Consider the following 142,340-nt stretch of genomic DNA (forward strand, 5'->3'; position numbering starts at 1 on the left):
TCTTTGTCTGAAAGCATGCTGTTCTCATTAGCAGTAATGTCCACATCAGGCCTGCTCATGAACACTAAGGAAATAGAAGCTCTTCACTTCCTTTGCCTTGAATTATTGCTTCCTCTCTTGGCTTTCAGAACTGCAAATTCAATCTTATGCAGGAAAATGTGTCTTCCGCACACTGGCCACATGCTTGCTTATATTTAGAACAGCCCCCACCACTTTTCTCTATTACCAATTATATCTTATAGGCCCTATGTATTTTTAAAAGGGCATTGCTAACAGAATTATTGGTGGTGGTTATGTTTTGGTGATGGTGCAGGTGCTGTGAATTAGCTTCCTTAGCAACAGTATTAAAGAAAAATGTTAAAATAGTAATAAAATCTAACTGCCAGCACCCTCACATATTTCCATTTTTCATAAAGGTTCAGTGTGTCCATATGAAATATTTTACGCTTTTTATAGCCTTATCATTTAGTATACAGTAAGCAAGGTGGTGGTAGTATGTTGTGTGATTATGGGTAAGCTGGCCATCATTCTCACCAAGTCTCAACTATACTCACTCATTTATCAATACATTAAACTTCACTGGCTACTAAAACTCATGGATATTTCCTTAAATAGCAGTTAAACAAAACTTCTCAGATATGTTTTTCCACACCACCAAGCAATTAATTCAATTTTCCAAGAACACTGACTGGTGTCCCACAGATTTGACTCAATTCTGGGACTATCTACATGGAGATAATATCAGTTCCCACAGGTTAATATCTCAGTCCCCCAAGACTGCACCCCCCCTTCTGATGCCAGTCAAAAACCCAAGTTATTTCCTGTGCTCCTGACCTACTGGCTATAAATCAGAAGTCCTACAACCCCCTCTTCAAGTTCAACTAATTTGCTAAAATAGCTCACAGAACTCAGGAAAACCCTTTACTTACCAGATTACTGGTTTAATACAAAGGATACAAATGAACAGCCAGATGAAGAGATATATAGCAAGAAGTCACAAATGCAGGAGCGTCTGCCCCTGTGGAGTTTGGGACCTGATACATAGGTGTGCTTTGGTTTACCAACCTAGAAACTCCTGGAAGCCTGTCCTTTCGGGTTTTTATGGAGGCTTCATTACACAGGTGTCCTTGGTTAAATTATTAGCCATCGGCAATTGATTTGACCTCAAGACACTTTGTCCTCCTCAGAGGTCAGAGGGTGGAACTGAGCCAGTCACAAGTTTGGTTCCCCTGGCAACCAGCCCCGTCCTTAAGTGCTTCCCAAAGTCATCTTATTACATAATCTCAAGTGTGGTTGAAAGGTGCTTGTTAGGAAATCAAGAAACTTTACTATTCTTTTCACTTAGGAAATTCCAAGGGTTTTAGGAGTTCTGCACCAGAAATAGGGACAGAGACCAAATATATATTTCTTATGATAAATCACAATATCACACCATCTCCGTAGATCCTAAAGAGAGCATATAACATTTAACTCTTTGCTTCCCAAGCCTTATGGAAAGTTCAAGTCTGAGAAATAGTATTGACATAAAATTGCATGAATGCCCTAATTCCAGCTTTATTTTACATTCTTTTCCTCCATCAAGCAAGTCCCTGAGTGTGCTGCTTAATTTGGACTTTGACTGAAATCTACCATGTTAGGTTCTTAGTGTACCTCAAGGAATGTTGATAGAATTGGTCATATTAAATCTCAAGACAAGAAATATAAATGGAAATATATGAAAATTTGTGTAATCTCAAAAGTCATCAAAGAAATTTAAACAGTGAGATGACTGTTTTAATATAGATTTTCTTTAATGCATAATAAATACATTACTAGGTAACCACAAGAGATTTGGTCTAAGTGGAGTGTCAAGCATGAGATGGGATAACATGAGGTAGTCAGAGACCCAATCTATTCATTCATGCATTCAACAAATATTCATGCATTCATACTATATACCAGGCACTGGGATAGATGATGAAGACATAATGGTGAGTGAAAACAGATGCAGTATCTGCTCTTGTAGAGATTACAGTCTAGCAGGGTAGATAAATATCAATCAAATAATCATACCAGTTAATGTATCATTGCAATCTGGGTTGGATTTACTGCTACAGAGACCACTAGATGTCCCCATGTCCATTCACTCCATCTATAGTGACAGATCAGGTTCAAAGCTAGGTATATGGCAGCCAAAATAAAGACTACTTTTCTCTGAGCCTCCTTTGCAGTAAGATATAGCCACGTGACCAAGTTCTGATCAGTGAGAGGTGAATAAAAATAATCAGTGCAATTTCTGAGTCATGCCATTAGAAGGAGTGGTTATGCCCTCCCTTTCCTCTTTCTCCCTTCTCCTAACTATAAGGGGAATATGTTGGTGAATTGCATTAGGCATGCTGGTGAGGGCAACAACTCAGAGATGTCCACATAACAAGGTAGAAGGATTCGGGGCTCCCAACATCAAGAGAGACTCCAGACAAGTCCTGGGCTGCTTAGACCAACATTGTATTGTAAGCAAAAGATAAACTTCTAATTAAATCACCAGGGTCTCTGTTTCAGCAGCAGATCTGTGTTCTAAAAAGAAGAGCATTCTTTGAGAAGACACAGCAAAGGGTCGTGACCTATGCCTGCAAGAAGGTGGGCTTATCTGAGGAGTTGAGGCTAGAGCTTGAATTGATGGATAGGTAGATTTAACCAGGCTAGAGGCTGAGGTGCGTGGATACGAGTACTGGAGGGAAGTTCATTCAAAGAACTGAAAAGAAGGCCACTGTGGCTATTCAGCCTAGACAAAGAAAGCATAAGAATAATGGAGGTGATGGCTGGGTTTGAAGGGCTCAAAGTCTGTAGCAGAGATGTGGATCTTCATTTTTTGTTTTTGTTTTCTGGATATAAGTAGAGATGTTTAATTATGGGGAAACTAAATGACATCATCACTATGTCAAAAAGCCATATATGTAATCATCACCAGTCAATGTAACAAATGCTTCTTCATCATGATCACCATATTTATTACCTAAAAGGTAGTGGGACCCAAGACCCTGCAATGATCGGGGTCATCAGAGATTCTAAATCCTGAATCCATATATTCCTATTCTTTTGCATTTCTCTCTAGAAATTTTCCCTGAACTGTAAAATAATCACTCAGAAACCCCAAGAATGCTTTTATTGGTGACTGATGTATCAGGCCAGTTAATACGATGGCATGGTCAGGTTTTTTTAATTATGTTCAGTTAGCCAGCGTGTAGTACCTCATTCGTTTTTGAGGTAGTGTTCAATGATTCATTAGTTGTGTATAACATGCAGTGCCCATCACCACACATGCCCTCCAGCTACTCCATCTCCCCACTCCCTCCCCTCTGAAACCCTCAGTTTGTTTCCAGGAGTCCAGCAATTGCACTACTAGGTATTTACCCCAAAGATACAGATATAGTGAGAAGAAGGGGCACATACACCCCCAATGTTCATAGCAGCAATGTCCACAATAACCAAACTGTGGAAGGAGCCGAGATGTCCTTCGGTGGACGCATGGTTAAAGAAGATGTGGTACATATATACAATGGAATATCACTCAGCCATCAGAATATGAATACCCAACATTTGAATCGATGTGGATCTTCACTCTAAGAACAATAGGAAACCATTCAAACGTTTGACACCGGGAAATGAGAGGACTCGGTCTGTGTTTCAAATACATTGCTCTAGTTGGGATTAGGGTTAGGGTTGGTATTTGGGTAATATTGTAGGAGTCCAGAGAAATTATGGTGCCTTAGTCTACTGTTGTAGACCTTGTGAGCACAGAGTACACATACAATATTTTTCATGGCAACACTGTTTGTAGTAGACAACAAGAACAATTACAGGCGACTACAAAATGTATGAGTCTCACATTGTGTTGACCAGAAAGAAGACAGAGGTAACAGAGCACATATAGTATAATTCTATTCATGTGGTTCAGAAACTAACCTGCCTCAAATCTAAGGTGCCATTGATTGTAAAACACACCATTATTTTATATTTCTGATTTATATTTTCTATTTTTTCTAACAAAGAAAAAATGCTGCAAATTAGACCATGACAAGCCATCATCATAAGCATATCTCAACTTCAGATATGCTAAAATATTAAACAGAATATTTCTTGGATTTGTTACAATGAGGCATATGGTTTAGAGATTCATATATAGGTAAAATTTAAAAGCAAAAACACTATCACAGAAATCAGGAGAGTGGTTACTTCTTGGAGAGAGGACTGGTTGTGTAATTAAGAACAGGCACACAGGAGTGGGGAGGTTTCCAGAGTACAGCAGGGTTTAATTTCTTAACCTAGAGAGTAGTTTATGATGATCAGTCAAATTGCGTGTGCAGGTTTTGTACACTTTTCTGCACGCCATACTGAGGACTGTGAGGGGCTGGCTGATTCAGACGGGCTAAGGGAGGGTGTGAGGGGAAAAGACTGAGGCTGCCGAATGAAGGACGGGTAAGCAAGAACAAGACTGCAAGCATGAAAACCGGTCAAGAGGTATGTAAGCCTGACCTAGGTAGCAGCATGAGTATAGAAGAAAGGGAATAAATGGGAAAGATGGTTGAAATTTAAAATAACATGGTCTTGGATCTGACTAGACATATTGGTTGATTGGATTATGGCTAAACTGACATAATCTTCACACCATCATTTGAGGAGAGATTTCTCCATTTCAGCATTGGCATTTTGCACATGTTGTGTTGTTAATCTTCATAATCATCTGAAGTGTTAAATATTACTGTCCACAGTATTTGACAGATGAAAACTGAGGCTTAAGTCACACAGTTCATGGTTGAGCCAGGATACAAAGCTAGGTCTGACCAGCACTCCCACCATGTATTTACCAGTCCCCTATCATTGGACTCAAGTAGCAGAGTAGCTTGTGTCATGTGCACGAAGATTGTGTTACTGGGTGCCATGCTTTAACCAACTTTCAAAGTGAAGCAAGCAACTTGATCCTCTGAGATCCTCTATCCTTCAGTTACTCTACCCTTCTCTCTACCTATTTCTAGTGGAGAAATGCTCCTTAACAGTCAACCTCTGTGACGTCCCACAAGTCATGGGCCCCAAAACACAGTGTGAAGGATAGGTCCACCATATCTCCTTATTTACATGAAGAAGCCAAATGGTGTTGAACTCTCTGATTCTGTGCTATTGTTCTAGGAGTCTCATTAGAAAGGGAATGGAGCGAGGAACTGGTTCCTCCCTGAAATGAGAACCAAAGCTTTCCTGTAGAAAATCCATATAGGATGAGTGGATCAGGAAAAATTCTCATCTCCCCCAACAAAGCCTTAAGAGATAAATTCTAATAAATGGCAAACAAACAAAAACAGGTATGTAAGAAGGAGAAAAGGGATTGCTGGAAGAAAAGGTGAAGGATTATGAAGACAAATTCATAACTTACCCTTTGCAGTTTCACAGAGCCTACTATAAGGATAGCCTGACGTTCTTGGTAAAGCTTTCTTGGTCTATATTCTTGACCATATATTACCAAAAAATACATGTCAGGCCAGCTTTCTGTTTGTTTTAAGTACGGAAGTGTTTTTTCCCATATACAGAAGCTCCTTTTTCTTCAAATTACTCTGTCTAACCAACTTGGAAAATGTGCCCCTCATAAACTGCAAATGTTTTTGTGGATGTGCTATCAAGGTTTGTCATCCACAGTGTAACTACTAAGTGACCAGTTGTAGGATGTTTGTCAAATATCGGCTGGGAAGATGATACCAACATCACTGTGAACACTGACATTCAGGTTCTTGTTTACATAGTTTTTCCAGACATCTTCCATTCATCCCTGTGTTCTCTACCCTGCTTTGTGCCCTGGGAGGTTGAACAGTAAAGACTAGGACAGCTAGCTCCCTCACGTTTTGGTTCATTGGATTCAGCCAGCGAGAAGCCCCGCAGGAGATCTGAGGGAAGTAGCAGAGTGGGATTCTTCCCCTATCTTCCCACCCCCTTGCAGTTACTTCCAGCTGGTCTAGTTGCACAAAGGAGGTTGGGGGTCTCAGTGACTCTCAGATAGATCCTCTCTGTCTCCAGATCCTGTATGTGGTTCCTTAACCTTGATCTAGAGCAATAATGGAGCCCACTGATAACTAGCCCTTGGTACTCCACCATTCTGCATGGTTTCCCTACATTTGGTGCTCTGTAAATAGTTCTTTATTAAACTCTCCTTAAATTATCCTACTTTAAATGTGTCATCTGTTTTCTGCTGAGACCCTGACTGACACAGTAATAATACCTTACAGCTAAAAGCTTTTACAGTTTCTTATTAATTTATTTGTGCTTGGATAACACTTTCTCAAGTTTTTTTTTTTCAAGTTTTTTTAAACAACAGACCTAGAAATGCAAGTGTCCATGTTTGATTCTTAGTCACTGTGCTGTAAGTAGAACTGAACGATCTCTTTGTTCTTGTCACAGGCATTTATAGCCTTTGTGTTTTTATTTCCATCTGTTGTTCCCTGAGAAGTCTTTATACTTACATAATGTCAAGGCATGAAACTGTTCCCTCCCATTTGATCATTCCTTGATTTGCCTTTTATCCTCTAACCTCTGGACTCCGAAGCCTGTGAAGGCCTCAAAGACAGAGAAGTTTTTTTCTATTTGTATCCTCTGCATCAGTCACAGAGCCTGGCATGGAATGGAGCCCAGGACAGACATTTTGGGTGAATGGAGAATGATGTCTATTCTGGATATCAGTTATTAGGGAACCAAAAATCATCAGACAGGAGTCTCCTCAGAGAGCATACATGAGAAAAGTAAACAACACTTGGTAATCAAGTGTGAGAAGTGTGTCTGCAGTGAGGGCAAAGCACATGGAGAGCTTAGTTGGGGCAGGCAATCAGAAGCTGAGGTAGCTCACAGACTTATACTGTCTTATATTCTCTTCTTCAAAAATTCAGAGATGACCAATTCTTTTTCTCTGAGCAAATTATCCCATTTAAACATTCATGAATTAACCACGGTAACTTACTTCTAACAAAAAGAAGAAGTAATGGTTTCTGTCTCATAAATTTCAGCTATCTTGTACTCAGGGGTTGTCAAGTTGAAAGATTTCTTTTTACATTCCTAATAATCTGCTATTCTCTATGAAGAAAAATTTACTTCAAAATGGAAAGCGAAAGTTTGGGTTTATCCCTAATTTTTGACTCACATTATACAACCTAGCTCTAACTAAGCTGTAAGGGTTTATGACATTCAGGGCAAAATTAGAAAACAATAGAATCCTTTTACAGAGTAAGTTATGTGTAGGTTTTCCTGTTCCATCAAGCTATGGTCATTATAAATGATCCAGACCCTTCTCTTGACAGATGAGGAGAGTAAAACCTGAGGTCAGATCAGTGGTAGATTCAGGTCTGAGACCAATGTTCCCTGGCTTCCCACTGGAAAAACAACTACAAAGGGAGGGCTCTGGACCCCTGGGCTAGTCCTGTGATACAGAATTTGGCCCACTTGGACACTATCTAGTCATCTTTTAAAGCCCACCCACTGGCTCACAGGAACTAACCAGACTGTGGAGAAGGACAGGTAAAGCTGCCACAAAAGCAGCAGCTGTGATTGGTGACAGCCAAAGTTCACCAAGACAAAAAAGAGGCCTGGAGGGCCAGGCCCTGGTATTTATTAAAAAACATTTGACATTTCCATCTTTGAAGTTTAGTATGAAAGGAAAACATGGAAAAAAGCAAGGTCAGGGGAGATGAATATCATTTGTGACAGACCTACCACATTCTTCTTACCTTTGCACCACTTTTGTGAGGTAAATAGTTCTAACCCAAATTTCCTTTTATGCTGTGGATTTTTTTTTCTTTGTGCAAGTATTATATTAAATTATTTAAAATAAAAATGAGGTGTCTGGGTGGTTTGGTCAGCTGAGCAACCAACTCTTGATTTCAGCTCTGGTCATGATCTTGATATCATGAGGTCAATCCCCACCTCAGGCTCCATGCTCTCTCCCCCTGCCCTTTCCCTGACTTGTACTCATATGTGCTTTCACTCTCTCTCTCTCTCTCCCTTTAATAAATAAATAAATTATTTTAAATAACTATAAACTATTCACCTTTTTAAAGATTTTTTTTTTTATTTGACAGACAGATCACAAGTAGGCAGAGAGGCAGGAAGAGAGAGAATGGAGGAAGTAGGCTCCCCGCTGAGCAGAGAGCCCGATGCGGGGCTCGATCCCAGGACGCCGGGATCATGACCTGAGCCGAAGGCAGCGGCCCTAACCCACTGAGCCACCCAGGCGCCCCTATTCACCTTTTTAAATTAAGGAACATGTCTAAGGTCATAAAGCTAGTTAATGGCAGAACAAGAATTCAACTAAGATCTGTTGAATGCCAAAGTCAATGTCTCCAGACAAGTCCCTATAATGAGTTTCATCTCCTAAAATCCTGACAAGCTGAATCTTCAGAACATCTTTATTCATATATATTATATTCTTATTATTTGGTTTCTATTAAACTATGTCTGGCATTTGGTCATTTTTTTAACCGTTAGAATGTCAAAACTTTAGTTTTTAACCTTACATGCTTAATCATCCTCTTCTAATTAGAATCATAATTGGGAATTCATCCATTTTTATCGTCTCAATTAAACTTTGCTCATGACTTTTGCACATGACGTGGAATGTGTAAAAGTATTTACAAGTATCCCAGAGTTGGCTGTGCTACAAGAAAGCAGGTGTATTTATATGTTACAAGAAACAATGTGAATTAGTTCATCCTTCTGGAAAGAAATCGGTAGTATTAAAAAAAAAAAAACAACCTATTAAACTATGGCTGTCCTTTGTCCATTTTTGGAAGAAAACATACCAAGAAAGTAAACGACACCAAAAAAAAAAAAAAATTAACATCTCAAAATCTTCATAGTATTGTTTATAATTGTAAGTATTATAAGTAATTCATCTGCCCAACAATAAGCAGAAAAGTAAAATGAAGCACATTGGGCCAATTAGAAATGACAAATATATGTGTGTCAACCAGTGACAACCAACATGAGCAAATTCCAGTCAACCTCAACTGGAAAAAGGTTGCTAACAATGGCAGTGCCCCACTATTGCCACATACCTTCTTCCTAGCCACACTCATTAAGTATCTCATTTCATTGCTTTGTGTCTAAGTTTGCCTCCTACTTCTCCAAAGCCCTGCATAAAACCCTCCTGAACTCTGACAGCCAGAATCCAAAATTGACACAATTGTGGCATACAAGATGTGGTCATTAGCTTCATTGACAATCACCTCATTGGCAGTCATTTCATTCAGCATCCCTCCCCAACTCACCACCTCGCATCACCTTCCCCTCATGGCAACCATAACTCTGAGCTCCCCTGTAGTCTTTTTTTGTTAGTGATCCTATTGGGTCACTATAAATATTCACTGGCACACCTACTGTGTGCCAGACATTAGGCACTGATGAATGAGACTATTTTGATTTCTACAGTAACCTTTCCAATCAGCCATTTCTTCTTTAAAAGGAAATAAGCCAAAAGATCTCCAGATCCTAAAGGTTCAACACTGTTAAGGACCGCAAAAGACTAGAACCTAGACTTTCTCTACACTAAATTTTTGCCTCTGCAAGATTCTAGCACTCATTCCTAATGTAACCTCCTACCTAAGTGCTATACTCCTATTGGAATATATCAGTGCTCTTGTGTAAAGGAACAGAATTTTGAGGGCGCTTGGATGACTCAGTCAGTTAAGTGTCAGCTTGCAGCTCAGGTCATGATCCCATGGTCCCGGGATTGAGCTTCCTTTTCAGCAAGGAGCCTGCTTCCCCCTCTTTTTACCCCTCCCCCCACTCATGCTCTGTCTCTCCCTCTCAAATAAATAAATAAAATCTTTAAAAAAAAAATTTTTTTTTAGTGAGTCCACATTTCAAATTCTGTTAGTGTGACTAAAAAGGTATAATGTCCATGCTTTTTTATTTTTTTAAGTTAATTTTTAGGGGTGCCTGGGTGATTCAGTTGGTTAAGCGCCCAACTTTTGATTTCAATTCAGGTCATGATCTCAGGATTGTGAGGGGAGCCCGACATCAGGCTCCACACTGAACATAAAGCCTGCTTAAGATTCTCTCTCTTTCTCCCTCTGCCCCTCCCCCCAGCCCCGTGCTCCTGCCCATGTACTCCCTTTCTCTCTCTAAAAAAAAATAATAATAAAAGATAAATTAATTTTTTAATTTTCATTTTTATATAATTTTAAATAAATATTTAAATAAGTTCAGATTTTAAATAGTTTTCAAAGTTACAGAAAGTTGCAAGAATAATAAGTCTCATATCCCTAGGTTAACCAATTTTTAACATTTACCACCTTTGCTTTATAACTATCCTTGCATATATGTATATATGTATATATTTATATAAAATATGTACTTTTCTTTCTTCTAAACCATTCGAGAGTAGATTGCATACACCATGCCCCTTTAACACTTATAAATAAGGATATGCTTTTACATAACTACAGTATAGTTATTAAATTTAGAAAATTTAATAAGGAATTTGAATTAAATCTTTGGACTACTTTTCAATCTCATTAATGGTCCTCATAATTTTTTTTATGAGCAATTTTTGTTTAGGCCAGGGTCACTTATTTCATTTAGCTGCTATGTCTCAGCCTTTCTTTGCTTTCCATGACATGGGTATTTTTGAAGAACACAAGCCAGTTGTTTGGTATAATGATCTTCATTTCTGTTTCTTTAATGCATCCTCCTGATAAGTTTGGTGCATTTTGGCTGCAGTGCTACCTAAATGGCATTGCATCCTTTTCAAGGAGTCCCATCAGGAGGCAACAATGATGTCCCTTTACACTTCATTGGTGATATTAATTGTGATCATTTGGTTAAGGTGTTGTCCAACTTCTCTATTGGATAGTTACTGGTTTTCCTGTTGTAATTACTCATTTCTTTTCAAATTTTCCCTTCTTAGGTTTAGTATCTAGTTATGATTCTTGCTTAAGTAAAATTTGACTATTATGGTTTTAAAGGGGTGGCATTGTAACTCAGTTATTCTTCTAACTCCGTTATTAGTTGGCATATAAGAAAGAACCCTCTGAAAACTCCACCAAAAATTTGTCAGAAGTGGTTCAGCGAAGTTCCGGGATAGAAAATCAATGTACAGATATGGTGAGTGCTGTGAAGTGTGTAAGTCTGACGATTCACAAACCTGTACCCCTAGGGCAAATAATACACTATATGTTAATAAAAATAATTAATTGATTAAAAGAAAATCCAGGTACAGGAATCTGTTGCATTTCTGTATGCCAATAATGAAGCAGCAGAAAGAGAAATCAAGGAATCAATCCCATTTACAATTGCACCAAAAACCATTACCTACCTAGAAATAAACCTAACCAAAGAAGTAAAAGATCTGTATGCTAAGAACTATAGAACACTTATGAAAGAAATTGAAGATGACACAAAGAAATAGAAAAACATTCTATCCTCATGGATCAGAAGAACAAATATTGTTAAAATGTCTATAGTACCCAAAGCAATCTACACATTCAATCCAATCCCAATCAAAATAACACCAGCATTTTTCACAGAACTAAAACAAACAATCCTAAAATTTGTATGGAACCAGAAAAGACCCTGAATAGTCAAAGCATCTTAAAAAAGAAAAGCAAAGTGGGAGGGATCCAAGCTGTATTACAAAGCTATATTCAGAGACACCTGGGTGGCTCAGTTGGTTAAGCATCTGTCTTTGGCTCTGGTCATGATCCCAGAGTCCCGGGATGGAGCCCCGCATTGGGCTCCTGGCTCAGCAGGGAGCCTGCTTCTCCCTCTCCCGCCACTTCCTCTGCTTGTGCTCTCTCTCTCTGTCAAATAAATAAATAATTTTTTTTTAAAAGCTGTAATCATCAAGACAGTATGGTACTGGCACAAAAACAGACACATAAATCAATAGAACAAAATAAAGAATCCAGAAATGGACCCATAACAATGTGGTCAACTAATCTTCAATGAAACAGGAAAGAATATCCAATGGAAAAAAGTCTCTTCAACAAGTTGGGAAACTGGACAGCAACATGCAAAAGAATGAAACTGGACCGCTTTCTTAGAACATACACAAAAACAAATTCAAAATGGATGAAAGACCTAAATGTAAGACAAGAAACCATCAAAAACCCTTGAGGATAAAACAGGCAGCAACCTCTTTGACCTCAGCCATAGCAACTTCTCACTAGGCACATCTCCAGAGGCAAGAGAAACAAAAGTAAAAATGAACTATTGGGGTCTCATCAAGATAAAAAGCATCTGCACAGCAAAGGAAAGAACCAATAGAAAGGGAGAAGGCAATACCACCTCACACCTGTCAGAATGGCTAAAATTAACAACTCAGGAAACAACGGATGTTGGTGAGGAGGCAAAGAACGGGGAACACTTCAACACTGTTGGTGGAGATGCAAACTGGTGAAGTCACTCTAGAAAACAGTACGGAGGTTCCTCAAAAAGTTAAAAATAGAGTTACCCTACATCCCAGCAATTGCACTACTAAGTATTATCCAAAGAATACAGAAATGTTAATTTGAAGGGGCACATGCACCCAATGTTCATAGCAGCATTATCAACAATATCCAAATTATGTAAAAAACCCAAATGTCCATCGACTGAAGAGTAGATAAAAAAGATGTAGGAGATATATACATATATATATATAACTCAGAGTATTTATATATGTATATATATAATATAATATATATATATATATTACTCAGCCATCAAAAAAATGAAATCTTGCCATTCGCAACAATGTGGATGGAACCAGAGTGAATTATGCTAAGTGAAATAAGCCAGTCAGAGAAAGAAAAATACCATATGATTTCACTCATGTGTGGAATTTAAGAAACAAAACAGATGAACACAGGGGAATTGAAGGGTGGCTCAGTTGATAAGCATCTGCCTTCAGCTCAGGTTGTGATCCCAGCGTCCTGGGATCAAGCCCTCTATCCGGCTCCCTGCTCAGCAGTAAAGCCTGCTTCTCCCTCTCCCACTCCCCCTGCTTGCAGTCCCTCTGTCACTGTCTCTCTCTCTCTCTGTCAAATAAATAAATAAAATCTTTAAACAAAAACAAAAATACTAGTTCATTGATACAGAAAACATATTGGTTGTTGTCAGAGGCTGGGGGTTGGGGGGATAGGAGAAATGGGTGAAGGGAGTTAAAAAAAAAAAGTACCAATTCCTATTATCGTGGAATTTCATTGTGTGTACTTAATTTCTGTTGGGGTGTCATTGTACCTAGTGCCCTCAAATAAAAAGAGTTAGTAAAAATATTAGAAATTATAAGTTTAACTAATATCAATTCTAGCAAATCTCAGAAAGTTCTTCTCCTTCCCACTTCTCATCCCCACTTCCCATATTTGTATCTCCTTTCTTATATAATGGGGACCTTAAATCCCAAAAAATCAACATATTTTTCCTCTGGTCAGTCCTACAATACACATAAAGTAGCTTTAGAATTGCTATTCCCACACTACTATGAGAAAAAAAACTACTATGAAGAAGTCAAAATTTGTTCACACTCCTTTTTTCCTTTAGGCAGTAGATATAGTCACATTATTGTATAGTCGAAAGTTACTTGAATTAGTTTTTCCCCCCCTTCAATGTTAACATTATGTTCATTTAAAAATATGATTGGGTTTAAGTGTTTCTATTTATATTCCATTTTTGGAATTTTTTGATCTATGTTGATTTATTTTATTTAAAAATATTTAGGGGGCGCCTGGGTGGCTTAGTGGGTTAAATAAAGCCTTTGCCTTCGGCTCAGGTCATGATCCCAGTGTCCTAGAATGGAGCCCCGCAACGGACTCTCTACTTGCTGGGGAGCCTGCTTCCTCCTCTCTCTCTCTCTCTGCCTGCCTCTCTGCCTACTTGTGATCTCTCTCTGTCAAATAAATTAATAAAATCTTAAAAAAAATTTAGAACATTAATACAATGACATCAACCTTATATAAAAATGAATGGTCAGAGAATTGTTACTCCTACCTCCACAGTTTCCATGTCTCCTCTACACTAACACTCAGTATAGGCCACTAAGTAAATTTTGGTTTATGAACATATATGCATTTTTTTCTCCTTCTCTCTTATACAAAGGTAGCACACTACACATTTACTTTCGCAACCCCCCTTTATCATTTACCATATTCTGGAAATCACTCCCTCCCAGTTCATAGACATCATCCTACCTAGAACCTGATTGTATACATGTGACAAAAGTCAGTCTTCTATGTTTGGCCATTAAGGTACTTACCAATATTTTGCAATTGTAAGTAATGGTGCAGTGAATCACCTTGGGTGTTTATTTTTGTATCGTTAGAGGCGTATGTTCCTGGTGAATTTCTAGAAGTAGAGTGCTGGGCTTGTTAGATATTGCCAAATTCCCCTTTGCAGGTGTGGTATCATTCGCCTTCCCAGCAGCAATATTTCCTCATAGCCTTGCCAAAAGAATGTATCATCAAGCCTACAACTCTTTGCTAGTCTGAAAGAAGAGAAATGGAATTTCATTGTAGTTTTAATTTGAATTTTTCTTATGAGTGAGGTTGAACATCTTTTTATTTGTTTAGAGGCTATTTTATATAAATAATATATAAATTGATTCCCTTCATAAAAACTTGAAGCACTATGAATAAGTTCCTTTTAACCATCACCCACCATCTGGTCCCCTTTCCCCATACCCAGGGATAACTATTGTGATCAATTTGGTGTGTATCCTTCTCTAAGGTCTTTATATATGAAAATACATCCCTGTAGAAAGTATACTGTATACTTTGGTGTGTTTTGACTTTTGACTTTTATTTTTTTCAGTGTATCATACTATACATGTCTATCTATGGTTGAACATTTGTTTTTTCCTTTTTTTTGGTAAAAGTAAAACACTTTAATGCCTCAATGTTTTAAATTACAGTATACTAAATAAATATTAGTTTTAATATTTTTCCATTTCCCTGTACACTATCAATAGAGTTTTTAATGTTTTGATTAAAAAAATTTATTGTGGCAAAACTCACATGAAATTTATCATTTTAACCATTTTTAAGAGTAAACGTGGGGCACCTTGGGAGGCTCAGTCGTTAAGCATCTACCTTCGGCTTGGGTCATGATCACAGTGTCCAGGGATGGGAGTCCCGCATCAGACTCCCTGCTCCTTGGGAGGCCTGCTTCTCCCTCTCCCATTCCCCCTGCTTGTGTTCCCTCTCTCGCTGTGTCTCTCTCTGTCAAATAAATAAATAAAAATCTTTAAAAAAAAAAAAAAGAGTAAAGTTAAGTGTATTTACATTGTTGTGAAACAGATCTCCAGAACTTTCATTTTACAACTCTGAAACTCTATGCATTAAGCAATTCTCGTTTTCCCCAATCGGGCTCCTGGTAACCACCATTCTACTTTCTGTTTCTTGACTACTTTAGATACCTCATATAGTAGAATCATACAGTATATGTCTTTTTGTAACCAGCTTATTTCACATAACATGTCCTCAAGTTTCATCAATGTAGTATTTGGAAGAATTCCTTTCATTTTTGAGGCTGAATAATAAGCCGCTGTATGTATATATCATATTTTGTTTATCCATTTGCCTGTTGATGGACATTTGGATTGCTTCCACCCATTGACTATTCTGAATAATGCCGCTATAAACATGGTATGCAAACGTCTCTTTGAAACCTTGCTTTCAATTCTTTTGGATAGATATCCAGAAGTAGGATTACTAGATTATATGGTAGTTTTCCCAAAAACTTTTTAAGGAAGCTCCTGTTTTCCATAACAGTTGCACCATTTTACAATCCCCCAAACAGTGCAAAAGGGTTCCAATTTCTCCTCATCCGCAAATAACACTTGTTTTTTGATAGTAGCCATTCTAATGAGAAAGAGATATCTCATGATGTTTTTGATTTGCATTTCCCTAATGATTAGTGATGTTGAGAATCTTTTATATGCTTATTGACCATTTATATATCATCAATGGAGAAATGTCTATTCAAATACTTTGCCCATTTTTTTAAGGTTTTGTTTATATATTTGATAGAGAGAGAATGCAAGAGAACACAAGCAGGGGGAGCAGCAGAGGGAGAGGGAGGAGCAGGCTTCCCGCTGAGCAGGGAGCCCCAAGCGATGCTGGGCTCCATCCCAGGACCATGCGATCTGGACCCGGGCCTAAGGCAGACACGTAACTGACTGAGCCACCCAGGCACCCCTCCTTTGTCCATTTTTTTAATTGGATTATTGGTTGTTTTTGTTATCGAGATGTAGGAGTTCTTTATATATTCCAGATGTTAACCTTTTTATCTGATAAGTGATTTATAAATAGTTTCTGCCATTCCTTAGGTTGCTTTTTCACTCTGTGCATTGTATTCTTTAATGGAAGAAAGTTTTTAAGTTTGATATAGTTTCATTTGTCTATTTTTGCTTTTGTTGCCTGCATTTTTTGACGTCATTCCAAATAAATCATTCCCAAGTTCATTGTCATGAAGCTTTTCCTATATGTTTTCTTTTAGGAGCTTTATAGTTTTAGAAGCTTCTAGGAGCTTTATAGCTTTATAGTTTTAGATCTTACATTTAAGTCTTTAATATAATTTGAGTTAATATATTTTGAATAGTACAAAGTAAGCATCTGATTTAATTCTTTTGCATGCGGACATCCAGTTATCCCAGCACCATTTGTTGAAAACACTGTTCTTTCCCCTTTGAGTGGTCTTGCACCCTTGTTGCAGATCATTTGACCATATACACAAAGGTTTATTCCTACGTTCTCTATCTTATTCCATTGGTTTATTTGTTTCTCTTTATGCCAGTACCTCACAGCTTTGATTACTGTAGCTTTGTATTATATTTTGAAATCAGGAACTGTGAGTTTTCCAACGTTGTTCTTTCTCAAAATTGTTTTGGTAATTCAAGGTCCCTTGAGATGCCATTTTAATTTTAGGATGAATTTTGCAACTTGCAGCTTAACTTTTTAACTCAGCAATATTGCTTAATTTATCCATATTAATACAAATACATCTACATTTACCTCATTCTTTTAAACCACTGTATAATGTGTATTAACAATACTACAATTGCCTGTGACCTTTATCCAAAATGATTATCACTTACATTGTTCTCAATTTTCACTGATCTTGCCTGGGATCACTTAAATGTTCCATTAACTTTAAGTCAATGGGCTTAAGTGATTAATAATGAAAGCAGTCTTTTTAACATCATTTTAGCTGAATATAAAAATCAATACATACGCACTGTAAAAAAGTCAATGCAGAAAAATACAAGGACTAAATCTAAAACACTTATAATCCTACCAAAATGATAGGGAACATATATGGATTTGGGCGATTTATAGTACAGAGATTAAATCCTAGATCCTCCACTAACTGTGTGACCCTAGGAAAGTGACTTAATTTCACTAACCCCAGTTTTCTCACATATAAAATGAAGACAATAATATTGACCTTTTGGAGGTTTTGTGAGAATTAAATGAAGTAATACTTAGGAAGATGGGACATCTGGCTGGCTCAGTCGGTTAAGCCTCTGCCTTCAGCTTACGTCATGATCCCAGGGTTCTGGGATGAAGCCCCACATCAGGCTCCTTGCTCAGTGGGGAGTCCGCCTCACTCTCTCCTTACCCCTGCCCCGGCTCACATTCTCTCTCATTCTCTAATAAATAAAAGCTTTTAAAAAATACTTAGGATCAGGCATAGCACTATATTCTATATCTATGCTACAGATTCTATAGGGAAATGGGTAACTAAATTATAGTATAGCCAAACAATAAAAATTTATAAAGCTATTAAAAATTATGAGGTAGATCTATATGTACTCACTTGGAAATATTTCTCAGATTTAAGTTAAAAAGTAATAAAAATAACTTCATATTTTAAAATGTGCATGTGCATCTGCCTATACATGTGCATAAAAATAACATGTATAGCATGACATACATATGAAACAAAGGTCTGAACAGTCACATACCAAAGTCTTAAAAGGAAGCAGGGCAGGGGCGCCTGGGTGGCTCAGTGGGTTAAAGCCTTTGCCTTCGGCTCTGGTCATGATCTCAAGGTCCTGGGATCGAACCCCACATCGGGCTCTCTGCTCCGTGGAGAGCCTGCTTTCTCCTCTCTTTCTCTCTCTGCCTGCCTCTCTGCCTACTTGTGATCTCTCTCTGTCAAATAAATAAATAAAATCTTTAAAAAAAAAAAAAAAAAGGAAGCGGGGCAGAAAAAGAAATGAAAAGGATTTCATTTGCTTTTTGCACATAATCATTGTGTAAGATCATTAAAATGAAATGCATTTCAGCAGAGAGCCTGATGCAGGGCTTAATCCCAGGACCCCAAGATTATGGCCCAAGCCAAAGGTAGAGGCTCAACTCGCTGAGTCACCCAAGCACCCCAGACTAAAGAGAAATTCTATTTTTGAAAGGAAAAATAACTAAATTACAGAACTACATTACAGAACCTTCTACCTGTTGTTTTTTTTTCCAAACTTAACACCTTATGAAGAACAATTTCTAATTAAAAATAGCAAAAGTGGGGCACCTGGGCAGCTCAGTCAGTTAAGCAGCTACCTTCAGCACAGGTCATGATTCCAGGGTCCTGAGATCGAGCCCTGCATCAGGCTCCTTGCTCAGCGAGGAGCCTGCTTCTCTCTCTCGCCCCTACTCATGTTCTCTCTCACTATCTCTGTCTCTCTCAAATAAATAAATAAATAAATAACATCTTTAAAAATAAATAAAAATAAAAATAACAAAAGCAAATAAGTCACCTAAAACTTTCCATCTGTGTTTCTCTTGAAATCGTATCAGGAAAGGTTTCCATCAGTGCAGTTCTGCAGGAGACTTGCGAGATCAATCTGAACCTTCCGGCCTCAAAGGATCATTCTGAGATCAAAGAAACACCTTCTAGATCTAGGCCTCCTAGCTCATTCGAAAATTTTCCACACCAGCTTTCTTTACACCGAACAGCAATCCATAATCTTTCAGCCTCAGCTACCCAGGGTCATACAACTAAACCATTATAACCATGGTCTTTTCTTAATTCCTAAAGGAAATCAACAGTGAGGGAAAAGGCTCTTTCCATAAACTGTGGGGGTTTCCGTTATATGCTTATGATGGTACCATAAACTAATCAAAATATAGATTTGCAATTTTCAGGATATCCTTGAATTATATTTGTAGATCAAGGAGAATTTTCTAAAAACATATTTACTATATTAATTTCTATAAGCATATTTGGCAAGAGATGAGAGCCAAGAACAAAGGATGTACTCTTAAAATAGCTTCAGAAAGCTAGCATAATGGGATAGCCATTTACTTCATGCCTCCATAGATGAAATTTACTCTTCCTGCGCAATGTGGAAATCCTTAGGAACAATTCTCGTAAAGCTCAGTTGAGGAATTCATTGAACAGCAAAACCAATTGTTTGAGGGGCGGGGCAGGGAAAGAGATTGATGGGAGAAACACGAGATCATAAAAAAGCTCAGGCACAAGGAAAAGTCCAGCTCCATAAACTTTTTTTTCCTTAATACTGGGACATTATGGGATGAGTTGATACTAGGATGAACTAAGGCAGTTAGAATATTATAAAATACAGTGAAGAAATTCAATGTGCAATTATGCTGAAAAATTCTAAAATGACTCCAAGAGAAAGAATATAAATAACATCTAAGCAATAGTTTTACAAGTCATTAACTCTTTATGAACGTGGAAAGATCAGTAATAAATAAGAACAAAGAGTTGTGTCTTATAATTTCATAAAATTATCTCTTAAGTAGTGTTATTAATGGAAAGGTGCTATCTGGGTCACAGATACAGTGAAGATCCATTTTGGACCATTCAGACCAAGGCTAGATTAAAGGTTCCTGTGTCTTCAAGGTATCACATCAGTCCCAGATGAGAGAGAAATAAGCTTCTACTCTATTTAATTCCCTGCTACATAGGGTCTTTGTCCCGTGAGACAAATTTGTATCGACAAACATTGATGAAGACTGATTGAAATTTTTTTTAAAAATTGAGGTTTTTGTTTGTTTGTTTAATTTGGTTTATTTTCTGTTTTTTTTTTTGTAATGTACTAAATGAAAGATAATACCCCCAGAATGTGGTGATCTCCTCAAGACATTACAATCCAGTCAGGTGGCCTTCTGCTTGGATGTTTCTCTCCAAAGTCTTCTTCCACCCTGCAAGAAATGCTTGTAAATGTACTGTCAGATGAAATCAGGATAGATCCCAGCACTCAAAAATCATGCTTTCCCCTGGTAAATGTCTTGAAAGTAGAATTAAAATCTCATTTCTTACTCTGAAAAAAAAATTAAACTTAAATACAGCTAATGAGAAATAGCTCATTTATATGCATATGTATGATAATGTGCAATAGTACATTATATGTATAATATGTATATTACTTATATAGAGCCTGAAGCAAGGTAGAAGCGGTAATGCTTTATTGAGTGCTATAATCCCAGGACATAGAATAGTAAACAAAGCAAAGCCCCTGCTCTCAGGGAATACATTTTAATGAGGGAGTTAGAAAATAAGCAAATATATATATATATATGTATACACACACACACACACACACACACACACACATATATTAGAGAAAGTGACATAAAGTAATAATTCTATTGTACATAGACTGTCAGGGAAGGACTTTCTGAAGAGGTTATATTTGAGCAGAAACTTTAATGAAAAAAGGAATAAATTATGTAAATATCTGGAAGATATACCTTCTATGCTCAAGGAAGGATGACTCAAGAATCTGAGATAAGAATGTATTAAACAGGGTGGCTCAGTCAGTTAAGCTTCAGCCTTTGGCTTAAGTTATGATCTCAGGGTCCTGGGATTGAGCCCTGTATCAGCAGGGAGTCTGCTTCTCCTTCTCCCTCTGCCTCTGCCCCAATTCATGCTCTCTGTCAAATAAATAAATAAAATCTTAAAAAAAAAAAAAAAGAATGTGCTAAACATATTGATGGAAGAGAAAGGAGGTCATGTGGTTGGAACCAAGTGAAAGATGCCAAGAGAAATAGCTCATGGAGTTGAAAGGTTCTTCTGGGACTAGATGGTCCAGATTGAGGGATTTCATTCTAAGGATGATTTCTCAGGCCAATGGAGGGTTTGGGGAATGAGAAGTAAAAGTAGAAGAGTAGACGTCAATTAGAGAGCAACTATGGTGGTCCAGGAAGAGAGGGTGCGTGGATGTGGTGAGATGAATGTGGAGGTCAAGAAGCAGGGCTCACACCTGGATTTGAGGAGTAGGACTACCCAGAAATGCAGCACTGTTCCCTACCTCACCTCCAACAACTCTCTCACCTCTGCCTTCCCAATGTACGTGGAAAGAAGATGAGAAATCTAACCCTGGAGCCTGATTGTCAAGATCCAACCCTAGCTCTGCCACTTGCTGCACATACAAACTTGAATAAGTTAGTTTAATTTTCTGTGTTTCATCTTCTCTATCTTCCTCATCTATCTAATGGGAGTAATAATAGTATCTCTTACTTAGATTCATGACATGCAAAGTGCCTAGAAAAGTGCCCACCACCTGACATGATAAGCATCAATAACTTAAAACTAATATTATCATTACTAGATGTTTTCAACATCTTAAATATGCTGTATCTCTCTCACCTCTAAATTTGGCACCTGCTTTTTCCTACACCTGGAATACACTTTGTTTAATTAATTCCAGACTCATCCGCCAACTCCCAACCTTAATGTCACTGCTTCTAGAGGACCTTTTCTGATCCCATAGATGAGACTCAATTCTCTTTTTGTCTCTTGCCTCACCACTCCATACTTACCCTCCAATAGTTACCCCCATCATATTTTCCAATAACTACTTATTTTGTTTTATTTTCCTACTAGATCAAAAACTCTGTGAAGGAAAGAACTATTGTTGTTTGTTTTGTTCACCCCTGTATCCTCAAGGCCTAGCACAGTGCCTGGAAAACAGTAGGCATTAAGTAGATACTGAAGAAATCAATTCACCTGGCAAACTTACAATATTAACAAAAATCAGAGAATGTAGTAACCAAACACTCAGGACTACATTATGACTTTCATGGGCCCCATCTGCACAAAAATAGATATTTATAAATATAAGCACTGTGCCTACTGTGCCTAAATAGATAAGTTGGGCCCACAAGCATCAGCAACAGAGGAGTTAAAAACAATGGAAAAAGTCAGAGGGGAATAGAGGGAGGGCCAGAATCAGAAATCAGCCTGATTTCTGAGATGTGGTAGACAGTGTAACTGCAAATCAACTACAGTGCTTTTATCTGCAAGTAACAGAGTCCTGATTCCAGTTCAGTAAACCAATAACAGGAAAGCACTGATGTATGGCAAGGTCTAGGCTTAGTTGATTCAGTGACTCAATAGTGTCTGCAAAGTTTCAGGTTCTTTCTAATTCTCCATGGCATCAGATTTATTCCAAATCCAGTTCCCCTTATGGTCATCAGAAGACTATCTGCAGAAATGGAGGCAACATCCCTCTTTGCTTACATCCAGTGAGACAGACAAGAAATTCCAGTCTTCACTGTAGTCTGATTAAACCAACACTAGTCATGCATCCAGTCTGGACCAGTAACAATGCCCGAGGGAATACCTCACACTGGCTAATAGAGCAAGTCAGGATCCTTTCCTAGAGCTAGGGATGTGGCATACACCAGAACAAAATCAGGAAGTAGGAAATAGGAAACCCCTCAAGATTTCAAGAGGTGTGGAATGGGTTATCAGATATCAAGTACATAAAAACCATTTACATTAGGCATATAAAGTGTTTACAACAAGTAGTAAAAAGTATCTGCATCAAGTAAATAAAAAGGTCAGGAGACCATTTAATCTAAGGGAAGATCTTAAAGGAGATTTGTGGGGCACGTAGGTGGCTCAGTTGGTTGGGCAGCTGCCTTCGGCTTGGGTCATGATCCCAGAGTCTCAGGATCAAGTCCCGCATCAGCTCCACAGGGAGTCTGCTTCTCCTTCTGACCCTCTCCCCTCTCATGCTCTCTCTCACTGTCTCTCTCTCAAATAAATAAATAAAATCTTTTTTTTTTTTTTAAGAGATTTGTGGAGGATGCTTTTGGAGAGAGCTGTGCTGTGAGCTGCCTTCCCAAGCCCCTCTCCTTAAAGGGTGAAATGGAGCTGCCCTCCTACTTCAAAGCTTAGTGAGGGGGCATTCCACAGGCCTCACCCCACATTTGGGTGGCCCACAGTTGGAAATGATGCTTACAAAATTTAGAAGGCTCTTTATTGGTAACAATATCAAATCACAAATGACCTCCAATCTTGAAACTTCAAGACTCAGTCTTCATCTTACTTAACATATCAGCAGAACAAAACAGTTGAAACAGTTTCTTCATCTGGCTTCTCATAGACCAACATTCCAGGTTTTCTGCCTACCTTCATGGTCCCTCCTTTTTCCCTAGCTCCTCCTCACCCCCAACCATTTGCTGACAAAGCACTCCAAGGCTCTGACCTCAAACCTCTCATTTTTTTCTGCCTACACTTATTCTCCCTATATGTTAACAACTTCCAAATGTTCACCTCCAAACCAGAACTCCCTTCAGACTCCTATACTCCCTGCCTTTTCAAAGCCTCCACTTGGATATTTAATAGATACCTCAACATGTGCAAATACAAGTTCCTGATTTTTCCCTATAAACCTACGGCTGCTTGACTTTACCATCTTAGGCAATGGCAACTCCACCCTTCCATGTGCTCAAGTGAAAACGTTGGAATCATCCCTGATGCATCTCTCTGTCTTGTATTCTACATGCAACCTATCTGCAAAAGTATTTTTGCCATTGTCTCTGCTTTCAAAGTATATCCAGAATACATTACTTCTCACCATTTCATCCATCATCTTTTACCTGGATTACTTCAAATGCCTCCCAACTTTCTCCTTTCTTTTCTACCTCGATTACCACAAGATGACCCCTTGTTTTTTCCCATGCATGAAGAGTTGGCTACCAAAAAATTTTTAAATGCGAGCTGGTGTCATTGTCCTACATAGAACCCTCCATTTCATTCAAAGCAAAAGCCAAAGTCCTAATAATGGCCTATCATATTCTTCTGCACATGCCTACTTAACCCCCAAAGCAAACACATACCTCCATGACCACATCTCCCTTCACTTACTCCATGACCACATCTCCCCTCACTTACTTCATTTGAACAGCAACATGTTCCTCAAATACGCCAGACACACTCTGACCCCGGGGCCTTAACAACAGCTCTTCTCTCAAACTCCAATCCTTTAATCCCAGCAAGCCACATGGCTTATTCCCTCAACCCTTTCAAATATCATCTTCTCAGTGAAGCTGTTCCTGACCACCTCATTTAAAACTGTAACCCTCGGGGCGCCTGGGTGGCTCAGTGGGTTAAAGCCTCTGCTTTCGGCTCAGGTCATGATCTCAGGGTCCTGGGATCGAGCCCCGCATCGGGCTCTCCGCTCAGCGGGGTGCCTGCTTCCTCCTCTCTCTCTGCCTGCCTCTCTGCCTGCTTGTGGTCTCTGTCTGTCAAATAAATAAATAAAATATTTAAAAAAAAAAAAAAAAAAGACTTACTCTTTAAAAAAAAAAAAAATAAAACTGTAACCCTCACCACCTCCCCCTGGTCTTGCCCCCCTTCCCTGTTTTATTGTTCTTCACAGTACACAGCCTGTTTGCTTCTATGGTACTCTATCATTTACTTATTTGTCAGTCTCATCCCATAAAAATATAAGCTCCATGAGGGCAGGGATTTTTTTTTTGGGGGGGGGGGTCTGGGTGGTGAAATGCTATATCCCCAGCATCTAGAACTGGGCCTGACATATGACAGGTGCTCAGTAATTATCAGTCAAATAATTGTGTGAATATTTTGCTCTCTGTAGTTACAGATTGTGAATATTTTACAAGAATAAAATATTCATTTATCCATTGAACAAATATGGACTCAGAGCAAACCCAAACCCAGGCACTATGCTAGGTGCTGAGTCAAGAGTGGTGAGCATAGGGGTGCCTGGGTGGCTCAGTGGGTTAAAGCCTCTGCCTTCAGCTCAGGTCATGATCTCAGGGTCCTGGGATCAATCCTCGCATGGGGCTCTCTGCTCGGCAGGGAGCCTGCTTCCTCCCTCTCTCTCTGCCTGCCTCTCTGCCTACTTGTCATCTCTGTCTGTCAAATAAATAAATAAAACCTTAAAAAAAAAAAAGAGTGGTGAGCATAACTGGGCTGACTACATTACCTGGGCTCATGGAGCTTAGTCTAGTGATAGATTATCAAAATAATGACAAAATGAGTGTTAAGTACTGGAAGAAGGGGACACAAGTCTACAGAAGCATATCAAAAAGAAAACTAGCCCTGCCTAGACTAGATAAAGGGAGGGAGAACAAAAAGGACCTGTAACTAAACTCCACGTTCTACTATTTCTCTAAGATTTTGCTCAGAACTACCTCTGTTGAGCATCAAAATTGTTAAGAGTTGCACTCCGTACTACCTACTGATGATTCCCTGAGGAAGTAGCCCCTGAGCCACCATTACAGAGGTGATGGGGTTGGGCAGGGCAGAGTGGAGGAGTGGAATAGAGGCAGAGGAAACTGTGGCAGAAGATTCTAGAGGGGAAGGACTTTAGCACATTCTGAAACACAGAAAGCAAGGGGAGGGTGGTGAGAGAAGAGGTTGGAGAGGGAAAGTGTAGCCAAGGCCTGGCAGGCTCTCCAAAAGATTCTAACTTTATCCTAAAAGGAATCAGAAGCCACAGGAAAGACCTTGTTTCGTTTCACTTCATTTTGTTCCATTGGCATTGTTGTGATGTAACTGGACATGTATTTTGAAAGTATTTGGGGAACTGCCTTTGTGGAGAATACTTGACCAGAGGCAGCTGGCCAGGCGCAGGAAGATCAGTCAGGAGGCAGCAGAGTAGTCCAGGAGAGCAGTCTGGGTAACTTGCCCCAGAGTAGAGAAGCAGGAAATGGGAAGGCAGTTCAAGAGATTTCACTGCCTGTTTTTTATGGGCTGAATCTTGTCCCTCCAAAATTCATACGCTTAAGCCCTCCCTTAACCCCTCAGAAGATGCCTGGATTTTTGTAGGTAGTACCTTTAAAGAGGTAGCTGGGTAAAATGAGGTCATTAGGGTGGGCTCTAATCCATTGTGACTGGTGTCTTTATAACAAGAGATTAGGACACACACACACAGAGGAAACCATGTGAAGACACTGGGAAGGCGGCCATCTACAAGCCAAAGGGAGAGGCCCTAGGAGGATCCAACGCTGTTCACATTTTCATCTCCCATTTCTATCCTCCAGAACTGTGAGAAAACAAATTTCTAATTATTTAGGCCACCCTAAATTTGTTATGGCAGACACTAATACACTATGAAAAAAGATTTAAGTGAAGACTAAGACCTCTGAAAAATAAAAATACACTTTATTTATTCTAATTGAAATCAGGGTGGTGTATGATGGTAAAATTCAAACAGAAGAGCACTTCTTCAGGATCTCCAGAGATGGCTTCTACAACACATCTATATCGTCCCTAAAACAAGGAATAAGAAATACAAGCAAATAAAATGTTAGATGCTTCTATTTTGTAAGACTTTTATAAGAACTTTGTCTTAGTAGGAGAAAGCCATTTAAATGAAATTGGTTATCATTATCTTGGTTTTCTAATGAGATGAAATTTTGCATGCCTTTGAATTTGGCGAACATAAACCTATTTATTTCCCAATTACAAGAGGATTTTTTTAAACGATTTTTTGAAACTACCCTGTGAGATTTTCAAACATTCAATATCCTTTAGAACAAAATAGGAAAGTAACACACTCTTGAAATTTACTTTAAAATAGTCACCCAGCAGCACCTGGGTGGCTCAGTTGGTTAAGTGTCTGCCTTCAACTCAGGTCATGATCCCAGGGTCCTGGGATCAAGCCCCACATTGGGCTCTCTGCTCAGAGGGAAGTCGGCTTTTCCCTCTCCCTCGGCCCCTGCTTGTGTTCTCTTTCTCTTTCTCTTTCAAATACATAAATAAAATCTTTTTTAAAAAATTTTAATAAAATAAAATAGTCACCCAAAGTGAAACATGTGCAAAATTTCATTGCTAGGTATCTAATACAAATATCTAAAATTACATTATTACTATTCATGGAAGCAGTTATTGAGTCAGACAAGGGGTCATTGCAGTGCTCTCACCCAAAGATCATTTGCCATATTAATAATGAGCATTCGTATTACTTTTAGCCATATATGTTAGAGGAAAAACACAAAGTGAAAAAGAGCTTCCTTTTGTGTTACTTTTCCACATTTCCATATTCTACAGAAAGACAGACCAGCAAAATACCCAAAACTAAAATGAAAAACACAGTCTTAAAACACTTAATGTTGAATAGCTATTTTTGAAGTTGTAAATGGCTTGTTTCAAATTTTTAACACATTCGTTACTGCAAAAGTTTCTTAAGAAAGTACAAATGACTCTTGAACAAAAGTACCTTAGAAAATCGTAGTCCCCTGAAGGAGAAGGATATTGCTGTATTCACAGTCTCTACAAACAAAACACAAAATACAAAAAGTTATACTGGTCATCATTAGGTGATTTTTTTTTTTTTTAATGTAGTATGGAGTTTACCTTTTTACACAGCTGCTGGCAGAGGCAGTCCCAAGCTAATTGTAGAAGTAATGAATTTTATGTCCTGGCTGATTCTCTGATGGCTATGATCCTCTGCCACTCCAAGCATCTCTGAGTATCAGCCCTTATTTCACCCCTCAGGGGATGCAAAATTTTTAGGCCTACTAGTCTCAGTAGTGAATGTATGAACAAGCCAGTGCTCATAGGCTTCATCCCAAATTACATATGTGCATATTTAATACTGTTGCTCCTTCAGCAGAGTATAACTGACCTTCCTAAAAGTGGAGGAGAGAGTTGGGAGGCAGCCAGGATACCAATTTCCTTCTAATCCCACCACTGAGAAGCCTAAGTAGTACGTTGAAATGCATGGCCATGGGCTGGGGCCTACAAAAGCTGTGAAAGACAGTCAGAAGTGCAGGAAAAACCATCAACCTAATCAGATACACCAAAGGAATGAACTTGCGGGATAAGGATAGAAAAGTAGAAATGTTTTGAATCTCCAACAAAAACAATAGTGGCCAAAAATCTCTTTTAAATTAATATGACTAGTCCAATGCAAACTATAATGGTTATTATTCTCCTAATTAGCTAAAGACAATCCTTGATAGCAAAGGAATGGATTAAGTCTGCATATATATACTTCTATTTTCATAAAAAAGCACCTATTTATTTCTGGGTATATCCTTATTAGGGGTATTAATACACTGAGATCTTAGTTCTTGAGCTTAGTAAAGTCATCATGTCTTCATGATATTGTGATTTTTCATTCAAGGCCAATCAAATGCAAATTTAATAGTTCAACAAGTATTTACTGAGAGCTGTATTACCAGGGACTGAGGAGACACGGGCTAGTACACACTGTTCCTTCCTTCAAATAGTTAATATTGGGGATATAGGCATGCAAAGAAACCATTCCAAATACAATGCAATGGAAAGATGTAGCAAGGATAAAAGCAGTATAGAGCATTTTTGGTAAGAGTGACGGTTCTGTATCTGAACCTCAGCTCCTCTACTTACTTGGAGTGTGGCCTTAGGCAAGTCACTTAACTTCTCTGTGCTTTGGTAAAATGGCAATGGATAATAACACCTATCTCATAGGAGTAACACGAAAGCTATGTGAGCTAAGACATGCACGTGCTCAGAATAATGCCTGGAACGTAGCACTCATTAAATATAATTAATGTTTCCGGCACCTGGGTGGCTCAGTTGGTTATCCGGCTGCCTTCAGCTCAGGTCATGATCTCGGGGTTCTGCAATCGGTCCCTGCCCAATGGGGAGTCTGCTTCTCCCTCTGCCCCTCCCCCAGGCTTGTGCTCTCTCTCTCAAATAAGTAAATAAAACCTTTACATTAAAATGTTATTTATTAGAACATTAAATATTATTCCTTCTCCTTTCTAGACCTACTTCTCATGGCGTCTTATAAATAATAATGATGTCATTAATATTATCATCGATATTATAATTATTGTTATTCACAAGATGCCATGGGAAGGGAACCTAGAAAAGAGAGGGAAGTGAGTTGAGTTGTCACGAAAGATGGGAAGGAAGGAAAAGAAGGACATTCCAGGTGGCAGGAAAAAGAGGAGAAAAGGCAGGAAAGTGAAGATCAGTATGACTAATGCATACACCTGCTAGTGGGTCAGCGTTAATGCAAAGAAGAAGTAAACATAACGTGCTCAGGTTCCACATTTGAGAGAATGAAGGCAATGAACAAACAACTGAGGGTGTGAAATGATCAGATTGTGTTTAGAAACGTGGATCTCATGGCCATATTACGGATGGATTTAAGGGGGCACTAAGAGTTGGGCAGACCACTTAGAGGCCAGGAGGCCATGACAGTGGTGAGAAGAGAGGTAAATGCCTTCCGTGCCCACCAACTCAGGTGCCCTCCCGCATAGACAGATCCAGCCCATCTCATTAGCCTGCTGCTTTCCTTAGGAGTACTTCTCATAAGGTGAACCTTGTTTCATTTTTACGATATTTCAGGACTTAGCTATGACCTTGTTTACTAGTTTATAAGCTCCACGAGGACAGGATCTTTGCTTTGGTCACTTCTGAATCTCTGGCTCCTAGTACATGGTCCCTGAGTCCCTGGCTCATTTACATAATTTATGAAGCCCAGTGCAAAATGAAAATGGGGGCCCCTTGATCAAAAAGTAGGAGAGACATCTTATTAAAGGTAGGGAAATTAAAGCTTTTTCCTTTCTTACACAGTCTCTCCCTAGACTTGCTGTCGTATTTTTTTTTAAGATTTTATTTATTTATTCAACAGAGAGAGAGAGAGAGAGAAAGATCACAAGCAGGCAGAGAGGCAGGCAGAGGGGGAGGGGGAAGAAGGATCCCCACTGAGCAGAGAGCCCAGTGCAGGGCTCAATCCCTGGACCCCGAGATCACAACCAGAGCCAAAGGCAGAGTCTCAACCCTCTGAGCCACCCAGGCGCCCCTGCCATCACACTTTTTATTTGCTATTTAATATCATTTAAAGCCAAACAAAATTTTAAATTGCCATTCACCTTTACATCGTGCGATGACAGCTTTAAACACAAATATCAGAGCTTTTAACTCTGAGGCAGAACCACTGAAATAACGCAATTTGTATTTGGTGGCTCACCCCCAGAATGTACCTTAAGCTGACCAGAGAAAACCAACACCAGCTTGGCTCAGGAAATTTTAAAGAAGAGAAGGTACCACCAGTCATGGAATGATCCAAGGGAATGTTCTCTTGGCACAGAGTGAAAGGTGCCATGGGGCTGCCCAAGTGGGGTGACCATGGCCACACCCCACTTCAGACACTGCAGAGCATCTGACCCCCCCTGCATCCAGACTCTCACCAGGTGGAAGGGGTCACTGGCTGTAACTGGGGAGCAGGGTACCAAGCAGGTTCCAGGGTACCAGCAGAGGATTGGGTAGCAGAAAGCCAAGAACCAATCTAGGGGAACTGCATGCATGCCCCAATGTCCCATCAGACTTCATTTACAGAATACATACTATAGATACTCAAAGATAAAATTATTAAGAATCTCAAGACTATGATCACAGAATATTGAGCTCTAAATGTGAAGCCTTTTCTAAACACGAGGCCCTGGTTGTGAAGATAATCCTGAAAACTTTGTATGAGAGAGGAAAGAAAGGAGATGAATGAGACTTGAGGATTTGAGAAAGAAATCAAGAGTAACTCCAAGATTTCTATCTGGGGAGACTGCCCAAATGTTTACCAGGTCAGGTGGGAAGAAGGGGTACTACTAGCCTCTTCCGTAGGGTAATCTTCTTTTTCCATTGTTTTGTTTCTCTAAGAAAGTTCATATGTTGCTCACATATCCCATTCTATTCTATGGGAAGTTAGCTTTTCGCTTTTGCCCACATTCAAGAAGCCGGGAGAGAACCAAAGCTGGGCCCGAGGGAAAGAAGATAGAGCCCCTCCCTGCTTAGGCGCCTCTTTACTTCCCATGCAGCTCACCTATGGTCCAGCACAATGTTCTTAGCAACCATGCAGAATGGGAGGACCCAAGTGTCAGATGGTGTTATGGGTTGAATTGTGTCTTTCAAAAAGATGTTGAAGTCCTAACCCCCAGCGCCTGTGAAGATGGCCTTATTTGGAAATAGCACCTTTGTAAGATGGTCAAGATGAGGTCATTAAGGTGGGCCCAAATCTCATATGACTGTGTCCTCATAAAAAGGGGAAATTTAGACACACACACAGACATGCATAGAGAGAAGACTGTGAAGAGACACAGGAAGAAGATGGCCATCTACAACACAAGAATCACCTGGGACCTTTAGAAGCTAGGAGAGAGGCCCAGAATAGATCCTTCTCTCACCCCATCAGAGGGAGCACAGCCTTGTCAATACTTGGATGTTGGACTTCTAGCTTCCAGACTGTCAGACAATAAATATCTGCTGTTCTAAGCCAGCCAGTTTGTGGTGCTTTGTTACAGAAATGCTACCAAGATTCTGGAAATAGGGCTAACAGATAAATTAAGTTTAAGATGCCTTTATGGGATACGTGGGTGGCTCAGTAGGTTAAGCGTCCACCTTCAGCTCAGGTCATGATCTCAGGGTCCTAGGATCAAGTCCCATATCAGGCTCCTTGCTCAGTGGAGAGCCTTCTTCTCCCTCTGCCTGCTGCTACCCCTGCTTGTGCTCTCTCTCGCTTGCTCTCTCTGACAAGTAAATAAAATCTTTTTTTAAAAAGATGGCTTTGGAATACCTGTTTATTTATTTTCAAATGTGGTTTTTTAAAAAGATTTTTATTTATTTATTTATGAGAGAGAAAGAGATTACGAGCTGGGGTTAGAGGCAAAGGAGAGGAACAAGGAGACTCCCTGCTGAACAAGGAGCCTGACATGGGGCTGGATCCCAGGACCCTGAGATCATGACCTGAGCCGAAGGCAGACACTTTACCCACTGAGGCACCCAGGTGTCCTTCAAATGTGTTTTTAAAAGAAACAAAGATGTGTGTGTTTATGTATGTGTGTGTAAGAAGTGGTAATATTATGGGTAATTTTTATTTTATTTTTGCTTGCCTATATTTTCTAAATATCATACCCTAAAAATATATGACTTTTATAACAAATACAAAAAAGAAAATTATTTTAAAAATAGATATGTATGGTACTTACTAATTTGATTCCTAAATTTTCAAGGGTCTCTTGATGGCATCAATGCTTCTTAAATCAGAATGCCCTGAGCTCTGAACCCATATATTCAGCTACCAGATGGACATGTTTATTTGAGTGTTCCAAAATTACCTTGAGCTCAATATGCCCAACCCAGAACCCATTGCTTTCTCTTTAAAAATCTGCCCCTTCTTCTGCACCGATCATTTCAGATAACGGTACTTCTGCTAATCCCAGTCACTGGTCCTCTACCAGCCCTTGAATTTACCTAATCTTTGCCTGCCACATCAAATCAATCAGCATATCCTGCCAATTCTGTCTCCAAATATGCCCTCTCTCTTCTCCTCCCCTCTGCTCTCAGGCTGCCATCTTTGTTCATCCCTCATGGTCTCTTACACAGCCTCCTGGCTGCTCTTCCTTCTATCCCAGTTTCCTGACTCAGCCAACCCCCGCCTCCTTCCATATGGACACCAGTTATCTGCAAAACTGATAATCTCGGTGGGCCATCGGTACCCAGTGATGACAAGATGCAGGCCAATATTTTGTGCATGACTTACATGCTTGCTCCTGCCCCCTTTCCTAGGCTCTTCTCCAGCAAATTCTGCTCTAGCTACAAAAACAAAAAAAAAAAAAAAAAAAAAAAACCTACTCTCCAAATAAATCATATTCTTTTATGGCTAGATGTGTTTGCATATGCTGTTTCCTCTCCAAGGAATGTCCTTCCTCCTCTTCTCTGATGTCCCCAGATTCAAGACTTTAATAACAGTCTCTGAAACCTCATCTAATTTCTGTCACAGCAAATGGATAACTATATAGTTAAAACTAGGAGCATATAATTCTATTGGCATTTATGACATTTCATTATAATTTTTGTTCCCATGACTGTCTTTCCCAGAACAGAGGGCCCCTCTGATGAGGAAAGACCCTACCATTGAACTTTGGATCACCAGAGCCTAAATCATGACTTGCTCAAATTAGGTTCAACAGATGTTTGTGGAAGGAACTGAGGGAAGGAAGGAAAAGCCAGCAGACTGGGTTTAGTCTGACACATTTTAGATATCAAGAAAGTGAAACTTTAAAAATTCAGATAAAACGTCAACATAATCTCACAGAGATTAGGTGGGATTATGAAAGTTTTGAAAAAACCAGTGATCTTCCAAGAGGGTTTTTTTGTTTTGTTTTCAAAGAGAAAGCATGGTACAGTGGAAGAGTGGGCTTTAAGAGTCATGATGCTGGGGCGCCTGGGTGGCTCAGTGGGTTAAAGCCTCTGCCTTGGCTCAGGTCATGATCCCAGGGTCCTGGGATCGGGTAGCGCATCGGGCTCCCTGCTCAGTGGGGAGCCTGCTTTTCCCTCTCTCTCTCTGCCTCCCTCTCTGCCTACTTGTGATCTCTGTCTGTCAAATAAATAAATAAAATATTTAAAAAAAAAGAGTCATAATGCTACTCTGTCACTAGTTCTCCAAATGGCCAAAGACACATTACTGAGTCACCCCAGGAATCAGTCTCCCCACTTGTAAAAATGACAGGACTGTAAAACCAGGAACAAAAGGACTCCCATTACCCACATGAGTATTATTCGAGAACCATACTTGAATTCTTATTCTGAACACTGTACTAATCTTTTTTATACGCATTTTCTAATTATATCCTTAAGATCATGTACAATAGATTTCACTGTCCCCATTTTACAGATGAGGAAAATGAGGTGGATAGAGGTTAAATAACATACCCAAGGCCACATTGTTGGTAGGAGGAAAAGCTGGGACAGACTCAGGTCTTTCCAACTCTGAGCCCAGACTTAGAAGCAATGCCAGCTTCATTATTTGTATATGGTTTGGGGGTGGCAGGCAAGTCAGAGCTGTCGAGAGATGGTTGGCTAGGAGACATATCTCAAAGTTTCACTTGCATAGCAAAAAAAAAAAAAAAAAACTGATGTACTTAGAAACAATTTGCTTAATGACTGCTGGAAAATGTATAATCAAATTGCTACAAATGTCGAAGCCAGTATAAGCCTGATATGAATTTTTATACTACTCTCCTTCCATTAATTCTCAGACCTTATTTTCCATTTTTTATCCCATCTATATCTAATTTATGCTATGTTGCTATATTTAATGTAATGTATACATGTTAACTACCTAAAATCTTTTTTTTTTTTAAGAGAGAGAGAGCAAGAACTGGGCAGGGGGATTTAGAAGGGGGGAGAGAGAGAGAGAATCCCAAACAGACTCCGCAGTGAGCAGGGAGCCTAATGCAGGACCCAATCTCACAACCCTGAGATCATGACTTGAGCCGAAATCAAGAGTCAGACACTTAACCAACTGAGCCAGCCAGGCGCCCCTACATAAAACCTTTTTTTAATGGGGCGCCTGGGTGTCTCAGTGGGTTAAGCCTCTGCCTTCAGCTCAGGTCATGGTCCCAGGGTCCTGGGATCGAGCCCCGCATCAGGCTCTCTGCTCAGCAGGGAGCCTGCTTCCTCCTCTCTCTCTGCCTGCCTCTCTGCCTACTTGTGATCTCTGTCTGACAAATAAATAAAATCTTTAAAAAAATAAAATAAAATAAAATAAATTTTAAAAAGAGGGCACAGGTTAATGGTAACAATTGTATAGAAAAATATTTGACTACAATTGTAATTTTTAAATGTTAATAAAACAATTGTTTTTTTTAACCTAATAGTTTTTTTCAAACTTCTTTTTTTTTTTTAGATGATAATGTCCACTGTTAAGACAGAGATTAAACTACTGTACTTACACATTGGTGATGATATAATGTATAAATTGATACATTCCTTTAGAAAAGCAATTTGGCCTATGTAGACAAAACCACAAGCATAGTCAACCCAATTAAGCTCAAATATTTCCCTGGAAGTTATATGTAACTCCTTGCAAACATATTCAAATATGAAATATGAGAAAAATTATGTACAGAAATATATTTATTACAGTATTATTTATAATAGTAAAACTATTATAAATATCCAAAAAAGTGATGTCCAACAGGAGAATGGTTAAATAAATGGTTAAATAAACCAGAGCATACCCACTAAGGAAAATGTTTCATTATGTAATGTTTATATCTTGGTTTTTGAACCACATGGATCATCTAGTCAAAAAATTTATACAATAATTTTTAACAGAAAGTTATTGGGACACCTGGCTGCCTTAGTTGGTAGAGCATGTGACTCTTGATCTTGGGGTTCTAAGTTCAAGCCCCATGTTAGGTGTAGAGATTACTTAAAAATAAAATCTTAAAAAAAAAAGAAAAAACTATTATAGTATAGTATACTTTTAAGTCTATAAGCAATGTAATGCACAAAATTGAAAAACTAGAAGGAAATACTCCAAAATGTTTTTAGAAATATGATTCTGTGATATTTTTATTGTTTATACTTTGCAATTTTTGGTAATGTGATGGTATAATATTTATAAACATTTAAACTACTTAAAATAATAGTTTTTAAATTATTAAGGAAAAATTCATGAGTTCGCAATAAGTAGCCTTTAAGGTCCTAAGCTCTGAAATTTTGTGATTCTGTGAATAACATCAGGGTGGAAAAAATTGGGGGAAGACATTGAAGAAAACAAAGAAAAATCTAATGAGGTGTTCTTTTTTTTTTTAAGATTTTATTTATTCATTTGACAGACAGAGATCACAAGAAGGCAGAGAGGCAGGCAGAGAGAGGGAAGCAGGCTCCCTGTGGAGCAGAGAGTCCGATGCGGGGCTCGATCCCAGGACCCCGGGATCATGACCCGAGCTGAAGGCAGAGGCTTTAACCCACTGAGCCACCCAGGTGCCCCTGAGGTGTTCTTTTTTAGTAAATTTTTTTAATTCCTTTTTTTTCTTTCCCCTCTGTTTCCATCAATCCTATTCCCTTGGCTGTGGTTCAGTGAGTTTCTATAAAAAATAATAACTGTAATGTTTAGAAAAAGGGATCCATAACCAATGGTAAATGTACAATATTAATCTGAACAAGGTAAAAATTTTAATATACCTTCAAACACACTTTAAATAAGTACCATCTTCATAATAATTCAAAGACATAATTGTTAGATGTTGTTTAAGCTGCTAAAAGTAAAAACTTTGGATGAAAAAATCATTAGAAAAGGAATTGCACATTTTCAGTGCATTTAATATTCAAAACATTCTCATAAACTATTCTGTTCTATTCTGAAAATAATATGAATTCAATGCTTACCTCCCTTCAGAGTTCTGCAGAAAGAATAAAGATCATCAGATCCTCTGCAAACAACTTCTTTGCGCATTGGAAAATCCATGGAGTTGAAAGATAAATAGATATTGAAATATAATTTTTTAATATCTCTTCCTTAAAAAGAAAAAAAATCCCATTAGTCTTCCAAATAACAGGTTCTTTCATAGATAATAATTAACATGTACTGTATACTTAAAACATGCCCAGCACTTTTCCTATATTATTTCATTTAATCATCACAACAACTTACCATGTGGGCATTGCTATCCCTGTATAACAGATGAGAAAACTGAAGTTCTAAGAGGATAATTAGTAGAATGTAACCAAACAGGATATTCCACAGTAAGAATTACGTGTGCCTGAAAAGAGAGAAGCCTATGTTTTTGAGAAAACTATCAAACGGAAATGTAAAATTGCCAGTTCTAATTACAGTTCTGCTAGGAAGTTCAAGAAAAGAGAAATGGAAAGGAAAGGAAATGGGGATAATCAACTCGTGGCCACTTTCTTAGGAGTTTTGATGAAAGAGTTCTTGGAGAATAGAACAACCTCTTGATTAAAAATTACATGAGTTATCTTGTTATTTCCTCATGGTCTCCCTAGTACCATTTAACATGGAAAATTCCAGTAAACATTGCATTTTGCTCAACTCTTCTAATTTATTCAGTTGACCCAACTGGAAAATATGTGCGATCTTTTTTATATTAAAAATAATTATTGTGGGGCTCATGGCTGGCTCCGTGGGTAGAGCATGTAACACTTGAAGGCAGGCAGGGTCATGAGTTCGAGACCCATATTGGGTGTAGATTACTTTGAAAATTACTATAACCACAACCTCACTGAAAATATTTTCCTAATAAAGTTATCATGACTCATTGTAGCCATAATCAAAAGAAAAATTTTCCATCTTTAACTTGAAATTGGTATGCTTAATAGAAATGCCAGCTCCTTCCTTAAAACTCCTTCTTTTGGCATTAGTGCTCCCATTCTCTTCTGGTTGTCCTCCAGCCTCTCTGACTCCTTCTCCTCATTGGCTTCTCTTTCTTCGGGTTGTATCCTCAGTTCTCAATTTTCACTTTGCACATACTCCCTGGCTTTAAGTACCACATAAGGTGATAATTCCCAAATCATCATCTTTAGTCTCAACCTTTCTCCTGAGCACCTGTCCCACATATGCATTCAATATCTCTACTCAGATGTTGCTCATTGTCTCACCCAACAGATCCAAAATTGACTTCTCATCTTCATCACCATATAGGCATTAGAATTCACAATCCCAGTAAATCTTACTAGCCTCCTTTTCATCTCCATCACCACTCTCTTAATGCAGGCCCTCATTACTGAGCCTAAAATACCACCAAACTTCTTAATTTGTCTCTTCTCTCCTTTCAAGGTAAAGTAGAAAAGAACATCACAGGGTCCAATTTCAAACAGTGGGTCCATGGTTCACTCCATGAATTTCAGCCTGCACCATTCCCAAAGCAGGGATATGTATGGAAGTTGAAGAGCTGTTTTCACAGGGAATTCCTTGAGACATGGACATATGGCAGTACTGCTGTGGTACCAGTGATGATTCAGGACAATGAAACTTCTTTTATTTCTGCATGGAACACACCACAGTTCCAGTCTTCAATGACTCTAAGAAAGGAAGTGCTGCTTTGATATCTCAACAGTTTACACTGTGAGAAGCTTCTTAACATTGAACACCACTGTGGTCATTTTGGGCACATGAACAATGGGCAAAGTGAGATACCACTTGAATGGCTGAGTAGGCCAGAGATACCAATGTGGGTGTCAGAGTGGGAGGCAGGAAATATGGTAACTTCATGCAGTAACAAAGAAGACTGTTTCTGAGCTCAGCTAAGACAACTCCAAGAACATTCAGATAGAACCTTGAAGGATGCTTAAAGTCCAACTTCATTAATTTTATGATTAATCAGTTAATAGTATACAAATAATTTACTAGCAAAGCTATAAAGTCTCAAATAAATAATTTCCACCCCAATCTATTTTTTATTCAACCTCTTATAGCTCTTATTGAATTTAAGTAGCTACAAGCCCATAAAAATCAGGTTGATTTCCAGGAATATGGCCCCACACTTGTACAGACATTCCAATACATTCTAGGGAAACTTGAATCATAACTATAAAGCATTACAAAAATATGACTAAATAATCAATGAAACCAGGAACTGAATCTTTGAAAAGTTCAACAAGATTGAAAATCCCTTAGTCAGACTCATCAAAAATAATAATAATAATAATAGAGAGAGAGAGAGAGATTGAGAGAGAGAAGGGACTCAAAGTCAGAAATGAAAGAGGAGAAATAACAACCAAGACCACAGAAATACAAATGATTATAAGATAACATTATAAAAAATTATGTCAACAAGTTGAACAACCTAGAGGGATGGATAAATTCCAGAAACATATAGCCTTCCAAAACTGAATCAGAGAGAAACAGAATATTTGAACAGACCAATGAAAATGAATCAATCAAAAAACTCCCAACAAACAAAAGTCCAGGGACAGACGGTTTCACAGGTGAATACTAGCAAACATTTTTTAAAAAGTTATTACCTATTCTTCTCAAACAATTCTGAAAAATAGCAGCCATCCAAAAAAAAAAAAAAGAAAGAAAGAAAGAAAGAGAAAAAGAAATCTTGCCATTTGCAATGGTGTGGATAGAACTAGAGGGTCTTATCAAACCACTCTAAACACTTATGAACTCAAAAGGAGATCGAAGAGAAAAAGATCAGCAATTCTAGGAACAGAAAAGCAACCACTTTCTGAAGGGTAGGACGTGTGGAGAAGTGAATCAGAGGTGATATATAGGAAGAGAGACCATGGAGGGAAGGGCCAGCTTCTGGCAAGTGGTAGAGCAGCGGAGCACAAAATTGGAACTTCTGGAAGTCTGCTCTACTGAGCGATGTTGCTCCAGAGGCTAAGCCAGGCATGGAGCCCTTGCGGGGACAGTGTAGGCGCAGGTCCCTCAGGGTCACAGAAAGACCAGAGGTGTGTGTGTGTGGCAGAGCTCCCAGGTATTGGAGCTGGGGAAGCCAGCTACAGAGACTGAACCATGCACCAGAAATAGAAATGCTCGGTCACATTCTGGGTGAGCACAGACTGCAGCCAGAGATCAGGGAGACAGGAGGGATTGGCTGCTTTTCTCCTCTCATGGGAGGCCGCCATCTTCATTCTCCAAAGCTGTACAGAAAGTGTTCAGGGAACAAAAGCTACCGAGAGCAAACCTGAGCAGATTTAGTCTCTGAACAAGGCCACTTAGCCTGGCCCTCGCAAAGGCGGTGCAATTCTTCCTCAGGCAAAGACATTCCAGAATCAATACAACAGGCCCACCCCCCAGAAGATCAACAAGAACATCCATCCAAGACCAAGTTCACTGATCAATAAGAACTGCAAAACTTCAGAGCTATGGGAATACAGCACATAGAACTCATGGCTTTTTCCCCATGATTCTTTAGTCTTTCAAAGTTAAATTTTTTTAATTTTTTTATTCTTTTTAAAAAGCTTTTCCTCTTTCCTATTTTAACATGTGGGGTTTTTTGCTATTTTATCTTATCAATACCTTTTTAGAAAATCATTTTAAATTTCTTTTGTTATAGTCATATTCTATCTCTTCATTGTATTTTTTTTTTTTAATTTGACAGACAGAGATCACAGGTAGGCAGAGAGGCAGGCAGAGAGAGAGGAAGGGAAGAAGTCTCCCTGCCAAGCAGACAGCCCAATGTGGGTCTCGATCCCAGGACCCTGGGATTAGGACCTGAGCCGAAGGCAGAGGTTTTAACCCATTGAGCCACTCAGGCGCCCCTCTTCATTGTATTTACCCTTATTTTTTGTATACATATAGGTTTTTCTTTCTTTAAAATTTGGGATACATTTCTTCTAATCAAAATATACCCTAAATCTAGTGCATGGCTTTGTTCTAGTCTCCAGCCTGATCACATTCTTTACTCTTTTTTTTCTTTTTTCAACCAATTTCTTATATTATCAATGCCTTTTTTAGGATCTTTTTAAATTTTCATCTCTACAGTCATATTGCATCCCTTCATTGTGTTTACCCTTATTTTTGTGTATATATATATATATATATATATATATAAGTTTTTCTTTCTTTAAAATTTTGGGAGGCAATTTCTATTAACAGACCAAAATACAAGTGTGTGGCTCTGTCCTATTCACCAGTCTAATATATCTTTTTTCTTTTTTTTCCTCCTTTCATCTCCTCCTCGTTTCAGGTCTCTTCCAATTTGGTTAGTGTATATTTTTCTGAGGTCGTTACTACCCTTTTAGTATTTTGTTCTCTCATTCATCTATTCTTATCTGGATAAAATGACAAGGTGGAAAAACTCACCTCAAGAAAAAGAACAAGAGGCATTACCAGTGATTAGGGATGTAATCCATATGGACATTAGTAATATGTCAGACCTAGAGTTCAGAATGATGATTATTAAAGTGCTAGCTGGGCTCAAAAAAAGCATGGAAGATACTAGAGAATCCCAATCTGGAAAAACAAAACAACGAAAATCTTACCAAGTTGAAATCAAAAAAGCTATTAATGGGGTGCAATAAAAAAATGGAGGCTCTTACTGTTAGGATAAATAAGGCAGAAGAAAGAATTAGTGATATAGAAGACCAAATGATGGGGAATAAAGCTGAGAAAAAGAGAGACAAATAACTACCGGACCACAAGGGGAGAATTAGAGAGATAAGCGATACAAGATGAAACAGTATTAGAATAACTGGGATCCCAGAAGAAGAAGAAAGAGAAGGATAGAAGGTATATTGGAGCAAATTATAGCAGAGAATTTCCCTAACTTAGCAAAGGGAACAAGCATCAAAATCCAGGAGGCACAGAGAACCCCCCTCAAAATCAATAAAAATATGTCCACACCCCATCATCTAATAGTAAAACTTACAAATCCCAGTGACAAAGAGAAAATCCTGAAAGTAGCTCAGGACAAGAGGTCTGTAACATACAATGGTAGAAATATTAGATTGGCAGCGGACCTATCCACAGAGACCTGGCAGGCCAGAAAGGATATTCAGAGCACTAAATGAGAAAAATATGCAACCAAGAATACTATATCCAGTTAGATTGTCATTGAAAGTAGAGAGATAAAAAGCTTCCAGGACAAACAAAAACTAAAAGAATTTGCAAACACCAAACCAGCCCTACAGGAAATATTGAAAGGGGTACTCTAAGCAAAGAGAGAGCCTAAAAGTAAAAGTAAGTTACTAAAAGTAACTGACCAGAAAGGAAAAGAGACAATATTCAGTAACAGTCACCTTACAGGCAATACAATAGCACTAAATTCATATCTTTCAATAGTTACCCTGAATGTAAATGGGTTAAATACCCTAATCAAAAGATACAGGGTATCAGAATGAATTTTTTTAAAAAGACCTAGCAATATGCCGTCTGCAAGAAACTCATTTTAGACCCAAAGACACCTCTAGATTTAAAGTGAGGGGGTGGAAAACAATTTACCATGCTAATGGACATCAAAAGAAACCTGAAGTGGCAATCCTTATATCAGATAAATTAGATTTTAAGCCAAAGACTATAATAAGAGATGAGGAAGGACACCATATCATACTTAAAGGGTCTGTCCAACAAGAAAATCTAACAATTTTAAGTATCTATGCCCTTAACATGGGAGCAGCCAATTATATAAACCAATTAATAACAAAATCAAAGAAACACATCAATAGTAATACAATTATAGTAGGGGACTTTAACACCTCCCTCACTGAAATGGACACATCATCTAAGCAAAAGATCAACAAGGAATTAAAGGCTTTAAATGACACACTGGACCAGATGGACATCATAGATATATTTGAACATTCCATCCCAATGCAACAGAATATACATTCTTCTCTAAAGCACATGGAATATTCTCCAGAATAGATCACATTCAGATCACATTCTGGGTCACAAATCAGGTCTCAACTGATACCAAAAGATTGGGATCATTCCCTGCATATTTTCAGACCACAATGCTCTGAAGCTAGAACTCAATCACAAGAGGAAAGTTGGAAAGAACCCAAATACATGGAGGTTAAAGAGCATCCTATGAAAGAATGAAAGGGTAAACCAGGAAACTAAAGAAGAATTTTAAAAATTCATGGAAACAAATGAAAATGAAAATACAACTGTTCAAAGTATTTGGGACACAGCAAAAGGGGTCCTGAGAGGAAAGTATATAGCAACAAGCCTTTCTCAAGAAACAAGAAAGGTCTCAAGTACACAACCTAACCCTACACCTAAAGGAGCTGGAAAAAGAACAGCAAAGAAAGCCTAAACCTGCAGGAGAAGAGAAATCATAAAGATTAGAGCAGAAATCAATGAAATAGAAACAAAAAGAATGGTAGAACAAATCAAAGAAACTAGGAGCTAGTTCTTCAAAAGAATTAATAAGATTGATAAAACCCTGGCCAGACTTATCAAAAAGAAAAGAGAAAAAAGAAAGGACCCAAATTAACAAAATCATGAAAGAAAGAGGAGAGATCACAACCAGCACCAAAGAAATACAAACAATTATAAGAACATTAATGAGCAACTATAAACCAGCAAATTTGACAATCTGGAAGAAATGAATGCATTCCTAGAGACATATAAACTACCAAAACTGAACCAGGAAGAAACAGAAAACCTGAACAGACCCATAACCAGTAAGGAGACTGAAGCAGTCAGTCATCAAAAATCTCCCAACAAACAAGACCCCAGGGTCAGATGGCTTCCCAGGGGAATTCTACCAAACATTTAAGAAGAATTAATACCTATTCTCTTGAAACTGCTCCAAAAAATAGAAATGGAAGGAAAACTTACAAACTCATGTTATGAGGCCAGCATTACCTTGATCCCCAAATCAGACAAAGACCCCATCAGACCAATATCCCTGATGAACATGGATGCTAAAATTCTCACCAAAATACTAGCCAATAGGACCCAACAGTGCATTAAAAGGATTATTCATGACAACCAAGTGGGATTTATTCCTGGGCTACAAGTTTGGTTCAACATCTGCAAACAAAGCAATGTGATACAACACATTAAAAAAAGAACAAGAACCATATGATACTCTCAATAGATGCTGAAAAGCATTTGACAAAGTATAGCATCCTTTCACGATCAAAACTCTTCACAGTGTAGGGATAGAAGGTACATACCTCAATATCATCAAAGACATCTATGAAAAACCCACAGTGAATATCATTCTCAATGAGGGAGAACTGAGAGCTTTTCCCTTAAGGTCAGGAACACAGCAGGGCTGTCCACTATCACCACTGCTATTCAACATAGTACTTGAAGTCCTAGCCTCAGCAATCAGACAACAAAAAGAAATAGAATGCATCCAAATTAGCAAGGAAGTCAAACTCTCACTCTTTGCAGATGATATGTTACTTTATGTGGAAAACCCAAAAGACTCCACTCCAAAACTGCTAGGACTCATACAGGAATTCAGTAAAGTGTCAGGATATAAAATCAGAATTTCTATATACCAACAGCAAGACAGAAGAAAGAGAAATTAAGGAATCAATCTCATTTACAATTGCACCCAAAACCACAAGATACCTAGGAATAAGCCTAACCAAAGAGGCAAAAAATCTGTACTTGGGAAACTATAAAGTACTCATGAAAGAAATTGAGGAAGAAACAAAGAAATGGAAAAATATTCCATGCTCATGGATTGGAAGAACAAATATTGTGAAAATGACTATGCTGCCTAAAGTAATCTTTGAACGTTTAATGCAATCCCTATCAAAATACCATCAATTTTTTTCAAGGAAATGGAACAAATAATCCTAAAATTTATATGGAATCAGAAAAGACCCCAAATAGCCAGAGGAATGTTGAAAAAGAAAGCCAAAGTTGGTGGCATCACAATTCCAAACTTGAAGCTCTATTACAAAACTGTTATCATCGAGACAGTATGGTACTGGCACAAAAACAGACACATAGATCAATGGAACAGAACAAAGAGCCCAGAAATGGACCCTCAGCTCTATGGTCAACTAATCTTCGACAAAGCAGGAAAGAATGTCCAATGGAAAAAAGACAGTCTTTTCAACAAATGGTGTTGGGAAAATTGGACAGCCACATGCAGAGAAATGAAATTGGGCCATTTCCTTATACCACACACAAAAATAGACTCCAAATGTGTAAGACTGATGATATCCCTGAAGCAAATAATGCATTATATGTTAATAAAATAAAAAAAGAACTATTATGAAACATATAGGGACAATGTTTGAAAATTATCCAAAATAAAATTTAATCTCATTTCTTCTTAAAATAAAATAGATAAAACTTTTAAAAATTTAAAAAATAAAATATGACTAAATTCTTTTGTTACTGAATTAATACAATGGTATATAAATGTAGTATTTAGTAAATGATTAAGGTATTTGTGGTGGTCACATTAGTGAGGTACTCAAACCTCCCTTTCAAAGAACTGCTGGGAGAAGGAAAGGTAGTTGGCAGATAGCCTTTAGCTGCTACACCTTCAGATCTATCTCCAAAATCATCCACCAGAAGCCAAACTCCTATAATGCTCCTATAATGACCAAGGATGCTCCTATAATAACCAAACTCCACAAGGACACAATAGCCAAACTACCCCTGCCTGTCATGGGACACTTGTGATGTGACAGGCAATCTTTGCTCTAAGGCTCCCCACTGACCTGTCTCAGAGTATCTCAGGGATTCATTTTGGTCTGATGTCCATCTTACCAAATACTCCTTCCTTTCCTCTTTCATTTCAAAGGTATCAGACCTGCGGGTTAATCTGAATTCTCTCCTTGCCTACTCGGACTTCCTCTTTACTTAAAATTTTCCAGCACTTCCCCCAATGAATCTCTTGTATGTCTAATTCCTTTTTTATTATCTGATTTTCAGAGAACCCCAAGTACACTTTATTGTATTATTATTTCAGCCTAGAAGGATACATTCCACTCCCTGTGTGTAAGGGCAAGAGGTTTGCTTGAAAATGAGGTCATTTGTTATGTAAATAATCACTTCTGCCAAACATGGGGGGTGGGGAGGACAGATAAAGCCCAAAACATAAAGTAGAAAACAAAACCTGAGAAAAGAGGAAAAAATTGCAGAACTTTAGCCAAGAAAGAGAGTATTTCTTTCACCTTTGGCCAAGAAAGTGGAATGAACATAGCTGATTATTCTTTCCTCTGTGCTACCACTAAGCCTTAATGCTATCATTTCATTTATCTTACCATATTATCGATAGATCTCTCTCCTATTGCACTGATGTTTGAAGGTCAAGAGAACATCTTATTTATCAATGAATTCACAAGACCTATCACAATACCTGAAATACACTATGCCTTTCTAAGTATTTTTAAATGAGGACAGTTTCAAAATGCAGTTTAAACAATTAGATTCAGAAAAATTAAAACACAAGTTTATTGTCTATATTTCTGGGTTCTCAGCTGTCTTTTGTCTTGTAAACTGAAGAACTAAAATCAGGGGGGAAAATGTTCAAGTTTATTTATGTGAAAGCACTTTGTAAAGTATAAGCTCCAAATATAAGTTAGGATGTAAATGATGTTGGTGATGATGAAAACAAAAATGATAATGGTGATGACTAGAACTGAAGTTTCCTAGGACTTACGGGCAACAGAGCTGACTAGGAGAGGAAGGACATTTTGTACGTTTTCACAGACACTCATCCATCCTGATGCTATCACCATTATCCAAATTCATTTTTACTAAGCTGATGATTACAAGTAAAATCATAGAGAGGAAAAACAAGATACAGTGTAAAACAAACCAAAAAATTGCCTTCTTTCAACCCATCATCTTCATAGTTTTTTCTAGAAATGTTCTTTATTTAAAAAAAAAAAAAAAGTTGTGGCTTGCTCATATACAGATCTTTGGTTAGCGGAAACCCAGCTTTACTTATGAGCTGAATAGTTAATGATTGACAAAGGATATACCTATCAGATTATTGAAAGTCTCGAGTTATTTCCATTTTTATCCCCATGCCATATGGAATTCCCTCCCCCATGAGTGTGAGCTAGCCTAGTGGCTTGCTTCTAACAAATAGTGTACAGCAAAGGTAGCCTACATAAGATTATGGCTTCTATCTTGTTAGCTTGTCCCTCCTGCTGGCTTTGATGAAACAAGAAGCCATGTTGAAAAGGACCTCGTGGCAAGGAACTGAGTGCTGTCCAACAGCCAGACAGGAACGGAATACTGTCAACAACCCCATGAGTTAGGAGTGGATTCTTCCCTACTTGAACATTCAGAAGAGACTCCAGTCCTGGCTGATACCTTAACTGAAACCCCCTGAAGCAGACACAACTAAGCTATGCCTAGACTACTGACACACAAGGATGGCAAGATAACAGATGTGTACCATTTTAAGCCACTAAAATTGTAATGTGTTACATTGAAAGAGAAAACTAATACATTACATTTGGAACACAGTCATTTATCATTCATACTTCTTCAACCTTTCTGTTGAATTATAAAAACAAAACATTGAACTTACTTGGAATGTAGGAAAGATGCAAATATCCCTTGCTTCCCTTCAATGTTATACAAGGTTTAGGCTCTATTGAAATAGGGACTTTCATGTCATCTAAATGGAAGAATAAAGGTAATGTCAATAAATTATTATAAATCATTTCTAGTAAATAGAGTATTCTGAATATCATTCCCCAAAAGAGGCCATTAAAATCGTGTAATGAGAAAAATTGAGGGTGTTTAAAAACATCTCCCTCACTGGAGGAGTGACATCAACAAAATGGCAGAGCAAGGAGTCCAAGACCCCCATTCTCCTCACAAACATACCAATTCAGCAACAACTCATGGACAAATTCCCTTTTGAATAATCAGAAACTAATTGAAAGTTCCCTCTATCCCAGGAGAATGTGAAATCAGACTCATCAAAGTCAGCAGGGGATATCCTTTTACCAGAAACTCTGCATCTGGCACAGCATAATCAGGAAAGGATCCCCTAGCCACCAGCTTCACTCAAGAAGCAAGAGGTTGGTTCAGTATCCAGACCCCCAAGTTTCCCAAGAGTAATACCCAAAGGAATGACAAATTAGAAAGTCTGAACAGACCTATGACTAATAAAGAGATTGAATAAGTAATCAAAAATATCCAAAAAAAAAAAGCCTAGGACCAGATGGCCTCACAGTTAATTCTACCACCAAACATTTAAATTAAGAATTAATACCAATCCTCAAAATCTTTCAAAAAATTGAAAGGGACCATTTCCAAACTTATTTTATGAGCCCAGCATTACCCTGACACTAAAAACCAGACAAAGACGCCACAAGGAAAGACAACTATAGGCCAATATCTCTAATAAATACAGATGCAAAATTCCATAGAATGAAGGATAAAAATCACATGATTATCTCAACAGATACAGAAAATGCATTTGACAAGATTTATTCATTTTTGTGATTAAAAGCTCTCAACAAACTAGGATTAGAGGAAATGGCCTCAAAATAATAAAAACCATATATAAAAGTCCATAGCTAATGTTACACTCAATGGTAAAAAACTGAAAGTTTTTCCTCTAAGATTAGAAAGAAAGCAAGGATACCCACTCCGTACATAGCACCAAAAGACCTAGTCAGTGTTAGGGCCGATTTAATGTTGAAAGCTGTTTAACTATTAGGGTCTGCTTAGCTAGAATGACTCCATATTGCCTAGGTAGCCATATTGTTGTTTACATCCACAGACTTCATTCTGGGAATTAAACGCCCCAGCAGTTCTAAACACCCCAGCATGCCCCAGCAGTTCCAAACATCCCAGTAGTTCCTGGTATCAGTTCCGGGTATCAGTTCTGGGAATAAACGCCCTAACAATAGAAGCCATGTACCTTGAGGTCTACGGTTATGCTCTATAAAACCAGCCTGTCAGATCGGGACAGGGTAGCTCTCTTCAGAGGCGGCCCTGGCGGGTCAGTCTGACTTCTAATGCTTGGCATAGAATAAAGCTTTGCATAACTTTCACTTCGTCTCAGTCTTGTTCCTTTGATAACGGGCCCCATCTGTCAGATCAATTAGGCCACAAAAATAAATGAAAAGCATCCAAATTGGAAAGGAAGAAGTAAAATTTTCCTTGCATGCAAACACGATTTCGGTTTGTTTTTTTAAAGATTTTATTTTGGGGGCACCTGGGTGGCTCAGTTGGTTAAACCACTAGGGTCCTGAGATAGAGCCCCACGTTGGGTTTCCTGCTCCACGGGGAGCCTGATTATCTCTCTTCCTCTGCCTGCCTCTCCCCCTCCTTGTGCACGTGCGCTCTGTCAAATAAATAAATTAAATATTTAAATAAATAAATAAATGAATGAATGAATGAATAAAATTTGGCCTATACATACAGTGGAATACTATTCATTCTTAAGAGAAAGAAGGAAATTTTGCAATATGCTACAACACGGATGAATCCTATGAACATTATTCTAAGGGAAATAAGCTGGTCTTATAAGGACAAATATTACATGATTCTACTTACATGAAGTATCTAAAAGAGTCAAATTCAAAGAACCAAAGAGTGAAATCGTGGTTGCTAGGGGCTGAGGGGGAGGGGGAAATGGGGAACGACTAACCAACAGGCATAAAGTTTCAGTCAAGCAAGATAAGTTCTAGAGCTCTGCTGTATGACATTGTGCCTATGGTCAACAATATTGTGTTGTACACTAAAATACTGAAGAGGGTAGATCTCATGTAAGGTGTTCTTACTACAGTAAGATCGATTTTAAAATATTGTAAAAATACAGAAAAGAAACTTCCCTGTAACATAAATAGATTAGTATTTTAATCCCCTAATACTGTTAAGGTGGAAGTTAAAGATACTGAATTACTTTAAAAAGTGTGGAGAAAAAAACTCCTCAAAAAATATTTTCATAAAATTACTTGTTCTATCTTGGAATTTTTAATCTTTTCCCATCAACATTGCTCTCCTTTTATCCACTCTCTTCACGTTGTGTATGTTACAGTGGTTCAAGATAGAAAATATACGTCAAGTAATTAGAGATCTGGGAAATGTTAAGTGAGGGAATAAATGGGTGGATAAATTAGTGAACAGTCCTTCTGAAGAAGGAGTTTCAAGAAAGGTGAAGAAGAGTTCATAAAAGCACTGAGGAGGAGGAGAGATGATACCAGGTTTGTGTGGATTTGCCCCTGAATACAAGCCTTAAAATTAATGTTAGGGGCTCCTGGGTGGCTCGGTTGGTTAAACATCAGACTCTAATGGTTTCAGTTCAGGTCATCACCTCAGGGCCATGGGATCCAGCCCACAAGGGGCTCTGTGCTCAGTGCAGAAAGTTCCGGAGAGTCTCTTTCTTCCTTTCCCTCTGCCCCTACCCCTGCTCACACTCTCTAAATAAATAAATAATCTTTGAAAAAAAATCAATGTTAATATCTCTCATTCAATTAGTTGAGTTTATCTGCAACAAAATCCTCATAGAATGAATTATATTAACAGTCATCTCACCTAATCATGGATGTTCACAAATATTTGACCAAAAGATGTTCATCCCTAAAAGGTTTATCACTTTTTATCCCCAAAAGATGTTCATCCCTAAAAGGTTTATTTATCCCAAAGAAAAAATGCCCAATTTGCAACACAGATAGACTCTGAGGGCATTATACTAAGTCAGACAGAGAAACACAAATACCATGTGATGTCTCTGATATGCAGAATCTACAAAACACTAAATTTATAGATACAGAGAAGAGATTGGTGGTTGCCAGAAGTGAGGAATGAGCATGGACAAAACAGGTGACGGTGGTCCAAAGGTATAAACTTCCAGTTATAAAATAAATAAGTCCTGGGATGTATAAGGCATGGTGATTATAGTGATTATAGTTAATAAAACTGTATTATACATTTGCAAATTGCTAATAGAATATATATTCAAAGTTCTCATTATAAAAGAAAGTCTATAACTATGTGGTGATAGATGTTAACTTATGGGGTGATTATTTGCAATATATACACATATCTATTATTTTGTATTATATCTAATATAATCTTATATATCAATTATATCTCAGTTTAAAATATACAGAAGTGAGGGGTGCCTGGGTGGCTCAGTGGGTTAAAGCCGCTGCCTTTGGCTCAGGTCATGATCCCAGTGTCCTGGGATCGAGCCCCGCATCGGGCTCTCTGCTCAGCAGGGAGTCTGCTTCCTCCCTTCTCTCTCTGCCTGCCTCTCTGCCTACTTGTGATCTGTCTGTCAAATAAATAAATAAAATCTTAAAAAAATAAAATAAAATATACAGAAGTGGTTGAATAAGTAAATTTGTATACCTACATATTAAATTAATATGCTGTCATTAAAATGAATTTTTAGAATATTTAATGACATAGATGTTTATCACATATTATCAAATTTTTAAAAACCTGTTTGCCCAATATTATATACAGTATGATTCTGGTATTTTATGGTTTTTAATATATACCTTTATATATCCAAAAGAACATTCACCAAAATTAGAATATTGACAGTGGTCAACTGAATTGCAACAGGCCTAGGGTAGCTTATGTCTTCATTTTCACCTATATTTTAAAAGATTTGCATAAATAATACCATTATTACCTTTCTTAGGAAGAAAAAGTTTGTTAGGGTATTGAAATGTGGGCCCTTTCTTTCTTTTTTTTTTTTAAAGATTTTATTTATTTATTTGACAGACCGAGATCACAAGCAGGCAAAGAGGCAGACAGAGATAGAGGGGGAAGCAGGCTCCCTGCTGAGCAGAAAGCCCGATGCAGGGCTCGATCCCAGGACCCTGGGATCATGACCTGAGCCAAAGGCAGAGGCTTTAACCCACTGAGCCACCCAGGCGCCCCAAAATGTGGGCCCTTTCATATGCATTACCAAGCATAGTGTAATGTGCACCTTCTTTCCCAGCCGTATCCTTATAGAAAATCCTCAGAGTAAGCCGACCAAAGACTCTGGAGCAGAAGCTGAGAACAAATTAAAAGCAGTAAATCACCAGAGTTGTGTTACTGAGGGTGATTCTCTCTTTCCAATTAAGTTTCCCATGTTTCTGAAATTGTCTGATTATGATGACAACATCAACAACTCAATTCAATCAGACAAATGTTTAGAGAGCTCCTGTGGGTGCTCAGTGTTGTGCCAGGCATCAGAGCAGGGTAGGCAGGGGGCAGGGTGTTAGAGAGTGGAGAACAGAGATCTGAGGTTTAGTCTTTACATCAGGAGGTCTATGATTTTTCTGGGAAGACAAGACCAACATACAAAAAATAATTAGATGTAAGAATCAAAAGATCACATAGCATTGTATGGAATATAATTTTATTATTTACAAGGACCTAATGGAGGATAGCTTCATTACTTTAAAGTCATCATGTAGGGGCACCTGGGTGGCTCAGTGGGTTAAAGCCTCTGCCTTCGGCTCAGGTCATGATCTCAGGGTCCTGGGATGGAGCCCCACATTGGGCTCTCTGCTCAGCAGGGAGCCTGCTTCCCCCTCTCTCTCTGCCTGCCTCTCTGCCTATTTGTGATCTCTGCCTGTCAAATTAAAAAAAAAAAAATCTTTTAAAAAAATAAAATAAAATAAAGTCACCATGTACGTGACAAAATCCTCTATTTGGGTTGTTACAGAAAGTGGTGACCTGTTTTAACAAGTGCACAGCACAAGAGGCTCCGATTTCCACTGCAACCATAAAGGTCAGCATTGTTAATCCATCATAGCACTTTCTCCCACTGAGCTCTGCCTCAGAATCTTTCTTAACTGCAGTTGCAACTGCAGTTGGCACTGGAAACGAAACAGTGTCCCTCTGAGTGTTGGCATTAAGTATTCTTGGAGGTCTAGGGAGGAAATGTTAGCTGGAGTTGAACCTTCACAGCACTTCATTTTACCTCTTTAATGGAATTTCTGATATATAAATATGTGGTCCCTTTTGACAGGAATGCCCTTGTCATCATCAGTCCAGAGGAGAGAAGGCGGGTATGAGTGGTGAGCAGAGGACAGTGAAAAGTAGTTAGCTTGAGAACATACTCCGGAGATAGTGAAAATTGGAATCAGCAACACACTGAATGTGGGGGATAAGGTAAAGAAATAAAGGATACCCCTGGTTGGGGACCTAAGGAATTAGATGGATGATGCAATGGGATAGATAGGAAGAAGGAGGCTCAGCTTCCCCTAAGTCAGGAGTTCTAGCTCCAAATAGCTACTGGGCTTCCCAGGGGGCATGCTGAGCTCATAGAATAAATGAATGAATCCTTATGTTACAATTACTCCTCCTACTACACATGAGACAAAACCCAGAAGCTCCTTGATGTTCCAGCTATATCTCACATAAACTTTACATTCTCAGTATTCCTTAGCATAATAACGAAACTCAGTGCCTATTAAATAAAGCTTGCTAAACTGAATTAAATTCAGCTGACTTGACATGCTCTGCAGGACTTTTGATGGACCACAAAAGGTTGGCATGAAACAGACAAGGATATTTTGAGTTAGAGAACAGAAGAAGTACAACTAAAGGCGAGGGAAGAGGCTGGCCCACTCAGGGCGGCGGGGGGTGGGGGGGCGGGATACACAAGATATGGAGATATACCTGCTTAGCTGGGAGGGCCATGCTGCAAGCTCACACCCAGTCAGCTGGTCCTGTCAGCTCCACCTTCAGATTCCTTCCAGAATTTGACCCCTTCTCATCACCTCCACCGCAGCTCCTTTGGTCCAAGTCACCATTATCTCTCTCACCTAGAGTATTATGCAACAGCCTTCCAACACATCTCTTGCTCCCACCTGTGCCCCCCTATGGATTATCATCAGCACAAGAGCCAGACCAATCTTTGTTTGCAGTAAAAGATGAGCCATCCCCCTGACCAACAAGGCCCTCATCTCCTCCCCATATCCTCTATGACCTCATCTTCTACTGCTATCCCTCCCCCACTCACTCCATTGCAGCCACACTGGCCTCCTTACTATCCTTCCAACACACCAGACATGTCCCACCTCAGGCCTTTGCATGGCCCACTCCCTCAACTATTCCAGGTCTTTACTAAATGTCATCTTCCCAGGGATGCTTTCCTTAGTCACTCCACTTTATAATGCAACCCCTTTCCTCATTTCTCCTCTCTGTCCCCTCTCCTGCTCTACTTTTTTCTCAGAGAAATTGCCACCATCTAACATGCTGAATATTTTATTTTACTGATAAAAACTCCACGAGGAGGCATCTTGGTTGCTCAGTCAGTTAAGCATCAGACTCTTGATTAGGCTCCGGTGGTGACCTCCAGTGGTCACAAGATCAAGCCCCATGTCCTGCTCTGTGTTCAGGACGGAATCTGTTTGTTCCTCTCCCTCTACACCTCCTTCCCTTCATTCTCTTTCTCTCTCTCTCAAATAAATAAATAAATAAAATCTTTTTTTTTAAAAAAGCCTTCACTAGGGCAGGGACTTTGTCTTTGTTGTTCACTGCTGTATAATATCCTCAGTGCTTAGAATAGACATGCTAGATGCTCAGTGAATATTGGTTTAATTAAATGATCTATTAATTCTTGGGTTTCTGGACTATCTATAGCAAAAAAAAAAGAAAGAAAGAAAAAGTCTAGGACCTAATCTGAGTCTGATGATTCTAGGTTACCAGAGGGCATGTGTCCAGGGTCTTATGGACTGACACACACACCCACATTTTCTGCCTTTTCCAAAGTTGAGGAACACATAGCTAATTCTTGCCATTTCTGTAGATTATAAGCTGAATTGTGTGTCCCCTTCCCCCCCACCAAATTCATATGTTGAAATTCTAACCTCCCAGTCCCTTACAGTGTGACTATATGTGGAGATTACGTCTTTAAACAAGAGATTAAGTTCAAAAGAACCTGCTATGGTAAAGTCCCACTCCAATATGATTGGTGTCCCCATAAGAAGAGGAGATTTAGGGGGCACCTGGGTGGCTCAGTAGGTTAAAGCCTCTGCCTTCGGCTCAGGTCATGATCCCAGGGTCCTGTGATCGAGCCCCGCATCGGGCTCTCTGCTCAGCGGGGAGCCTGCTTCCTCCTCTGTCTCTGCCTGCCTTTCTGCCTACTTGTAATCTCTGTCCAATAAATAAATAAAATCTTTAAAAAAAAAAAAAAGAGGAGGAGATTTAGACACACAGGGAGTCCCAGGCATAAGTGCACACAGAGAAAATAATGACCAAATAATGACCATAATAATGACCAAATAAAGACCAAATAATGACATGGCAAGAAGGCAGCCATCTGCAAGCAAGAAGGAAACAAATCTGCCGACCCTTGGTCTTGGACTTCCAGCTCCCAGAACTGTGAGAAATAAATTTCTGTCAAGTCACCCAGTCTTTGGTGTTTTATTATGGGAATCCTAGCAAACCAATCCACTATTAATACCCCCCAGCTTCACCAAATGGAAATCATCCTCACAGAAAGACTCAATCAAGTGTTGTTGTTACCACCCTCCTCACAGGAATACCTACAGGAATCGGAGCTTCCCACACATGCATGTTGGACTCACCGGATAGATTCTCTAAGGTAGGGAAGGAAGATAATGACATGGCAGTGGCCATGGTCCCAAGCAGGGTTGCGCTGTAGCTGTGTACTCTGCTTGCTCCCCTCAGTCCCCAGAGCAGTGGGGCAGCAGCAAAGGACCACAGAACTTCTCAGCATTAGACAGAAAAGCGTAAGGTCCTCCATCAAAAATCAAAAGCCAAATCGATTATTATTACTAAAAGATCAAAAGCTTGAATAATAACAGGAAGTGTAATACAAATAAAGGCCATGTAAAACATGGCACAGAGAAAGTGACATAATTGAGGCATCCGGCTGGCTCAGTCAGTTGACATGTGACTTTCTTTCTCTCTCTCTTTAAGATATATTTATTTATTTGAGAGAGACAGCACATGTATGGGTAGGGCAGAGGGAGAGAACCTTCAAACAGACTTCCACTGAGCACAGAACCCAGATGTGGGGCTTGAGCCCACCACCCATGAGATCATGACCTGAGCCGAAATCAAGAGTCAGACACTCAACTGACTGAGCCACCCGGTGCCCTAGCACGTGACTCTTGATCTCGAGATTGTAAATTCAAGCCCCATGTTGGGTGTAAAGATTACTTTAAAATAACATCTTTTGTTTCTTTTAAATAGAAGGTGATATAACCAATGTGTGGTACATAGAAGCCAAAGGAAAGGAGAGATCTGGCAGCAGAGACTAGGGAGGCTTTCTAGTTGGGGAGAGGTATACTGACCTTATAGGATGGAAAAATTTCAGAGATTAGTTGCAAGGGAATTCAGTACAATCCACACACAGGAAAAAACCATGAAGGTAAGATGGGTCATGCAGCTAAATCTTGTTCTCACACCTGGCAATTACACTAATTCCCTGGAAGTAACTTTATATTAGCATTTGCCAGAATGTGTTTCTCAAGATAGTCAACACACACTCAAAAAATAAAATAAAATAAATTTGAAAATTGGGGGATTAAATAGGTTTCTTTCTTACAGAACTTCTCAGAACTCAAAGTACATTTGTAAATCTCCCCCAAGTATTACACCATCAATCCTTTTTCCCAACAGAATCTCAAGGAGCTAGCATTTTTGGAAGCATCAAACCTTCCTGATATTACTAATGGGTAGAAAAGACCAGTCAACCCATGCTGGGCAAACCAGTGGAAAATACCAAATCAAAACTGCAGTCTAGCCCTGAAGCTGTGCTTTCAGACTGCAGACATTTGTAGAAAAATAGGGAGGAAAACCAAAAAACAGTAATAGAGCTAGTTAATAGCATTAGGGTATGACTGATCTCGTCAATACTGTTTCTATGTGGCTACATGCTAAAAACAACCTACAACGACCCTTGTAAAATAGCTTTAAAATCACTTTCGGGGGCACCTGGGTGGCTCAGTCAGTTTAAGTGTCTGACCCTTAATTTTGGCTCACGTCATTCATTATCTCAGGGTCATGAGATCAAGGCCTGCCTCAGCTCCATGCTGGCCATGGGCCCTGCTTGAGATTCTCTCTCACTCTCTCCCGCTGCCCCTCCACCCCCACTTTCTTTAAATAAATAGGTAAAACTTATAAAATCACTTTCATTTTACAGACAAAAATCTGGGACACAGAGAGTCTAAGTACTTTCTGCTCAAGGTCACACAGCTAGTAACTGACAGAACCAGGCTAACATCCTATTAGAAAGGTGTTTCCCAGGCTCCTCAAAAGTCACAGCCTCAAACACTTATGAAGCACCTGTTACATGCCCACTGCTGTGCTGAAGGAAAAAAAAAAAAAGGACACATACCAGAGCAATAATCAATTCCAAAAGGCAGCTAGGACTGGTCCACCTTCTCAAGAAGAACCAGTAAGTCTTGGGGCTGAGGCAAAAGCTCAGAAGCAAAGAGTTCTGCCAAAACTGGGAAGAATCTGAAACTGGGCTCGAGGTGGAGAGAGCGGACCACAGGGAATAGAAGCCCTTGGAGGACAAGTACAGCACAGTTTAGAGACTTATGAGGTCTGTGAAGGATCGAGAAAATCCACACAGGACAGCGACCAGCCATCACCTTTGCTGCCCGCAGTAGCAGCTGGAACACCCTGTCATTTCCTGAGTTCCCCCTGACAGCAGTGTGAAGCTCTTAGGAAAACCTACCCTGAACCGCTTGCTGCTGTTTTACTTACCACAATAGGTATACCAAACAGAGACATCAGAGGAGTTGCAGACCCAGTGCTGCTCCCCAGGTTCAGCGAATATGGAAGAAAACAGAGTGGAAAAAAGCATAAATGAGAACATGATTCAGTATCTCCAAAACTTTACAAATACAAGGGGGATCGGCAACTAATCATCAGACTCTTCCCTTTCAGTAAGCAGAAAAGGTTTAACTTAGTCATCAGTCACATGATTTCTGAGTTCCTGAGTTTCCTCTTTTGAGTGTATGTGTTTAATATTCGAGCACTTCCGGCAAGGGGAGAAAGGAAAATGATTTAGAACATACTCTTTGAGAACACGTAATCCAAATGAGAACACAGAGCTTACGAAACAAAACAAGGTACTTGCTGGTCAATAGTAACAAAACCAGTCTGTAGGTCTCCTTTAGAATCCCAAGAGACAGCCACTCCTTTTCCATCTGTGTTGCTTTTTTTTTTTACAATTTTTTTTTATACAATTTTTTGTACCACAATTTCTCATGGCCCAGGGAGCTGGACCTATAGCTCTGAACTGAATAGTCTGATGCAAATTATTTCTGTTCTGCAACAGGTACAGCCACAAGGCTGAGCCAGACTAGATGAGACCACAGACATGGGATATTAGCTATTGTTCTGCATTTTGGGCAGGGACCACACCAGGCTTCAGAATGCACTTACTTAAGCAAAGTACAGCTCCAGGGAATATTTTGGGCCCTGATAATGAAATGGTCATTATTGTGATGTAGCATATATTTCAAAATTCTCTGTGTTCTATAAAAGTAGCTCATTGTTTAGATACTTCGCTACTTAAAATCCTTTGTAGGACGTAGTTTGGGATTAGTAGCCAAAAATAAAAATAGCATGGAGTCAGGACCTAAAAGTCTACAGGTTTAGAGGAAAACAATCAAATACTGGTAAAAGTTTCCACTAAAGAACTATGCTACTTTCTCATTTTTAGAAAGGCAAAAATCTGAGGGAACATGGGAAATGGAAGTTGTTAATGGATACTGAGCTTCAGGATTGGAAAATGAGAAGTTCTAGAGATATGTTGCACATCAGTGTAACTATAGTTAACACTACTGAACTTGTGCTTTAAATTGGTTAAGATGGTGAATTTTATATTTTATTTTTTACTACATTAAAAAGTGGGGGGAAAAAAGAAGAAGAAGAAGAAGAAGAAGATATGAATGCCCCTAGTGGTCTCAAAAATACCATTTCCCACTAAAAGGAACAAAGACTCTGAAGAGATTGCTGATTCCAGATATAGGGCAGAAAATGTACAAGATGGAGCCCGGAACATCTTAGCATATAAGATAACCAATATATATAAGATAACCAATATGAAGACAGACCCCACTAACCAAAGATGGGTTTCCTACCGCTGCTGCAATGACTAACTACTGACTTGGTGGCTTAAAACAACACAAATGTATTCTCTTACAGTTCTGGGGGTCAGAAGTCTGAAATCAGTTTCACTGGGCCAAGGTCAAGGTGTCAGCAGAGCTGGTTCGTTCTGGAGACTCTGGTGGAACAGACTGTTTCCTTACTTTCTCATCTTGGAGAGCTGCAACCCATGTATTCCTCCATCTTCAAAGTTTAGCACTCCTATCTCTGCTTCCATCTTCACATCACCTCCTCTGACCTCCTGCTTCCTTCTTATAAGAACCCTGTGATTATACTAGAACCATTTGGATAATCCAGGGTAATCTCCCCAGGATCTATCTATAAAATCCCTTTTGCCATATAATGTAATATTCAGTTTCCAGACATGAACATCTTGGGGGACCATTATTCAACCTACCTATAGACTATACAAACATTAAGATAGTAACTACAATGAACTGAAATACACCAAATGTATTTAAAATTAAGAACTCATAATTTTTTAAAAGATTTTACTTATTTGAGAGAAAGAGAGCAAGCAAGCATGAGCAGAGGGGAGGGACAGAGGGAGAAGAGAGAGAGTTCTCCAGCCGACTCTGCACTGAATGCAGAGCCCAACGTGGGGCTTGATCTCACAATGCTGAGATCAGAACCTGAGCCGAAAACCAAGAGTCAGATGCTCAACCAACTGAGCCACCCAGGTGCCCTGAGCTCATAATTTTTTAAAAGTATAATTAATCATTAGATGATGCTAGGAAGTCAACTCTTTTGAAAACTGATAAACAAAGGGAAAGAATCAAGCATTTATCCTGATTTAATGAAACTGAAATGTTTAATGAAATGTTTAATGAAAAATTTAATTAAACTGAAAAAACAGAGAGTAGATTTGGGACAATTTTCCCTTGCTTCCTTTTACTCTTTTCTCTGTTTTTAGAAGTATTCAGCTAATATATGAAAAAAGGAAAAATAGTATAACCATTTTGCAACACCTAATGAATTACTGAGCTTGGGCACCAAGCATCAATAGTTGCTAACTTCACAAAGAGTGAGAGACAGAAAGGATTTGCGAACTTCCTGATGAATGAACACTGGGGTAGCCCGCTTCCAAGATGGCTCCCAATGATCCTTCTTAGTATTCAAATCCCTGTGTAATCTCCTCCACCAATGAATGAAGCTGATTCTGTAACTAATAAAATATTGCATTAATAAAAGTGTGCAACTTTCAAGGTAGATCATACACATCCTTGCAGCTTCCACTCTACTCTTCCGGATCAGTTGCTCTGGGGGCAGCAAGTAGCCCTAAAGAGAGAACCATGTGGTGAGAAACTGAGGCCTCCTACCAAAAGCCAGCACCAATTTGTCAGTCATGCGAGTGAGCCACCTTGGAAACAATCCCTCCTGCCCCAGTTCAGCCTTCAGATGACAGTAGCACCAGCTGAGAGCTTGACTCCAACCTCATGACAGAACCTGAGCCAGAAGCATTCACCTAAGCCACTCCCAGATACTGGACCAACAGGTACCATGCAGTATTACATTTTAAGCCTCTGGTTTTTGAGACACGTAGGTGGCTCAGACAGTTAAGCATCCAACTCTAGATTTTGGCTCATGATCTCAGGGTCCTAGGATCCAGCCCCGCATCAGGCTCCCTGCTCAGTGGGGAGTTTGTGTCTCTGCCTCTCCCTCTGCCCTTCCCCTTGCTTGCTCACACACACACTCTCTTAAATAAAAAGTCTTTTAAAATTAAAAAAAAAAAAACCTCTAAATTTTGGGGGCAATTTGTTAATGCAACAATAGTTAATAAAAGCAACATCATTGGGCGCCTGGGTGGCTCAGTGGGTTAAGCCTCTGCCTTCAGCTCAGGTCATGATCTCAGGGTCCTAGGATGGAGCCCCGCATCGGGCTCTCTGCTCAGTAGGGAGCCTGCTTCCCCCTCTCCCTCTGCCTGCCTCTCTGCTTATTTGTGATCTCTCTCTCTCTGTGTCAAATAAATTTTAAAAAAAATCTTAAAAAAAAAAAAAGCAACATCATCTATGAATTATCCAAAATAATCAAATCTCGATCTGATGAAGTCTCAAGTACTACTACCAATTTATAGGAGATACAGAAGGCAGAGAAACATGTTAATTTACACCTCAGGGATACAATCAGAAAATCTAGACCACGAAAAGATGTAAAGGACAAAGAACTCCGTTTCTTAACAGGTAATTTACAAGGGAGAAAAAAACAAAGTGAAAGAAATGGAGGGGCCCATAGATTAGATGAGTCTTGAAAGACATTTAATAAATTGGTGTGAATAAGGCATGAACTTTACTAAGATCTTAATCCAAACAAAATGTGGGAAGGAAATTGGCATTTGAACAAACTGGATATTTGATAACTTTGGGGAGAAGGGAGTAACTTGGAAAGAGGGGAGTGATTTGGGTATTATAATGGTATTATAATTTTTACGTCTTTATCTGGTAGAGTTAAAAAATATTCAAGAAAGAGATGTTACAGTGACTGGGTTTTGCTTCCAAATAAAAGTAGAAGGCAAGTGGTTGGGATATAAGTCAAACAACATTAACAACAAATTGGTAAATGTTGAATCTGAATGACAGTTATGTTGATTCATTATACTCTTCTAACTTTTGAATGATTAAAATTCTCAACGAAAGGGGAGTCAACAACAAAATTACCTGAAAAAATCAGAATACCATCTCTAAAATTGTGTCCAAGCTAAGGCTATCATTGAGACTTAACGGCCACTTTGTTACTTTTGCTTCTAAAAGCTTAAGTCTCATCGCTTCTCGGCCTTTTGGCTAAGATCGAGTGTAAAAGCTTAAGTCTTTCAGAATAACGAAACTAATGTTTAGAAAAGGGATTACAAGACATTTTATTATCAACAGGCATATTACCTGATACAACCCCAATGTTAAGCCAGGATCACCCTGCCTTTTGAGACTCAAAACCAACTCAATGCCCTTCCTGTAGATAGTGGGACTCCTCACCTCCCCAGCCTCTCCAAGATTTCACTCCACTTGTGGTGAAGGTAGTATAGTGGCATAGAGAGCTGTGTGTAAATTTTCCCTCCTCACCTTGGCCTGAATTGTTTCTGCTGATTATTTCAGTGATGAATCATATTCTACACATACTGTTCCTTTTCTTCTTCTTGGTGTGGCTCCAGACCATGCACTTGAGAAGTCATCTTTCTCACTTAGTATTTTAAGCTTTTTTTTCTTTTCCCTGAACAACCAAGTTGTCTTCTGAATTATTCTGATACTAATACAAACAGGTTTTTCACTCCACTCCGCAGGTGACAGAATGGTTATAAGGATAGAGGACACTTAAAGAGATACGGTACACTCAGAACAAGTTATGAAGAAACTGGAGAAAACATTAAGATATTAATAATGCTGTTTTTTCTTCTAGGAATGGAACTAAGTGGTTTTTTTTTTTCTTGCCACTACTAATATTTGATCAACATTTGATCATGGAAAATTTTATAGAAAGATACATTAACTGCCAAGATAGCAACAGGTATGTATCTAGGTGACAGGACAGAGGAACAGGCAGGCAGAGGCCCAAACAGAAGATAGGGATGGCACCAGCTTGTTCATCTTTCTGAGACCTAGAGCCTGCCTTCTGCTAGATCACAAGCTGGCTGATCCTACCAGAGGGCAGGCTCTAGACCTCAGAGAGGGGAGTACTTTTCTATGTTACGCTCTCTCCTGTAAGTTTCTAGCAGCTGCAGACCTGATCTTTGTCTATGAACGTATGAGGTTTCTGGTGCTTCCCCATCAACCTTCCTCATACACAGGTAAGCCATAAAGATTAGGTTTACCATCATGACAGACAATAGGAGACATTAGGCAGCTCCACAGAGATAGGGTGTTTTGTTCTTTTTTCTTTCAAGATTTTGAGATGGAGTAAGAATGAGAGAGAGAGAGAGAATGAGCAGGGGGTAGGGTAGAGGGAGAGGGAGAAGGCGGCTCCCCTCTGAGCAGGGAGCCTGACAAGGGGCTCAATCCCTAGGGCCCTGGGATCATGACCTGAGCTGAAAGCAGACGCTTAATCAACTGAGCCACCCAGGCACCCCTGGGTGTTTTGTTCTTAACTATGACTTTGACAACTAGCACAGTATCTGGCACACACAGGGCACTTAATAAGTTATCTACTGATCTAAGAGCATGACTTAGGGCCTTTTGCTCCTTGCTGAAAATCCTTCACAAGTACCAATTTTCTTTTTTTTTTTTTTTTAGATTTTATTTATTTGAGAGACAGAGATCACAACTAGGCAGAGAGGCGGGCAGAGAGAGAAGGGGAAGCAGGCTCCCTGATGAGCAGAGAGCCCGATGTGGGGCTCAATCCCAGGACCCTGAGATCATGACCTGAGCCGAAAGCAGAGGCTTAACCCACTGAGCCACCCAGGTGCCCCAAGAACCAATTTTCATTTTACAGTTTTAAAAATTTGAAAATGCCAATACTTTATAAAATTAGCATAGAGATTGTGACTTTATAAAAGCTACTGTACATCTATTTAGTACCTATGATTTTCCAACTCTGATAGGATACACCAAAGGAGAAGAGTGCCACCAAAGACATCACTACTTGGGTACCATTCCTCCCATAGCTACCACACTCAACTGGACACAGATTCCTATTACGGGCAACTATGCCTGAAAAGATAAGCAAAAACCTGTGCTAGAACCAAAGGGAAAATAACTCTACTTCCCGTAATTTTAAAATTTTTAAAAAGTTTTTAATGCATGCAAAATTAGTATCTATACACCTAGAAAAATCCAAACGTAAAGGAAAAAGAACTCTCCCATTTGCTTCTGACACCGATCCCCAGCCTAGAGACAACCACGTTATATAAAAGTATCCATGCAGGGGCGCCTGGGTGGCTCCAATGGGTTAAGCCTCTGCCTTCAGCTCAGGTCATGATCTCAGGGTCCTGGGACCGAGCCCCGCATTGGGCTCTCTGCTCAGCAGGGAGCCTGCTTCCCCTCTCTCTCTGCCTGCCTCTCTGCCTACTTGTGATCTCTGTCAAGTAAATAAATAAAATCTTTAAAAAAAAATTATCCATGCATACGCCAGCATGAAAATGTATTTTCACTTTTAAAAACACAAGTGGTAGAATATTACATGATTCATTTTTAAACATGGCATATTTATTATATAGAAATATAATTCCATAAAAATTAAAAGTTGTTTGATACAGTTTCAAATTATTTTCAATTAATCACTAACAGAAAACAAAAGTAAAGGCAATTTATTAATACACATTGGAACATAAATCACATTTAAGCACAAATGTAAAAAACAATAGACTCATTTCTCATCTTTAACCTGTTTCTTCTCACTGTCTTCTTCCATATCAAAAGTAAATGGTTTGTCATAACCCATTAGATGGTTATAATCTTCAGGGTTTGGAAAAAGCCTTGGATTAACTAACAGCGATTTCGTTTTAGCATAAAATGTGGTAAACACGTGTGTGCTGTCTGGAATCTTCACGTCATTCTGGTGAAACACTATACTCGTTTCTAAAAGCACAACGTTGTAAGTAATGGCTTTGTAAGTGTCTGTTGTAGCTTCATGGTACAACCGAACAACATAGCCTTTTGTAATAAAGTGAAGCAGTGCTGGAGTGATCACTGTAAAGCTTCCTATGATGCCATAAAATAATATTTGCAAAGGCAGACTTCCAAATATAATATTGTTTTGTGCAAAAATGTATGGTAGTAATGCAAGGCTGATGACACTTGTAGAATAAGAGAAACATTTCACACCTAAACAGGAAAAAAAAAAGGGATAACATTAATATTTATAGATTTTATAAAAGCATCAATCTATCCAGTTTAATTCTTCTACCTTCTTATATCATCAAAACAACAAAATCAAAACACATATATAATGATTATTATTTTCCAAGCTGTTTTAAGTACTTTACATATTTTATGTATTTTATTCATGACATCTTCAAAAAGGCACTATGAAACAGATGTGTAATTATCATCCTCACTCCCATTTACAACATGAGAAAAACAAAGCACTTGCTCCAGGTCACAAAGCTACCTAGAAGCAGGCAGTATTGGGATTCAAACCCAGGCAATTTGACTCTAGTGTCCAGGCCTTTCGTCAATACACTACACTGCCTCTCCAGGTAGGAAACCTGCTTTAGGGTTAACTGGCCTCCACCTCAGTTCCCCAATAAAAATTTAATACTACTCAAAGATCCTTATGAATACTATAAGCATTAATTCAGTTAGCAGATTATTAAATAAAACTCTCTATTAACAAGCACTTCCACATACCTAACACTAAATGTTTAAATAAATATGAGACTAATATTAGACTAAGTGGCCCAGGATTAAAACAGCAAATTACCAAAAAACACACCACCACTGGTTAATAAATATGTGGGAAATGAATATATTCAACTTCTTTACCAAGAAAAGACATTCAAATTAAAACAGTGGGATATTTTTTACCTGTCATATTAAAAAGATTAAAAATCAATGACTTCTGAAATGCATATTTAAAAATGGTTAAAATGATAAATTTTATGTTATGTATATTTTACCACACTAAATAAAAGACTTAAAATGTAAATTTCTTAGTTTGATTGTGTAATTTTAACATGATCCCAACAAAAACACCATCTGTTTAGAAAACAGACAAGTTGAGATCCTAGACAAGTTGATTATAAAGCTAATTTGGAAAAACAAAAAAAGAAACGAAAGGTGGGGGAGGAATTAGATACTAAAACTAAGACTATAATTAAAATGGTGTGGTGCTGGTGCACAAATAAATAGATCAATAGAACAAAATAGGAAATCTAGAAATAAACCTAACTGCATATGAAAATGTAGTATAAAGATATAGTCTCAGGGCACCTGGATGGCTCAGTCAGTTCAGTGTCTGAATCTTGATTTTGGCTCAGGTCACAGTATCAAGGTGGTAAGACTGAGCCCGGCACAGAGCTCTGTGCTCAGCTTGGAGTCTGCCTGCCCCTTTCCTTCCACTCCTCCACATGCACTTTCTCTAATAAATAAACAAAACCTTGAAAAAAAAAATCTCAAATATGTGGGCCAAAGTGGTGTTAGACAACTGGATAGCTATATAGAAAAAAATAAAATTCAATCCATCCCTTATACCATCTACTAGGAAAATTCCAAATAATCCTGAGGTTTAAATGTAAAAAATAAAATCATAGATATATAAGAAAACATCCATGAAGTCCTTTATAATCTGAGAATGGGAAAACTTTTCTAATTATGATTCAAGGGGCGCCTGGGTGGCTCAGTTGTTAACCATCTGCTTTCTGCTCAGGTCATGATCCCAGAGTCCTGGAATCAAGTCCTACATCAGGCTCCTTGCTCAGCAGAAAGCCTGCTTATCCCTCTCCCATTCCCCCTGCTTGTGTTCCCTCTCTCACGGTGTCTCTGTCAAATAAATACATAAAAATCTTTAAAAAAAAAAATTATGACTCAAAACACAGAAACAATCCAGGAGAAAGACAGGTATATCTGATTACATTATAAATGTACATGGACATAAACAAAGTAGAGACAAATGAGAAAAATATCTGCAACCTCTATCGCAGAGGATTAATATCCCCAACATATAGAAGGTTTCTAGTATATAAGAAAAAGATTAAAACCCTATCCACAAACTTGCAAGAAAAATAAGCAGACAGCTCACTGAACCAAAAACGCACATGGCCCTTAAACAGATGAAATGTTAATAAACTTTGATCCTAAGTACGTGAAATTAAAAGCACAGTGAGATATTTTTCCCCAAAACTGCCAAAAACCAAAAGTCTGACAACACTCTTCTTCATTGCTATTGGTTGAAGGCTTAATTATCTTGTATTAGTAATTTAAAAATAATTCCTTCCTTCCTCCCACAGGTAGTTGCTATGACACCAGTACACATACAATACAACATGAATACAATGGGGACCAAGATGCCTCCTATATAAGCGCCTCCTTACTCCTTCCAACTACCTCTTTTTTCCTCCATGACTTTGTCACACTATGTAGGGTTGAAGAGGGTACCCCAAAATTCATGTCCACCCAGAACCTCCAAATGTGACTTCGTTTGGAAATAGGGTCTATGCAGATAATAAAAAATGAGATGAGATCATCCTGGAATAGGGTGGGCCATAAATCCAATGAGAATACCTTTGTAAGGACAGAACAGGACAGACACAGAGAGAGCTGTCTGAATTAGGAAGCAAAAATTGGAATTATGCAGTTATGCATCCATAAGCCAAGGAACACAAAGGACTGCTGGGAGCCACCAGAAGCTAGAAGAGGCAAGGAATTCTTCCCTAGAGCCTTCAGAGACCACATGGCCTTTATCAACACCCTGATTTCAGAATTCCAGCTTTCAGAACTGTGGGAACAAATCCGTTACTTTAAGTCACCAAGTTTGTGGTAATGTATTACAAGAGCCCGAAGAAACTAATACACACGTACACTTTATTTTGCCTGAAGTACTTACTAATTTCTAAACATATTCTGGGCTCTCCCATCTTAATGTCTTTGCTCATACTACTTCCATGTCTGAGATGCCCTTTTTTCACACCTCTTGATGTTCAAGTTCTACTCATCCTACAGTAAGACTACTATGACATCAGTAATTATTTATTGATGAATTAGCAAGAACTACCAACTAAAAGACCCTTCAAATGTCTTTAAACGAAGGGTGCCTGGGTGGCTCAGTCATTAAGCATCTGCCTTCAGCTCAGGTCTTGATCTCAGGTCCTGGGATCGAGTCCCGCATTGGGCTCCCTGCTCAGAGGGGAGCCTGCTTCTCCCCTTGTTTGTACTCTCTCTCTCTCTCTCTCTCTCTCTCAAATTCCATCAAATAAATAAAATCTTAAAAAAAAAAAAAGTCTTTAAATGAGGCTCCATTTGACAGTTTAAAGAATCTTCAAGAATGGAACCTCTATCCTAATGTCTCTTACTCAGTTTTACATAGAAAAAATGTTTCTCCCCCAGTTTCTACATAGAAAAAATAGCAATCTCTGAAAAGGATATAAAGTGAGTTTCTCTTATCATAACATTGAAAGAACTCAAACATTAAATTCCTATACAAGTTATAATTCTAGAACTTTAAATACCATGGATAGCTATGCTCCTCTATAAATATAACATCCTACCCAAACCAAAATTAATCCCTATTTATATTCTCTTCTTTATAGAATGGAGTTAAATGGAAATAGGAACTAAATTAAAAACCCTTCCCTGAATTTGAAGGAACCATGTCTGTTCAGAAGAAAGGGTATCACGGGTATCACTGTTAACACCTCTCAATAGTATAAATCCAGGTATCCCAGGCCAGAGATATGACACAGGCTCAATGGCCTACTCATGTACTGATTCCAGAAGAAAGTTCTAATCACCCAAAATGGGTTTTTCAGTAACTTCAGGACTCCTCTCAATAGTGATTATAATCAGGGGCGCCTGGGTGGCTCAGTGGGCTAAAGTCTCCACCTTGGGCTCCGGTCATGATCCCAGGGTCCTGGGATTGAGCCCCGCATGGGGCTCTCTGCTCAGCAGGGAGCCTGCTTCCTCCTCTCTCTCTCTCTCTCTCTGCCTGCCTCTCTGCCTCTACTTGTGATCTCTGTCTGTCAAATAAAATAAATACAATCTTTTTTTAAAAAACAGTGATTATAATCAGTTCTTAATGCCAAAGTTATAAATAGCTAAAACTGTATTCCAAATAGTCTACTTTGATACCACACATTTTAGAACATACAGATTTCCGAGTACATTTTAGATGGTGAGTGACACCAGCATAATCAAAAACAGGAATGCAATTGCAGTGCTGAAATCTTGCGGCTGACTTAGCTATAAAGTAATCCTTCGGATATTCAGGTTATATTTTAAGATTACTGAAATGAAATACAACCTCAGGAACTTGAACAAAACACATACCCAAGTTCTTCTGACCTCCCTGACAAATTATTCCATACTAAATACCAAATTAAGAGCTAAGGAAAGAGTTTTAAATTTGTAGCTATTTAATACATTGTCTTGGGCGCTGGGGTGGCTCAGTTGGTTAAGCGTCTGCCTTCAGCTAGGGTAATGATCCCGGGGTCCTGGCATAGAGCCTGGCATGGGCAGTGGGTTTGCTGCTCAGCAGGGGGTCTGCTTCTCTCCCTCCCTCTGTACTCCCTCTCTCAAGCAAATAAATAAACTCTTTAATAATAATAACAATACACTGTCTTTGTCTTCTCCAGTACTCTATACCACCTAGAAAAGGCACTAAATAAAGATGTTTCTTGAAAATGCTAAGGTGACCTCAAAAATGTAAAAGAAATATATTTTTTAATTATAAAAGTATTATATGCTTATTTAACTGCCAAATTTAAAAATATATAAAGTAAATATGTACCCTCCCAAAATAACTACTTCCATATTTTTTTTCTCTCCATATTCAAACATTACACAAATATACATTTCTTGTTCTATTTTGTTGTTAAACATCTTGGGAAGTGAACAAAGGATGGATGCTTTAGTACCCAGCCATAAGATCACAAAGTCATAACAGTCTTAAAAATCTTTTTAAACTCTCCTAAAAATGCAAAGGTCTCAACACGCCACAAGAAAAAAATATATAACCTAAATTTTTCCTCATATCTTGCAATTAAGAGATGTTAAAATAAGAAATAACATATCCCAAGAACATTTTTTACAACTAAAACAGGGGTAAAAAAGGAAATTACCCTCATTTTTGATTACCCACCAAATACTGTTCGGGCCAGATTCCCAGTATAAATCAACCTTCCATCTTCTGATTTTTCAAGCCGTGTATGTAAGCATCGAATGCATCCTTCCCAACAAACAGGTACCTATTGAAACAGAGACCATTATAACGTGAGTACATAATAAAGTGCATTTTAGACCAACTTTTAATTTATGTTTTTTAAAAATTATAATGAAGAGTAAAAGAGAACTTGTCACATAAGGTGATTTAAGGAATTCCCCCAAATAATCTACAGAGCTGAAGAAATCAAACTAGAAAAATAGCTGTCCTTAACTCCAGTCACAAACAGTCACCTGCTGAGTTAAGAGTTTGAAAACCTAGGTCTGCATCCCAGCTCAAGGCTTTTTTGATAAGCGTGGACTTGAACAAGTACAAAACTTTAGTGGAATAATTTCTTCATTCTGTGGCTAAGGAAAAACATCACTCTTGCTCCATTGTCAAAATTTAAAAAGCATTGGCTTTTTAAAAAAAATATTAATATAAATAAAATACTGCAAACTGTTTCCAGTCCAGACCATTTTTAAGATCTCTAAAATGTTTATACTACAACTAGTATTTGAAAAGAAAGAGTAACGCTCCCTGTTCATTTCGTTGCATCCCTTCCTCTTAAGAAAATATTTCTCTTGAAATCTTCGTCAAATTTCACAGGAACAAGAGGTCCCCGAACGTCTAAAAATGAATTTCACAGCACACACCCTTCAAAATGCAAAAGGTATGCCTAATCCCTTTATGCTGAAATATAATTAGATTCCAATTCCCATGTTAGGCATTTCTTCCAAGTTTCAACCATCTTTGCTAATTATGATATTTTACAGAGCAGGACTAGGAGACAATTTATTTAGATTAAAATGTGAAGATTAACGTCTCCATCCCCTTTTCCAGGGAGCAAAAGAATTCCTTAAAATAGCCTCATCTAATAGAAAATAGAACAAACTTAAAAGTCAGGTTGAGTTCTTTCAGTTCGGTCACCAGGTGGGGCATCTAATTTCGTTGCAAATTAACCCTTCCCAGCTTCCGCTCAGAGGTAGAAGAGAAAATAGTTGAGAGTCATCAGAAGCCCGCTGGGTTTGCAACGAGCTGTGAATGACTTGGAACCGCCCAGAAAATGACCACTTTCGAACGGACACTCCTAGACTCGTGGGTGCCGTAAGCCCCGGGAGCCCTGGCCTGAGGCCGAGGCCGAGGAAGGCGGCCTCTACGCGCCCCGCAGAGGGCTCCTTCCGCACCAGAGTCCCCGGGCCCGACGCTCCCTCCACCCCCCACCCTCACTCAGTCCGCAAGCCTTCCGAAGGCCGACCTGCGTTCGCACCCGCCGCCCGAGAACCGGCGAGGCTCCCCGCAGTCCCGCGCTTCCGCAGCCAACCAGCCCCGAGGAGCCGCTACAGGGGGCCACCCGCGAGGCGGCCGCCCTAAAGCCTCGAAGAGCGGCGGCCGCCCACGGCACCGTCCTCTTCCCGCCAAGCCGAAGTCCGGCCTCCCACGAGCTGCCCAGCGCCAGAAGCAACATTCCGCGCGTGAGAAGGGGCGGCACACGGCACTACGGCAACAGCAGGGAACCCTCAGGCCCAGCTCCCCATCCGACCGCAGCTGGAACCTGCCGCGCATGCCCCGCCCTAGAGGCCCGCTGGCCGCACGCGCGTGCGCAGAATACGTAGCCTGCCTGCAACCTTCCCTGCCACGCGCGTTCCCTGCGGGCAGAACTCTGAGCACCACACTGCCGCCTTTAGTTGCAGCGACGCGCAAACGCCCAGCTGCGTGCGGCTTCCCTTTCCCAGAGTTAAGCGCTCCTGTTGAGAATGTGGAGGGACAGAGAGGAGAGCCCTGCGCCAAAGACAGCCTGGAAGCCAGGGTTAAGTGTATTATTCTCGTGGGCGTCATTTTCTAGGCCCCCAAATCTATTTTCTTTCTGGAAAAATGATTCTAGCCTATTACACAGAGTAATAATACTTTATGCGACTTGGACAAAAATGAATGGTAATTTAATCCAACCGTTGGGTAGAAAGTAAATGGAGCTTGTTCATGTGATGCTGATACTTGGCAGATTTGTCTTCTGGAATCCTTCACACCCATATACATGTTTGTTCATTACTTGTTAAACAGGTATTGAGAGCCTGTTGCCAAGACTAAGGAGCAGGGGATATAAAGATACTGCATAAAAGTGGGAATCCACTGTACTAACACAATGGAGGAAACACCTAAAAATAAGCTAAAATATAATGCTGCAACATCATTAAATTAAGTACCAATTTACAAAATTCTTCAGAAGCCCCCAAAATAGCATGATTATTTTGGCCTCAGAACGTCTAAAAGCTTCAGGTTACCTGAGTGTTAAAGGATGAGTGCCAATGGGTTGACACTCCCCTGTTTACTATTTCAGACTGTTTCTGACTCCGGATGCTTTTGGTATAGATCAAACTAAAAGTCTGAAATAATATCACCTTGACAATTCCAAATCCTGTCTACTTTTTTTCTGGGCATCCAAAGGGATAAAATTATACTGCTTCTTCATGAATGACTTCATTTTCTTTAAGTTATGTTCCACTTACATTTTAAAAACTTCTGTTTCATGTGATACTTCAAACATCAACTATCCGTTTTATTGACATGTTTAAAATGTTCTGTTAATATAGTGTTTTCATATTGTTACAAAGATAAATTGAGATATTAACAATTTTTTGTTTATTTGAGCAAAAATTTATTCAAATTGGGCAGCACCAAACCAAAAGTGATTGAGTCCTCCACTGAGAGGAGCTAAGGACAAGGTTTTTACAGAGAAAATGAAGAAGCAAAGCAAGAAATTATTTGACTATAGTTTAAGCATTTGCATTATTTGGGAAAATCTACTTAGCTATTTGTGATTGGTTGTTCTTAGACATTTACAGGAATTGACTCTGGCTTAGCTTTTGGTTTGCTTCCATAGGCTACCAAGGTTTTAGAGCCATCTCAGTCTAATGGCTTCCTTGATTGATTTCTTTAATAATATACTGAGAGAACCTGAACTTTAACTTCCGTTAAGCTTAGTTTTTTCCAACAGATTCTGTAAGCAAATGAAAAAAATATTTGGTTTACTTCTCAATGTTTCTAAATAGCTAAAATGAGATCATATTCTGAAAATTCTGTGCTATGGAATTACATTGAATTGTTATTTATGCTTAAATAGATTTTCCCAATTCTAGTAATATAGAGACATTCGTTGATAATAAACTACTTGAGTGGGACTTTATAATGATACTAAGACTTTAAAAAATAAACCTTGATACTCCACTCATATAATCTAAGAGCTTCCCTTTAAAGATGGAGACTGATGGAAAATTAAAAACCAATTATCACTTTTAGAATGTATGACCACCATTATTTTATATCCTGTTTGTATTTTAGCTGTCTTTTCTCCCCATCCACCAGCTCTCTCTTTCCTTTCTTTAAGGTAAGCTTAAGGGCAGAATAGCATGATGGCAAAAAGAAAAAAAAATTTGGTAAAGCTAGTATATTGATAAGAACCCTAAATATTTCATTAAAACATTACTGGTTTAAAGCATATGCTAGGAGAATCTTTCCTGAAAAGACCCTGTCAACAGATTATCAAAATCTTTTAAAACGTTCATATCCTAAAGAAATAATCGGAAACATAGTCAAAGATTATTGCGGAGATACTAAACATAGCATTACCTAAAATGATTTAAAAAATGGAAATGAGGTAGGGGCACCTGGATGGCTCAATCTAAGTATCTGATTCTTGATTTTGGCTTAGGTCATGATCTCATGGTGATGAGATCAAGCCCTACATCCAGTTCTGTGTGCTGAATGTGGCGCCTGCTTAAGAGTCTTTGTCTTCCCATCCCCCACCCTCCATCTCTTGAAAAAAAATTTAAAAATGGAAACAAGGCAAATGGGTAAATGTCTAACATTAGGGAAATACTTAAGTGAATCATGGTATGTTTATATGATGCAATTCTATACAGACATTAAACATGATGCTTGTGGAGATTTTGGTTACAGAGAAGTTAAATTGGAAAGTTAACAGTATTCAAAATCATATACACACAGTATGATGATGTAAAAGTGCATGGAAAAAACAAACATTTGCAATCTGTATTTTTTGTAATAGGCATATATTATATTGACTACATAAATAAATTTTTAAAATACAGTAAAATTTTGCACACGTGCACACACACACACACACACAACAATCCTAGACTAGATCCTAGCCCTAAATCTATTATTAGCTAGCCTCAGTATTCTCACCTGGAAAATTCTATCATTCTCTAGGCAACTAATATAATCATCCTTTAGAGGATGATGATACAATGAGGAAAAGAGGAAGAGAAGGGAAGAAAACAACACTTTTGAAGCAAAAGAGGAAAAATATGATTGAAAATGAGCCCACGCCTCCTCTCCTCATCCCACTGTCTCTTCTCCCTACCAAACTCTACTCTGAGATGTCGTTAAAACCAAAAACTTAAAAAAAAAAATTTTTTTTTTTGCAAAGGCTTTGAAAAATTAACCCAGAGCAATCTGTCCGTAAAAGCAATGACTTTTATCTGTCAAATCAACAAAACATGTCCTTCAAGCAAAAGTTATTAGGTCAACAAATTTTGTTTCCCCTGTATTTATTTTTCCTTTGTGGACATCGTTAACACAACGGCGCCTAGTTGAGCAATTTGAAATGGTGTCTTGGCCCTACATCCCCTTCTTGTCACGGGCCCGTAAACAGAAGGCAAACTTTATTTAGCTGTTTCAGCTTTTCTGGAAGGGTGCCTGAATTTAACCACAGCAAAGCAAGTGAAAAGGACAGGCCGATCGACGAGCGAGAGAGGGGCTCAAAGAACGAGAGTGCTGGGGCGTGGAATGTCAAAGATGATCTCAGAATTCAGCATCCGCGGCAGACGCCTGGAATTTCAGGGCGTGATCTCTGAATCTAGGAAAGTTTGAGCAACCCCGTGCTGGGAGGAGTTGGTAAGGATGGAGAAAGGCCCCAACCGTCCGGGTGGGGGCGTGGTTAGTTTTCAGTAATAGGTGTCGAGAAGAGAGGAAATGAGGCCAGCCGATTGCGCTAGCCGTAAAGATGCTCTTGCAAATTTTCACAAAAAGACAGATGGTATTTCTTAAAGAGCACGATCTTGTTAGCATAGAAACCGTACTCCCAATTTTCAATCTTTTCTCTGCAGATTATCTCCGACCCGCAGAAGGACCCCTTGACAACCTCTAAAATTACCAAAGTCTTAACATTCACCGTAAGAAACTACAAGTCCCAGGATGTAGTGCGGCCGCGGAGAAAGAGTGGCCTTCAGAGAAACTACAAATCCCAGGATGCAGTGCTGCCTCGGAACCACCGAGCACCTCTTTGAGAATGACGTCCCGGTGGAAATCGGATCAGAGTCGGTGCTGCATGCTGGGAATCAGAAGACCCAGAATTGGATTGGTTGGGATTTGCAAATGACCGCGGTCCTCCGAGGTTGGCCAGTGGTACTGTAGGAGAAGGGAGGGGGGCGCTGCGCACTTCCTGTAGACGGAAGGGGGCGACAGACGGCGTCCCCGCCTCACTAGGTACCAATCTCCCGCGCGTCGCAGAAAGCGCCGTGACCCGGCGGAAGTGATTCCTCTAACTGCCCCGGAACCCACGGCGGCAGGCAGCTGGGGTGGGGGGGTGGCCCTGGAGTAGGGGCTGTGGCGGTGCGCGGGGACCCGGCGCTGTGGCTCTGTTGGCTGCAGGACTGACGAGTGAGTCTCGGGCTGGGGTGGGAACGGAACTCCGGATCCGCGTGGGAGACAAGGAAGGCTCGTACTGGGCGCGTTCGCGATCCCACTTCCCACCCCTTCCCATTTGGGCGGGGAAGGAACGGAAGCTCTTAACCTCCCTGGGCCTTCTCAGCTCCTGGTTTGGGGGAGGGGAGAAGAGGGCGGCGGGACCTTTGTAGGCGCCGCTTGGTGGGTTCGGAAGAGGGTGAAAGGAGGGGCGGCGGCCAGCGAGTCTGGGCCTTCCCCGGGCTGAGCGCCGGGAGGGTGGAGTTAGGAGCATGGCAGCCTTGTCGCTTTTCCTTTCTGCTTTCCCCGTGTGCACTCAGATACGTCCTTTTTTTGGAGTCGGTCCCCAGTCAGAGGAGTGACTCTCACAGTCACAGCCCTCTTTTTCCAGCTGCAGGACCCCGGGACGTTTACCTTCTGGGCAACTTGTCGGACGATCTCTGCCCGACTTGATAGTTTGGGACTGTCGTGCATCTGCTTTCCAGTTTTGTCTGAAAGGTATCTAGTATAGTGGCCGTTGAGTTTATCTTATGGAACTAAAATCTCTTTCGTAACATATAGTTGTAAAGTTCAAGCCATTAGTGCGAGCATTTCTAGTTTGCATTTTACTTTTTCACATTTGTGTAGAAAACAACCGAAATCCTTTAGTTTGAGTTTTAAAATCCTTTTTTTCAAACTGCTAAATTGCTTTTTGATCCTCAAATAGTTGTTTCCTTTTCTGTTTAGTAGACTAAGGTAATAAATCTCTGATCTCGTTTACATTATATTTGTAATTCATGATGTTGAAAGATTACAGTTCACACATGGATTCATTCATTCTGGAGATACAGTGGTAAGGAAACAGCTCTGAGCCCTGTCATGGTGGATATTTATTTATTGCCAGTGGTGATCTGGAGTTCATGTTTAATTTTTAATGGCTATTATTTTTTTCCTAAGTATGAAATTTAACTAGTAACTACCATTTCAAAATATATATATATTTTATATAAGTATGTTTATTTCAACGTGTAGATGCCAGTTTCATTACCTTTATAATAATTCTGTAATGTAATTAGGCAGTAGCAGAAGTTATAGTGAGCCTTGTATATCAAGTTCTAAAGTAACATTTGAGCGTACCTTATAAAGTGCTTTTTGGATGTTTGTTTTTAATACAAATTTTTCAGTACTATGAAATAATCTGGAAGCTTTTTGCATTTATACTGATAAGTGTACGTGGATTTTAGTTGTTAATAAGGGTTTACTCTTCCATTATTAAATAAGATCAGGAAAAGCCCATCGAGTGATGCCTGAAATTTCAAGCCTTGGTGACTAAGAAAATAATAGTACCATTCACTCAAGAAATACTTGTTGAGCACCTGCTATATGCTAGCTATTTTACCAGGCCTGCCTTTATGGAGCTTGGGGAAAGAGAGGAGATGCAATAAGTATATATATAAGCAAATATAGTTTCAAGTGGTGATAAATGTGAAGAAATTAGGTCAAGATTAGAGTTACGTCGAGTCAAATTAGGTGACTAGGGTAGGGGTGTCTAATTTTGATAGGGGAGTGAGCAAGGAAGACCTGCCTCTCTCAAGGGTGGTGTTTTGCCTGGAGACCTAAATAATATGGAAGAGCTTTTAAGATAGCAGTAACTATAAATGTAAAGACTTTAAGAAACGAATGAACTTAACCTATTATGATACTAAAATAGCCAATATACAGTATAGGTGGAGCATAGTTAAATAAGAATGATGAGAAATAAAATCAGAGTAGTTAGCTAAGTCTAAATAATTACAACTTTATAGTCCTTTTTCTGTTTGTAATGAGAGGGCATTAGAGGATTTTGTGCAGGGAAATGATACCTGATTTCTGTTTTTGATGACTAGTTACTAGGTGGCAAATAGACCAGTTGGAGGAAAGTAAGGAAACTAGTTCCTAAGGAGGCTTGTGGTAGTCCAATTGAGAAGTGGTAGCTTGAACTAGAGATGTAGGGTAAAAGTTTGTGAGGAATGGTGTGATTTGGAATATAATTAAAGATGGAGCGAGGTAGGTCTTGCCTTCACCCCTAGGACAGAAAAAAAATTGAGAAATCAACTATTTTGCCTGAGCATCTGGGTGAACAGTAGTACCATTTACTGAAATAAGGAACACAGGAGGGTACACTGATTTCTGAAAAATAAATTAAGAGTTTTGTATAGGAATAAATGAGGACTTTGATAATTATTATCAAATAGGCAAGTAGCAAGTAGGCAAGTTGGATATCCACAACCATTGCTTGGGGGGCAAAGTCGAGCTAGGAAGATTATCTGGGGGTCATATTTTATTTATTTTTTTTTTAAGATTTTATTTACTCATTTGAGAGAGAGCACAGGCAGAGGGAGAGGGAGAAGCAGATCCCCACTGAGCAGGGAGCCCATTTTGGGGCTCAGTCCCAAGACATGGAGATCATGACCTGAGTTGAAGGCAGACGCTTAACCATCTGAGCCAGCCAGGTGTCCCTGGGGGTCCTTTTTAATGGGTAATATTTAAACCTGTGGACTAGAGGACATCAAGTGGAGAGTATAATGGAGAAGAGGGCAGATGACTGGGAGCACTCTGGTCAAAAGAGGAGCAAACAGTGACGGAAGCAGAAAAGCCAGGAGGGTATGGCATCTGTAATACTAAGGGAAGAAGCTGTTCTGGGAAGGAGGAGAGTAGTCAACCTACTAAGAGTTAGATGAGGATTAAAAATTCACCATGAAAGCAAGTAAAGTAATAGAAATAAGATGAGCCCCTTGAATGTACTAGTGGGCCAGAAGTCTGATCAGAGTGGGTTAAGAAGTGAATGGTAGTGATTATATAGCATTTTGATGTGCTGATGGGAATAATAACAGCACAAAATTCTCAGGTGTGCTTAAGTGGAAAAGTTGCCCTTGAATAGGAAGGATGGTTTTGGTTGGTTGGTTGGTTTTTTAAAATTTTTTATTTATTTGACAGAGAGACGCACAAGGAGAGAGGGAACACAAGCAGGGGGAGTGGGAGAAGGAGAAGTAGGCTTCCTGCTGAGCAGAGAGCCAGATGCAGGGCTTGATCCCGGGACGCTGGGATCATGACCTGAGCCGCATGCAGACACTTAACAACTGAACCACCCAGGTGCCCCGGAAGGATGGTTTTTATTCTTTTTTTTTTTTTTAAGATTTTATTTATTCACTTGACAGAGATCACAAGTAGGCAGAGAGGCAGGCAGAGAGAGAGAGGAGGAGGCAGTTTCCCCGCTGAGCAGAGAGCCTGATGCGGGGCTCAATCCCAGGACCCTGAGATCATCACCCAAGTTGAAGGCAGAGGCTTAACCCACTGAGCCACCCAGGCACTCCCCCCCCCCTTTTTTTTAAAGATATTATTTATTTATTTATTTGACAGAGAGAGAGAGATTACAAGTAGGCAGAGAGGCAGGCAGAGAGAGAGAAGGAAGCAGGCTCCCTGCTGAGCAGAGAGCCCGATTCGGGGCTCGATCCCAGGACCCTGACACCATGACCTGAGCCGAAGGCAGAGGCTTAACCCACTGAGCCACCCAGGTGCCCCAGGCACCCCTTTTTTATTCAACTTTTGAAACAGGAGGGTGGACAGAGTGTATGGTATATAGACGCAGGTAGGATGAAGATGGAAAAACAAGGCAACTGAAGTGATAATCTTTCTGTTTTCCTGATAAAGTAAGTTGTCAGGGCAAGGAGGAGGAGAAGGTACTGGAGGTTTAGGAGAAGCTAGGATTTTTTCAGAGTAGAAAAACTAGTTTACTAGGAGGATTGTTTACTAGGATTTTATAGTATTTAGAATCTATAATTAGATATTACATAGTGGGAATATTTGTTCAAACCTTTTTAAGCCAAAACAAAGGAGTTTGAAGATCATTGTCTAAGAGGGAGGTTAGGTAGTTTACAGGGGTGAGGCAGACAGACTCCGTGGAAGCACGTAGCAGTCTGGAGCGCTGTGCTGTTTGAGGGCAACAACTCTGTTTAATAAAGATGGGAAATTGGGAATTACAGGCATTGGTAGATGGAGGGGAATTTCAGATGAGTATTAACATGAAATGGTGGTGCTGGAAGGAACTTTTAGACAGTCCGTTGTGTTTGAGAGATAAACAGGAGTCTTAACACTTTAACCTATCAGGGTCTCAAGATGAAATTTGGAGAGAAGAAATTCAGATGTGGACTTGCAGTGACACTGTGACTTTGTGTACATGCCTTCCCCACCCCTCTCCTGATTTGGCTTATACTGTTTATTTTGCCTGGATCTCCCTCTCTACTTCCAGTTCTGTTGGTAAAAACACCTCCATCTGTTGAGACCCAGATCAAAAGCTACTTTCCTTTTGTGGCTGTTCACTTAAAAGTTTCATAGTTCCAGATTTACTTCTTTAGGACTCCCCAAATCCTACTCCCGATCTATTGGCTTCTCAAACCTAGAGAATTTGGGTCAGTTTAATTATTAGCATAAGTATCTTTTGAAAGGTTAATGAGACAGAAAACCATTTTGGATTGATAACATCTCTACAATGGAAGATATCTAAATTTAAAAAAAATAATAAATTTCTTAAAAATCTTACCCTAACCTTATTCTTTTAATTGAGATATGATTAACGTATCTTGGAATGCTCAGTGTACCATTTAATTTTCCAGAAAGTTGCCTCATGCTTCTTCCTAATCATTCCTCCAGAAGCAGCCATAAGTTCACCATAAGTTCATTTTGCCTGTTCTGGAATTTCATATAAATGGAGTAATATAGTATGTACTTTTTTTGTTTTTCCATTCAGTATAATATTTTTGGTATTCAACTATGTCTTGTGTATTAGTAGATCATTCCTTTTTTTGTTGTGAATGGTATTCCTCTGCACAGATAGATCACAGCCTGTGTGTCGTCAGGGTGGCTTCTCATTTATTTTGAGTAAAGCTTCTGGGTGAACATTTTTGTAAAAGGTATTTTGTGGGCAGATTATTTTTTGGATTAATACTTAGGAATCCAGTATAAAGATTTAGGAAAGTCTTGTTTATCATTTTGCCACTTGTAAATTGGCATGAAACAGCTATAACTTACCAAAACATAAATAATCGAGAACCTTCATTCCCAGTGATCTGGAGACCACTTAACATCAGTGTAATGATTGTTGTGGTCTGCACCACCCTGTATAAAAATATTTCTGATTGATCATTTATGGCCAGTCTAAAATAGAGTTCTCAAATATCAGATCTCTGCTAATCAAGATCCCTAAAGCCCCACAGTTGATGACAGGCAGAGGGCTTGTTTTTAGAAACCAAGCCCTGCTAATGAAATATTATAATATAGTTGATTACTGAGTATTCCTAGTTGAGTCATTATTCTAGTAATAAAAACTTGATCATTTAGGACGATTAGGCCATGACTAATTGTTAACCATCAGAAATAGATCGGAAATTGTGGTCAGTGCTTTTACTTTAAAGGACCTGATAGACTCCCTTAGTAAAAGCGAAGAACTGCCCTCTTTGATGTACTGTAGACTGCCACTGAGAACAAAACTTGTTCTTCAACTTGGGTGTTTGGGAACAAGTTTTAACACTAGGAGATTTGAGGATATTATCAAACAAACATTTTCAGATAACTGAATTAGTTCTAGGAAACATAAAATTCTAGAAATCATGTACAGGAACACATGCATCTTGCATTTAATTCGCAGTTTACGGTAGCCGGTGCAAAATTGTGAAGACTGATGTTTTAGTTATGATAACTTCATAAAATGTGGCTTTGTCCTCAAAGTCTTTAAAATAAAAATTGTCTTCAGAATTAGAATTCATATTGGGGCACCTGGGTGGCTCAATGGGTTAAAGCCTCTGCCTTCGGCTCAGGTCATGATCCCAGATTCCTGGGATCGAGCCCGCATCGGGCTCTCTGCTCAGCAGAGAGCCTGCTTCCTCCCTTCTCTCTCTGCCTGCCTCTATGCCTACTTGTGATCTGTCTGTCAAATAAATAAATAAAATCTTTAAAAGAAAAAAAAGAATTAGAATTCATATTGACTAAATGTTATTGTGAAAGGTAGAATACTGTCTTCTTTAGTCACTCCCTCCCTTCAGTATAGCCCAAAATATTTCCATCAACTTAAATATTTCTTTCCTAGAAAGAATGCCAGCATCAAAACATAATCAATCTTGGTGAAAAACAGTGTATCATTAAATAACTTTATTCTGTTAGAAAGCTCAGAATAGTACTATCTGTGTCAGTGGCAGATAACATTATTGTATGAAGCTTCACATTGTTAACATTACCACATAATTACCATTGTATTGATTACCTTGGTCACAAATAGAAAGGACCTGCTTGCCTTGTGGAAACATCAAGCTAGTAAGCAAGACAAAATATATCTAAAAATAGAAACTTAAAGCATTTACATCTAATAGTGAAAAAAACTCTGAATCCCACAGTGGAGGAAAAATGGGGGAGAGGTACCATTTGCTAAAAGTATTAAGACTGCTTACACAAGAAGTAAATATAGGGGTATTGTTGTGTTAAAAGAGGCCAGAATGAGAATTTTAACTCCTCTTGAGAGCCATAAATCCAGGGACACTATAAGCACATTCTGGGCAGGATAGTTTGATGTCTTCTGACAAACTGGAATTACCTTCTAACTTCTGTCCATTTGTATTACTTTGTTTTCCAAATTAATCCTGGTTTTTACATAGAGTTAAGAACTAGTCATCAGGCTGACCATTGTTCCCTTATGAACTGCTTGGTTCTACTAAACTTGTTGTTTTGTTTTGTTTTTAAGATTATATTTATGGAGTACCTAGGTGGCTCAGTTGGTTAAGTGTCTGCCTTTTACTTAGGTCACAATCCCAGGGTTGTGGGATAAAGCCCCATGGGGCTGTCTGCTCAGCAGGGAGCTTGCTTCTCCCTCTCCCTGCTGCTCAGCCTGCTTGTGCTGTGTCTCCCCCTCCCCCCCCGCAAGCTCTGCTCTCTATCAAATAAGTAAATAAATAAAATCTTAAAGAAAAAAAATTTCATAATGGTCTTTAAAAAAAAAAGATTTGGGACGCCTGGGTGGCTCGGTTGGTTGAGCAGCTGCCTTCGGCTCAGGTCATGATCTCAGCGTCCTGGGATCGAGTCCCACATCGGGCTCCTTGCTCGGCGGGGAGCCTGCTTCTCCCTCTGCCTCTGCCTACCACTCTGTCTGCCTGTGCTCGCTCACTCGCTCTCTCTAACAAATAAATAAATTTTTAAAAAATTTTTTTTTAAATTAAAAAAAAAGATTTATTTAGAGAGAGAGCGCACGCAGCTGCTCACAACAGTGAGTTGGGGGAGGGGGGCATGGGGGAGAGAGAATCCCAAGCACAGAGCCCCATGCAGGGCTTGATCCCAAGATCACACCTGACAGCCACTCAAGTGCCCCCCCTTTTTAAAATATTTATTTATATGAGTAATCTCTACACCAAGCATGGGGCTCAAACTCACAACCCAGAGATCAAGAGTCACATGCTTTTCTAACTGAGCCAGCCAGGTGTCCCTATTTGTTTTTGTTTAAAAATCAGATTTAGGGGGATGCCTGGGTGGCTCGTTGGGTTAACCATCTGCCTTCGGCCAGGTCCTAGGATCAAGTCCCACATCGGTAAGAAGTACCCGGCTTCTCCCTTTGACTGCTGCTCCCCCTGCTTGCGTGCATGCGCGCATGCTCTCTCTCTCTCTCTCTGACAGTTTAAATAAAATCTTTAAAAAAAAAAATGAAATTTAGGGATACCTGGGCAGCTCAGTCAAGTGTGTGCCTATGGCTCAGGTCATTGAGCCCCGTTGTGGGACTCTGCTCAGCTGCAAGTCTGCTTCTCCCTCTTTTTCTGTCCCACCCCCTCACTTGTGCTCGCTCACTTGCTCTCTTTCATATAAAATCTTTAAAGATAAATAAATAGGGGTGCCTGGGTGGCTCATTCATTAAGCGTCCGCCTTCGGCTCAGGTCATGATCCCGGGGTCCTGGGATCAAACCCCACATCTTGTTCCCTGCTCCACGGGAAACCTGCTTCTCCCTCTCCCACTCCCCTGCTTGTATTCCCTCTCTCACTGTATCTCTCTCTGTCAAATAAATAAAAATCTTTTATAAGTAAATATATAAGTAAAATCTAATTTAAAATCATAGTTTTTGAAAAAAATAGTTTTCTAATAATTTACACTTTCAAACATGTATTTTGGTGCATTTTATGTATTCTGCAGAAAATATGATTAATAGGCAAGAAACCATTTGTTTTACATAAATAGCACCAAACTATACCTGTCATTCTAATCTGCTTTTTAAAAAATTAACAGTTTATCTTGGTGGTAATTCCATGTTGTTACACCCATAGATTTAACTTTTTCCTTTTCACCACTCCTAGTAAATATTAATAATTATAGACACTATTTCTATTTAGCTCATTCCCTAATTGATGAACTTTTTAAGCTTATTTTCAGTTTTTCATTTGTATGCTATTATAGTCCGTATCCTACTTGCCTTTGCACACAAGGCTAGTGTTTCTTTAAAGTAGATACCAATAATCGCTAGCCTTCTGATGATTCTGCTGTTGCCTTCCAAAAACTGTTGTGCTGTTTATTTAGTATTTCCCTTTTTCCCTCTCCTCCAACACTTGATTCTTAGCACATTTTAATGTTTTAGTTTGCATGTTCCATTATTACTGTTGGGATCAAGCATTTTTGTACAGGTCTATGAGTTATTTGCATTTTTTTTCTATTTTTCTATATTTGGTTCTTTAATCCGTAGCATACTTTTGTGAGTGATGTCAGACACCTAACCTTATTACTTTTTCTAAGTAAATAGCCAATGTAAAAAGAAAGATAACAAGAATAGATTTGCAGCTGTTGCTGTCATCTGCTTAATAATCCAAGCAAATGAATTGAAAAACTGTTAGTACTAATAAGAGAGTTCTGCAAAGATGTTGGGATACAAAATCAACTTTTAATGGATTTAAAAGCTTTTTTTTAAAACACCAGCAATAATCTTTCAGAAAGTATAATAGGAAAACAGAGGGCATTCATAATAAAAACTGTAAAGTACCAAAAAGTCCGCCAAACAGGAAGTGTATAATGATAAAATGAGACTTTAGCAAAACATGAGATAAAATGAGATATTTAGCAAATATGTTTATCACAGTGTTACAGTGAAAATAGTGGATATTCTGGTCAGATATAAAAAGATTAGTGAGACAGAATATAGTCTAGAAATTCCTGTGATAATACAGTAAATGATAATGGTAGCATTTCAAATTCAAAGGAAGGACTGTTCAAAGATCTTTTCAGTGTTCAGTGATACTAGATTCAAAACTGATTTCAGTGTAGCTGCTAGGCTCATCTAGAATTTCTATTTGTTACTAAAAAAGCTCTAAAAGAATAATGTTCATATATAACACTGTAAAAGCATAATAATATCCGAGGACTTTTTGTTCATGCTTTATCTTCTGCCTAGAACTATTTTCAGCTTACTGCTCAAACACTGTCTCTACCTACTAATTCAAATTTCCAGACATCAGGTATAGAAGAGATCAAATGCTTACACTGAGATTTTTCTAACCCCAAACTTGGATGTCTATAGGTAGTCCGATTTAATCATATTTTAAATATTTTTAACTTCTACATAAGAATTAGGATTTACTTTTAACTGTTAATGTTAATTTACTGTTTTCTTATTAGTGATGGCGAGTCCCTTCTCACCTTTGTTGTATAAATGGTGAGATTGACTTACTATATTAAGAAGTCTATAGAGAAGCTGTTGCTACCCAGAGGGCTTCTAAGATGTGACTTTGCATGGTTGCTTAGCTACTGCTAGTTAAATAAACATCCTAGATGTTTTGCTCTAGAGATTTTCCAAATAGAAACTTGGCACTCGAAGTTCTTCTTCTAGCACTTTTTTTCCTTTTTCCTTTTTTTTAGAAGAAAGATTACAAAGCAGTAAACAATAAAATAATAATGACCAATGAATTTTTGTCTACTATTCTTCTTATAAAGTGACCCAGTACTGTTTAAATTTTAGATAAGTACCTAAGGATTTATATGAGCAGCTCTTAACAGGAGTAAAAAAGTTTTAATGGGAGCCAGAATTGTTTACCATGGTAGTATGGAATAATGGAAAGGGGTGTTTGCTCTAAAGCAGACCTACCTAACTTTAAATCCTTATGCTGCCACTTAAGCTGTAGAAGCTTTAAGCAAGTGACAGCCTCTTAGTGTTTCTTCACCTCTAAAGTGGGAATAATAATTCCCTTGTGTAAGTGTTATTTTAAAATAATGTATGTAAGTCATGTAAGGCGATGTTTACCACTCATTAGCCCCTCAAATTGTTGGTAATGATGTAACATTGCTGCTGTTGCCCTTACCTCCTATTAGATATGGTACTTTAAATATTCCCCTCCATGCTTGGTATTCTAGACTAATAGATTTGATTCCTACTTTCACTCTGTCATTACCTGGAACAAATCATTCAACCCCCGGATATATCAGTGATGCTACCATTTTTAAGATGAGGCATTACATAGTTTATCTCCAGGTTTCTTTCCTGCTCTAAAATGTTATGGTTCATTTTCTTGTCCCTTCCTTTAAGGCTAGAATAAAATTCTGGTTAGGGATTTCTCACAGAACAGGATGTTTTCCTGTTAATAACATAAGTATATTGGTTTAAGTGAAAGGCTCCTTAAGATTTTATTTATTTTTTTGACAGACAGAGATCACAAGTAGGCAGAGAGGCAGGCAGAGAGAAAGGAGGAAGCAGGCTCCCTGCTGAGCAGAGAGCCCGATGTGGGGCTCGATCCCAGGACCCTGAGATCATGACCTGAGCTGAAGGCAGAGGCTTTAACCCACTGAGCCACCCAGGCGCTCCCTAAGTGAAAGGCTCCGTGAAGAAATGATACGAAAATTAAAATTACTCAACTGAGCCCTTTTCCTTTAGCATTCATCTTATTTTGTAAGATTTAAGATTTCTCGGGGTACTTGGGTCGTTCATTAAGTTAAGCATCTACCTTCAGCTCAGGTCATGATTTCAGGGTCCTGGTGTTGAGCCCCACACTGGGCTCCCTGCTCAGTGGGGAGTCTTCTACACCCTCTTCCCCTGATCCTCCTCCCCACTTGTGCTCTCTCTCTGTCTCAAATAAATAAAAACTTCTAAAAACTTTTAAGATTTCTTAAAATAGTAAAGATTTGCTACCACTTCACTGTCAAATTTCAGAACTTTGATAGCCTTTTGCAGCAAGGATGGCCCAGTAAAATGCATTATAAATGCCATACTTTTATAAGATGAGGGCAAGCCCTTTTATGAAGGCTACGTCATGTCTTTGGATTTATCATATTGTCATTCATTCAGCAAATACGTGCTTTAGTTTCCACTAATATCTAGTAGACATAAGTATACAAAGAGATGATTAAGGCCAGCAGTCTCCTTCAAGTTCAGTTCAACTCTTAAGGAACAACATCTGTATTTTTAAATCATTTTCACAATAGTTACCTTAAAGGGGGGAAAAAACCAAATCTGTGTTTAGACTACTACTCTGAAGGTGATCATCTTTTCTCAGATGTTCAGGAACTTGATACTGTTCCATATTATGGTGGCTGGGAAACTCTTGCATAGCAGAGAGAGTCCTTGAATTTGTAATACAAAGTACGTTAAATAGTAATGGGTGAAAACATATTACTCCAGGATTAATCTTAAAATAGCATTGTTATATTTTCAGGAAACTACCAAAGTTCCTGTGGAAGTAAAGTAGAATTTCATAAGAACATAATGGGTAAGTTATGTAAAGTAATTTTATATTTCAACTAGTAGAAGCTGGGTTTTTTTCCTCAAAGATAGGCCTTTTACATTGGTGAATGATCAGAGTAGATTAAAATTAGTTAAATCCACAGCATTTGTTTACCACAGGCATACCTCAGCAATACTGTGGGTTTGATTCCAGACCACAGCAATAAAGCAAGTCAAATGAATTTTTTGGTTTCCTGTTTGTAAAAATTAGGTTTACACTGTGCTATAGTCTAGTAGCAGTATGTGTAAAAATAGATATATAGTACCTTAATTAAATTTTTATTTAAATTTATTTAATTTTTATTTATTTAATTTATTTATTTTATTTAACTTTATTGCCAAAAAAATGCTAATCATCTGAGCTTTTAGTGAGTCATCACTGATCACAGATCACCATAACAAAAACAATAATGAAAAGTTTGAAGTATTGCCAGAATTACAAAAACATGACACAGACACAAAGTGAGCAAGTGCTGTTGGAAAATGGCACCAACAGACTTGTTCAGTGCAGGGTTGCCACATACCTTCAGTTTTTAAAAAGTGCAAACACACAATAAAACAAAGCACAATAAAGGTATGCCTGTATTTATTTTTGAAAGGCAGATAAGTAATATTTTGTGCCAAGTATAATTTGTGATTCCTAGTAAGTAGTACCAACTTAAATTAGAAACTTTCCCAACAAACATAAAAAGTGCTTTAAATTCTTGCAAAAAATGCAAGAATTATAAATTTAATTGAAAATTGTTTTTATTTTCTAAGAGATGGGCAGAACCTGGTAAATATTTGTATGCTTGAGTAGTCTATAATTTACAAGTTACTTGCATCCTTATGAATCTCCCAGCTTTTTATTATGAAAAATTGCAAAAATGATACATTATGTAGCCTTCAGTGATTGCTTAATGCTTTGCTACATTTACTTTCCTTGTGTGTGTAATATTTATATACCCATATACACACACGTGTGTATTTTTCTGTACCATTTCACTTCACACCTAAATACTAGAGTAGGCATCTCATAATTAGGTCCATATTCAGAGTTTCCCAGTTGGGCCGTAGTGTTCTTTATAACAAGTATGTTATAGACATACCTTGTTCTATTGTGCTTCATATTGCATTTTGCAGATACTGCATTTGTTTTGTTTTTTTTTACAAATTGAAGGTTTGTGGCCACCCTGTGTGGACCACATCTATTGGTGCCATTTTTCCAACAGCAGTTGCTCATTTCATGTCTCTCACATTTTGGTAATTCTCACAATATTTCACTTTTTCACTATTACTATATTTGTTATGGTGGTCAGTGATCTTTGATGTTACTATGGTGGTAGTTGTGACATCCCATGAACCGTGCTCACAGAGATGGGGAACTTAGTCGATACATGCTGTATGTGTTCTGACTGCTGCACCAGCCAGGTCTTCCCTTATCTCTTTAGACCACCCTATTCCCTAAAACAGGAAAATTGAAATTAGGCTAATTAATAAGTTAAGTAGGCTAATTAATGACCTTTAAGTATTCAAGTGAAATAATTCTCTCACTTTCAGTCAAAAGCAAGAGATGGTTAAACTTAGTGAGGAAAGCATGTCAAAAGCTGAGACAGGCTGAAAGCTATGCCCTTTGTGCCAAACAGTTGGCCAAGGTGTGAATGCAAAAGAAAAGTTCTTGAAGGAAATAAAAAGTGCTACTCTGGTGGACAGGTGAATATTAAAAAAGTGAAACAGAGTTATCACTGATGGAGAAAGTCTGAGTGGTCTGAATAGAAGATCAAAGCAGCCACAACAGTTCCTTAAACCAAAGCCTAATCCATAGCAAGGCCCTGACTCTTCAATTCTGTGAAGGCTGAGAGAGGTTAAGGAAGCTGTAAAAGAAAAGTCTGAAGCTAGCAAAAGCCAGCTCATGAGGTTTAAGGACAGAAGCTGTCTCTGTGACATAAAACTGAAGGTAAAGCAGCAAGTGCTGATGCAGAATCTATAGCAAGTTTCCCAGATCCAGCTAAGGTAATTAATGAGGGTGGCTACGCTAAACAGCAGATCTTCAATGGAGATGGAACACCTCGTATTAGAAAAAGATGCCATCTGGAACTTTCATAGCTAGAAAGAAAATTCAGTCCCTGGCTTCACAGCTTCAAAGGACAGACTGACTCTTGTTAGGGACTAATGCAGCTGGTGATTTTCAGTAGAAGCCAGTGCTCACTGACCATTCCAAAAATTCTAGAGTCCAGAATTATGTTAAATCTACTCTGCCTGTGCTTTATAAATGGAACAACAAAGCCTGGATGATAGCACATCTGTTTACAGCATGGTTTACTGAATATTTTAAGCCTACTCTTACTACTTAAGAAATCTATCTCGTAAGGTATAGCTGCCACAGTTGGTGATTCTTCTGCTGCATCTGAGCAAAGTAAACTGAAAACCTGGAAAAGATTCATCCATTCTAGATGCCATTAATAATACATGTGAACCTGGGGTGCCTGGATGGCTCAGTCCTTAAGCATCTGCCTTCAGCTCAGGTCATTCCTGGGATGGAGCCATCGGGCTCCCTGCTGGGTGGGGAACCTGCTTCTCCCTCTCCCACTCCCCCTGCCTGTGTTCCTTCTCTCACTGTATCTCTGTCAAATAAATAAAAATAAAATCTTAAAAAAAAAAAAAAGATTCATGGAAAGAGGTCAACATATCAACAGGATTGTGGAAGGAGTTGATTCCAGCCCTCATGGATGACTTTAAGGGGTTCAGGACTTCAGTGGAGGAAGTAAATGCAGATGTGGTAGAAACAGCAACAACTAGAATCAGGAGTGGAGCCTGCAGATGTGACTGAATTGCTGCAGTTTCGTGGTCAAACTTGAATGGATGAGTTGCATCGAACGGAAGAGCAAAGAAGGTGGTTTCTTGAGATGGAATTTACTCCTAGTAAAGATGCTGTGATGACTGTTGAAATGACAACAAAGGAATTAGAATTTTAACTTAGTTGATAAAGCAGTGGCAGGGTTTAAGAGGATTTACCTGATTTTGAAAGAGGTTCTGTGGATCAAATGCTGTCAAACAGCATCACATGCCACAGAGAAATCGTTCCTAAAAGAGTTAATCGATGCAGCAGACTTCTTAAAATAGTCTTCTTCTAAAATAGACTTCTTTGGGACGCCTGGGTGGCTCAGTTGGTTAAGCGGCTGCCTTCGGCTCAGGTCATGATCCCAGCGTCCTGGGATCGAGTCCCGCATCGGGCGCGTTGCTCAGCAGGGAGCCTGCTTCTCCCTCTGCCTCTACCTGCCACTCTGCCTGCCTGTGCTCGTTCGCTCTCTCTCCCTCTCTCTCTCTGACAAATAAATAAATAAAATCTTTTTAAAAAAATAAATAAATAAAATAGACTTCTTTAAAAAGTCTTAAAATAAGACTTTTGTCTTATTTTAAGAAATTGCCATAGCCACCTTAACCTTCGGCAACAACAACCCTGATCATTCAGTGACCATCAGCATCAAGGCAGGACCCTCCACTGGCAAAAAGGTGACTACTCACTAAAAACTCAGACAGTGGTTAGCATTTTTTAGCAATAAAGAATTATTTTTTGAAGATTAGATTTCTTTTTTGACAATAAGAGATCACAAGTAGGCAGAGAGGCAGGCAGAGGGAGAGGAGGAAGCAGACTCCCTGCTGAGCAGAGCGCCTGATGCGTGGACGTTTGGGATCATGACCTGAGCCGAAGGCAGAGGCTTTAACCCACTGAGCCACCCAGGCGCCCCAGCAATAAACTATTTTTAAATTAAGGTATAAACATTTTTGTTTTAGACATAATGATACTGCACACTTAATAGACTACAGTATGCTGTAACTTTTTTATATCCACTGGGAAAGTGGAAAATTCATTTGACACACCTTTGAGTGAGTTGCTTTATTGTGTGGTCTAGAACTGAGTATCTCCAAGGTATCCCTGTGTTTTATATCCAGGATCCAATCAAGGATCACTTACTGTGTTAATTTGTTTCTTTAGTCTCCTTTAAATGGTTCCCTACTTTTGGGGGCATGAGGAGTGAAGTCTTTCATGATACTTTAAAATTTAGATTTATCTGAATGTTTATTCCTGATTAGATTCAGATTAGACATTTTGGGCAGTAGTAGTACATAAATGATTTTTATATTTATTAATCTTAATTTGAGGGATTTTTAAATTAACTATTAATAAATGAATAAATAAATGGATCTTTGTAGCTTGAATATTTTATCCTCTGTACTTCTTTTGTTAGGGCTTCCTAAATTTTTAGAATAAGCCTTAAGATACTTTCTTTCAGATATTTGTAATCATAAAAATTAAAATTTTCTGTGAAAGTTATAGGTGTTAGAAAGCTCTTAAAAGGATATACAAAAAATACATATTCCCAGAAAAGTTATATTGAGCTAGCTACTGTAGCTGAAGCTAGTGTGGTGGCAGTGAGGGTAGCTGGTAGTAGAGTAACATCTACACTATCTCCTCACCTCTACTTTGAATTTCAAAGACTGGTATTTGTCTATATTCATTACTTCAGTCATGTAATAATTTAAAATCAGCAATAAAATCTTTTGACCATTATTTTTATGGATCAAGAGTAAAGATGCTGATTAAAGGAATTAGGAGCTTTGTCAGAGAAGTTGAGATCATATGACATACAAACATTCTTTTATAAATGCACACAATGCATCTTATGTTAAACATGAGTATTCCCCATGATTTAATTTAAAGTTTTACTATTTGAAAATTTAAGCTTTCAAATTTGAACATGTTGCTGTGTTCACAAAAAAAAAATTGTTAATACTTCCTTGGAGAATACTGGTAAATTTTTATCCAAAGTAACATCCTTGAATGTAATTTATTCTGACATTGGAAAAGGTTTAGGTAATAATAAAACAAAGAGTTAAAAAACTTAAAATCTTGGTAGATGTTACCATCCAGAAATGTTTCTCTTTTGAATTAATCAAATACTAACTTGGGTAAACCTGTTTAATTTTGTGATTGAAAAATCATTTACTTTAGATGGAGAAGAGAAAACCTATGGTGGGTGTGAAGGCCCTGATGCCATGTATGTCAAATTGATATCTTCGGATGGTCATGAATTTATTGTAAAAAGAGAACATGCACTAACATCCGGAACAATAAAAGCCATGTTGAGTGGCCCAGGTAGGTACATTTCTTTATTTTCTGTTAATAAATCTTCACTATTAATGTATTTTTACTTGAATTAAGTGACTCATAACATTAAATGAGACAATAACTGTTCTGACATTATTGCATAATTATGTTGCTTTGGAAAAATTGTTTTCTGCCAGTTCCTGTTTTCAGTTATTTACCCTCCTAGGAAGGGCTCTTTTCCCTACATTAGTTACCATCGTTAATTTCCTCACCACAGAAGGACTCTGTCAGTGATTTGTGCTCATAGTTACATATACAGTTTATTTTTTTAGAAGTTACCACTTCCCAAACATCTATTCTTAACATTCTCTTTCTTTCTTTGTTCCTTTAAGATAATTTTTTTTACCTCAAAGAAATTTTTTTTTTTGAGGCTTGGAATTTTCTAGAGCATGAATAATACTATGTTCAACTTTTGAAGGAACTACCAAAATGCACAGTAGATGCACCATCTTACATTCCTACCACCATTGTATGAATATTCTAGTTTCTCCACATTTTCACTGACATTTATGTTCCTATTTTTTGATTCTAGCCATCCGAACAGGTGTGAAGTGGTTTCTCCTGGTATTTTTTTTTCCTTCAGATTTTTTTTTATTTATTTATTTGACAGAGGGAGAGAGATCACAAGTAGGCAAAGAGGCAGACAGAGGGGGAGGAGAGCGAAGCAGGCTCCTTGCTAAGCAGAGAGCCTGATGCAGGGCTTGATCCCAGGACCCTGAGATCATGACCTGAGCCAAAGGCAGAGGCTTAACCCACTGAGCCACCCAGGCACCCCTGTCCTAGTATTTTGTTTCAAGATTGATTTATTTAAGAGAGAACATGAGCAAGGGAAGGGGCAGAGGGAAAGGAAGAGAGAGAATCTCAAGCAGGCTCCCCGCTATGCATGGAGCCCAATGAAGGGCTCAGTCTCAAGACCCTGATGAGATCCTGACCTGAGCAGAAACCAAGAGTCAGATGCCTAACTGACTGAACCATCCAGGCACTCTTCATTGTATTTTGGATTAACCTTTCCCTAAGGACTTGCTAGGGAAATGCTGAACATCGCTTCAGGTGTTTGCTGTATATTTGCATATCATCTTTGGAGATATGTTTATTCAAATCCGTTAAATATTTTTCAGTTCCGTTGTGAGTCTTTTTGTTACTGAGTCATAAGTGTTTTTCATAAATTCTGGACCCTAACCCCTTATCAGACATCATTTGCAAATATTTTCTTATAACAGTTCTATGATTTTATTTATTTTTAAAGATTTTACCTATTTATTTGACAGAGAGAGCACAGGCAGGGGGAGCAGCAGGCAGAGGGAGTGGGAGAAGCAGGCTCCCTGCTGAGCAAGGAGCCCTATGCGGAACTCAGTCCCAGGACCCTGGGATCATGGCATGATCCAGAGGCAGATCTTAACCAACTGAGCCACCCAGGCATCCCCAGTTCTGTGATTTAAGCTGTTAGATTTAGGTCTTTGATTTTAAGTTAATTTTTGTATATGGTGTGAGGTAATGACTCAGCCTCATTCCTTCTTACATGGGCTTCCCAGTACCATTTGTTAAAGAGGCTATTCTTTCCCCCATTTAAGGGTCTTGGCACCTTGTTGAAAATAAGTTAACCATAGCTATATGGGTTTATTTATGGGTTCTCAACTCTCTTGCATTAAGAGTCCTTTATTTTTCTTTTTTTTTAACTAATCTCTACACCTAGTGTGGAGCTTGAACTCAAAATCCTGACATCAAGAGTTGCGTGCTCTACCCACTGAGCCAATCAGGTGCCCCATTCCATTGATCTCTTCTTATGCTAATGCCACAGTATTTTTTTTTTTTTTTCCACAGTATTTCAGTTCTATAGCTTTGGAGTAAGCTGTGAAATGGGGAAGTGTGAGGCCTCTAATTTTATTTTACTTTTTCAAGATCGTTTTGGCTATTTGAGGTCCCTTGTTTGTTTTGGGGTTTTTTTTTTTAGTTTTCATTTAAATTCCAGTTAGTTACTGTATAGCATAATACTAGTTTCAGGTGTACAATACAGTGATTCCGCATTTCCTTACAACACCTAGTGCTCATCACAAGTGCATGCCTTAGTTCCCATCACCTGTTTAACCCATCCTCCCACCCACCTCCCTTCTAGTGACCATTAGTTTGTTCTCTGAAGTTGAGTCTGTTTCTTGCTTTGCCTCTCTACTTTTCCCCCCCCTTTGCTCGTTTGTTTTTTTTCTTAAATTCCATACAAGAGTGAAATAGTATGGTATTTTCTTTCTCTAACTTATTTTGCATAATACTCTAACTTCTTCCGTGTTGTTGCAAATGGCAGGATTTAATTTTTTATGGCTGAGTAATAGTCGTGTGTGTGTGTGTGTGTGTGTGTGTGTGTGTGTGTGTACACATACACACATACACACCACATACCACATCTTTATCCATTTATTAGTTGGTGGATACTTGGACTCTTTCCATAGTTTGGCTATGGTAAATAATGTTGCTGTAAATATCGGGGTGCATGTATCCCTTTGAATTGGTATTTTTGTATTCTTTGGGTTGAAACATTGTAGTGCAATTGCTGGATCATAAGGTAGTTCTATTTTTAACTTTTTGAGGAACCTCCGTACTGTTTTCCAGAGTGGCTGCAACAGTTTGCATTCCCACCAACAATGCAAGAGGAGTCCCCTTTCTCCACATCCTTGCCAACACCTGTTGTTTCTTATGTTGTTGACTTTAGCCATTTTTTTTTTTTTAGATTTTTATTTATTAGGGAGAGAGAGAGTATGTGAGCACAAATAAGAAGAACGGCAGGCAGAGATAGAGGGAAAAGCAAGCTCCCCGCTGAGCAGAGAGCCCAGTGGGGGCTTGATCTCAGGACCCTAAGATCATGACCTGAGCTGAAGGCACATGCTTAACTGACTGAGCCACCCAGAATTTAGCCGTTCTGACAGATGTGATACTTCATTGTAGTTTTGATTTGCCTTTCCCTTATAATGAGGGATATTGAGTATCTTTTCATGTGTCTGTTGGCCATCTGTGTCTTTTTTTTTTTTTTTTAAGATTTTTACTTATTTATTTGACAGAGAGAGAGATCACAAGTAGGCAGAGATGCAGGCAGAGAGAGGAGGAAGCAGGCTCCCCACAGAGCAGAGAGCCCGACTCGGGGCTCGATCCAGAACCCTGGTATCATGACCTGAGCCGAAGGCAGAGGCTTAACCCACTGAGCCACCCAGGCGCCCCCATCTGTGTCTTTGGGAAAATGTGTGTTCATGTCTTCTGTCCATTTTTTAATTAGATTATTCAGTTTTTCGGGTGTTGAGTTTTATAAGTCCTTTATATATTTTGGTTACTCGCCATTGTCAGGTATGTCGTTTACAAGTATCTTCTATTCCATATGTTGCCTTTTAGTTTTGTTGGTTGTTTCTATTTGAGGTCACTTGTAATTCCTTGTCTGTATTTTTTACTATGGAGATTTTAAAACACACACAAAAGTAGAATAGTAGAATACATTTCCATGTACCCATCATCCACCTTCAATTTTATCAATGTTTTGCCAATCTTATTTCATCTATTATCATTTTTTTATGAGTATTTCAGGTTGATTATTCCCTGCTAGTGTCATTTGACTTGCAAAATCTATGATAGTTCCCCTGTACTCTCCCTTTTTTTCAGACCTTGAATTTTATGGAGAAACACAGTTATTTGTAAAATGTCCACATCTAAATTAGACTTAATATTTCATCTTGTAAGCTTATAATTACAACTCTAGAGGCTTGATTAGAATCCAGTTCATTTTTCTAGGCAAGAATACTTTATAGGTGGTACCACTGTATTCCTGTTGTCTCAATCTTTTAGTGATGTTGAGACTGATAAGTGAGTTCCAGGGTTAGCAAGCTGATTCATCTATGAACAATCTGCAGTCAGATTTCCATATAATGCTTTTAGTGTTCATTGTAATTATTGCTGAGATTTACTTCATTTGGAATTACAAAACAGTGCTTTTCTTTTTTTTTTTTTAAGATTTTATTTATTTATTTGTCAGAGAGAGAGAGAGAGCGCGAGGAGCGATAGAGCGAGCCCAGGCAGACAGAGTGGCAGGCAGAGGCAGAGGGAGAAGCAGGCTCCCTGCTGAGCAAGGAGCCCGATGTGGGACTCGATCCCAGGACGCTGGGATCATGACCTGAGCCGAAGGCAGCCGCCTAACCAACTGAGCCACCCAGGCGCCCCCAAAACAGTGCTTTTCTAATTCTTATAATTTCTTCTGCATTTATGAGTTAGAATTCTTATTATAAAGAACTATTTGGTTATCCTGAAATATAACTCTGTATAGCAAAGAAAAGATAAATGCTTTTTTTTCCCTTTACATATAATTTTTCAGTGTAATGAAATGATTCTTCAGCATCCTGTAGTAGCAAAGAGTATTTTGGTTTTTGTTTGGATTTTTTTGTGTATCATTTTCAACTTGTGACTTTTTATTATTTGATGTTTTTTAATCTAGTGCAGTCCTTCTCATTGGTGCTCAAATTGTACCATTTGCTCCATTTTTATGCCAGAAGGTTGGCTCTTGTGTCCTTTTGACATGGCTCTGGTAGTCTTGGATAGCTGTACTACTTTCTATAATAACAAGATTTCTCAGGCTCATTTTTTTTGTTGTTTTTTTATTTTTTTTTAAAGATTTTATTTATTTGTTTGACAGAGAGAGAGAGAATACAAGCAGGTGGAGCAGCAGGCAGAGGGAGAGGAAAAAGCAGGCTCCCTGTGGAGCAGGGAGCCTGACATGGGGCTCAATCCCAGAACTCTGGGATCTGACCTGAGCCAAAGGCAGCTGCTAAATGGTCTGAGCCACCCAGACACCCCTCTCAAGCTCATTTGATAGATTATTCTCCAATCCTGGGGCACCTGAGTGGCTAAGTGGGTTAAAGCCTCTGCCTTCAGCTCAGGTCGTGATCCCAGGGTCCTGAGATCGAGCCCCGAATCGGGCTCTCTGCTCAGCAGGGAGCCTGCTTCTCTTCCTCTCTCTCTGCCTGTCTCTCTGCCTACCTGTGATCTGTCTGTCAAATGAATAAATGAAATCTTTAAAAAAAATTATTCTCTAATCCTGAAAACAGACATTTTTCCAAAGAGGTGTTTTCTTGTAGTGGAAAATAGTACTTAGGAACCCCAGTTTGGTTGCTAGCAGTACTCATTGCTCATAGGTTGAATTACTTTTGGACTTCTATACTGGATAGAGCTTGGATGTACTTAGAAAACCAAGGTCATGGATGTCAATAAATTTTAGTTAATAATAAAATTAAAAGATATTTGCCGTTTGTAAGCTTGATCTCCTTTAGTTTATCTGCAGCCCAAAACTAATGCTTATATAAAAAGGAATGAAGTACTGGGGTGCCTGGGTGGCTCAGTGGGTTAAAGCCTCTGCCTTCAGCCCAGGTCATCATCTTGGGGTCCTGAGATGGAGCCCCGCATCAGGCTCTCTGCTCAGCAGGGAGCCTGCTTCCCCCCTCTGTCTGCCTGCTGCTCTGCCTGCTTGTGATCTCTCCCTCTCTCTGTCAAATAAATAAATAAAATCTTTAAAAAAAAAAAAGAATGAAGTACTGATACATGCAGCCTTCAAAATATGATAAGTGAAAGGAACCAGATACAAAAGGTTGCATTTATATGATTCCATTTGTATAAAATATCCAGAATAAATCCATAGAGACAGAAAGATTGGCATTTGCCAGAGGCTGGGGTGGGAAAATGGACAGGAACTGCTTAAAGGGCATGGGGTTTTATGTTGGGATGATGAGAATGTTTTGGAACTGGATAGCAGTGGTGGTTGCACAGTATCATGAACGTACACTGAATTGTATACTCTAAAATGGTTAATTTTGTGTTATATGAATTTCACCTCAAAAAACCCTAATGTTGGGGCACCTGGGTGGCTCAGCGGGTTAAAGCCTCTGCCTTCGGCTCGGGTTGTGATCTCAGGGTCCTGGGATTGAGTCCCACATTGGGCTCTCTGCTCAGCGGGGAGCCTGCTTCCTCCTCTCTCTCTGCCTAGTGTGATCTCTGTCAAACAAATAAATAAAATCTTTAAAAAAAAAAAAAAACCTAATGTTTATTTAATAGCAAAAGCTTACTGGGCACCTGGACGGCTCAGTCAGTTAAGCGTCTGCCTTCGGCTCAGGTCATAATCTCAGGGTCCTGGGATCGAGAGCCCACATCAGGTTCTCTGCTCAGTGGCAAGTCTGCTTCTCCCTCTCCCTCTCCCTCTGAGATCTCTCTCTTCCTCAAATAAATTTAAAAAATTAAAAAAAAAAAAAAGCTTACTAACTGTTTGTTGGTAATATTTCATGCACGTATTCAAGAAAGAGAGTTTTAGTCATTGACAAATCAAAATTTACCTCATTGCTATGAATTCATTCAACCCTGCTCTCCTTTCTTCCCACCCCACCCCCCAACCAGTAGACCGTTATTAGAAAACTTTAAAAAAAAACTACATTCTCAGAAAGCATTTTTTCCCCTTTTATATTGACTACACAATGCTAGTCCTAGACTGCTAAGAAACTGTTTTATTCCTGTAAATGCTAAATGCTATAATCTCTATATAGCTAAAGAAATTTTGAGATCATTAAAAAAGTTTATAAAGTGTTACTAGAACAAAGGGAAGTAGCTTATGAGGAGCTCTCACTAACATAATCAAAATTTTGAAAACTAAAAGGAGACACAGTAGGTTTGCTTTCTTAAGAAAATGCTTTTAGGGGCGCCTGGGTGGCTCAGTGGGTTAAAGCCCCTGCCTTCGGTTCAGGTCATGATCCTAGGGTCCTGGATTGAGCCCCGCGTCGGGGTTGTCTGCTCAGCAGGGAGCCTGCTTCCCCCTCTCTTTCTATCTGCCTCTCTGCCTACTTGCGATCTCTGTCTGTCAAATAAATAAATAAAATCTTTTTAAAAATGCTTTTAAATAGTATTACATTTATTATCTATTTTTACATGGCAACTCCATATAGCACAGGGCTCCTAATGATCCATAAAGATTTGATTCCTTAAACTGAATCTTCTAAAAGATTTGTCTTTTTTTGTATCCTGTTCACCCTCACTTAATCATGCCACCATGATTCTTAGGAAAAGCTAAAGTGTCCAAAGTCCTGTAAGAAAATTAGTATTTTAAAATTGTCTTGATTAATCTCATTTGCAATCTTAATAAAGTTTTTTTTATATTTATACTCAAATCAATTACATCTTTCTTTTGATGCTAGTTGGGTTCATTCTTTTCACATTGTATTAGTTTACTAAGACTGCTGTAACAAAGTACCTTGGACTGAGTGATTTAAACAATAGAAATTCACTTTCTCATAATTCTGAAGGGTAGGAATTTGAGATCAGGGTATTGGTAGGGTTTCTGCTGAGGCCTCTCTTTCTTGCTCTGATGGCTGACTTCTCCCTGTGTTCTTCACATTGTCTTCCCTCTGTGTGGCTTTGACTTAACCTCCTGTTCTTACAAGGATACCAGTCATAGTAGATTAGGGTCCATTCTAATAATCCTGTTTTTGGTCTTAATTACCTCTTTAAAGACCCCATCCACGAGTCATTAAGCAGCATCTATACTAAAACTGGAATGATATAGAGAAGATTAGTATTGCCCCTGTGCAAGGATGATACACAAATTTGTGAAGCATTCCGTATTTTTAAAATGTTTTCTGAACAAAAAAAAAAGGGCAGGGAGGAGGAAGTGCCTATCTCCAAATATGGTCACTTTTGGAAGTACTGAGAGTTAGGACTTCCCAACATATGAATTCATTCATCCTGTAACAAACATACTCCTTTTCTTTTACAGGTCAGTTTGCTGAGAACGAAACTAATGAAGTCAATTTTAGAGAGATCCCTTCACATGTGCTATCAAAAGTATGCATGTATTTTACCTACAAGGTTCGCTACACTAACAGCTCCACAGAGATTCCTGAATTCCCAATTGCACCTGAAATTGCACTGGAACTGCTGATGGCTGCAAACTTCCTAGATTGTTAAATAAAATAAATTATAATAAACTGTTAACTTTTTTCAGTATTTAATACCTGTAGTTCAGTTAGTAATTTTTTCATATATAGCATGTTGCCTGTGTGCAGTTGAACTTTAAAGTTCATTGCAAAGCAGATTATCTTCTGTTCTTTTGCATAGCAATCAGAGTTGAAATTTGTTTGCTACATCAACAAATTAAGGACATTTTCACAAATTGAGAAATAAACAAATATGCCAATTCGTAGGTGGTTTTGCCTTATCCTTTGGATGTGATTTTTAAAATTAGAGCAGTGGTGAAATAGTAAATACTGAAATTTAAGCATAAATGAACACATTCTACAGGTAAATAATGGGGCTATGTATTTTTGTGTTTTTAGTGTTTTTTTTAAAACCTATTCTGATCTTATAACTGTTGTTAGCATTACTAGAGATATGCAAATAATTGCATTATAAACATGTTTATAACTTAGCCAGAACATTGATTTTTATAATTGTCAAAGACATAAGAGTTGACATTTCTTATGTGTCTTTTGATAAACTGCAGTATTAAGTGTATCTTGTCTTTTTGTTTATTGCTACAATTTAAGAACTTTATTTAAAAGCAATTTTGGAAGATTACTAGGAATAGCTTTTGGAGCAATCACTTTTTGAACTATAGCCACATGGTCAACAAGTAAACTACATGACTGATTTCATGTGCATTGTGCATTTTGGCCAATCCAAAGTACTGTATTTCACTGACTAAAAAGCTTCCTTCGCAATATTCATTCTTCTTACATAGTCCCTTGTTGTGACTGCACTTTTGATTATTTAAATATGTTTTAAAGAATTCATTACAGACTTTATTTACCTCTTAAAAGCTAGACTTTTCTGAACTATTCCAGTCTTCCTCCAACCAACTGAAATGTTATAAAAAATTTTAAAACATTGAGAGATGCAGTGCAAATCTTATGATGCACTTTGATATAGTATATGAATTATCTTCTGTTAATTAAAATATGTCCCAATAAGTATGATACCCATAATCTGTGGGTCTTCTACTTAAATCAGACTTAGGTCATTCAGCTTTTATACTAAACACACAAGAAATTTGAAAAACTTGACAGAGCACCTCTGCTTAGGCATGGGAAAAGGAGCACTGGAGTAGGGTTTATTATTATCTCTATCTTAGTAGTTCAATAATGCTGTCATTATAGGAGATACATAGTTAAGCCTTCAGCTTAGGTCTTTGAGACTGGTTTAATATGGACCAGTTTTTCTGGAACCTGCCAAGAACATAAGCAACCAAGCTCTATAAAAGTAATTTTTCCTCGTAGATGACCTAACATTGTACTTTCCAGCTTACTGAAAGCAATTAAATATGTTAATTGCATATATTTTAGTAACTTCTCAAGACATACTGGTACATATTTTAGTATAGAAGATTATCAAGTACAAGAATTATATTCTGCTACTTGCTGACAAATAATGTCAAAAACCTAAATGATCTTAAAGGTCAAAGTGAAAACTAGAATAAAATTTAGCTTTGACCAATTTTAGTAGGTTACTTTATGTTTGAGATCCATAAGTAGCCTTAAGTTTAAAATATTGAAATAGAACTGAAAGATTAGGAAAAACTGTATATCTTGCGGCAAATGATACTTGCATGTTAATAAAGGCTCTTGACTGAAAGGTTTGATGAACACTTGGTGTTTGATCTTTTTAACTTTAATTTTCTCGTTCTCCTGAGAATTCATGAAACTACTTGCTTCAGGACATCTTGCCATATGATTTAATAGCAAGAATTTTTATTTGGTTAAATCAAAGAGATCATTTTATATAGCATTGAAAACAGTTTTCTGACACTTGGTAATTAGTTTACTTGCCAAATTATGGGCAAATCTGCCCAACCTTTTTTTTCTACACTCAAACTATTACCACAAAATTCTGTTTTATTCAGTTAATATTTTGTTTCTATACTAAGATTACTTTATGATTTTTAGGTTCGTTATCTTCCATGTAATTATGGACAAACGACAGTCTCCTTACTTTTGAAGTCTTTATACAAAGAAATACAAATTCAGCTCATGTTAAAAGAGAAATACATTTAGAAGACATCTTGCTGTGCATGGAATGGTCATCTTAGTGTGAGCCGTATTGCTAAATTTACCAATTCTTTCAAAATAGTTCAAATATTCTGAGAAATAATATAAAACTGCTGTTATGGGTGCCTGAGTGGCTCAGTGGGTTAAGCCTCTGCCTTCGGCTCAGGTCATGGTATCAGGGTCCTGGGATCGAGTCCCGCACCGGGTTCTCTGCTTGGCAGGGAGCCTGCTTCCTCCTCTCTCTCTGCCTGTCTCTCTGCCTACTTGTGATCTCTCTCTGTCAAATAAATAAATAAAATCTTTAAAAAAAAAAAAAACTGCTGTTAAAAACTAACGGGTGTTTAACCCTAGAAATTCCTGTCTATATAATTTTCTATAAATAAATTTCATGCAACTTAACAAAGTTTGAATATATCCAGACTTAGTAGTGCTAAGTTGAGCTTTTGATTGGTTATCTCTGTGTTCGAGAAAACATTTTAAGATCTGGAAATCAGTAAATGCCATTGATTTTTATATCACATTTTATTTGCAATATATAAATCTGTTTTAATTCCAGTCATATATGTGCCAAGATTTTACATTTCTATTAAGTTAAACTCTTAAATATTGTACCTAATGATTTCTTGGTTTAAGCAAATATTTATTAACCTAGAAGTATTTTTGGTATGGTAGAGCACAAAACTGGGAGTTAAAGTCTGGAATCTTGTGTTAATTAGCCATGTGATCTTGAACAAATTACTGGGCTTTAATTTCACATTTAGAAAATTAGGAGACTACATATTAATAGGGTGATAATGTTTACCACATTAATTTTTTTAATGAACAAACAAGATTGGATATTGCTTAAATCCAAGATTCCAAACAATACAGATGATAAGATTAGGATTATAAGTGAGGGAAAATGGCTTTGTTGTTACATCTCTTAAAACTAAATTTCAGTTTTGCTTTTTTTTTTTTTTTTTTAGTTTTGCTGCTTTTCATTATTAAATACCATACATCAGTATCACATATATTAATAATTAGAATTAATTTAGAATCCTTGTAGCTTTCTATTGCCTGCTACATAAAGAAAATCCAATTTTAGTTTTGGTTATCAATAATTGTTAATATAAAGGGAATGTTGGCTGTTTTCAAACCAGTATTATGTAATGTAAGCTCAACCCAAAACTCATTTTTCATTCATACCCTAAATCAGTAATTTACGCTGAAACAGATACATGTGTAAATCAATTACTTCATGTATTTCTAGGTTAAAACAAGTTTCCCCCCTCCAATGCCCTGTTGGAATATTGTTTCCTTCCTCTACATTCCCTTCATTGGTCCCTCCATGCCCCCAAGTCATTTGCAAATATTTTCTTTTAACAGTTCTATGATTTTAGCTTTTGCATTTAGGCCTTTGATTTTAAGTTAAATTTTGTATATGGTGTGAGGTAATGATCCAGCCTCATTCTTTCTTATGTGGGCATCCCAGTACCATTTGTTAAAAGAGACTATTCTTTTCCCCATTTAATGACCTTGGTACCCTTGTTGAAAATTTTAAAGTTGCTTTAAGATAGAACTTTCATCTTAACCATCAAATTGTTCTATAAGTTTTGTGTTTGTTGTTACTCTTATATAGGACCCAGGGGCATCAGAATTAGATTTTTTTACCCCTCTGTAGTACTAGATGCTTAGAGTCATTTTTAATATAAAAGTGTCTTACAATATTTGCCTAGATATAAGTTTATATGTTAAGGCCTTTATTTGTGGTAAGATCTATTGCTTCATTATTTAGAGAAGCATGTATATGATGATAGCTTAGGATATGAAAGATTCAAATTTCATGACTTTATTCAATCAGTATGGTCTAAAATCTTTTAATCAGCCTTTTACATCATGAAGTAAGGCTTGTGATTAATTACGTCTATGCATATCAACTGCTCTAGTTCCACTGTTGGATTTTTTGTAATATATCACTAGGATTTTTAACTATAAGGCATGTTAAGTTTTGATGCAGATTTATCAAATATATTTTACTTTTTGAGTCAGTGTAGTGTCATTTCTGTGAATCCCATGTCAAGTATAATTTTGAATTGGAAAGTACATTTTCTTCAGACTATTAAAGATATTTTTTGTCTTTCCATAATTCATCACTTTTGAAAATACATGTTTCTTTAGTTTCTTACAGCCATCATTTGGATCAACCAGTATGTTGCCTTTTGCTATTTGGTTTTTATTTTGATGAAGATCTAAGACTAAATTTATAGTCCAAGAAAGTCACAAGCTAATTTATGGTGAGATTCTAGATTCAGATTATAGTTCAAATTAGAATAAACAAGGTGCTTAGATTCTAGACATGACCTATGACAGCTACATCCAGAAAAGGAAGTCATGTTTGTTAGAATATTGACATAAACAATACACAGAATATTGAAATGGTAGCATTGAGATAGGGAGGTAATGCATGAGGTGTGCCTATGAAATAGTAAATGCTTAAATATATAACATTTCTATCCAAATGAACATTATCCTTTACTTAGGGCTATTGTTGTTCAAAATGTTTCCAGACTTTAGAGCTTATAATAAGCGTTCTTTTGAATAGCCTCATTAGTGTGAGATGCTTTTCTTTAAATGTTTTGCAATAGCCAGTAAATGTTTTTTGGTGTGTTTTTGTTTTGTTTTGTTTTGTTTTTTTAATCTAAACCTACTGAATAAAGGTAAATGGCCAGGCTCGTTCTGGAAGAAGGTGTATAACTAGAAGAATTAGAGTGGCTTTCTCATGTAGCCACTAATCTGGTTTAGGTATCAGGGCATGTCACAAAAACCAAAAAGAAGAATGTAGCAGCATCAAAGTTGTAATTCAAATGGGTTTTATAAAATTGTTCTCTTACAATGTGCACATCTCTGTTACTTTGCTCAAAGTAGACAGGGTTTAAGCATCGTGCTTCCAACATTTTGGAATGTTGTTTTTTTTCCAACATCACATTGAAAGACTATTCCTGTTCTGGGCAAGAACAGGCTCTATCTGGTAAAGTACCATACCATTTTTTAACACTGAAGTTACTCTAATGAAAACCTATTCCTAAAGATTTGAATCCAGGAAGTTTCACTGACTAGTGAAATGGCTATACTAAAGTTATAAAAGGCCAAAAGCTTGTGAAACTAAAACAATTTATTTGTTTTTTAATGCAACTGTTACCATTCTTTTCCTAGTGGCAATTTTTGTGTTATGCATATCTTCTAAAAACTAGATTGTAAGACAGTAGAAATGAAGGGGGAGAATTATTTTATTTTTTAGGGGTGTTGCTCTGTTATCTTTCCTGGTACCCAGCACAGTACCTTTACATAGCAAGCATTGAATAAATGTTGAGTTGAAGCAAACCCGCTGGTGTGTAAAGGTAGTGTCTCAGTCATATTCCACTGCAACCTTATGTTTTATGTCTTAATTACTCATACGTAATTATTGAAATAAAAGATTAGTCTGAGGCCAACTGGAGATATCTGCACATCATCTAGTCTGCCACTTGCAGGGAAGAGTACTGAATTGGAAAAGCAGGAAAGCTTGGTTCGAGAACATTGTTAATGATCCAGCTTTTTGATGTTCTCCCTAAAAATAATAGTCTCTGAATAAACATTATTCTAAAGAAGATACAGAAATAACCAACGGTAAGTGCAAACCTCATGTCATAAGTCCTTAGGGAAATAATAAACCACAATAAGATATTTATGATAGCTATTTTTTAAAAGGGCAAAAATAAATGTTGGCCCAGATGTGTAAAAACTTGCAACTTAAAAGTTGCAGGTGTGAACATAAAATGGAACAGCTGCTATAGAAAACAGTTTGGTACTTCAAAAAATTAAAAGGAAGGGTTCCAGTTCAAGATGGCGATGTGGAAGATTGAGCTCACCTCCTCCAGAGAGCATGCCAGATGACATCTATTAACAGAACAATTGCTCCTGAGGAAGAACAGGCTGACTGAACAGCTACTGAAAAACAAAGAATAGCAAGAGAAATGGAGACACGCCACAGTTTGAAAGAGTAACTGGTATATCCAGGTAGCCAGCAAAAGTCACTAAACACACATAATCTGCATAGGGGACATCATACACAAGACCATCGCTTCAACTTTAGAAGAAGTAGCCATTTCACCTAATCGACAGGAATAAAAAAGAATATCAAGCAAATGGAGAGATAGGAACACATTCCAAAAGAAAGAACAAAAACTAAGAAAAAGAAAATGGAACAGACAAGCAAAATGCCTGATAAGGAATTTAATGATCACAAAGATACTGAGTTGGAGAAAATGGAGAACTCAGTGAGACCTCCAATAAAGAGATAGAAAATATTAAACAGAATCAAAGTTGAAGAATACAATGAGTAAAAAACACACTAGAGAGAATCAACACTAGATCAGAAGATGCAAAAGAACATACCAGGATCTGAAAGAAAGAATAATACACAAACTGAACAGAAAAGTGAGAGAAAAATGAGAATAACTTAAGAGATCTCTTGCACAACATCAATCAAACAAACATTTGTATTATAGGGGTCCCAGAGGAAGAGAGAGAGAAAGGTGTAGAAAATTTATTTGAACAAATAACTGTAAAATTTCCTAACCTAGGGTAGGAAAAAGACATCCAAGTCCAAGAAGAACAGAAATTTCTAACAAGATATAGAGACTCTTAAAAGCAGAAAGAAAATTAAAAAAGGGGCCCCTGGGTGGCTCAGTGGGTTAAATCCTCTGCCTTCAGCTCAGGTCATGATCTCAGGGTCCTGGGATCGAGCCTCACGCTGGGCTCTCTGCCCAGTGGTGAGCCTGCTTCCTCCTCTTTCTCTGCCTGTCTCTCTGCCTACTTGTGATCTCTGTCTGTCAAATAAATAAAATCTTAAAAAAAAAAAAAGAAAGAAAGAAAAAACAAAAAGAATCAAAAGCAAAAAAAAAAAAGTTACCTACAAGGGAAAATTTATAAGACTATCAGTTGATTTTTTTAAGCAGAAACTGCAAGCCACAAGAGAGGGACATGATATATTCAAAGTGCTGGAAGGAAAAAATTAATAACAAGAATACTCAATAAGGTTGTCATTCAAATACAAAGGAGAGGTAAAGATTTTCCCAGACAAACAAAAGATAAAGGAGTTTATCACCATAAAACTAACCTTAAAAAAAAACTAACAAAAAAATGGGATTTCTTTAAGTGGAAAAGAAATGGCCATAATTAGGGGTACCTGGGTGACTCCGTAGGTTAAAGCCTCTGTCTTTGGCTCAGGTCATGATCCCAAGGTCCTGGGATGGAGCCCCACATCGGGCTCTCTGCTCAGCCGGGAGCCTGCTTCCCCCTCTTTCTCTGCCTGTCTCTCTGCCTACTTATGATCACTGTCTGTCAAATAAATAAATAAAATCTTTTTTAAAAAGATGTAAAATATGACAAAAATATACATAAAATGTGGGGAAAGAGGTAAAAAAGGAAGATAGAGGGGGAAAGAATATTTTTTCCCTTTTTTAAAAAAATGTGTTTGGACTTAAATGACCATTGAATTAATATGGACTATTATTTACTTAGTATATGTTATGTGGACCTCATGATAACCACAAACCTATGATAGATACACAAAAAGTAAAGAAAAAGAAAGCCAAACAAAGCACTGCAGATATTCCTCAATCACAAAGAGAACAAAGAACTACAAAAACTCCTCTCCATCTCCCCATGTTTAAGTTTTTAAAATAGCAGTAAGTACATGCCTAAATGTAAATGGCCTAAATGTAAATGACCTAAATGATATAATCAAAAGACACAGAGTGGCAGAAAGGCTAAAAAAACAATACCCATCTACATGTTCCTAGAAGAGACTCTCTACAGACCTAAAGATGCACACAGACTAAAGGTGAAGGGATGGAAAAACATTCACCATGCAAATGGAAACAAAAAAAGCCAGGGCAGCAATACTTTAATCAGACAAAATAGACTTTAAAACAAAGACTGTAACAAGAGACAAAGAAGGGCGTTACATTATGGTAAAGAAATCAATCCAACAAGAGGATATAACAATTGTAAATATCTACACACCCAACACTGGGAGCACCTAAATACACAAGGCAAATACTAATAAACGTAAAGAGAGAAACTGATAGTAATGCAATAATAGTAGGGGACTTTACTACTCCACTCACATCAATGATAGGCCATCCAGACAGAAAATCAATAAGGAAACAATGTCTTTAAATGACACATTGGATCAGATGGACATAACAGATATATAGAAAACATTACATCCAAAAACAACAGAATACACATTCTTTTCAAGGGCACGTGGAACATTCTCCAGAATAGATCACATATTAGGCCATAAAACAAGATTCAATAAATTTAAGAAGACTGAATCATACCAGGCTTCTCTTCCAATGAAAATAGTATGAAACTAGAAATAATTCACAAGAAAAACATTGGAAAAAACACAAACACGTGGAGACTAAAAATGATACTAAACAACCAACGGGTCAATGAAGCAATCAGAGAAATTTAAAAAAAAAATACATGGACACAAATGAAAACAAAAACAAAATGGTCCAAAATCTCTGGGACACAGTGAAAGCAGTTCTAAGAGGGAAGTTTACAGTAGTTCAGGTCTGCCTCAAGAAACAAGGAAAAACTCAAACAGGTATGCCTGGCTGGCCATGTCATCAGAGCATGCAACTCTTCATCTTGAGGTTGTGGGTTCCAGCCCTGTGTTGAGTGTAGAGACTACTTAAAATTAGTATCTTAAAAAAAAAAAAAAAAAAAAAAAAAAAAGACAAAGCTCAATCTCAACTGTGCCTAAAGGAACTAGAAAAAGAATAAACAAAACCCAAGGTGAGTAGAAGAAAGGAAAGAACAAAAGTCAGGACAGAAATAAATAATATAGAGACTAGAAAAGCAATAGAAAAATAAAGATAAAATAGAAAAAGATAAAATTGACTAACCCTTAGCCAGACTCATCAAGAAAAAAAGAGAGGGGGCATCTGGGTGGCTCAGATGGTTAAGCATCTGCCTTTAGCTCACGTCATGATCTTAGGGTCCTGGGAATAGCTCTGTGTCAGGCTCCCTGCTCAGTGGGGAGTCTTGCTTCCTCTCCCTCTGCCTTTCTCCTCTGCTCATGTGTGTGTGTGTGTGTGCTTGCACTCTTTCTCTCTCAAATGAATAAATAAAATCTTTAAAATAAAAAGAAGAAAGAGAAAGGATTTAAATAAATAAAATCAGGAAAGAGAGAGAAGTAACAACTAACAAAAATACAAAGGATTATAAGAGAATACTATGAAAAAAATTTTTTAAAATGGATAAATTCCTAGAAACATAATCTTCCAGAACTGAAACAGGAAGAAATAGAAAAGCTTTTTTAAAATTTTTTATTTATTTTTTTAATTTCTTTTCACTGTTTCAGAATTCATTGTTTATGCACCACACCCAGTGCTCCATGCAATATGTGCCCTCCACAATACCCACCACCAGGCTCACCCAACCTCCCACACCACGCCCCTCCAAAACCCTAAGATTGTTTTTCAGAGTCTCTCATGGTTCGTCTTCCCTTCCAATTTCCACCAACTCCCTTCTCCTCTCCATCTCCCCATGTCCTCCGTGTTATTTCTTATTCTCCACAAATAAGCAAAACCGTGTGATAATTGACTCTCTCTGCTTGACTTATTTCACTCAGCATAATCTCTTCCAGTCCCGTCCTTGTTGATACACAAGTTGGGTATTCATCCTTTCTGATGGAGGCATAATACTCCATAGTATATATGACCACATCTTCCTTATCCATTCGTCTGTTGAAGGGCATCTTGGTTCTTTCCACAGTTTGGCAACTGTGACCATTGCTGCTATGAACATTAGGGTACAGATGGCCCTTCTTTTCACTACATCTATATCTTTGGAGTAAATACCCAACAGTGCAATTGCGGGGTCATAGGGAAGCTCTATTTTTAAAGGATATAGAAAATCTTAACAACAAATTACAAGTAATGAAATTGAATTGGTCATCAAGAAACTATCAAAAAAATAAAAGTCCAGGATCACACAGATTCCCAAGTGAATTCTACCAGACATTTAAACAAGAGTTAAAACCTACTCTCTTTAGGGGCAGCTGGGTGGCTCAGATGGTTAAGTGTCTGACTTTAGCTCAGGTCATGATCCCAGGGTCCTGGGGTCAAGCCCCGCATTGAGCTCCCTGCTGAGCACAGAGCTTCTCCCCCTCCTTCTGACATTCCCTCCACTTGTGCTCTCTGGCTCTGTCTATATCTCTATCAAATAAATAAATAAATAAATAAATCTATCTTGAAACACAAACAAACAACAAAAAACGACTATTCTCTTCAAACTATTCCAAAACAGAAGAGGAAGGGAAGCTTCCAAATGCATTCCATAAGACCAGAATTACCCTAATAGCAAAACCAGACAAAGACACACACACACACAAAAACTATAGGCCAAAATCCCTGACGTACATGCAAAACTCAACAAAATATTAGCAAACCACATATAATAATACATTAAAAAGATTATTCACCATGATCAGTGAAACTTATTCTTGGGATATAAGGAACGTTGCAAAACAAGGTCATATACCACACCAACAAAATGATAAAATCTTATGATCTCAATAAATGCAAAAACAAAACAAAACAAACAAACAAAAAAACACCAGTTAACAAGATTCAACATCCACTCATGACAAAAACAACAAAATGAAGTTAGAAGGAACACACCTCAACATAATAAAGGTCATATATGAAAACCCCACAGTGAACATGATACTCAATGGGGGAATATTGAGAGCTTTCCCTCTGAGGTAAGGAACAAGACAAGAATGTCTATTCTTACCACTTTGATTCAGCATAGTACTAGATATCCTAGCCATAGTAATTAGACAAGAAAAAGAAATAAGAGGCATCCATATTGGTAAAGAAGAAGTTAAATCGTCACTTCTTATCCCTCTCCCTCTGTTTCTCCCCCTGCTCACTCTCTATCTCAAATAAATAAATGAATAAAATCTTTTTGAAAAATGTATACAATTCTAAAGAAGCCAAACAACATCAAAACAAACAAACAATCCAATTAAAAACGGTCAGGGGACTTGAGTAGACATATAGACACACAGATGGCCAACAGACATATGAAAAATGCTCAATACCACTAAGCATCAGGGAAATGCAAATCAAAACCACAATGAGATACCACTTCACACCTGTTAGAATAACTGAAATCAAGAAGACAAGAAACAACAAATGTTGGCAAGGATGTGGAGAAAAAAGAAACTTTGTGCATTGTTGGTGGGAATGTAAATTGCTATAGCCACTGTGGGAAACAGAATCAGAGTTTCCTCAAAAAATTAAAAATAGAAATATGAGAAGGATCTGGGTAGTACAGTCAGTTGAGCGTCCAACTCTTGGTTTTGGCTCAGATTGTGATCTCAGGGTTGTGAGACAGAGCTCCACATCAGGCTCTGTGCTCAGTGTGGAGTTTGCTTGGGATTCTCTTTTTCTCTTCTGCTGCACCTCCCCCTCCAAAATATATAAATAAACCTTTAAAAAATAAAAATAGAAATACCATATGATCTAGTAATTGCACTATTGGTTATTTACCCAGGGGAAAAAAAAAAACAAAAGTTATACTTACCCCTGTTTATTGCAGCATTATTTATAATATACAAGACATGGAAACAATCTAAGTGTTCATCAATAGACAGATGGATAAGGAAAATGTACACACACACAATGGAATATTACTCAGCTATAAAAAAGGTGAGATCATGTCATTTGAGACAACATCGATGGACCTAGAGGTTATTATGCTAGGTGAAATAAGACTGAGAAAGACAAATACCTACCATATGACTCCACTCATAAATGGAATCTTTAAAAAAGGAATAAACAAATCAGAACTATAAATACAGAGAACAAATTGATGGTTGCCAGAAGGAAGGCGGGTAGGAGGTTGGGCAAAATGGGTGAAGAGCAGAAAGAGATACAGGCCTCCATGTATGGGATATATAAGTTATCAGAATAAAAAGCACAGTGTAAAGAGTATAGTCAATGATGTTGTAATGGTGATATAATAGGACAGATGGTAACTACACTTGTGGTGAACAAAGCATAATGTATAAACTTGCCAAATCACTAAGTTGTACACCTGAAACTAATGTAACATTTTGTGTCAACTATATTTAAATTTTAAAAACTGTTTAAAAAGTTAAACAGAATTATCATATGACTCAGCATTTACACTCCTAGATAAATGCTCAAAATTCCTAATGAAATTTTAAACATCAAAATAGCTAGCTGAAGGAGAAAAAAAATAGTTATGATTACAAGATACTCTTCCAAAAAAGAGTAAAATTTTTTGAGGGGCAACTATCTATCTTAAGGAAATTCATAGAGGCAACTATCTATCTTAAGGAAATTCATAGAGGCAACTATCTATCTTAAGGAAATTCATAGCCTTTATTATATATTACAGAATGAGAAAACAAATAAAGCATTAAATTTAAAACATTTAAAAAAAAGTGCCAAGGAAAGCAGGATGAAAGAATTAACAAAACTATGGGATGCCTGGGTGGCTCAATTGGTTGAGCGGCTGCCTTGGCTCAGGTCGTGATCATGGAGTCCTGGAGTCCCGCACTGGGCTCCTTGCTCAGTGGGGAGCCTGCTTCTCCCTCTGTCTCTGCCTGCCACTTTGCCTGCTTGTGCTCTTTCTCGCTCTCTGACAAATAAATAAATAAAATCTTAAAAAAAAAAGAATTAACAAAACTAGAAACAGAAAATGGGAATTAGTAGATTATAAGGACATTTATAAATATGAGATGATTCAGAATAGATAAATTTATGGGACATACCAAGAGAAAAATGGGAAGGCAAAAATGCACAGATAAAATCAAAAGAAAAAACAATGCCCAATATTTGTTATGAGAAAAGTTATACACAAAAAAATGATTCCAATAAATTTTTGAATTGTGATTGATTTATTAGGAAAATATAAGTTATGAAAACTAAACCAAGATAAAATCTAAGTTGACCAATGAACCATGGAAGAAAATGACGTAATTGTCAAGGTATTTCTCCCAAAGAGGTATAAGACTAGATTATTTTTACAGTTAAGTGTTTGGTGTTTTAATATTTAAGGAACATAATTCCCTTAGAAAATTATTCTAGCATATAAAAAAAGATGGCAAATTTCCAAGTAACTCTTATAAAACTGTATCTTGAAATCAATCCCTGACCAAACATCCCCTCCTAAAAAAAAGAGAGAAAAGAAAAAAAAAAAAAGAAAGATATTCACAGAAACCTCTTCCACAGGCATATAGAGGCAAAAATTCTAAGTGAAATAATAGCAGATCAAATCCAGACTATAGTCAAAGAATACTACACCATAATTGAGATTTATTCTAAGAAAGCAAAGATGGATGAAGGCAAGAAAATGTATTGATATAAATTTACCAAAGGAAAAAAGTAAGATCATCTCAATAGACATTTAAAAGTCATTTGGTAAAATATTATTTCTACTCCTGATTTTAACCTAATAATTAGGAACAGAATATATCATACATTATTTTAAAACAATATCAGCCAATAGTTATCACACTGAACATAAAATATTCATCAGAGGACTTTTCATTAAAAAAGAGGACAAAATAACAAGTGTTGGTGAGGGTTTGGAGAAAAGGGAGCTCTTGTGCACTGTTGGTGGGAATGTAAATTGGTGTGGCCACCATGGAAAGCAGTATGGAGTTTCCTTACAAAATTAAAAATAAAACTATCATATGATTCACCATCGCACTTCTGGATATTTATCCAAAGAAAACAAAAGCACTAACTCGAAAAGACATATGCTACTCCCCACTCTGCCCATGATCATTGTAGCATTATTTACAATAGCTAAGATATGTAAACAATCTAAGTATTCATCGGTGAATGAATGAAGAAAATGCCATATATATACATATATACACACACATATATGTATATACACATAAACACACACACACAGAGAATGGAATACTATTTAGCCATTAAAAAGAATGAAATTTTGCCATTTGCAACAACATGATGGACCTTGAAAGCATTATGCTAAGTGTAATAAGTCAGAAAGACAAAGATGAGTACCATACAAACTCACTTATATGTGGAACCTACAGACCAAACCAAAACAACACAAATCAAGCTCATAGATACAGAGAACAGATAGACTGGTCATTGCCAGAGGTGGAAGGTGGGGGGCTGAAATAAGTAAAAGAGATCAAAAGGTACAAATTTCCTGATTAAATAAGTCATGGGAAGGTAACATTCAGTATGACGACTATAGTTAATAATACTGTGTTGCATATTTTTAAGTTGCTGAGAGTTGATTTTAAAAGTTCTCATCATAAGAGGTTTTTTCCTAACTATGTATGTGAAAGATATTAACTAGACTTATTGTGATGACCATTTTGCAATATATACAAATATCAAGTCATGTTGTACACCTGAAACCAACTAATATGGTGTTTTATGTCAATTACATCCCTTAAAAAAAAGAGAGAGAGAGAACCAACATAAGAATACTTGCTATCAATACACTACTATTTCTTGGAAATTTCCAGAAAGTTGTAATTTTTTTAATTAGGTATAAATACTGGAGAGAAAAAAAAGACAATAATGTGTGCAGGCAATATGATGTCTCACAGAAAGTCTTCAAAGTGTCAACTGAAAAATTCTGAAGTCTAGAAGAAAGAAGTTGAAAATGCAGTGGACATTTTTGTGGGATGTTTTGTTTGTTTACTTTTGTTTTAGCTGTATATCATATAAGTTCCCATCCTGGATTTGGAAAAATAACCATCATCTAAATACAAGTAAGGGTGGGGCTCCCATCCTATTAGAGAAGCCAAAAAGAGACTTCTTCCCAGCTTCCAGACTACCCATGCAATGAGATGTGATCGAGGAACCCTCATCCTTCCAATACTTGCTTTTTGTTTTCTATCTTGGCTTCAGTTGAAGACTATGAGTCTTACAGAAATTGATGTTAAAGGTAGGTTAAGGGTAACAAACTCTTAGGAAAAATGGGGGAATCTGATTTTTTTTTAAATTACCTTGGCCAGGTAGGTAGGGTCAAAGGAGTGGTAGGGTCAAAGGAGTGGCAATTCTATAGTATTGATAAATGGCAATCTGAAAATCAAGAGCTCGGGGAGGTTAAATAGCTTATTCAAGTTATTTCTTGCCCATTGAGGACAGGGCTTTAAATGCTTGCAAAGCACTTATCAAAGAAGAAAATTGAAGATATAAAGAATTAACAGAGGAGGAGTCAAGATGGCGGAGAAGTAGCAGGCTGAGACGACATCGGGTAGCAGGAGATCAGCTAGATAGCTTATCTAACCATTGTGAACACGTACAAATCCAACGGGAAATCGAAGAGAAGAAGAGCAACAATTCTAGAAACAGAAAATCGATCACTTTCTGAAAGGTAGGACCTGCGGAGAAGTGAATCCAAAGTGACGGGAAGATAGACCCCGGGGGGAGGGGCCGGCTCCCGGCAAGCAGCGGAGCAACGGAGCACAAAATCGGGACTTTTAAAAGTCTGCTCCACTGGGAGACATCGCTCCAGAGGCTAAACCGGGGGGAAACCCAGGCGGGGTCAGCATAACCCCAGGTCCCGCAGGGTCACAGAAGGACCTCAGGTGTCTGAGTGCTGCAGAGCTCACAGGTATTAGAGCGGGGAAGCTGGATACAGCGACAAAACCAAGGAGTGAGCTCTCAGCCCGGGGTTACCTTGTGCCGGTCGCAGGTTGGGTGGGCTCGGAGCGCGGTTGGAGGCCATGGAGATGGAAGCGACCGGGCGTTTTTCTCCAGGTTCCAGCAATTCACTGCTTTCCTCAAGGCGCGACCGCAGGCCAGGGAGGCGGGGCGGTTGGGCACTTTTCTCTGAGGGCGCACTGAGGAGCGGAACTCCAAGCTCTTGGCTCCTCCGGGCGAGAGATTGGGAGGCCGCCATCTTCATTCCCGTCCTCCGGAACTCTACGGAAAGCACTCAGGGAACAAAAGCTCCCGAAAGCAAACCCGAGCGGATTACTTAGCCCAGCCCCTGGCAAGGACAGTACAATTCCGCCTGCGGCAAAGACACTTGAGAATCACTACAACAGGCCCCTCCCCCAGAAGAACAACAAGAAACCCATCCAAAACCAACTTCACTCACCAAGAACAGTGGAAATCCACAGCAGGAGAAAGCAAATCTTATCTGGACAAAATGACAAGGAGGAAAAACTCACCTCAAAAAAAAGAACAAGAGGCCGTACCAAAGGCTGGAGACCTAATCAATACGGACATTGGTAACATGACAGATCTAGAGTTCAGAATGACAATTCTCAAGGTTCTAGCCAGGCTCGAAAAAGGCATAGAAGATATTAGAGAAACCCTCTCCGGAGAGATAAAAGCCCTTTCTGGAGAAATAAAAGAACTAAAATAAAAAAATCTATTTTTTGATTTTAAAAGAACTGAAATCAAAAAAAGCTATTAATGAGGTGCAATCAAAAATGGAAGCTCTCACTGCTAGGATAAATGAGGCAGAAGAAAGAATTAGTGACATAGAAGACCAAATGACAGAGAATAAAGAAGCTGAACAAAAGAGAGACAAACAAATACTGGACCACGAGGAGAGAATTCGAGAGATAAGCGAGACCATAAGACGACACAACATTAGAATAATTGGGATTCCAGAAGAAGAAGAGAGAGAGAGGGGAGCAGAAGGTATATTGGAGACAATTATTGGAGAGAATTTCCCTAATATGGCAAAGGGAACAAACATCAAAATCCAGGAAATGCTAAGAACGCCCCTCAAAATCAATAAAAATAGGTCCACACCTCGTCACCTGATAGTAAAATTTACAAGTCTTAGTGACAAAGAGAAAATCCTGAAAGCAGCCCGGGAAAAGAAGTCTGTAACATACAAGGGCAAAAACATTAGATTGGCAGCGGACCTATCCACAGAGACCTGGCAGGCCAGAAAGAACTGGCATGATATATTCAGAGCACTAAACGAGAAAAACATGCAGCCAAGAATACTATATCCATCTAGGCTATCATTGAAAATAGAAGGAGAGATAAAGAGCTTCTAGGAAAAACAAAAGCTGAAAGAATTTGAAAACACCAAACCAGCTCTACAGGAAATATTGAAAGGGGTCCTCTAAGCAGAGAGAGACCCTAAAAGTAGTAGATCAGAAAGAAACAGAGACAATATACAGTAACAGTCACCTTACAGGCAATACAATGGCACTAAATTCATATCTCTCAATAGTAACCCTGAATGTTAATGGGCTAAATGCCCCAATCAAAAGACACAGGGTATCAGAATGGATAAAAAAACAAAACCCATCAATATGCTGCCTACAAGAAACTCATTTTAGACCCAAAGACACCTCCAGACTTAAAGTGAGGGGGTGGAAAACAATGTACCATGCTAATGGACATCAGAAGAAAGCTGGGGTGGCAATCCTTATATCAGATCAATTAGATTTTAAGCCAAAGACTATAATAAGAGATGAGGAAGGACACTATATCATACTCAAAGGGTCTGTCCAACAAGAAGATCTAACAATCTTAAATATCTATTCCCCTAACATGGGAGCAGCCAACTATATAAACCAATTAATAACAAAATCAAAGAAATACATCGACAGTAATACAATAATAGCATGGGACTTTAACACTCCCGTCACTGAAATGGACAGATCATCTAAGCAAAAGATCAACAAGGAAATAAAGGCCTTAAATGACACACTGGAGTAGATGGACATCACAGATATATTCAGAACATTCCATCCCAAAGCAACAGAATATACATTCTTCTCTAGTGCACATGGAACATTCTCCAGAATAGACCACATCCTGGGTCATAAATCAGGTCTCAATCAGTACCAAAAGATCGAGATTATTCCCTGCATATTTTCAGACCACAATGCTCTGCAGCTAGAACTCAATCACAAGAGGAAATTTGGAAAGAACGCAAATACATGGAGACTAAACACCATCCTTCTAAAAAATGAATGGGTCAACCAGGAAATTAAAGAAGAATTGAAAAAAATAATGGAAACAAATGATAATGAAAACACAACGGTTCAAAATCTGTGGGACACAACAAAGGCAGTCCTGAGAGGAAAATATATAGCGGTGCAAGCCTTTCTCAAGAAACAAGAAAGGTCTCAAGTACACAACCTAACCCTACACCTATAGGAGCTGGAGAAAGAATAACAAAGAAAGCCTAAACCCAGCAGGAGAAGAGAAATCATAAAGATCAGAGCAGAAATCAATGAAATAGAAACTAAAAAAACAATAGAACAAATCAACAAAACTAGGAGCTGGTTATTTGAAAGAATTAATAAGATTGACAAACCTCTGGCCAGACTTATCAAAAAGAAAAGAGAAAGGACGCAAATAAATAAAATCATGAATGAAAGAGGAGAGATCACAACAAACACCAAAGAAATACAAACAATTACAAGAACATACTACGAGCAACTCTACGCCAACAAATTTGACAATCTGGAAGAAATGGATACATTTCTAGAGACATATAAACTACCACAACTGAACCAGGAAGAAATAGATAACCTGAACAGAGCCATAACCAGTAAGGAGATTGAAGCAGTCTTCAAAAATCTCCAAACAAACAAAAGTCCAGGAGCAGATGGCTTCCCAGGGGAATTCTACCAAACATTTAAAGAAGAGTTAATTCCTATTCTCCTGAAACTGTTCCAAAAAATAGATATGGAAGGAAAACTTCCAAACTCATTCTATGAGGCCAGCATCACCTTGATCCCAAAACCAGACAAGGATCCCACCAAAAAAGAGAATTACAGACCAATATCCTTGATGAACACAGATGCGAAAATTCTCACCAAAATACTGGCCAATAGGATCCAACAGCACATTAAAAGGATTATTCACCATGACCAAGTGGGATTTATTCCAGGGCTGCAAGGTTGGTTCAACATCCGCAAATCCATCAATGTGATACAATACATTAATAAAAGAAAGAGTAAGAACCATATGATACTCTCAATAGATACTGAAAAAGCATTTGACAAAGTGCAGCATCCCTTCCTGATTAAAACTCTTCAAAGTGTAGGGATAGAAGGCACATACCTCAATATTATCAAAGCCATCTACGAAAAACCCACCACAAATATCATTCTCAATGGAGAAAAACTGAAAGCTTTTCCGCTAAGGTCAGGAACAGAGCAGGGATGTCCGTTATCACCACTGCTGTTCAACATAGTACTAGAAGTCCCAGCCTCAGCAATCAGACAACAAAAAGAAATTAAAGGCATCCAAATTGGCAAAGAAGAAGTCAAACTCTCACTCTTTGCAGATGATATGATACTATATGTGGAAAACCCAAAAGGCTCCACTCCAAAACTGCTAGAACTTATACAGGAATTCAGTAAAGTGTCAGGATATAAAGTCAATGCACAGAAATCAGTCGCATTTCTTTACACTAACAACAAGACAGAAGAAAGAGAAATTGAGGAGTCAGTCCCATTTACAATCACACCCAAAACCATAAGATACCTGGGAATAAATCTAACCAAAGAGGCATAGAATCTATACTCAGAAAACTATAAAGTACTATGAAAGAAATTGAGGAAGACACAAAGAAATGGAAAAATATTCCATGCTCATGGATTGGAAGAACAAATATTGTGAAAATGTTTATTCTACCTAAAGCAATCTACACATTTAATGCAATCCCTATCAAAATCCCATCCCTTTTCTTTAAAGAAATAGAACAAATAATCCTAAAATTTATATGGAACCAGAAAAGACCTCGAATAGCCAAAGGAATATTGAAAAAGAAAGCCAAAGTCGGTGGCATCACAATTCCAGACTTCAAGCTCTATTACAAAGCTGTCATCATCAAGACAGTATGGTACTGGCACAAAAACAGACATATAGATCAATGGAACAGAATAGAGAGCCCAGAAATAGACCCTCAAATCTATGGTCAACTAATCTTTGACAAAGCAGGAAAGAATATCCAATGGAAAAAAGACAGCCTCTTCAACAAATGGTGCTGGGAAAATAGGACAGCCACATGCAGAAAAATGAAATTGGACTATTTCCTTACACCACACACGAAAATAGACTCAAAATGGATGAAGGACCTCAATGTGAGAAAGGAATCTATCAAAATCCTTGAGGAGAATGCAGGCAGCAACCTCTTTGACCTCAACCACAGCAACTTCTTCCTAGGAACATCGCCAAAGGCAACAGAAGCAAGGGCAAAAATGAACTGTTGGGATTTCATCAAGATCAAAACCTTTTGCACAGCAAAGGAAACAGTTAACAAAATCAAAAGACAACTGACAGAATGGGAGAAGATATTTGCAAACGACATATCAGATAAAGGGCTAGTATCCAAAATCTATTAAGAGCTTATCAAACTCAATACCCAAAGAACAAATAATCCAGTCAAGAAATGGGCAGAGGACATGAACAGACATTTCTGCAAAGAAGACATCCAGATGGCCAACAGACACATGAAAAAATGCTCCACATCACTCGGCATCAGGGAAATACAAATCAAAACCACAATGAGATACCACCTCACACCAGTCAGAATGGCTAAAATTAATAAGTCAAGAAATGACAGATGCTGGCGAGGATGCGGAGAGAGGGGAACCCTCCTACACTGCTGGTGGGAATGCAAGCTGGTGCAACCACTCTGGAAAACAGTGTGGAGGTTCCTCAAAAAACTGAAAATAGAGCTACCCTATGACCCAGCGATTGCACTACTGGGTATATATCCTAAAGATACAAACGTGGTGCTCCGAAGGGGCACGTGCACCCGAATGTTTATAGCAGCAATGTCCACAATAGCCATACTGTGGAAAGAGCCTAGATGTCCATCAACAGATGAATGGATAAAGAAAATGTGGTATATATATACAATGGAATACTATGCAGCCATCAAAAGAAATGAAATCTTGCCATTTGCGACGACGTGGATGGAATTAGAGGGTATCATGCTTAGCGAAATAAGTCAATTGGAGAAAGACAACTATCATATGATCTCTTTGATATGAGGAAGTGGAGATGCAAGTCGGGGGGTTGGGGGGAGGTAGGAAAAGAAAAAATGAAAAGATGGGATTGGGAGGGCGACAAACCATAGAAGACTCACTCTCAAAAAACAGACTGAGGGTTGCTGGGGGGAGGGGGGACGGGAGAGAGTGGTGGGGAAATGGACATTGGGGAGGGTATGGGCTATGATGAGTTCTGTGAAATGTGTAAACCTGGCGATTCACAGACCTGTACCCCTGGGGATAAAAATACATTATATGTTTATTAAAATAAAATTAAAAAAAAAAAGAATTAACAGTGTGAAAGTATAGCCTGAGAGGTGGAAGGATCGTTTTTAATGGTAATGAATAGCTTGAAGAAAGAGGATAACCTCAAATCTGTTTTGTTTCAAGGCAGTTAGAATTCTAAGAAATTTCTAGTATTCTGTTCTTCAGCCACAGGCAGCTTTTTGATCATTGTAAAACTAAATTTGAAGATTGACTCAATAAATTGCTGAATTAAAATGTTAGTTGAAGGGTGCCTGGGTGGCTCAGTCGATTAAGACTTTAATTCTTGATTTTGGCTCAGGGTTGTGAGATCAAGCTCTCCATCCCTCTCCCCCTCAGCCCCACCCCCAGCTTACACACTCTCTCCCTCTAAAAAATTTTTAATTTAATTTAATAAAAATAAAATGTCAGTTGAGTTGGTCACTGTGGTTACATGTCTACTATGTAAAATTTAAGATATTAATTAAGAAAAGAGTAGGAACCCCCCAAATTAAATAGGGATAGTTTCTAATCCCTCATGACCCTTCTCGACAACTAAATCTGCCACAATGTTCTTGAAGCAGGGACTCCTTTATACCTAGGAAATATACTCTGGGGAGAGCTAATTCTTGCCTCACACATCATTGTTTCAGACTAGGAATATAAATTGATCCCTGGAGATTCCTTAGATCCAGCATCAACGTTAATGAAAGATTACTGCAACTCCCTGAAGACAGGATCACCAGGAGCTCAGATCCCCCAAGAATAAAAGTTTAGGCCACCCCACTTGTAAGGAATTCCAGCCAGAATGTTTCCTGAGTGGAGGCAAAGGAAATACAATGGAAGAGGAAAACCATAAAAACCTGCTTTAGCCTTACAACCAGTTGTAAAAATGACAAGTACACCTCTACTTACACATTCTTTCCTACTATGTCCTATGTACCTACATGTGTCAACCACCTCCCCTTTTTTCCACCATCTCCTTTTTTCCCCCACTATTTCATTTAGCCCTTGTGGAGGTTTAACTTTATAATTAGTCCTTGAGGGGATCACAAGAGAACTGGAGTAGAAACAGATATCATGTAGAGATCTCAGATTTGTTTTTAAATTCAATAATTAACAAAACATTGAGTCGCTCCTCTCCAGGGAAGGGGTAGTGCCTTTTTTTTTTTTTTTAGTTTTATTGAGTTATAATTGACATACAGAACAATATAAGTTCATTTATCCATTCTACTGTTGATGGACATTTGGGTTGTTCCCAGTTTTGATTCTTACAAATAATGCTGCTATGAACATTTTTTGTATATGGCTTTTGCTGCTCATATATACACATTTTATGCTAATAGCCAGAAGTAAAATTGTACAGGAAATGTATATGTTTGCTTTACAAATTTCTGGCTAATTGTTTCCCAAAATGGTTGTACCGAGTTTACAATTTCACCAGCAGTGTATGAAAGTTCTAGCTACTCCACAGCCTTACTAACACTTAGTAATGACATTTTCATTCTAGCCATTCTAGAGGAGGTACTGCAATACTGTATTTGTTTAGATATTCTCTTTTGTGAAGTGCCCCTTTTGCCCTGTTCCTACTGAGTTGCTGGTCTCTTATTTACTTATGAGGCTTCTTTATATACTCTAGATATGCATCTTTTTTGCTAGATGTATTGAAAATATCATCGAAGGTGCGGCTGGCTCAGTCGGTGGGAACATGCAAATCTTGATCTCAGGATTGTCAGTTCAATCCCCGTGTTGGGTGTGGAGCCTACTTAGAAAAGTAAAATAAAATCTTTAAGAAAGAAAGAAGAAGAAAGAGAAAATATCTTCTATCAGTTGGTGGTTTGCTTTTCACCCTCTTATTCCTGGATTCTTGTGAATAACAGTTCTAAATTTTAATATAATCAAATTATTTTTCCTTTATGCTTTGTGTTAGTACTGTGTTAAGAAATTTTTGAGGGGCACCTGGGTGGCTCAGTGGGTTAAAGCCTCCGCCTTCAGCTCAGGTCATGGTCCTAGGGTCCTGGGATCGAGCCCCGCATCGGGCTCTCTGCTCAGCGGGAAGCCTGCTTCCCTTCCTCTCTCCCTGCCTGCCTCTCTGCCTACTTGTGATCTCTGTCTGTCAAATAAATAAATAAAAATTATTTTTAAAAAAGAAATTTTTGATTACCCCAAGGCGCTAAAGCTATTTTCTTATGTTCCCTTTCACATTCAGAATTATAGTCCGTCTAGAATTGATATTTATGTGTGGTATTAGGCAGAGTTCAAGATTTCTTTTTTCCCACATTAATGTCTAATTGACCCAATATCATTGACTAAAAAGGCCATTCTTTCCCCCGCTGCACTGCACAGTTGTCTGTGTTGTAAATCAAGTTGCTTTGTATATGTGGGTCTGTTTCTGAATTCTTTCTTCTATTATTATGGACCAATGAAAAATGAAGCCATTTTCTGTCATTCCTGGATGATTCTGAAAGATATTGTGATATCATTCCACATACATATAAAATACATATTTTTTAAGGCCATCCACATTCTGAAACCAACCTATATTTCTAACATTACATCCCACCAGCAGCTGGCACAAGAATCTTTAGCTCTGAGTCATGCAGAGTCCCCGGTCCAAATATGGTTAACTAAAACATTTTAGAAACTTCATCCCCATTATTTGCTGGTGAATAAGATGAATTTTCTTGCTCTCAGGCTCATATCTAGTAAGTTTGGGATATATTTATGGAATTACAGCTTGTCTCTCATCTCTGACTCCATGCTTTATTGGTCTGACTTTACATCTGCCACAGGTTCTGATTCTAATTCAATTCCCTTACCAATTATGTTGTAGACCTGGACTTCCTGCTTGACTGGGGCCCAAACACCATGCCTAAATATTGCCAAAATGTTCTTAATGAGACTAAAAATGTTTCCATGGAAACTCAAACCACAAAGTGGGATCTGTTTCAAACACGTCTTGAAACTGTAATGCACCTGCATTTTTGGCTGCACTGATGAGTTTTGCCTAGAGATCCCAGCCATGGTGTCTACTCTCTAAAGCAAGCTTGACAGGTATTGATCCCTGTCCCAGGTCATGCGTCCTCCTGGAAGTTGTGTCAACAGATCACTGCTATGAGAGCCAGGCCTTTCCTGTAGGCCCTGTCCCTCATTTCCTCTTTTTCCTCTTTCTCTCCCACCTGCAGTCCACCACTCACATTCTGTCCTGCTTCATAATCAAAACGGTATATATTATAACATCTAACTTATATCCCTACCCTCCTTCACAAGTAGCCATGCCATCCTAATTATCACTTACATTCTGACTCCTTTGTCTTCCTGAAAAGATTCTTATCCTTACGCACTCCTATGTTTATTACAGTATTATTTATAATAGCCAAAATAGGGAAGAAACTCAAGTGTCGATTAATAGAGGAATGGATAAAGAAAATTTTATATATACATATATTTTGTATACATATATATATGTATACACACACACACAACAGAATATTACTCATCCATAAAAAATGAAATCTTGCCGTTTGTAACAACATGGATGAATCTAGAGGGTATAATGTTAAGTGAAATAAGTCAGAGAAAGATAAATACCATGTGATTTCACTCATATGTGAAATTTAAGAAACCAAACAAGAAAAAAGAGACAGACAAAAAGACCAGACTCTTAAATATAGAGAACTGATGATTGCCTGTGTGGGGCGGGGAGGGGATGGGTAAAATAGGTGAAGGGGATTAAGAGTACATACAGGACAAGCACTGAGTAATGTACAGAATGTTGAATCACTATATTGTAATATCTGAAAATAACATAACACCGTATGCTAACTATTTGGAATTAGAAAAATCAATTAATTTTTATTTTATTTTATTTTTATATTTTATTTATTTATTTGCCAGACAGAGATCACAAGTAGGCAGGTGGGGGGGGGGAAAGGCTCCCTGCCCAGCAGAGAGCCCGATGTGGGGCTCGATCCCAAGACCCTGAGATCATGACCTGAGCCAAAGGCAGAGGCGCCCAGGTGCCCCTAGTAGTCAATCTTTAATGAATATTTGTATAAAAACATGTATAGATATGTGTGTGTATATATACATATATATATGCATATATATGTATGTATGTATGTATGTACATATGAATATATGTATAAAAACATGGCCCATAATGGAAATAATCAATCATAGGGACAGAATTGACACAGATGGATAGAATTAGCAGAGGATGTTAAAACTGTTTGTTGTAATTATATTCCATACGTTCAGAGAGTTAGAAATGTATAAGATGCAAAAAGATCCATATTAGACTTTTATTTTTTTCTTAAGATTTTATTCATTTATTTGACAGACAGAGACCACAAGTAGGCAGAGAGGCAGGCAGAGAGAGGAAGGGAAGCAGGCTCCCCGCTGAGCAGAGAGCCTGATGCGGGGCTCAATCCCAGGACCCTGGGATCATGACCTGAGCCTAAGGCAAAGGCTTTAACCTGCTGAGCCACCCAGGTGCCCCAAGAAAAATCAATTAATTTTTTAAAAGATGCTTATGCTTTCCCTTCTTTTCCCACAGCTCTACCTCTCCTTCAAGACCCATTTCAAATCATCCCTTTCCCAATCTCTGTTTTCTCATTTGCTTTTTTTTTAATTAAAGATTTTTATTTATTTATTTGACAGACGGAGATCACAAGTAGGCAGAGAGGCAGGCAGAGAGAGAAGGGGAAGCAGGCTCCTTGCTGAGCAGAGAGCCTGACACAGCGCTCAATCACAGGACCCTGCGATCATGACCTGAGCCAAAGGCAGAGGCTTAACCCTCTGAGCCACCCAGGCTCATTTGCTTTTATTTGTATGTCTACTTCAGCATGTACCACAACCAGCCTTAGATCATAAGTAATTATATGTGCCTATATAATTCCATAATTACATTTGTCTGTTACCCTTACAAATTGTGGAACACTGGACATATTTTTAATCTCCATAAATCTTGTCATGGGCCTTGTGCACAGCCAATTTGTAAATATATACTGAGTTTAAGTTGAACCCTGGAGTCTGGATACCATGTGGCTGTGTGGTGTAGGGGAAAAGAGGATTGAATACTGATTCTACCACTTATTCACCTGCTACCATGCACACCTGTTGCACGACCTTGGCCAAATCATTTAATTTCTCTGAGTTTCTCAGATACAAAAATGGGAACAATTAAATACCCTACTAGTTTATTAAATGACATAATATGTTTAAGAGTACTTAGCATATAGTAGTCTCATAGTAGGGTTTTTTTTTTTAAGATTTTGTTCATTTATTTGTCAGAGAGAGAGAGCACAAGCAGGGGGAGCAGCAGGCTGAGGGAGAAGCAAGGAACCCAATGTGGGACTCAATCCCAGGACCCTGGGATCATGACATGAGTCAAATACAGATGTTTAACCAACTGAGCCATTCAGGGGTCCCTCATAGTAAGTTTTTTAAATATAAATTTTCCTAACTACAAAAAGAAGAACAGAACTAACAGATGAAATGATAGGAATTTCCCAGAAATAAATGATTGGAAAGTATATGCTAGAAATCCCACCATTTTGTAAGTTCTGATTTAAAATTATCAGGGATGCCTGGGTGGCTCAGTTGGTTAAGTGTCTGCCTTTGGCTTGGGTCATGATTGCAGGGTCCTGGGATCGAATCCTGCATCAGATTCCTTGCTCAGCGGGGAGCCTGCTTCTCTCTCTGCCTCTGCCTGCCACTCTGCCTGCTTGTGCTCTCTCTCTCTGACAAAGAAAGAAAGAAAGAAAAAAAGAAAGAAAGAAAGAGTAAAAAATTAATTAATTAATTATAAGATAGTATTACAGTGGGGAATTTTAAAATATTAAACTGTGGTCTCACTATTTACATGTCAACAGCAACAGTAAATGGTATTTCAAATAATTTAGCATCTACCCAATAGGAAATATGGAGAGACTGTAAGTAAATAATATCCACCAGGATATAATTGGACAAGCAAATTGTTTCTAACCAATGAAATATCTTCCATACTTCTGTGGAAGCTGGATATTCTATGAGAAACAAGAGTGGGGTTGCTTTATATCATTTACATTCTGATGCATATTCACACTGTCAGGCCTTAATTCTAGCTAGGCTTGCTGTACTCCCCACATAGTAGAGGATTCTCATTCCCTGACCCTTTCTCAGGTCTCATGTCCCAACTTGATTATCAATCACAGTTACGACTTCTGGCCACACTCTCTAAATGACGTACCACTCCATGTCTAACTATTATTCTTTTAATACCACTCTCTTTGTTTCCTTCCTAGCAATTGCGAATGTTTAATTATTTATGTATTTATTTAATTAGCCTGTCTCCCTCTATACACAGTAAGTACCATGAAGGAAGAGACCATGTCCATCTGGGTTACAGTTGGATCACCAGAGCTGGTGCGTACTAGGTACTCAGTGAATAACTAATGGATGAATTAATTAAGCAATGTAGATAAACTCATCGCTCACCACTATTCTGTTAACCGCAGTAGCTTCTTCATTCAAGTTTTAGTTGGTTGAACAGCTCTCAAAACTAAATTCCATGAGCTTTTACTCAGATGGTTCTAAAATTTGGGGCCACACTTTCTCTTCCCCAAGGATTTTTTAACTAACTGAGCCACCCAGGTGCCCCTTCCCCAAGGATTTTTTAGATATTGATCTACTATTTTCTAGTACCAAAATGGAGAACTCTGATAACAAACTGATTTGTTCTTAATTTTGTAAGGCAATATCTATAGGAGTTTTTCTTTGTGTTTAAATTCCAGTATTTCGGGGCACCTGGGTGGCTCAGTGGGTTAAGCCTCTGCCTTCAGCTCAGGTCATGGTCTCAGGGTCCTTGGATTGAGCCCCGCATCGGGCTCTCTGCTCGGCAGGGAGCCTGCTTCCTCCTCTCTCCCTGCCTGCCTCTCTGACTACTTGTAATCTCTCTCTGTCAAATAAATAGATAAAATCTTAAAAAAAAAAAAAAAAGAATCTTTCTCTTTCTTTTTCTGTAAGTTGTCTGTTCATGTCTTTTGACTACTTGCCCATCAGGTGTTTGGTCTTTTTCCCCCCTTTATTTTTAAGAGTTACTTAGATATTTGGGAGATTATTCCTTCATCTGGGATATATATATATTGCCGTATTTTCTACCATTTTGTCATTTGTCTTTTGATTTTGCTCAGACTGCTTTCCTTCTAGTCATTATGTGGTTTCATTTTATACATTTAGATCTTCGATTCATTTGGAAATTATTATGATATATATTGTGAGGCATAAATCCAACTTGATGTTTTTCTCAAATGGCTATCTAGTTACCTCAATACCATTTATTAAAGTGTCTATCACTTCTCTAGTGGATTGAGATGCCAAGTTTTTCACATATTAAATTTTCATATATATTTTGTTCTTTTTCTGGATTTTCTATTCTGTTACACTGATTTGTCTATTCATACACCAGTACCATAAGACAGAGAAAGAAAGAGAGAGCACGAGCATGGGAGGGGGGCAGAGAGAGAGAGGGAAGCAGACTCTCGGCTGAGCAGGGAGCCTGATCCAGGGTTTGATCCCAGGACCCTGAGATCATGACCTGAGCTAAAGGCAGACGCTTAACCAACTGAGCCACCCAGGTGCCCTACATTTTATTTTTTAGAGAAGTTCGGGTTCATAGCAAAACTGAGTGGAAAGTACAGAGTTCCCATATACCCCTGTCCTCACACATGTACACCTTCCCCACTAGTGACATCCTGCACCATAATGGTACATTTGTTAGAATCAATGAACCTACACTGACATGTAAGTATCACACTAAGCCAATAATTTACATTAGGTTTCATTCTTGGTGTTAGATATTCTTTGGGTGTTAGACAAATGTATAAGGATATAGATTCACTTATTGCAGTATCATACACAATAGTTTCATTGCCCTAAAACAAGCTTCTGGGGCGCCTGAGCCCGGGTGGCTCAGTGGGTTAAGGCCTCTGCCTTCGGCTCAGGTCATGATCTCAGGGTCCTGGGGATCTGGCCCTCTGCTCCGCGGGGAGCCTGCTTCCTCCTCTCCCTCTGCCTGCTTCTCTGCCTGCTTGTGATCTCTGTCTGTCAGATGAATAAATAAAATCTTTTAAAAAATAGAAATAAAAATAAAACAAGCTTCTGTGCTCTGCCTATTCATCCCTCCTTCCTCCTAAGCCTTGGCAACCACTGATCTTTTAACTGTCTCTGTAGTTTTTGCCTTTTCCAGAATATCATATAGTTGGAACCATACAGTATCTAACCTTTCCAGATTGGCTTCTTCCACTTAGTAATATGTGCTTGTTTCCTCTATATCTTTTCATGACTTGACAACTCATTTCCTTTAAGAGCTGACTAATATTCCAGTGTCTGGATGTACCACAGCTTATCCACTCACCCACTGAAGAACATCTTAGTTGCTTCCAAGTCGTGGCAATTATAAATAAAACTGCTATAAATATGTGTGCAGCTTTTTGTGTGGACATAAGTTTTCAGCTCTTTTGGATAGATATCAAGGAGCACTACTGCTGGATTGTATAAAAATATGTTTAGTTTTGTAGAAACCTCCAACTGTCTTCAAAGGAAATCTACCATTTTGTAGTCCCGCCCTCAGTGAATGAGAATCCCTATTGTACCATATCCTCTCCAGCATTTGGAACTGTCCATGTTTCAGATTTTGGGTATTTTAATAGGTGTTTAGTAGTAAATCATTGTTTTAATTTGCAGTACTCTACGACATGTGATATTGAACATCTTTTCATGTGCTTCCTTGTCATCTGTATACCTTCTCTGACTAGGTATCTGCTCAGGTCTTCCACCCATGTTTTAATCTAAGTTATCATTTTCTTGTTGCCATCTCATTTTCTTATTGTTGAATCCTTTGTATATTTGGGATAAGTGTTTATCAGATGGGTCTTTTGCAAACATTTGCTTCCATTTTGTGGCTTGTCTTATCATTCTCTTGAAAATTATCTTTTCCAGACAAGATTTTTAAATTTTAATGAAGTCCGGCTTATCCATTATTTATATCATAGATCATGGCTTTGGTGTTATTTCTAAAATGTCATTGCATAGCCAATGATACCTGGATTTTTCCTATATTATCTTCTAGGAGATTTATAGCTTTGTGTTTTGAATTTAGGTTTATAATCCATTTTGAGTTAATTTTTGTAAAGGATGTAAAGTTTATGTCTAGATTCTTTTTCCTATACGGATGCCTAACTTCAGGACCATTTATTTTAAAAAATTGTCTTTACTCCATTGCATTGTTTTTCTCCTTTGTCAAAGATCTGTTGACTATATTTATGTGGGTCTACTTCTGGACTCTTTATTCTGGTCCATTTATCTGTCTATTATTTTGCCAATACTACACTGCTTTGATCACTGTAGCTTTATAGTAAGTCTTAAAGTCAAGTAGTATTAATTCTCTGATTTTGTTCTCCTTCACTAGTGAGATGGCTATTCTGGGTCTTTTGTGTCTCCATAAAGACTTGAGAATCAGTTTGTTTATAACCACAAGATACCTTTTTGAGTTTTGATTGAGATTGCATTGAATCTATAAATCAAAATGAGATGAACTGACATCTTGATGATATTCAGTCTTCCTATCCATGAACATGGACTTTCTCTCCATTTGTTATTTATTTGATATCTTTCATCAGTTTTGTAGTTTCCCTCACATAGGTCTTATATTTCATTAGATTTATACCTATTTATTTCCTTTGAGGGGGGTGCTAATGTAAATCATGTGTTTTTAATTTCAAATTCCACTTGTTCTTTGAAATATATATGCAATTGATATTTGCATATTAACTTCATATCTTACAACCTTGCTATAATCACTTATTAGTTCCAGGAGTTTTATCATTTATTTTAGATTTTCTATATAGATGTTCATTTCATCTGTGAACAAAGACATTCTTGTTACTTCCTTCCCAAACTATATACTTCTTATCTTGTTGCATTAGTAGGACTTCCCGTATGAGGTCGAAAAGCAGTAATGAGAGGGACATCCTTGCCTTGTTCCTAATCTTAGTGGGAAAGGTTATTTCTCACCACTAAGTATGATATTAGCTATGGGATTTTTATGGATAACTTTTATTAAGTTGAGGAAGTTCCCTTCTATTCCTAGCTTACTGAGAGTTTTTATCACAAATGGGTGTTGGGTTTTCTCAAATGTCTTTTTCTGTACTTATTGATATGATCATATGATTTTATTTTCTAGTCTATTGATATGATGGATTACATTCATTCATTTTAAATGTTAACAGTCTTGCATACTTGGGTAAATTCCTACTTAATCAAGGTGTATAACTCTTTCTATATATTATTGAATTAGATATGCTAATATATTGTTAAGGATTTTGAGTCTATTTTCACAAGCTACATTGGACTTCTTATATCATCTTTGTTTGGTTTTGATATTAGGGTAGTGTTGGCCTCATAGAATGAGTTAGGAACTATTCCCTCTGCTTCTATTTTCTAGAAAAGATTACGGAGAGTTTGTATAATTTTTTTCCTTTAAATGGTATAATTCGGGGCACCTGAGTGGCTCAGTGGGTTAAAGCCTCTGCCTTCAGCTCAGGTCATGATCCCAGGGTCCTGGGATCAAGCCGGATCGAGCCCTGAAACGGGCTCTCTGCTCAGCAGGGAGCCCGCTTCCTCCTCTCTCTGCCTGTCTCTCTGCCTACTTGTGATCTCTGTCTGTCAAATAAATAAATAAAATCTTTAAAATAAATAAATAAATAAATAGTATAATTCACCAGTGAATCTTATCTGGGCCTGGTGCTTTCTGTTTTGTAAGGTTACTAACTATTGATTCGATTTCTTTAATATATGTAGGACTATTTAGATGTCTATTACTTTATGTGTGTGTTTTGGCAGATTATATCTTACAAAAAATTGGTCCATTTCATCTTGGTTATCAAATTTGTGGGCACAGAGTTGTTCATAAGAATATTCCTTTATTTTCCTTTTAATGTGCATGGGATTTGTAGTGATATTCCCCCTTTAATTTCTGATATTAGTAATATGTGTTTTTTTTCTTAGATAGTGTGGTTTGAGGCTTATTGATTTTATGATTTTATCAAAGAACCAGATTTGGTTTTGTTGATTTTATTGATTTTTTTTTCTTTTCTATTGCATTGATTTCTGCTCTAATTTTTATTATTTCTTTTCTTCTGTTTACCTTGGATTTAATTTGCTCCTCTTTTTCTAGTTTCCAAAGGTGGAAGATTTTACTGATTTTAGATCTTTCATCTTTTCTTTTCTTTTAAGATTTTATATATTTATTTGACAGTAAATAGATTTAATTTGCTCCTCTTTTTCTAGTTTCCAAAGGTGGAAGGTTTTACTGATTTTAGATCTTTCATCTTTTCTTTTCTTTTAAGATTTTATTTATTTATTTGACAGAGAAAGAGAGAGCACAAGTAAGCAGAGCAGCAGGCAGAGGGAGAGAGAGAAGCAGGCTCTCCGCCAAGCAGGGAGCCCAATGCGGGGCTCAATCCCAGAATCCTGGAATCATGACCTGAGCCGAAGGCAGAGGCTTAACGCACTGAGCCACCCAGGTGCCCCTCTTCTTTTCAAATACATATCTTTGATGCTGTAAATTCCTCCAAGTACTGCTTTCACTGTATGCCATGAATTTTGGTAAGTTGTATTTTCACTTAGTTCAAAATATTTTAAAAACTTATTCTTGCATTTTCTTCAACTCATGCATTATTCAGAATTGTGTTGACTGATCTTCAAGTATTTTGAGATTTTTCCTGCTTTCTGTTGTTTCTAGTTTAATTCCATTTTGGTCTAAAATCAGACACTGTATGACTTTTATTCTTTTAAATTTGTTAAGGTGTGTTTTAAGGCCAAGAATGTGAATGTTCCATGTGAATTTGAGGGGAATGTGTATTTAGCTCTTGTTGGATGAGGCAGTCTATAGATGCTAATTACACCCAGTTGATTGATAGTTCTCTTAAATTCAACTACATCATTTTTACTGATTCTTCTGCCTGCTGGATTTGTCCATTTCTGAAAGAGGGGTGTTGAAGTCTCAAACAGTGGATTCATCTATTTCTCCTTGCAGTAACATCAGGTTTTGCATCACATATTTTGATACTGTTTTATTTTTTTTTAAGATTTTTAAAAATTTATTTATGACAGAGATAGCAAGAGAGGGAACACAACTACAGGGGAGCTGGAGAGGGAGAAGGAGGCTCTCCACTGAGCAGGGAGCCCATCCTGGGATCATGATCTGAACGAAAGGCAGACGGTTAACCATAGTCACCCAGGCGCCCCTGTATTAAAGAGCATACACATTCAGGAATTTTATGTTCTCCTGAAGTATTGATCCCTTTATCATAATACAGTGCTCCTCTTTCTCCCTGATAACTCTCTTTGCTCTGAACTCAGCTCTGTTTGAAATTGAACAGCTACTCCAGCTTTCTTTTGATTAGTGTTAACATGATATATCTTTCTCCATTCCTTTCCCTTTAGTCAATGTGTCTTTATATTTAAAGTATATTTATTGTATATAATATATAACCGTATCCTGTTTTTTTGATCCACCTTGATAATCTGTCTTTTAATTGGACAGATTGGACCACTGATGTTTAAAGTGATTGTTGATAAGAGTTGGATTAATGTCCACCATATTTTTGCTGCTTTCTACTTGTTGCAGTTCTTTGTTCCTATTTTTGTCTCCCTGTTGTCTACCTTTTGTGGTTTTATTTATCTATCTATTTATTTACTGTGGGTTTTTTAAAAAAAATACTTATTTGAGAGGGAGAGAAACAAAGAGCACAAGCAGGGAATGGGAGGGGGGAGGGAGAAGCAGACTCCCTGGGGCTCAATCCCAGGACCCAGAGATCATGACCTGAGTCAAAGACAGAGGCTTAACTATCTGAGCCACCCAAGTGCCTGCCTTTGTGTTTTTGTTTTTTTTTTAAGATTTTATTTATTCATTTGACAGACAGAGATCACAAGTAGGCAGAGAAGCAGGCAGAGAGAGAGGAGGAAGCAGGCTTCCCGCCGAACAGAGAGCCTGATTCGGGGCTCGATCCCAGGACGCTGGGATTATGACCCGAGCTGAAGGCAGAGGCTTTAACCCACTGAGCCACCCAGGCACCCTGCTTTTGTGGTTTTAATTGAACATTTTATAGGATTCCATTTTCTTTCCTTCATTAGCAGTGTGTGTATATGTGTGTGTGTGTAGTTTTTTAGTGATTACTCTAGTCTGCACATTTACTTACAACTAATCCAAGTCCATTTTCAAATAACACTATATTGATTCATGAGTAGTGCAAGTAACTTGTAGTAACAAAGTAATCCTAACTCATTCCTCCCATCTCTTGTATTATTTGCTGTCATTCATTTCATTTATACCTAAATATATATAAATATATATGCACATACATAATTGAATACATTTTTGTCATTATTTTGAGAAACTGTTACCTTTTAGATCAATTAAGAAAAACAAAAATTAAAATTTTTATTTTACCTTCACTTATTCCTTTGCTGTTCTTCTTTATGTAGATACAAGTTTCTGATCTATATCATTTTCCTTCTCTCTGAAGAACTTCTTTTAACATTTTTTGCCAAGCAGGTCCACTGGCAACAAATTCCCTTAATTTTCATTTATCTGAGAAAGTCTTTATTTCTCTTTCCCTTTTGAAGGATAATGTCACAAGGCACAGAACTGTAGTTTGGTGTTTTTCTCCTCTGAACACTTTAAATATTTTACACCATTCTCTTCTTGCTTGCATGGTTTCTGAGAAGTTGAATATAATGCTTTTCTTTGTTCTTTTATAGGCCGTTTTCCCCCTGTGACTTTTTTTAAGATTTTTTTTTTCTTGGGTGCCTGGGTGGCTCAGTTGGCTAAGCAATTGCCTTTTGGCTCAGGTCATGATCCTGGAGTCCCGGGATTGAGTCCCACATCAGGCTCCCTACTCACCAGGGTGTCTGTTTCTCCCACTGACCTCTCTCCTCTCATGCTTTCTCTCTCTCAAGTAAATAAATAAAATCTTTAAAAAAAAAAAACAAAAAAAAAGATTTTTTTCTTTATCTTTGATTTTTTGGAGTTTGCATATGATGTGCATTTAGGCTTGGGCATAGGCATATAGGCATAGACTTAAGGTTTTTGTTTTTGTTTGTTGGGATTCACCCTGCTTGGTAACTCTGAGTTTCCTGGACCCGTGGTTTGGTGTCTGACAGTAATTTGGAAAAATTTTTAGTCATTATTGCTTCGATATTGCCTTTGATTCTTCTTTTCTTTCAGTATTCCTATCATATATACATTACACATTTTGTAGTTGTCCCACAGTTCTTGGATATTGTGTTCTGGGGTTTTTCCAGTCTTTTTTCTCTTTGTTTCTGTTTCTGTTGTCATATCCTCAAGTTCAGAGGTTCTTTCCTCAGCCATGTTCAGTCTACTTATGAGCTCATCAAAGCCATTCTTCACTTGTTAGTGTTTTTTATCTTTAGCGTTTCTTTTTGATACTTTCCTAAAATTTTCATCTCCTTGCTTAATTACCCATCTGTTCTTGCATGTTGTATACTTTTTTCATTAAAGTTCTTAGCATTTAATCACAGCTTTAAAAAATTCCTGTTCTGATAATCCCAACATATATCTAACTCTGATTCTTGTATTTATTCAGTCTCTTTAAACTATTGCCCTCATAGCATAGGAACATGTTCACAAATGCAAAAAACTCTCAGTGTTTTGGGCAGGGGAGGTTGTGGAGACATCAACAGGTACACATGTTCAATTACTAAGTCAATATCCAGTGCCTTTCACCTCTCTGGGAGTTTGGGAAGTTGGACTGAAAGTTTCAGGGCTCTAATCAAGGCTTGGCCTTTTTGGCAATCAGCTCCCATCCTGAAGATAACTAGGGACCTGCCAAGAGTTAACATATGAGGCTCCTGTCACCAGAAAATTCCAAGGGATTTAGGAGCTCCGTGTCAGGAACCAGAGACAAAACCCAAACATATATTCCTTATTATACCACACAAATCTTTTAATACTTTTTGTTCCATTTGCTGTTTTTCTTCAGGAGCCATCAACCATGTCTATATATTTATATATTTAATAGTATTTTTATGTCTTCCATATCTATAATTTCTTCTCTACTCCTTAAAAAAAAAACAAAACACATATCCAGTCTGTGTTTATCTGTTTTCTATTTTTCTCAAAAATGTCTTTTTTAAAAAAATTATTTGTTTATTTGACACACAGAGAGAGAAATCACAAGTAGGCAGAGAGGCAGGCAGAGAGAGAGGAGGAAGCAGGCTCCCCGCTGAGCAGAGAGCCTGATGCGATGCGGGACTCGATCCCAGGACACTGAGATCACGACCTGAGCTGAAGGCAGAGGCTCAACCCACTGAGCCACCCAGGCACCCTCAAAAATGTCTTTTTATAGTTTGTTTGAATCAGGTTCTACACAAGGTTTACAGATTACATTTGTTTAATAACTTCTTAACTTTTGTTGAGTTTTCCTCCACCTCCATTTTTGCCATTTATTGAAAAAATTGCATCATTTGTCCTGTAGAATTTCCTATAATCTGACTTTAGCTGTTTGCAGCCTTGTCATGCAATTTAATAAGTTTCTCTGTTTCACATGTCTCTCATCCTTATTTCCTATAAACTGATCATGTGATATAGAGTCTTGATGAGTTTTTTGTTTGGGGGGGCTTTTTTGTTTGTTTGTTTGTTTGTTTTGGCAAGAGCACTTCACATTACTTTCTATTTTACTGTCTTCAAAAGGCATATAGTATCTGGTTGTCCAACTATTACTTGTATTAAAGTTAATCAGTTGGTTCAGGAATATTGGCATGATCCATCTAACAAAGTTCCCCTTCAACTTTTTGTTCAAACTGATTGCTTTAGCACCCATTGATGATTGATGGCAGCCTTCATTATTTCACTAGGGCTAGCACAATTATTATTCTGTTATTCTTTCATAGTTTCCATGTACAATAACTAAAATTCTTCTCTGAAGAATTTCCTTTCACCAATCATTTGGTTACCTTGAAATACAGTTTATACGGGCAAGGCCAAAAAAAGTTACTCTTTCCCCTCTCCCCTTTTTGCCCAATGAATTGGTGACCTAGCAAATGCCAAAGGCGACCAATGAGGTTTCTTTCCAGTACTGTTATGAATTTATGATTTTATATGATTGTGTGTCTGTATATCGATATGTATACACACATATACATACATATATATTTCCAAGTATATAATTAAATGCTTCAATTTATTACAGTCCTTACTTTTTTGTGGCTCAAACCATCTTATCTTTGGCCAGAAGATCTCCTTCAGAGTTGGCTTCCCTGATAATTTTAAACTTTGTTCTTTTTTTACTTCATTTGATAAAGCCAATTACGCAAATAGAGCCAGGAACAGAATAAAGTTTAATATTTACCTATTGATTCTCTAAATTTTCACTTAAGTAATTCTAAGTGTGTACTTAGAGTATACTTCAGGAGTCTGAAGAATATTCTATTTTAAAGAATTTATGCAACAGTAAAATTCATGCTCTAGGAGGATGTACCATGTTTATCTTATGACTTCATATACTGTATGTCATATCCTAAGATTACATTTCCCTCAGTCCTAGCATATTATGATTTAAGAATATATTAGGATCCTTCCTCAACATCAAACCAAATAATTATGACCAACACAGCCCTCCCTCTTTATATGGCTAATACCATTTTTTCTTTTCTTTCTCTCTCTTTCTCTCTCTCTCTTTTTTTTTTTTTTTGAGAGAGAGAGTGTGTGAGTGGGGAGGGGCCGAGGGAGAGGGAGAGAGAATCTTCAGCAGGCTCCACACTGGCAGTGACACAGGGCTCGATTTCACCACCCTGAGTTCATAACCTGAACCAAAATCAACAGTTGGATGCTTAACCGACTGAGTCACCCAGGTGCCCCAGTACTGCTAACATTTTCAAACATATCCCTCTCTACTGACTCCCTTTAGCCTATAAAATTGCTCAAATCGCTTTCTGAAAATAAACAAGAAATAAACTTCTCCCAGCTGTTGACCTTGCATTTATCTTGAATAGTTTCATCTCCTTCTTTCTCTTCTCTGACAAGTCTCTTGATGTCTGTATGTCTTCCCTTGCCAGTTCACTTGACAATTCACTCCAATAAAAAGTAATCTGACGACTATCATTGATAGACCCCCACACTGCAAGTTCAGTAGAACCTTTTTTTTTTTTAAATTTTTACAAGTCCTCTTGGATGAATTTACATTACTGCTTACTCCCTGTTCAAGACTCTTGGATGAATTTACATAACTGATTACTTACTCCTTGTTCAAGACTCTTTGGCTTTTAGGTCACTCTCCTCCTCCTAGGTTCTGACTTCAGCAACATGTTCTTCTCTTTCCTAAACTCTCACTTGGAGTGATCTCTTTATTTTCATGGTTTCAAACATAATCATTTTACTGAATGAGCTAGACTCTATGTGGTGCTATTTCCCGCTGAAATTCCAAACTTGCCCCTGGGCTTTCTTTGCCCTGGATAAAATCTCAGGAAGGAGCCAGAACTTCTCCAGCCCCTTTGTCACAAGAACAATCTTATCATAAGAATATTAAAATTTTCAGCCCATCTAATGTTATATCAAAATCCAACACTTCACTTAAATGAAAGCATCTCCCTACCCTCTCCCAGTTTGAGTCTGTGATGTAAGATTGCCGGCTGAATATATTCTCTTTAAGTGTGGCAGTGAACTCTTTTTTTTTTCTCTCTGGCATTTCTTGTGTCATCTCCCCTCGTTGTAGTATAAGCTTCTTCTTATAGGAGATATCACATCTGATTTGAGTGGGGCTGACCCCACTGGTGCCCAGGAGACAAGAGTCAGCCCAGGCCTAACCAACCAGGATACCTCACCTCTCTCATCACTGATGAGTTGAGAGGTAGAGTTCATTAGAGCTAAGCCAACTGGAGCTGTTCCCAGATATTTGCTGCTAGAACTAGGGATACTTAGCTGGTAGGATGGATATGAGTCTTGAGACTAGTGGCCATTCTGCTCACCACAAAGACTGACAGAAAAAGAGCCCTGCATATCAGTTGAGACTCTGTGAACTCATTTGAGATAGATTTTACAACTTTCACTTGAAAAAGGTGTAACAGATGTCCTACAGGAAATTTAAAATCTTGAAACATGTCCAAAATGAATTATTTTTTCTTCCCCTTCTACTTTCATTCCTTCTATCTCTACCAACTCTCATATTTCCAAGTGAAAAAACCTGGCACTCAACTCTTTCCTTGTCTCCTGCATACAACAAATCTCAGTTCTGGGTGCCTGGATGGCTCAGCTGTTTAAATGACTGCCTTCGGCTCAGGTCATGATCCTTGAGTCCCAGGATCAAGTCCCACATTGGGCTCCCTGCTCAGCAAGGAGTCTGATTCTCCCTCTGACCCTCCCTCTCTCATTCTCTCTCTCAAATAAATAAATAAAATTAAAAAAAAAAACCCATAAATCTCAATTCTATCTGTTCCCCATTCTAAATATCTCTAGAGTTCTTCCTTTTCTTTCTGCACATGCCCTAGTCCAAGTCCTCTTCCACCATTTGTCAGATCCTTACAATGGCCTCCTTTTCTGATTTTTCTTCCGTGATCTTACCTGATTAAAACTGTTCAGTCACCAGAGCCGTCATGCCAAAACACAAAATCTGGCCTTACCACTTCCCATCTGAAAATACCTCAAATTTGGTAAATGGTTTCTAAGATAAAGTCCAACCTGCTCATCAACTAACAAAGCCTTCCATGACCAGGTCTTGCCTGCCTCTTGTTCCCACTTCCTTCAATCCAATTTCTATTGGGCAATACCAAACTGTTACCTCCTGTTGACACCAATTACACAGTTCCTGCTCCCTCTGCCTGGAATGCCTCTCTATATTCCCTTTTCACCTCTGCTAGGGCCTTAGTTCTTCCAGATAGCTGTTTTTAGCTGCTAGGCAAGGCCAAGAGCCCCCTACTTATGATCCTGTAATAGCCAGTAAGTAGTTTTTTCCATATTCCAGCAAAATCCTTTCTTCCATCTGTCTTTCTGATTGTAAGCAATGTTAATATGCGGACTGTATCTTACTCATCTTTATATCCCCAGTGCCTGGCATTCAATATATGCTTTTTGATAAAATTTTAAGTTCCACAGTTTAAAATGAATCAATTTGATTAGAGTTATTTTTATTTTAAAATCTATTGACATGGGTCATTAAGAGAATATATTTGGAAGGACAATACTGTGTATTAAAGAATTCAATCTGTAGAGTCAGACAGTTGGAGTTCCCAAGGTAGAATTCTGATCCTGCTATGGTTATACACAAGCTGTCTGACTTTGGCAAATTACTTAGCCTCTCTAGGCCTGTTTTCTTACCTGTAAAATGAGAATTGTTTTATGTACTTCATAGTGCTGCATTAAAGATTATATAATCCAAGAAATACAAGTGCCTCTTACACTGCCTATATGGCACATAAAATATTCCATCCCAAGTAGCTGGTATCATTATTGTTATTAATAAAGGCAGGTCTGGAAAGATGCCACATGTGGGGAAGAACACTGGGTGGGGCAGGGAAAGGCAACATCCCAACTTGAAACTCTGTCTATAGCAAGCTCAGTTCAAAGCAGAGTCTTGTTCATAGACCAGACTATTCTATGTTCACAAGAAACTGGGGAATCTTGTCATAGGTATTTCTCAGTCACTTACACACACACCCCATTCCTTATCTCTAGCTAACATGTCATCTGCCCACTGGAGAGAGAACTTAGAGTAATTCAGAGGAAAAATTAGCTATTGCTTGTCACCTATATAATTCTATGTGGTTTACAAAACTTCAGATTCAAGATTCATCTAGACTCTGTCACAAACCGTGGGTTGGCATTTTTGTCTCCATTTTATAGGTAATAGAACCAAGATTCATAGAAGTTCAAATAACCAACTCCAAGTCATGGAAACTAGGACATTGCCGAGTTAGGATTCAAATGAAGATCTTTTGATTCTAAGTCTAGGGCCTTTTCTAACACATGGTAAGAGATCAGGCAAAAGAGAACACAAAAATGGGATGGGGAAGTAAGGCAGAAAGATCATAGGATAAGAAAGAACTAGCTGGCAAGGACAAAATCAGAAGGGCTGCCATCCCTCCTAAGGAGTAGAAGAATGATAAATATGTGTTGGGGCAATGAAGGCCTTATGAGCAGGTGAAAAGGGTGATATGAATTATGATGAAACAATTATGGAATTGTTTGACAAGGAAAATAACTTATCTGGAAAGCTTTGAAGAAATCATTGACTCTCCATTTTACAGATGGAAAAAATCCAGATGTAGGGAGCTACCTGGTCACCCTTCAGTTTCATACCATTAATGGGAGAACCAGTCCAAAGAATAGCCACAACTTACTGGTATGGGTGTGTTAAAATCTTGAAATGTCTTTCCCTTTTTAAAAATAGCTTTACTGGGGAGGTGATAGCTGGCTAGTTGGCTCAGCCTATAGAGCATGCAACTCTTGATCTTGGAGTCATGAGTTTCAGCCTCATGGGCATAGAGATCACTTAAAAAATAAAAAACAAAAAAAAATTTTTTTAAATAGCTTTTTGGGATATAATTCATATACCATAAATTTCACCCATAATAATTACTCAATAATTTTGAGAAAATTTATACAGTTGGGTAACCATCACAATCCAGTTTTAGAACATTTCTGTTCTAAAAAAACACTGAAATACTTCAGTAGTGGTTAGTAAATAGCCACTTCCCTCAAATCCCCAAAAGAATCACCCTTCAATTCTCTGAATCACTCCAGACCTCTCTATGATCTACTTACAGTATCTGGTCCACAGAGCAAGGAGCATCCATGTCCTTGCCCCAACACTGAGCAGCTTCTGTTCTTCTGGTTGGTACCTTTGCTACATCTGTGCCCCATCTGTTGTTAAATAACGTTTGTGTCACCCCTGGAAGGATCAAGGCAAGCATTTAACTCCTCTGGTTCCTAATCTGAGCTTTTCACATAACACCCTGCTTTTCAGAAAGATAGGAAATTAAATAAGTGAACAAAAGAAAACAAGAGCTATGAAATTGTGTCTGCATACAAGATAGACAGGTTTTGAAAGGTCAAGAGATTGAGCTGGTATTTATAGTGATGGTTACCTCTTCCATAAAGGTATTCTTATCTTGA

The 142,340-nt window shown here is 38.2% G+C and overlaps 3 protein-coding genes across 5 annotated transcripts; 1 reads left to right on the forward strand and 2 right to left on the reverse strand.

The window, feature by feature from the left end:
- Positions 1 to 26,344: 26,344 nt before the first annotated feature.
- LY96 (lymphocyte antigen 96) lies at positions 26,345 to 57,269 on the reverse strand. Its single transcript, XM_080801302.1, has 5 exons — positions 57,044 to 57,269; positions 46,920 to 47,009; positions 36,373 to 36,501; positions 27,425 to 27,477; positions 26,345 to 26,475 (listed from the first exon to the last, which is right to left on the reverse strand). Exons 1-5 carry the CDS (start codon positions 57,153 to 57,155, stop codon positions 26,377 to 26,379), a joined length of 483 nt encoding a protein of 160 aa, XP_080657428.1. The 5' UTR covers positions 57,156 to 57,269; the 3' UTR covers positions 26,345 to 26,376.
- Positions 57,270 to 63,662: 6,393 nt separating this feature from the next.
- TMEM70 (transmembrane protein 70) lies at positions 63,663 to 70,813 on the reverse strand. Its single transcript, XM_080801303.1, has 3 exons — positions 70,488 to 70,813; positions 69,170 to 69,275; positions 63,663 to 64,200 (listed from the first exon to the last, which is right to left on the reverse strand). The coding sequence occupies exons 1-3, from the start codon at positions 70,695 to 70,697 to the stop codon at positions 63,743 to 63,745; spliced, it is 774 nt and encodes a 257-aa protein (XP_080657429.1). The 5' UTR covers positions 70,698 to 70,813; the 3' UTR covers positions 63,663 to 63,742.
- Positions 70,814 to 74,757: 3,944 nt separating this feature from the next.
- ELOC (elongin C) lies at positions 74,758 to 99,823 on the forward strand. Of its 3 annotated transcripts, XM_080800172.1 has the most exons (5): positions 74,758 to 74,911; positions 75,327 to 75,433; positions 86,612 to 86,665; positions 91,673 to 91,816; positions 99,606 to 99,823. In XM_080800172.1, exons 3-5 carry the CDS (start codon positions 86,662 to 86,664, stop codon positions 99,794 to 99,796), a joined length of 339 nt encoding a protein of 112 aa, XP_080656298.1. In that variant the 5' UTR covers positions 74,758 to 74,911; positions 75,327 to 75,433; positions 86,612 to 86,661; the 3' UTR covers positions 99,797 to 99,823. The 3 variants fall into 3 exon arrangements, with proteins under 3 accessions (XP_080656298.1, XP_080656297.1, XP_080656299.1); XM_080800171.1 differs by lacking the exon at positions 75,327 to 75,433 and having other exon boundaries at positions 74,770 to 74,911; XM_080800173.1 differs by lacking the exon at positions 75,327 to 75,433 and having other exon boundaries at positions 74,826 to 74,911; positions 86,595 to 86,665.
- Positions 99,824 to 142,340: the final 42,517 nt, after the last annotated feature.

Source organism: Martes martes (assembly GCF_963455335.1).
Source record: "Martes martes genome assembly, chromosome: 4".
NCBI classification, from domain to species: Eukaryota; Metazoa; Chordata; class Mammalia; order Carnivora; family Mustelidae; genus Martes; species Martes martes.

Bases quoted from the DNA above. Each gene is read 5' to 3' on its own strand.
- LY96 (XM_080801302.1), bottom strand. From the start codon at position 57,155: ATGTTCTCATTTATGCTTTTTTCCACTCTGTTTTCTTCCATATTCGCT. The intron at 27,478-36,372 runs GTAAGCATTGAA...TTTTGTTTGTAG, and splicing joins CTGCAGAACTCTGAAGGGAG to AGACTGTGAATACAGCAATA. The intron at 26,476-27,424 runs GTACTTTTGTTC...TCCTTGTTTTAG, and splicing joins GGGGACTACGATTTTCTAAG to GGACGATATAGATGTGTTGT.
- TMEM70 (XM_080801303.1), bottom strand. From the start codon at position 70,697: ATGTTGCTTCTGGCGCTGGGCAGCTCGTGGGAGGCCGGACTTCGGCTT. The intron at 69,276-70,487 runs GTCGGCCTTCGG...CTGTTTCAATAG, and splicing joins GGCGGCGGGTGCGAACGCAG to GTACCTGTTTGTTGGGAAGG. The intron at 64,201-69,169 runs GTGGGTAATCAA...TTTCCTGTTTAG, and splicing joins TCTGGCCCGAACAGTATTTG to GTGTGAAATGTTTCTCTTAT.
- ELOC (XM_080800172.1), top strand. The intron at 91,817-99,605 runs GTAGGTACATTT...TTTCTTTTACAG, and splicing joins AGCCATGTTGAGTGGCCCAG to GTCAGTTTGCTGAGAACGAA.